This window comes from Channa argus, chromosome 12 (assembly GCF_033026475.1).
Source record: "Channa argus isolate prfri chromosome 12, Channa argus male v1.0, whole genome shotgun sequence".
Lineage (NCBI taxonomy): Eukaryota > Metazoa > Chordata > Actinopteri > Anabantiformes > Channidae > Channa > Channa argus.
In genome coordinates, this window is record NC_090208.1 from 20,109,331 (window position 1) to 20,232,965 (window position 123,635).

Consider the following 123,635-nt stretch of genomic DNA (forward strand, 5'->3'; position numbering starts at 1 on the left):
GTAAATGAGTTGATTTAGCCTAGAGCACCTGCATGTCAGAAAATAATAATACAAGAGCATCAACAATGAACAATGTCAATAAAGTTTTAAAAAACTAAGAAAAGGATGTTCTTAGATACGTTTGTAAAGCAGAGGGGAGCTCATTCAAACCTCATTACTAAAAATATTAACATATCTGCCACAAAGCGTATCCAATCAATTTTAAAATTGTCTACCTTAGTAGGGTGTAAGGATTTAACAGCAGCAGTTTATAAATAACACTTCAGGTAAAATATAACCTCCAGACCGAATAGATTATGACCACATAGTATTCAAAAAAATGTTTCATACTTTTAAATAAGAACTGACTTTCAATTTGTTTGGTATTTTTAGTCTAATTTACACCAACATCTATATAAGATTAGATTAGAATTATATAAGCCCCAAAGAATAAACTCTTTCTGCAAATAGAAATATGAATCAGTGATCATTAGGTTGAACTTAGGAGGAGCACAACCCCTAAAGTTGGCAATTTTTGCTTGTTGCTAAGCATGGTGGTGGAGTAATCTGTGATGATTCCAGTTGATCACGCTGTAAAACTCTTCCACATTCTTTAACACACAGCCATATGCATCCTACACTCCCAGCCTTAGAGTTTCAAGTCCTTAATAATTAACAGCTATGGACTTTAAAGACTGTTGAATCAACAGTTGATCAAAAAGTGATGATGAATATTCTCATTAAAGGATTGTTCTCTGTTGGGCATTGCAGCTAATTATTAATATATCCACTTTATCCCCTCCCCCAGACCACAGGACTTAACACCTCACCATGACACAACAGCTGACTGGCAGTGCTCTGGCAGTGTGTGCGTTCTTGTCTATGTGTGTGTACGACTGTGTCTGTGTATGTCTGGAAGCAAAAGAAGTTCAGTTTTATTTTTGGGTGTCATCGCTATCCTGACAGAGGCTTGGTGTCATCGTTGTGACCTCACCCCAGAGCTCACACACAGGCATGTGTGGAGACTTGGGGGCAGAAATGGGCATAAAATAGACAATTGTATTATGTGTTTTGACATGATTTATTTCAACACAGACACATTTATTTTTTTAACATTTGACTGTGTGATGCCTATGAGGGTCTTAAAATCCATATTACTATTTTAACTGTAGCTAGAATAACTATGTCTGTTTGGAAAAGGATCACTTAACATGAGGAATCTGATAGAGAATGATGGTCTTGATGTTGCAATTTCTCCGATCTATAGACGCTTTGGGGTCTTGCAGCTCATTGTTTTGGTTTTACTGCCTGTAGTTTTACAGTTTTGAATTAGTCTCATTGGGTGAACCAATTTCTAGAGAAACCAACAATATACTACTAGACATGACAGAGTTTGTTAAAAAAAACAAGTTTTAGGGCAATCATTAAAAGACAACCCTGTCTCCTAAAAAATTATGTTCTTATAGAACTGAACTGTAAATGTGATTCCGTTTTTGTAGGGAACGTCATTATTATTACGACAATGCACAGGACTGTCAAGCCAACGACCCAGGTTCGCTTCCCATGTCCAGCCCCAAACTTCTTTTTCTGGTTCGGCGTAGGCAAGAAAACGCTGACTTTGGGGTTGGAGCAAGATCGTGTGTGTGTAAAAGCAATAAAACAAATGTAAGATATTCTTCTGTTACACCAGCCTTCGATCATCCTCAGACCCTAACCAGCTCCTGTGTCCAGCTCCCTTGAGCAAGGGTGAATAAGAAGCAGTGTAAAGCGCTTTGAGTGCCAATAGTAGAAAAGCGCTATATAAGTACAGACCATTTAATAACAGCCATAAAAAGCTTTTACAACACTCTACCTAAATCATGCATCTGTGTCCCCTCGTGAATCTGCAGCATCTAACTCCTCTGCCCAAAACAACAAGGTCAGAAATATCCCCAATAATCTCAACAATTCCTGCTGGAGGTAATCTGATCCCAGATCAGGGACAACACATAGCCAAGTGCCAATGATGTAGAGGAATGTGAAATCTCAACTTGTAGTATCTGTCTTTCACCCTGCGAAGAAAAAGGCAAAACTGCAAATACATTTATAATATGATTTTTAATTTACATAAAACTTAGCTGTCAAAAGGTTCTCACATTGTAACTCTCATATTATTTTTAACTGAAGTAATGTAATCATAACCTCTGAAAAACAGACATAAAATGTAACAAAACAGAAGCTACAACCCTGCTACAAAAATCTACATTTCATTGCACTATTATGAAAAGTGAGGCATTTAAAAACTATGAAGTTATTTCACTTTTCCTTTCATCCCATTGAGCTCTGAATTAATTAACTGAAAAGGCAAATAATGAAAATGTATGAATCACTGGTGCTAAAATCAGTGTGGTTAAAGATGATTAAAAAACATTTTTGGTATATTTTTTTTTAAGATTTGTTCATTTATGAGTAGGGTGTAATATTTGTAATATGCGATAATGTATAGTATTGTTCCATCCAGCCACCCCAGGCTGGAGCCTATCCCAGCTCCAAATTGGTGAGAGGCGCGGCATAGTCTGGACATTCACACCTAAGGGCAATTTAGAGTCACCAATTAACCTAACATGAATGTCTTTGGAAAGTGGGAGGAAACCATTAGTACCAGGAGAAAACCCACACAAGCATGAGAAGAACTTGAAAACTCCACACAGAAAGGCCACAGCCAGCTGGTGCATTTCAACAAGAGACCTTATAGCTGTAAGGTAGCAGCAGCACTTGGCCACAGTATTGTTGACATGTTCTAATGTAAGTGCCTGTGTTGGTTTCACATGGATGGTCTAATCAGCCTAACTGCAAACTGAGACGCCAACGAGTCTCCATTTTTTTTAGGTGCAGAATTGTCCAGTGTGAACATAATTCCAGGTAAATACTCTACTCTCAGTCTTGCTATTTGGTGTAAATAGAAGAGTGGATCAAGTTGAAGGTGGGCTGCTGGTTTTAGGGGGGTTTTAACTATGGCATAAATTTGTTGCAGAAGCACAAATCAAGTTTGGCTGCAACAATACACATGATGGTTGAGTGGGAAAATGATTCAACAACTGTCAAGGTGTTATTCAAGGGCCCTAAAACAGGAAGCTAATTGTAGAACATTGGCCTGCATTGGGTCATTGGGGAGCATCTGTCAGCCTAGTCTTTGTGGTGTGTCCCCCACTGTCTATGCTGGTTGGACCCCTTTTGACAGCTGTTTGGCATGTTAAATCTGTGTCGGTCTATTTGCGAGAGAAACCAATCACACTGATTGTTTAGCTTAGTGTATCAGTGACCTAACTGAGGCACATGATCAGAGTAGATGAGTGACAGTTGTCGTGGTCGGCAGAACCTATGTGAGGTCTTTAGTGTAAATTCACTGCGTGAGTAGAAATCGAGCTTAACGCCGGAACCTCTGCAGAACCCTATGCCAAAGCCTGATGTGTACCTCCCCAAAAATAACTCATCATGGTGATGCAGACCACAAAAACTGTGATTGGTTCACTCCATGAAGGAGCCTTTTGGCTGAGAGCTAAAATGTCATGAACCCAAGCAAGTCCAGTTGCCTCTAAGTACAAGAGCACTTTGGGACAACCATGAATGAGAATCATCAAAGACATGTTTGTGGGAGACTGGGCTGGCTTATTTCATTGATGCCGCTTCTGATGGGCATTTAATGGGTAGATTCATTTCTACTTATTTTGTTTTTGTAGCTTAACTTGTTGGCGAGATATGATTCTGAGAAAAACTAATCTTCAGAAATTTATTATGATATATCTTTAATATGTAGATCAGTTTGTCTCACTTGCTTTCACTCTTCAGTCACTAAATTTGTTTCCTGTCATGGGATTTATAAATTTATACATCTGTCAGCTGCTGGTTTAATTATGGTAATTTTGTGCTGTGAGACCGTGAAAACCCTTATCATCACACCTACTAGCTGCCCACCCTCATTCAACAAACCCTTCCTGCCTCTCTGATGGATATCTCCCAGGTCATTTGACGTGGGTGTGTGGTTACCTCAGCAGTGCCTTGTATCATCGGCAACACGCCCAACGACAGACAGATGGTTTAAATCCACACGTACAGGGGAAACATGAGTGCACATGGTAACCCAAACCAGGCAAACTTTGCTGCTGCATGTCACGCTTATAAATCTATCTGCAGTGTCTGTGGTTTGATGCCCTTTAATATTTTTTGATGGATGATTTGAAGGAAGAGACAAGGGAAGGGTAGAGGGCATACTATACGCATAATTCAACTTTGTTTATATTTGTAAAGTTGAAATTATAAAGGCTTGAAATTCTTCTGTGTCTGCATGGGCTGTGTTTGTGTGTTTCTGATTGTGGGTGCATAGGTAATGTGAGAGCTGCTCTCTGAGGAGCAGTTAGCAGAGCGTCTAATGAGCGCTGATGAAAATAAATAAACACAGGCTCACAGAGAGAGCTGCGATTACTTACCACCACAATGTCTGGACACGCCTGTGTGTGAGTGTGTAAATATTACACACATGCAAGTCATGACAGTGGGAAATAGTTTATTTGTCCTTGAACTGTATGTCTAGAGATGTAATAAAGTATTTATAGTTGTGCCATCAGCATATAATAAATGTATATATGTTTCAGTCCAGTATGTGCACATGGTGTGTTAGTGAGAAATACTGAACATACATTTGTTTATATAGAACTGTTTTAGGTGTCGGGGGCACATTGTGTTCATGGGTTTTAAAAAGGCCAAAGCTTTTAATGTTGAATGTTGTTTTTTCATGTCTCAAAAGGTCTGATGGCAGTCCAGACTGACTGAATATTGAAGTCTTAATTTAAGAATCAGGTGTGAGACGTCCTCATCTCAAGGTGGGAGAAAACCCTGAAAGCAAAGTCAGACCTACAAATTATATTTGCAATTAGACTACTGTCAAAAATAGTTACAAAATGTCCATCCTGATTGCAGGAACGATGGCACAACATCAACGGCAGTCAAGGCATAAATGAGATCAAACTCAACAGCAACACATAGAGAATATAGAACACCTTTGTTATTAGATGAATGTGATTCTGTTTGTGACCTCATTCAGGGTCTGTTTGATAGCAATCTGTTACTTGCAAAGGTTTGATTGGTTGGTGGTGTCTGCTGTTTCCCACCTTTTCCAGACATCTAGGGCTCCACCCCCTAAATTCTCTTCCCTGGTGACCAAATGTGTTTTTTCTTTATTTACATCTCCATTTTACTTAAATGCTCTTAGCTATATACTTTTAACTGAACCAAATGAAGGCCACAAACTAAAAATTTCAATGAAATGATCTAAGGGCACTTTGTATAACAAGGTCAAGACTATACAGATTTATAGAGAAAGCCCAACAAATCCCATTTAAACTTATTTAATTTAACATGTTATACTACAATGGAGTTGTTAGATAATCTGTTGCTGGAAGTTTGGTCTTCTTTGTTGCTAAAACAGGAAATGAACAGCAGTCTCCCATTCTGTTGACATTTTTACAACATTATGATCAACTAGAAGGGTTCATTACTATATGTAAAAATGTCACTTTGGAGCAGGATACTTGAGGAAATTGTGCCTTCTCTAGGAGGCCTCCGATCTTTTCAGAAGAAAGCAACATTCAGCAATTTTCTAGCAAAATGACCAATTTTCTGTGGTAATTTTGGCTGTGAATGCATGAAGTACTTTGTCCTCACAAGAAAGTAGGTTATGACCGGATATTTTAAAGACTGATTTTAAAGAAGTGACTGTAAACGCCACAGTCAAGTGTGAAAAGTGAGACAGATCATCGGTTTAAGTTTTCTCATGTAAAATAAAAAAATATGCTCTCTCTGACCTCACAGAGGGGCTTGACTGAATATGAACAGCAGAATATGATAGTGTTAATGCATCTTGTAGCACAGCATGAACATGTGTGTGTGTCAAGTTCAGGTTATGTCACACCTTGGGTTCATTTACAGCTGAGGAGAGTTTCATCAACATCAAGGTATGTGTCATTCTGTCTCAGGCACCATATCACTTGCAAACTGACGAGTTAGCGTCAAGACCTCAGCACTTTTAGGTGACAAAAAAATATATATACAAACCAAATGAAAGAAAGCAATAGAGAGATGAAAGGGGGACACTGGAAGATGCATTATAAATTTTAAATGTGACTAGATGAAAATGCAGTTTACTACCTGTGTCATAGTTGTGAGAATGATAAAAAAATAAACAAAAGGGTAAACTAAAAAAGACCAGACAAGACATGAAACCACCAGGAGAATCAAAATGATTACATAAGATACAGGAAACAAGCAGAGAGACGCGTGACAACCACAGAGATTTGCACGATGACCATACAGGGACCCAAAATGACCAAAAAAAAGACCCAAAGCTGCCGCAGAAAATTATAAACAGCCAGAAAGGAGACAACCACAAAGTGACTCAAAATGACCACCATGAGATGCATAAGACTATAGGGGGGTGCAAAACAAACACAAAGACAACTTAAACAACCACAGAAGGACAGAAAACAACCACAAAGAGATTGTAAATGACCAAGTCATTGCAAAGTGACCATTCGAAGACAAAAAACAACCCTAGACAAAAGGGAAACTGAATTGACATTAGATCAGTGACTCTCAGTCATTACTATTTTCTTTGCTATTCTGACTTTTCAATTATTCAAACTTGATGTGATTCTGCACAATATCAAAAATGCATTTTGACTCTTCCACAGCCTTTATACCCTCTCCTTTTTTTCTCACATACACAATTTAAAAGTCATGTCACTGTTTTGGGGCTAAGCACTATGACATGCTGTCTACACCTATTACAGTTAATAACCTGAGTCTGTGGCTGGACTGAGTGGTTGACCCAGAAACTCCTTTCACAAATGGATAGGCTAATGGAGTCGTTGCTCAACTTAAATATCAAGGCTAACACTCTGTACTGCTAACAAAACTGTACTGAGGAGGCTTTATTTCCCAAACATCACACACGTGTCCTGATGCTGTTGATCCACTTGACGTTTTCTTTTCTGCTGGAGCTGCTGGACGTTTCTTCATGCATTTCTCATTTGCTTGAAAAATTAGCAACACTCACTTTTTAATCCTATTCAGCTGTGGGTCCTGCCCACCAAATCAGACCTGCCCTATTCACAACTTTGGATACAGAAGAGAGAAAGTGGGCTGCAAAGTGCTGGGTTAATCGATCCTACTTGGAGAGTTAGAAGTCACAAGAACAAGGAAATGACACTTGACTTGGCTGAGACTTCAAAAACAGTTTTACCTCACTTTACTTTTTACTCTGCTTATGAGAAATTTTGACTTGATTTAGACCTAATCATTAGACCATTTTTACAAACCTGCCCTAAACTCACTTCAGCTTAAGGCACTTTAATTGTTGTGTGCTTCATATCCATCCACCAATCATTTTTTGTAACTTTTCAAATCATGCTGTGATTGCTGTGCACAGAGGAGAAACTTTTCTCTCTCTCGCTCTCTCTTTCTCTCTCTCTCTGTCACATATGGTTTGTATAGTATATGGTATTGGTTACGCAATTATTTCTGATACTTTTACGTAAAGTAGAATGCAACAGCATGAATATCTTCCTGGAAAGACAGTAAATATGCACCATTACCAGCAATAGCATGTCTTAATGGTCTGATTATAAAGCCATTTTTGCATGCTTTTGATAATAAACCAAAGTAAAAGACAATGGTTAATTTATACAATTATACTATATTTATAGTCAAGGTATCAATAAAGCTAATTTTGGATAGAGGGGATGGCAGTGGATCATTAGGTAGAGTGGCAACTTTTGACTGCAGGATTGACAGCTGGAGACCCTGTGACACAAGACCTCACTTAAAAAAAAACAAAGCTGTTGAAGATGAGTGCTGGTGTCAAACTAAGCAACGTGGGAGGTTGTGCCAGGAAAGGGCATTGAAAAGAAAACTAACTTTATAAATTCTGCATATTTATAGCAAATTGAGCACAGATTTACAAATGGCAATTTTACATTATACAGTACTAAAGGAAAAGTCAAGAGATCACTAAGGTCATTAGGATTCATCCCCTGGAGATAAATTACAATGGCACCAAAGTTCTTGGCAAATGTTTGTTACTATAAAAAACTATATATGTAAAATAAAAAAAAATAATAGAAGTGATGGACAGCTCAAATGACTTTGCCATACCTGGAGCCACGCTGCAAATTGTTACTTCACCGCATCGTGACTGTCCCACATCATAACAGAGTTTTGTTTTTGACATTTCCAATGTCCCTCATTTGTCACCTTAATTCAAATATTATATTGTTAGTGGTGCTCCTTCCCTGCCTCATGTTTTCGAGAAAAATAATGAAATCCATTAACTGACCTCAAATAATATGAGAACATTTTCTAGTGCTTACGTGTGATGCCAAACTTGAAGCAGTAAAACCAGTAAAAGCGGTGAGACTGGAGAAAGACTTTGCAGAACATCATGTTACAGTGTTAACGGTCAACAAGTGGGGAAAAGCACAACAGGACACTGAAAAACAAGGGTGTGAACTCAAGGAGAAGTGTGACTGAATGAAAAAGCAATTTGCACACTGAGCAATAATGAAATGAGAAACTGAATAAGAAGAAGCAGCAGCTGCACTTTTTAATCCACCTGTTCTCTCTTTCACATGTATGTCAGCGACGTTAACTTTCCAAAACCCTCCCATAAAATCATGAGGTCTTTGGTCAAATGCTGAGCATGTGGGCCAAATGTGTGTGTAACTGAGACTACGTCGTAAAGTGGCCTCAGCACAAGGTCAGGTGTTCCTTCATTGGGTTTGTTTTTTATTTATTTGGTTTAAGTTTAGGTCACAGCTGAGCTAAACTTGACCTGGGGACCATAAGACCATTTGTGCAATAAAAAACTTTATTAATAGTAACATCGACTACAGTAAAAAAAAGTATCTTTAATAACGTAATACTTTTATAATAACAATGGACCAAGACAGTGTTTATTTTAAAAGGGTAATGGAATTTGACAGAGTTTATGTTAGCAGCTTTCAGCTCATACTTTTGATTTTAAAGCATATTCACCAAGTGTCCACTGTCTCCTCAGCACCAAACAGCAAACAGACAAAGTTAGCTACTACAAAGCACTGGCTGTCTTAAGAGATGAATGATATGACTTTAATAAGTTAAAACTTGCCCCGCGGAAAGGCTTGCAGGCTAAGTAGAAACTGTCAGTCCAAGAAAAACAATAACACAGATTGTCCGAGCTAATTCTCTAAGAGAACATACACCATTCGCCCACAACATTAATACCACCTTGTGGTTCTAAGATTGTGGTAGACGGGAGTAGTCAGTGGCTAAGCAGTTTCATATGCAATAAACTTTGATGCATTGTTTCCACACCTGTTGATCGTAGCCGGCAATTCTCACACTGAACCCTTTCCACTAAAACATTAAATCCATCAGGTAATATTAATGTTGTGGCCAGGGGCGGATCTGGAGAAGTTTAATTGGGGCGGTCAGAGCGGGGCAAACACTCAGAATAGGGTGAAATTTGTTTAAAAGGTTCTAAAGGCAAATTTAAGAACTCATATAATAAAATGCATATTAATAATAGAGTGTTTTGTTTTTGTGGACTCTAAGACAATATGCAAACAAATTTTAAATAGTTAAAAAGAGGTAAAGAGGTAAAAATGCATCACTTGCAGAGATAATCTGCATTGATCCAGCTGCAACATTTATTTATAATGATTACAGTTCTCCTCTTGCAGGTAACTGCAAGTATCTACAACTACCCCTTGTCACTCTGGCAGGGACGGGACTTGGGGTGGCCAGTAACCCCCGCCCCTTGACAAACTTTGAACATTAGCCAGGTTTTCAAAAGAAAATGCAAAACAACTTTGATGGAAAGGTGACAGAGCTGTGATAAAACATAAAAGCCCATTAAAGTAAATCCAATCTAGTTTTGGCACACAAACAGTACTAAATCTAGCCATCTAAATCCACAGCAACAGGGATCTCAGAGCAAAGCCTTGCTTCAGACCAAAGCTATTTCACACCTTACATAAAATAACACCTCTCATTCTCTCTGTAGCTCTTTTCTTCTCTCAACCTTTAGCTTTTACTGCAGTTTATGATCTAAATGTTGTGTCCAACCCTCTCACTTGCTTTTTCCCCTGCTGCTTTTACTGCTTTAGCTCACATAACACTTATTTTTACTTCCCTTCATAGTCTTCATCTTTTAAGAGTCCCACCAAGGCCTGTTACAGCCTTAAGGCATGGGATGGCCAACAAACAAACACACCCACAGCAATAAACACATCCTGAATGGGCTGTCAACTGAGCTTCTGTTTCCTCGTTCAAGTCTGTACTACCAAGGAAATATTTAATCTTTTAAAAGTGACATCTTCATCAAAATTATACTGTATTTTGAAATGAAAACCTACAAATTAATGCCAGTGTCAAAGCCTTTCAAGAGGGCTTAGACAACTTAAGAGTCTAACGTTCACCTCAGTTTGCAAACAAATTATGAATTCTGCACTTCAGCCACACCATATCTTGACCTAATCCATCTTTACTCTAAGGCTCATAATTGCTAATGGTTGTTGAGTTCACAGCCTGTGCCTGTGAGGCTGACTTCAGGGCAAAACAGCTCTCACTACCTTATTTTTAATCAAACAGACAATTTTCTGTCTCCATTCACAGCACCCATTTATAAAATCTAGTTTTTGTATTTGAAGCCAAACATGACTCAGCTGTCAATGGCCTCTATTTCTACTTCCAACCCACAATGAGCACTCTTTAATACATTGTTTTACAAGGTTCGCTGCATTTGTACGTATAGTTTTGCATATCAATTCACAGCACATAAAACCAGTGGAAGCCAGGTGGATTTTCATAATGGGTAGCATGCATTAATGAAAGTCTTTTACACATAGAAAAAAAAACATATTTTTGTGCTCACCGTTGTGCGGGCTCGATGGTGTTGCTGCTTTTTGAGATGTGGCTGGGGGTTTTATCCAGAATCAAGTTGCTGCAGTTGTTGGTCTTTGATGTTTTTGGTTGACCGGTGTCTGCTGAGTTCTCTTGCTGAGAACCCTGAGCCTTCTTTTCTTCCAGCATGGCCAAAAACAAAAATATATGTGCCCAAACACACGCCGACACATACATACAACATACACTTTCTTTCTGTTTCTAATAACACATAGGAAGACATACACAAGTTATGCAGATGTTTTGGTTGAGAAGCATATACATTTCCAAAAAGAAATCCCCAAACTGAGGAATCAATAAATCTCTTGCTCTGTTCTTCGAATTATTTTCACGCTGACCAAAAAAAGTGAATCAATTTTCTTTTATCCAAAAGTTATTTCAGAGGAAAAACAAATGCTCTGTTTTCCCAGGGTGCTTGCAATAAATCATTTCCAAACTATTGTAATACTGAGGAAAAAGCTAAAGCAAATAAATAAACGCAAAACTAACTCAGCTAATCCTCCAAGCTCTTTAAAACACAAAGTCCTCCGATATTCTGAAATGTCTGGCATCCCAAAACCCAAGTGTTCCAGAAGTCGAGCAATTCAGATTTCTGGGGGCTTAAGAGTTTAGTGGCTCATGGGAGACTGAAAGATAAATCAGGAGGAACACTGCACTACACTGCAGCCTTCCCATCTGAGCCAGCAGCTGGGGAGGGAGAGACAGACAGAGAGAGGGAGAACCAAGTGGGAGAGTCTTGAGGGCAAGACAGAGAGGGGAAATAAGAAAGACGTGTCTGAAAACTGTACTCACAAAGGGTCAAGAAATATAATAAATTATAAAATATGATTGTAGTAATATTATTTTGTTTTTCCAAATATTCTACTAAATACAGTGGATTTATTTTAGCGATGCCTGTTCTGTGACTATCTGATAAACTCCTGTGTTTCATTTTTAGAAAATTAGCTGTGTCCAGGTTTTAAAGGACCTAAACCGCAGGCTCCTTGGACTAGACAGAGAGGCTTCTAGTGGAAGTTGAGGGTGAACTTAGGCTTTAAGAAACTGTAAGAGTTATATCTTTCTTGTTTTTCATTCTGCATAGAAATTCTTGCCGCACATTTGTACACTTTTGCTGCTGCTGTAACATGGACATTTCCCCACTGTGGGACGAACAAACGTTTATCTTATCTTATCATTAAGGTTAAGGTTAATCCTGAATCAAGGAAAATTGCTGCACATAAAATCCTCACATCAACATAAATAAAATTAAAGATTCGTTTTAATAAATATTGTATCAACTCATTAATTATTTAGTAAATAATTCAAAAGAACAACGAAACATGTATAGACCCTTGCTGCAGTTAGTCACACACCACTCAGAGGAGCTGCTCATTAGGGCTTTCACTTGTGTGTAAAAGGTGCCATTAAGTATAAAATATAAATATACTGGTCATTAAATAGATGTTTAAATACAGTTGTCAATGGACCGCAGGGTAAGTGATTCGATCCCTGGTCCCGGCTATATGTCAAAGTGTCTCTGGGCAAGACACTGACCCCACCGCACCCCAGCGGTGCAGTGCCAGTTTAAGTGCGGTAGAAATTGGGGAGGGTTGTGTCAGGAACAGCATCCGGCGTAGAAACTGTGCCAAATCAACACGCGGACAATGATCCACTGTGGCGACCCTGAACTAGGGGATAAGCCGAAATTTTTAAAAAATGATGTAGGGTGTTAAGGTAGAGGAGTGATTAGTGTTGTTGCCTCACACCTAGAAGGTCCTTGGTTTGAATCCCTGGCCAGCTGCAACCTTTCTGTGTGGAATTTGCATGTTCTCCTGCTCGGGTGCGTTTATCCAGGTACCAGAGGTTGTTTGGGGATGTACCCGACCATATACCCAGCTGAAGCCCCTCCCATGGACCTCAACAGGATAAGCCATTACAAACAATGGATGGATATAAATATTTATAATATTATGAATTTGTTATTAATCAGTAAGGGAACAAATAATGCAAACAACAATGAAATGATGCAATTGAACAGTTAATCTCAAAGTACAAACTGACTGGAGTTTTTAAATAAAGGATTAAAAGATAACCAAAGTACAAAATGCAACTGTTATCACTGTATTTAACTTTATTTCACAGAAGCAAGTTATGTCAAACACATGTTATGATCACTTAAGCAATATCATTATAGCCGCCCTGCTAATTTGGCAAATGTTAACATAAAGGAAAAACAGAAAGGTGGGTATAAAGTATTCCTAGTACTGACCCACTGCTGACCTCTTGTGGGCTTTAGTGGAAAGCACATACAGTAAAATTAGAGAAAAAAAAAAACATAAAAAATGTATAAATGTAGATAAATCTTACAGATGTGCTAGTGCTACAATTTAATAAGTGTTTAAATTAAAGTTGTAAATCATTATCTAATACAGTAATCAATCAATGATCAATTCCCTATTTATTACTTCACTGAATCTGTCTCGATATATAGCACACTCACACAAACAAATAATAATTTCTTTACGGATAGTATTATCTATAATTATTACAGCTTCATATCAAATGTTGAATCTAAGATATATATAGATATCTATATATCTATATCTATCTATATATATATATATAGATATAGATATATCTATATCTATATATATATAAACTGCTCACTTTCAATTTGATGCCAGAAATCATTCCCAGAAAAGTGGGGAAAGGGGCAAAAGAATGCAAAAGTTAAAACTAGTCCAACATCTTTCCAACATTCTTTTCAGAAATCTTGGATGCCATGTCTATCATGCTAAAAGAGGCACCATCATTCTTGTTGTCAGGGTGCAGTTCAATAGCCACCGTTGTGTGTTTGCACAACTGTGAAGGCTGAGGGTGAATGATATGTACAGGTTTTAGAGTAACATCTGCTGCCATCCAGACAATTGTTTTTTAAAGGGAAGGACTTGTCAACCACTTATTACAACAGCATTACTCTGTAATTAAGAGTCTGGTTGCTAAACTTACCCGCCTGCAGTCCAGACTTGTAACATTTGGAACATTATGAAATGAAAATACGACAAAGGAGACCTCAAACAGTTGAACAGTTGAAACCTTAGTTTGAGCAAAGATGGGTAAAGAATAAATCACTTTTAAACTAAAGCAATAATTCCCTTTAGTTCCAAAATGCACAGAGAGGCGATGCAGCAAAGTAGTAAGCATGCACCTGTGCCCACTTATTTGAGACATGTTGTGACTGGCATTAAATTCAATATGAGCAAATATTTTTCAAACAACACTAACAATCTGTTTTAACATTTGATATGTTGTCTTTTCACTAAATTACCATGAAAAATAGGTTTTAAAAGATTTGCAAATCATTGCATTCTTTTTATTTACATTTTACACAGCGTCCCAACCTTTCTGGAAATAGGGATTGTCCTAAATGTTCAGTGAATTTTCAGTACATTTTGTTTTTGCAAAAAATCAACTAATAATTAAAAAAAAAAAAGACATGTGAGTTAGAGAACCTTGTTAAATGTATTACTTTGTTCCACAATATACAAAAAAACCCCAAAACAATTTGAAACAACATTGACAGAAACATTAAGTAGTAGTACATCAGTACAGTGTAGTGCACCAGGTTTCACAGTTAGCGGGTATTTCCATTAATCAGCCACAAGGGAAAAGCTCTGATTATTCTGTACAGTCCAAAATAATTATCATCCACTGAATATATTTACACTTTACCAGAGTAAGAGACTTTCACTAGTGTGTCAGCTAAATGTAGCTGGATTCAAACAAGATCAATTTCAATAAAAATACAAAAGATCACTAAATAAATCCTTTTTATGTGTGCTTCAAGTGATTTACAGTGCCAAGAAAAAGTAACAGCACTGTCAAAATGTCCTATTTTTCTGCTTAAATTCGAAATGAAATGTGATCTGAACTTTGCCAAGTCACAAACAACAACACCATATTTGTAAGCCGGCAAAACACAGAGTCATGATCTTCCATGACTTTATTGAACAAACCCACTACACATACAAAGTGATGGTGGAAAAAGTAATGGCAACAGCTTTTTCATAAGTGGTTGAACCACTATTGGCAGCAATAACTTCAAGCAAGCGCTTCCTGTAGCTGTGGATTAGATTTTTATAACTTCAGGAGGAATTCCGAACCATTAGTCTTTATAAAACTGCTTCAAATCAGCCACACTATAAGGACATCTGCTCATCATTTTCCTCTACACAATGGGAAGTGGTCAAGGTCGAAGGTGACAAAGCAGCACCAACTCTCAATAGTCCTTCCATCAACCTTCACTGTTGGGATGATGGCACAACGTTGTCTTTTTTGCACTAGACATAGTGGAGTGTGCTCATCACAGTTACCCTGGGTTAATCTGTTACACAAGAAATTTTCACCCCCATTCTTGTTTCACTGATTGGACTCCAGGTTTGCTAACACCTGACTTCAGTTGACTTTTAGTGACATCAAAGGCGTAATGTTACCATTACTTTTTCAACCATCCCTTTGTCTAATTCGAGGGGATTTAATAAAGACTCGAAAGATCAGTACTGTTTGTGTTTTATCAGCTTAAAAATACTGTGTTTGTTGATAACTGGGACTCTAGTGAAGATCCAATCACATTTTATGACCACTCTATGCAGAAATCCAGGAAATTGCATCTCAATTGAAAACTGTGCCATTAACCAGAAAACCTGCATGGTTTTAGTAAACAAAAAACTAAACAAAACAAAAATTATTGAGTAGAACAGGAGAACTTCGTCATCGAAACAAAATTACTCCAGTTGCTAAAACAAAACCAATGTGAGATACGGTCAGTTAATGCTTATTAAGTATTTTTTGTTTCCTTGTGTACTCTGAAATTTCCCTCAGCAATTTTTATTATTATTATTATTTATACTTTTTACATGCACTCACAGCTAAATTACTTTAAACCTAAAATTGGAATGTCAATAAACAGTGACCAAGGTTTTTTTTGTTTAATTTGTATATTAAACATGTGCACTTTGACTTTAGGTGCTAGTTATTGGGTAATAATGTTTAATCCACTTATTCACCTGCTCATTAATGCTTGTATTAAACACAAGTGCCATTGATTTCTAACACTGCTTTAAAAATAACCCAGACAACCTGTAATTTATTAACAATTACAACCAAGCTCAAATTATAGTTTTAATTTATTCATTATCTGATAACAGTTTAGTTAGACAATTTGGGAAATAACACAATTTCACATTCTTGTCAAAGTTAGATAATAAGATTTGAAACAAAAATGTCAGTCACTGTGTTGAATATAAGGTTACAAGGCGGCTTATTTTAGCATAATTATAGGAAATAGTGACTAAGTTCAAACCTGTAGACAGAATCAATCCTATACATAAGTTCTACTAAAGGCCTTTTTTATTTACACTAATGAGATATCATGCAAAAAACTGAGCTATTGTTAGTTTTGTTTCGGGACCAAACTGGTGACTTCATCATATGTATCAAGCAAGAGCATATAAACATTAGTGTCTAACTCCTAACAAGGACGTGAGCTTGACAAAGATTTGCTTTGTTTCCAAGCTGCAATATTACTTTAAAAGGGGGAACTTTCTTTATTTTGTGCTTTTGATCAAAGCCGCAGCATTGTGTGTTACTGTGACAATGAGATTATTTATAATTACGAAAAACATTTACAGAATGGAGAGTAAAGCTATGTTTTCTCCTATCCAACCTGCTCAGTTTGATTATGATTTGATGACATTTCCGCACCTTTGATATGATTGAATAACTTCAACCCTAAAGGCAACTGCTTCGCCGGGTCAGTTTGACACTAAAACACAATGCAAAGGGGAGAGCCACTGTGCACGTAGTGCTGCACCTTCTGTGCTTGTGTGAGAGGAAGAGGAAGAGAAAGAGGAAGACATGGGAACATGGAGATACAAATATAAAAAACCCCATTAGCTTACCACTTTCACACCACTTTAGCAGACCATAAATAGTTTTTTAACTATTTCTAAACTAGGACTTGTCTGATAAGAAAATTACAATGGTACAAATTGTACTGGCATTGTTAGTAGCTTTGTCTCTTTTCGTGCACTGATTCGCTAATCTGTACAGCCAATTCGAGTGGTCTCACAATGAGCAGACACGGACTGATGGCAAATCAATCTGTTTAAAAGCTGTCGAACAAGAGCCAACAATGCATAACGCACCGGAATGACGAGGCCAACGGAGGCTCAACAACACTGGGTGATGGATAACACACAGCTTGCTTTATCCCAGCACTAACAAACATCTCGGCTTGCATTTATTCTAAATCTAGTAAATCTTAACTGATAAACATAATCAGAAAATTATTACTTTATTATTATTGCACTCTGTCTGGAGAAAACATTGACTCCTTATAATGTGGGGCACGAAAATGACTTTTAAATTGCATTTATGGCAAAATAGGAGTTACTGGCAGCTTCAACTAAAATAACAGCAGCATCAGACTTTTAAACAACACATTTGTCCAATATTAAAGAAAAATAATGGATCAGAAACATATTAAATTCATCTTCTCTGCTCCCTTCTGTCCAGCCTATGTTTTCCTTTTAACATCCCTCTCTTTTCTCCAACTCAGGCTTCTGTTTCTCACCATAACCTACAAATTAACTTCCACTAGCCTGCTCACGTAGCTTCCTTCTTTCTTTCCAGCTCTTTCTTTGCTTCCTCTGTATCTCTACGTGATGTTGGATATGGGGTCGCTGATTTTCAGACACCTCCAGTAGATGGTTCGAGCCAAGGTGAACAAAGCAAGTAGGATCAGTAGCACCCACGACACATAGATTCCTTTAGACTCCTGGGCGGCATTCCACGTACCAAACTTAACAGAGACAAGCACAGAAAACTTTAAGTGGTTGAATCTGAACCTGAATCTGATCATATGGCCTCCTAAAACTTCTAACAATTACACAATGTTTGGCATTTGTGTTTTCATCACTTAATGTTATTAAATCTTATGTCAGAGTATAGCACACAGCATATTAAGAGAAAAGCTCTAGACACAAGAGTACAGTTTGTTGTCACGAACAACTATACTTAAATTTGATTGCAACACGCACCAAAAGTCCTGCAGTGGAGGCAGCTAGGACTACAAACAGTAGGAAACACAACAGGCTCCTCCTCTTGGGGTACCGCCGACCAATAGAAGAGCTGAAAATCAACAGAAGAAAATGCATTAAAAGTCAAAACTATTTTGTCAAAGACAAAAGTGGAGGATGCTTTTCTCCTTTGCCCTTTTATGTACAAATACACTTACACTTTTCTGCAGTGTGGACATCGGGCCAGAGTCCGGTCCGAAAATTCTGTCCACTAAGAGAGAAGGGAAATAAGAGGTCCCACTTAGTTTGTCTTTATATGTTTATATGCACCAGTTCTGAATCTACTGAACCAGACAAATATATGTTGTCAATTTATCCTGACACACAACATATGACTAAAATAAACAAAGAAGTGAAATTTGCACCGTAAGTTTATAAAATACACATTTGTATAGACATGCATTTGTTACCAGGAATGTATTGGAGCAGTGTCCACAGATGACTCTGATACCGACGGGCTGCTGGCTTGGTTCAGGACTTCCTCTGCCAATGTGAACTGGTCCCAGGTTGATGATGCGTTTACTGGCAACACAATCATAGAAAATGTGAGGACCAAGTCTGAGATAATTGTGGCATTTGTGCAACCAGATACTTAATTTACATTCCCTTTTCGGATGCAGCTCAAAAAGATACAAAATTACAGTTGGGTGAAAAACTTTGCATCCCCTTATTATGAAAGAGTAATAAAGTAAAACAAAGAATTTTTTCATCAATATAATATTTAATGCACATTTACCTAGTATAAATGTTAAGATCTGAAACTAAAATGGATTTTCAATCAATTTATCAAGGCGGATGCAAACTGATGGATTAGTGGTGCATTTTTATGTTTGTTTAGGGGGACGTTTGCATCCTTCAATATTGACAAGGCATTTAGCTGAATGCTGACTTAAGCTAACATAATAACAATGCGCCATCAGGTAGTACACAGTGTCGTTCACCCTCAGAAGTAAGAAAGTAATCAAGGTTCTATTTTTCAAAAATTTATAGTGAAACAATGAAAACTATAAATGTGGAAAAGTTTATATTCTCCTTTATAAATTAATAAAAAATTTTATTAAGTAAATGTGCCTTTATTTTGTATTATTTAATTAAATTAATATTATGTTGTCTAACAAAATCTTTGTTTTACTCATTGTTAAATTTAAAAAAGGGATACAAGGTGCTCCCTTCAACAATCTCATCCACAACTGAATTTTGATAAATGGCTAATAGGTTTCTTCTTCAGAGATGGTGTGATTATAAGCCAAAGCTCAGAGGCATGCAAAAATGACCAAGTTGTTTCTTTGTCTCACCAGTATGGTCTCGGACAGGCGATTCTCTGTGATGTGACTTTGCAGATGAGCAGGCAGTTACATGGGCAGCGAACATACTTCTTTCCAATAGGAGCATTCTTTATCGGCTACAGACAAATGAGACATGAGACACAAAGGAGAGATGGAGGTGAGAAAACAAATCCATAAGTTTCAGCAATCAGACCCTGCCAATGTCTAATAGGTGAAATGGGACACTTGTTACAGCAGCCTGGCTGACAGTGCTGCACAAGCATTAAAAAGTTGAAACAGTCAGAATAAATATTAGCTAAACTCCCAGTTCTGTTGTTCACCTTATGCCGTTGAAACTAAGTTAATAACTATTACATATTATACATATGTAAAATATCCGGTTTAATTTGCTATCTTACATAACTTAATGTTTGTGCAGCAGTTCATTAACTACTCTGAAGAGGTCTCATCTATTGCATGTCTGAATCTGTTGACTCACTGTAGCCTCGTTGCAGATGCTGCACTTCACCACATGCTGGTGCATCTTTCCCTCCACAGATATGGTGCTCTGACAAACCCGGCAGGTGATGATTGGAGCACTGCTGCTGTCAGGGCTGCCCTGTGGGGAGTATGGAGGAGGAGGCTCGCCTGGGGCCACTGAGCTGGGGAACGGTGCTAAACCTGGAAAAACGATACAAGATTACTAAAAAGAAAAATCAAAATCAAACTGAAATTTTATTTTTATGTCTTTTGGTACAACTGCCCACTGGGCAGCATGAGGGTGAAGTGGTTAGCACCTCACAATTACAACATTTAACTTATTGATTACTTGACAAATTATTATTGCTAATACAAACTGTAATGCATAAAATACATTTAGCAACGTACCAATGTACACTTGAGTGCAAACCTTTGTATACCTTTACTGTGGAATGGCATAAATTCAATCCATTGTTTCCTTCCACCATTTGTGCAAGGGAAATGAAGAAATCTTCATTTAAACAAACTGCTCAAAAACACTACTTGGATCTGAGACATGTACCAGCTGACTGATGGCAAAAGTGTGTAAGAGCATCACTTCAAACCAAGTTGGAAAATAACATTTATTGTAGTTTAATGTCACATTTTCTGGTCTATGTTCTGGTGAAGATTACTGTGGTGTAAGAGACGGGCTGGACTACTCAGCTTGAACCTTGATGACATGTTTGTATGTTGTTGTTGGTGTTATTTCAATATTTCCACAAACCAACTAATGTGTGCATGAAAGAGGACAGGGTGGAGAGTTGAGAGAAAGAAAGGAAAAGATAAAAATAGAAAGTTGGTAAGAAAATATTGTAAAAAGAGATTGAATTAAGAGCAGAATGGTTGAATGAATAGATTTGTATAGGCGATGTTTTCAACCGCCTCTGTTCGTGCATTAAGGAGTAGTAATAGAAATTTAAAAAAGAAACATTTCACGTTGAATCACAATAGTATAAGATTCTCCTATGTTGTTCAGCCGCACACTTGAACTCTTTTAAAGTCATCCTTTCATTATATGATCTTTGAATGCGCACAAATTCCATCATACAAATTTATGAAACAACTTTCTTTTACAATAACCTTTCGGAAAAAAAGTGTAAACGCCTAAATCATACTTATTGGGACAACAATATAACTTTTATGCTTTGCATATTCATTTTATTGATAATGTTAGCTTATAAAGATAGTGTGTACACAGTCAAACTTTACCAAGTGTAATGCAGGTAGGGAATTGTGAAAAATGATTTCAAGTTACAATAGAGAGTCAAAAGAAAGGCAGACAAAATAAGAAATGACTCCTGAGTCCTTATATAGTTATTTGGCAAAACTGCATACAATTAATCAATAACTTGAAACTGAACGAAGGGCTTAAATTAGAGCGGATAATGGAATTTCTGAATCTACTCCAACAACAAAAAAAAAATTCACATTTGAGAGGGCTACTGAGTTTTGAACGTTGGTCGTTTACCTGAAACTACCTTTGATAGCTAGATAATAACGTTTTATTAGACCAAAGTGACAAAATAAGGACGCACCCATAACACATTTCAGATCAAGTAACGGTATTTAAGTATCTACCCATTCAGAGCGCCGATATGAGCCACTTAAACGAGTACTTAACAATCATAAGGCTTTTCATTCTATAAAAAAAATACAGCAACCATAAAAGTGCAAAGACTTTGGACTTAGTAGACAGAAGCAGGAGGATGTTACCGAATCAACGTTAATTCCCTACGTCACTGCTAAACCAGACCATAAAGCTTATCTACCTCACATTAGATCACCTTTGGTGAATAAACATAAAATGAGTGTATTGTTTGTGGGTTAAATCTCTTTTAGGTGTCTGTTCACTCTTTTCTGTACAGCCAACGTTAGCCAAAGTGCGAACTAGGTAGCTAGTATGCAAACAGAAACTAACGTTTGTTTACAATACGACATATGCAAACCTGAACGTAACACTTAAATACTGCTTCAGAAAAAAACACCAGCATGTCTGTATCACTCCAGCCAGGATTGCGAACCAAACAGCGAACATACTTTGTGGTTTAGACGCATATCCATGGGAGCCAAAACCGGGAGAGAAGCCGTTACTCCCGTCGTGCTGCTCAGAGAGTAGCGGTGACCGTTCCCCGTCCGCCATCACGACCACAGGACCCTGGCTTTTCGAAACACCTTCAGTGTTTCTAGCGATGGGTAATCCTCTGTCCACCGAGAAAGCTGTCAAACAGTCTCTGTGAAGACTAAAGGCTTAAACTGACATCCACATGACGAGGCGAGAAATCCTGAATGCGGAAGCGATACAACAAAAACATCTCTCACATGACCGTAGCCCGAGTCACGCCTGTGACGACATGGCGCTCGTCCAATGGATGAGCTCGGTGCAGTGGAACTCGTTCAAAGATGCTTTTGATTGGTGGAACTGGTTCTCAATCAGTTCCGCGTTCAAGTGTTTTTTTTAATATGTAGTGTTTTTGGTGAAGATTTCCGATCACAGAGTGCTATAGAAACTGACATGATTTGCTGGAACCATGTGGAAATTAACATATGTAACCAATTAATTACTTTATCTGATAATGGTGTAAAGAAACTAATGATGTTTTGTGTGTATTTTTTAGATTTAAGTATTTGGTGTAGCCAATTTAAAACAAAATTTAAAACAACAGGAAAGATTTGTGTAACATAATGAAACTGCAGCAGTCAGTATGAAACCAGTCAACAAGCACTGAGTTTGCAATCTGACTCACGTACATGAATGAATCTTGTGATCTGCTCAGCTCCTAACTGGTTTGTTCAGCATCTCTCAGACTACAAGCTGCATTTCAGCATGTATGTTAAGGCAGCAAGATTGTGGCAGAGCAGCTGAATTTAGATAATTCAGGTTTGTAGTTGGAGTCTTGAGCTGTTTTTAAAAAAAATGTTCAATTTTACTTTATTATACATACTCTTGTGTCATCCTGGCTAATGTGAACATTTGGGTATTTCCTGGAGACATGACAGTGTACAGTAAATACGCCTTTAGCTTATTCACATCTTCTTTTGCTCTAACTATAAAAGGTCAGACCTGGGACTGAGTCCAGACCCAAAGGGAAACATTTTGGGAAACAAGGGGACATTAAATGACAGGACAACGAAGAACAGTAGATTAGAGTGGTAAGCATAATGGATACGGCCAAAATCAGGTTCCATGTAATCAGGCTGCCTGACTTTAGACTGTTATCGGGTTAACATTGAAAATGTTTTTGATAAATGACATTGTGGCATCACAGCTGTTATGCCCATGGAAATTAGAGTTCAATATATCTTTCTGCATTTTATAATGATACACATAATAATTAGATTTCAACTTATTTCTGAGGATTTTTCTAACAAAATCTTTCGACTAATTTGCTTATGCCCACACATGTGATAGGAGATATTATAGTCGGGTATCGGTATATCAAATGCCCGGATTTGCTGCCTCGCCACATCCTTGAAGTTACATTACAGGGAAACGTATCTGTTCATCATCCTAGTTTTTTTTTGGATTTACATACCCAATGACATGACACAGTTTGGGGCTACACCTACAGTATATATCTCTATTATTGTATAAACTGTCCTGGCATGGATCAAATTATAGCCTAATTTTTGCATTGGAAGAAATAACCTAGATAATCATCATGTGAGTTTTCACAGATTTACATAAATGTATGTATTCTGTATGACAGCATTCCCCCTGTCAAGCAAGGAATCAAGGTTTGTGCTTATCTTGTTTTACTCTAACCTAGTACACACACACACACACACACACACTTTCATGTTAACTTGTTTACTTTTTGAACTGATATAATTTATATTTATGGTAACTTTTAAATTGTGAAGCACTTTGGTACAGCCTCTTGCAGTTTTAAATTTGCTATGTAAATGTTATTATTATTATTATTATTATTATTATTAGCAGTATTAGTAGTAGTAATAGTATATAGATGTAATATAGAGATGTACAGTATACATATCATGCATGTCTTCACACCCTTTGCTTTAATAGTCCAAATAGTCACACCCTTAAGTCTGTGCAATTTTCTCACACCCTGAGTCTTGCTTCTTAAAGCTCTCCCAAAGCAATCACAATCCTTGTGTGAAAGTAATTCATCTGTTTCTGACTCAGTAAATAATTGTGCGAAAAAATTCAGGAACTCTGGGAAAACCTCAGGAGTAAATAGCAAGTGTGGAAAGCACTGTTGAATGTTCACTGGTCTCATGTGAAAAACTGCCATGTCACTGTGATGAATGTAGTGTAGAAATGGTTTAGCAGTACTTTGGAAAACTTTTGTCAATTAACAAGGGTACCGCTGCATCCAGAAGTTAAACCTAAAATGCTATTATGCATGGAAGAAGCCAATTATTAATCTTGCATCCACAAACTGTTGAGCAGGTGAAGTCTTTTATCCAACAAGAATGGTCAAATACTCCACTTGCAAAAGTTGGACAGCAAAGGCACAGGATTTTTTATTTACTTTTTGCTTTGAGTGTCTAAAAATAAGAATAACAGAGTTCACTAAAGCATCACAAAAACAAATTAATGAAAAATGCACTTCAAAATCGGATATTTGGAGAAAATATTTAACACGTCAACATCACTGAGAGGACTGCAAATATCAGTTACAGTCTAATTAGTTCAAATAAAATGACATTTACTGGACAGGTTTTTATATCTTTTTCTCTCTCATGGCTCCTTCACACTGTCATAGAAATTTTAGCCTTTTGTCATTTGACCCTGATGGAGACAATGATAAATGCAGACATGGAGATGCAGAGCTACTAAGTGTAACATCACTCTGACCACTGAATAACCATTTTTGTTGTCAGGTCAGACCTACAGTGCCCTTCAGGGCATAGAAACTGATGCTTGAGAATGACACCAACATACCAAATATAATCCAGTGAGACTCAAAGTGCATTTTATTTTGTTTTTTTTAATTTATGAGAAAATAATGAATGACAAGCATTCTTGTGTGAAAACCACATGGTTCCTGATTTCTAGAGAGAATGTGTATTAATCTTGGTTTTACTTAAAAACCTTGGACCCGTTGAGAAAATGCCAACCTTGGAAAATGGTTAAAGAAATAAACACTCAATCATAGTGCTGACTGATCACGATGCTGATTTAGAATTTAAAGGAAAACATACAAGAAAACAGATTTTTTTCACCTAAAACAGTTTCATGAACTAAATTATATTCCAAATGTCCAATGTTTATTTTATTTAATTTAAAACCAAATATCTATAAAAAAGAGACAGTCCCACCAATCTTAGCTATAGTCTTAAGGGGCCAGTAATAGAAATGCACGTCAGAATATTGAAACCACCCTCCAAAACAAGCTTCAGATCTCAAATTTGGAGTGGGGGGAAGTGTGTCCAACTCTCTGCAGAGCAGAGCATCTTTCTCAAGCACTAGCTTTTTATTCTTTCATACCAAGAAAGACTATTGAGAAATATCATGGGAACATCAGGGTTGTGAGAATTCAATTCGTAGGCAGATATATTATTCTGCAACAATGTAAAATTACTTCTTTGGTTCCAGTGGATTCTGTGGTGCCTTTCTGCACAGGTGGGCACTATACTGTTCCTGTCCCTAAATGCAACACCTCTATCAACCAGTCCCTGGAAATCAGCATCAAAACAAAGTCAAATATTTCAGAGGAAGGAAAAACACATTTAGGTAATCAAATGATATGATGGCCTGCATAACTGATTGTTTTGGGAAAGAAGTAATTAACCACGTTAAGGCATTAGTCACATACAGAAATGTTTTTTTACATGCACAAGGAATTCGTGTTCTGCAACGCCAACACTAGCACCAGACAGATTTCACAAGTGTAGGGGAAGTGTAACAGAAAAGCTTGCATTTTACTGGTTTTACAGAAAGGTTAAATTTAAAACCTGTGTCCAGTAAGTCATACAACAGAAGATGAGGATGGAATAAAGAACTACAACTTAGAAAGATGCAAAATGAGCATGAAAAAGTGTTTCCATCTACAGTAAAATTGGCTGTTGCAGTATTTCAGGGGCCATACAACAAAAACCCCACTACATCAAAAGAGTATCAAGAGAGTCTATCCTGAAATAGACAGTATCTCAAAACTAGGATGAAGAAAGTAATTCTATCCGCTTTGTTGTCCAGGAAATTTTGAATTCAGTCTCTTGTCCCATCAATATTTTTGTAGATTTTTTTTTTAAACCCTCGTGTTTGACATTTATAGTCTCCATATAAATGTAATAGATGGTATGAGCAGGTCTCTTCTCTGAACTTTCTATGACACTGTGGTGGCCTCTGCGATTTTCTACGTCATTGTGTGCCAGGCAGGTGAGACAGGAAGAGATCCAATAAGCTGGTTAAGAGAGCCGGCTCGTTCCTGGCCTGCCAACTCGATTCCATTGAGGTAGTGGAAGACAGAAGGATGTTGGCCAAACTGACATCGATCATGGATACCACCTCCCACCCCCTGCACCACACTACGGAGGCTCTGAGCAGGTACTTCAGCACAAGACTGCTACACCCAGAGTGTATGAAGGAGCGCTATCGCAGGTCTTTCCTCCCAACAGCTATCAGACTGTACAACACATCAATACTGTGAGACCCAAAGGGAAGTGACCTTTTTTTGTCTGTTATGTAACTTTTCTGTGCGCTTGTGCAATATTCCTTTAGGTTAAGGGTGGGAGGTAATAATTTTGTGATAATTTGTGGTATAATATCTGGCGTTTGATTTTTGCTGCTGGAACCCTGGAATTTCCCCATGATGGAATCAATAACGGTCTTATCTCTTTGAACAATGAGTAATTCTGTGTTATAGCTGGAGACAGTCATTTAACATTCCATGTATTTCATGCAGTTAAAGAATATTTAGTTAAATTTGCCAATTTTGGCAGTTTTTCATCAAGCCGTCCATCCCTGTAAAAGTTGGTGAATGTGGGCCGCAAAAATGTGCCACACACAAACTGCTCAGTGTATAACATGTGTAATGAGAGAAATTGACAAGCAGGTAAATATGTGGTGTGAAAACTGGCAGGACTTCTTCTGGCTGACTAGATGGTGCTGTTGCTCGAATCTACGGAAACCAAATGTAAGTAACCGGTGAAGTCAGGAATACTAGTAGTAAGATCAGGATGGCAATCAAGCTACTTAGAACTACACAGATCTGAGGACAAGGAGACAGATGTTCCAGTCAGGGTCAAAAGCAGAGCTCAGAGTCCTGGGTTTCCAACATGGTCAAGTTTCTAGAGAATAGGATGATCAGGCAATAACTCATGGTACCAGAGCTGATGAAGTATCGTGGCAGAAATGATTATGGAACAGGAAGTGGGACTGAGGGCCTACAAAATAAAAGCCAGGGACCACTATTGACCATGACAAACCGTCTATCCAATCATCCTTCCACCCAGGCTGTGGGTGTGGACAGTTTGCACAAGTTGAAAGAGTTAAACTTTCTGTAAAACATACCTTTTAAACATTACAATATTCCAGAATTAACACATGTTTAAAGTCAGTACTAGGTATACAAAAGATTAAACCAAAAGATATTCTGTTCCTGTTCATAAAACAACGTGCTGTGAAGAAGTTTAAATAGGCCACGTTCCTCTACAGATTTTTGTTCATTCAGACAGTTTTTAATTGTTTATTAGCTAATGTCTCTTCCCTCTGTTTCCCTGCACTCACACAAACACACACCAAAAAACCCCAGAAAAAACAAAAAACAAAAATCTAACTGTACGATTCAAATCTGTGAGCCACACTTGTAAAATAAATCAATGGGAGATTATTACATTATTACTCATTTGCATTAAATGATAACAAAGCAAAACCATTTGAGGGAATAAAAATAAAAACTTGTTTCCCCCCCAAATAGCTTTATAGCCTACAGTCTTGTAGACTTTCTATGAAGTGATGTTTTTGAACTCTAGATCAGGGGTCACCAACCTTTTTGAAACTGAGAGCTACTTCTTGGGTACCGATTAATGCGAAAGGCTACCAGTTTGATATCCACTTTTAAAATAACAAATTTGCTCAATTTACCTTTAATTATATGTTATTATTAATAATCAATTAAATTAATGATATTCATCTATGTGAAGACATGGATCATGTTTATGATTTCTCACAATAACTATCAAATGTGATTTAAAAAACAATAGCAAAAAAAAATTAGATGCAGCTCATTGGTAAGTGGCGCTACGGTGAGCTATTTTTAGAACAGGCCCGCGGGCTACTCATGTGGACCTTGGGGGCGACATGGGCCCACGGGCACCATGTTGGTGACCCCTGCTCTAGACAGTATGTTGTGATTTTGATTTATTCTGATCAGCAATTACTGTAATCTTTCTATCACTGCAGTTAATAAATATATGTTAATAAATATATGTCTGCATTAAAAATCATGTTCCCATCATCATTAATTTTAGGATTTTTTAACAACAATTGAAATCCCCACTTTGAACCTCAGCTGCACACCCTTGTCAATTCATGCGTAGCAGCATTAAAGCAGAGGCAAATAACAGCCCAAAAGTCGTTAGAAAAACATTTTAAGATTTAGGAATTTAGGAATTAGAGACTTTAATCCTCTTAAATCCTTTCAAATCCTAATTTTAAGAAGATTTAGATACTGATATAGCACAGGTTAATGATGGCCTGCAGAATGTTTGTTTTGAAAGACACATACTTTGCCAGACTCACACGCTAACCACAGTTTTAAATGGTTTTAAATTTCCCAGTTTGTTATGTGCGCAAGGAATCTGGTCTGTTGTGTTGTGCAGCTCCAGTACACAAGACAGCAGACAGGTTTGACAAGCATGCAGCAGCTTATACTGTAGGTGTGGAAAGGTTGTACAGGAATGGTAAATGTGAAGAATGTTATGCTTTCAACATAGAAACATCGTAGTACATCGTATGCAGTCCACCTGACTCAACAATATTTAGCCACTTGTTGAACAACTGTCATGAATAAATTAAAATGTAAAAGATTTGTCCAATTTTAGAGTGTTTTTAAATTATTCTGTCAACTGCTGTCTAAGTTGTTTGGAATTTAAGTTTACCTTTAAATAACAGGCCAATGAAGAACAATCCATCCATTATCTAAACCACCAGGGGGCGTGTATCGACAATGTATTGACTGACATTGACATTCCACTCAGAGTAAGGCCTAATAACATGGTGATCCCTCAACGTCAATGATATATATCAATGCTTTTTATTTTGCTTTTATTGTTTTATTTTTTTTATTTTTCTTCTTATCCTGTTAGTACAGCGGATCATTGTCCGCATGTTGATTTGGCACAGTTTTATGCCGGACGCCCTTCCTGACGCAACCCTCCCCAATTTCTACAGGGCTTGGACCGGCACAGCACAGCTGGGGAGGGGAATGGGCTGTTTGGGGTTCAGTGTCTTGCCCAGAGACACTTTGACATATAGATCGGGATCGGGGATCGCAAACCTAACTCTAAACCTTGTAAAATAACAACATACATTCAGCTGGTACAAATGTTCTTTCAAGTTATGTGCATACTCACTTGCACGTGACTGGACACATAACAATACACTTAACAGTGAATCTAAAAATATGTTGAAGTCTACAGAATGTGTTCGGATTTGGAAGTCATCCCAGAAGCAGCAGTGTATGCTGATTATTATTATCTCAAATTTACAAGACAGGTTGGCAAACTTTTTCATACCACAACACCTACTGATTCATTGTTTGCCACAGAGTAGAATACAAGGGGAGGGATTAAGATGTGTTAGTGTTCATTTGGGCTGCTGCAAGTGCAGAGACTACAACACTTCATCATGGTGCTCTCGTTGCTGCTGTTGCTGCTGCTGGTCTGCAGTACCCGGGCTAATCAGTTCCTGGGGACAGTGATGACCTACTACCCAGGAAACACCAATGCAGATGGATCTGTCACGGTATGTAATGCTTGTTTTTATTAAAACGTAAAATTAAATTTTACGTTTTAATACAAACCCTTATATCAAAAAGGCAGCAAAAACATTTATTTATTTCATTATGTTCTATTATATAATAATAGATTCAAGGTGAGTCACAAAATATTATATCTTTCTATGAAGTCCTACTTTTTTTATTAACCAGTGCAAAATTATGTGTTTTTTAAATTAATGATTAATTAAAAGGTGCCTATACTATTTTAAAGGCTTTTACAGAAGGAAAATAATTCTATTATCTGGATATTAATATTAACTCAATGTCATCACCCTAGGTCCAACTTCTCTATAAACTAAACTTCGAGAACTGTACAATGTTAACTTGGGAGTGTCTGAGTGGAAACTGTGGTACTGAAAGTGTAGTGATGAGAAAAGGTTACGAGAGTAACGGTGAGTGGTGTCAGATGGAGGGAATCTCGACTCGAAATGTTCCCAGCAATGCCCCATTCCAACTGTGGTGAGTGCACCATTTATGTTGGGTTTTTCAAAAAAGACATTTATAGATCAGCACCTTGTTGATGTTTGACTGTATCAAACTACATCGTTTTTATAGAAAATGTTACTCCCTATTACATTGCTTTTACTTAAATATTACACCTGTATTACTTTTTTAGGTCTGAAATAATACTCTGCCTATACCCTACTAGAGCTGTGAAGTGTTACCTAGTGTTATGTACTTATGTAATTACAATTTACAATAGCGGCCAGCTATTATTGTGCTATTCAGTAATCTGTTATCACTTAATATCATGCACATAGTTATGGTCCAGTGGGCATCGTTTTACCTACCAGTAGCCCATATATTAACATCAATGAATGTTTTCATTTGGGAACATCTAGTAGCTGTTGTTAATATGAAAGCATTAAAAGTGAAAGGTGATAAAAGAATTTAAAGAATAAAAAAGTTCACGCTGATAGGTGGTCGGGATGGATAAAATGCAGGATGAGATTTCTTTCCTATTTCAACCCAACAGTCAATGTTGTAATTTAATATTAATCCAAACAACAATCTTTTCCCTAATCCAAAACTTTTACTTTTTGTGCTCAGAGAGAGGGTGGAGTTCAAGTTCTATAATTGTACCATCAAGCTGCAAACAATTGCATGAGGAATACGCTGACTCACAGCCAGCAAATGCAAGCATGTAAAACAATAAAGAACCTGGGGGAAGAATTATTCAACAGAATGCAGATGTGTGATCGTGACAGTTCAAAGATAAATGTTATGCAAGCTGTCAGCACACACTAGAGATGTCCGAACAGAACATGGATGTCCCTCACATTCTGAGCAGAACAGTAAAAATTGACTTTCCCTTGACCTTACACCACAGGTTGAATGGTGGTGACTGGATAGACAATATCACCAATGGCATCGTAAATTGGAGAGCAGTGACTCTGGTGGAATTAAGGAACCGGTCAGACATAGGCAAAGCCAACACATCCCCCCAGACCACCATTCTACCAGATGTGAGGTAAGTCCAACCTCTAACCAACCAAATATTTAACCAATGTCCCTATTGTAGAAACATCTGGCCAAAGCAAAAAAAGAAATTAAAGAACCACAGCTGTGCAAATGGTATGAATGCTATGGTGTGATATTCATTCATGGCACAGCTTGTCCAAGACTATAGTTGAAACAGTAGGGACCTGACAATAGATTTAACCCCACACTGAGGCTGGATGATAGCAAGATTTTTATTTTCCCTCTGTCTTTTAGAGTTCCTTCAAACTGTCAGAGAAATTTCAACCTCTTGGCGTTCGACCCAGATGGAGACACCGTCAGATGCAGATATGGAAATACATCTCTGTCAGAGTGTAATCCCTGCACACCCCCTTCTGTTCTCAGCATTTCACCAGTGAGTAACAAAAGCACACAGTCTCAGTGAGTTATTCTCATGTTTGTACAGTCCTGCATTTCATTACTTGAGAAAAAAACGTTCTTTTTTTTGTCATTTGCAGTCTTGTTCTTTGTCATTCAGCCCCACCAGTGATGAAGGTCCATATGCAGTACAGGTGGTGATGGAGGACTTTCCCAACCAAAATATAAGTCTGACTCAAACCAACGGGACAAAGACATTTCTGACTCCCAATGATGCTATCAGCAAAATACCTGTGCAGTTTGTTTTATGGGGTAAGACTTCCTGAGTTCAAAATCTCCCATTATTCCAACTTGGGAGTGTTCACATATTATTTAACACCAGTTAACTGTGTAGCTCTACCAGATAAACAGACTAAATTTGATACTTTTTCCGTCCTAATTTTATTGAAATTGTAATGCAACAGGGAGTTTTTGTGGTTTGTCAATAAATAAATAATAAACAAAAATGTGGGGTTTTTATTGTGCATATTAACAAAAATTTATTTTTGTTTTATTATTATTTATTTTCAATCTCTTACAATCTGTTTTTCATATAAGATCATGCAGAAAATTTAAATATGCATATAATTTTTTTTTCTAATGTTCCAGTGGATCCTCCAGTGCCATCCTGCACAGAGGGACTCTATCTCCCAAATTTTCTACCTCCGACCCCAAACAACAGAGCCCAGTTTTTCACTATTGTCAATAGGGCCATCGTAATAAATATCAAAGCAGAGGCGATCATCTCGACGTAAGTCAAAAAGCAAACAAATAAAAAAAGATTTATCTGGTGGAACAGGAACAGGAACATCTTCTGCTCCTTACAGAATTTCGGAGCTTCTTTACAGTGGGCCATCTACTTTAATCCAGAACTCAACAGGAGCAGGACAGTTCAGCCTGACATGGACACCATCTCAGGCTGAAGAAGGAGGAAGCTTCCCTATCTGCTTTGTCGTCAAAGCAAATTACAAGTCAGTATCTTCACTATCATCTCACAGTAGACACAACTTTTTGGAAACTTAACAGATGTAGCTGTTTAAACTTGTGCTGCTGCGTTGGGTAAATGTATTTGTTATATCTTGTGATAAATTTATATTTCCACAGTCTGAACATATATAACTCAGACCTACGATGCGTCATTGTGACTGTTGGAAACAGTGAGTACAGTATAGTTTAGTCATGTTTGTTACTTTTAAATCAATTCACTCCTATTCTAAATTATTGAAGCTGACGTGTAATGTAGCTTTTCTTTTGACTTTGATTACAGACCCAACAACAACCACAACTTTACCAACTACAGGAAGTTCTGGAATGTGTATGTACAAGTTGAGGCTTTATGCTTAAATCGCACTGCAGACACTTTGCCCCAAATTGATGTAACACAACATAGTTGGGTAGTCGAGGATGCAACTTATAATTGTTCAAATGGACAATCAATTTACTTGAAAATTTACTTTCTGTGGTGAAGTAAATCCTTTCAAAGGTCTGCAATTTTGAAGGCCCATAAATTCATGGTATTGCCCAGAAGCAGGCTGTTTTGACAGTGCTGACCTTTCAGATGGGTTTAGAGAAATCGTAACAACTTTGCATGAATTAAAGGTCATAAATATGTTTAAAATAAATTTAGTATAAACAGAAATGAGTCAAAATGAGCCATAATACCAGCTCATTAAAGGTGTCAAGCATAAGCTTAATAAGCATGGGGAAACAGCAACTAAATACACGAGAAGTGGAAAAGCAAACTAGCACTCATCACCTTTATGCTACTGAATGTTAATAAATGAAACAATTTCCATTCTACAACATAGGTTATGTGTATTTTAGTTCATTTGATTGACTTATAGCAGTAACAAAACTCAAGCATGTATTTTTCTAACCTTCTTTTTACTTTCACTGTAATGTCTCTAGATGTTGTAGGGCTGAGTGTGAAGGTTTCTTCTTCGTCTCAGCAGTCTAAGGATGAGATCCTGTACTACCTACAACAGGTTAGTGTCTTCTTATCTCCACCACAGAACCAGATGACTGTGCTTTACCAATACTTATGCACCTAAAAAGATACATTTAATAATAAATAGTAAATAAAGATAAATTAATTACTGAAACTAATCAAAAGATGAATTAGGCCTATGGTGCCCAAATGACTGCAAAGGCTGTAGATGTGTGACTAATAATTCTGCCTATGCAGACATTTGGTGTCATCATTTCTTTCTTAAAACAAGCTCTGCAGCTTTACACAGAAACAACATAACTGAGAATGCAGAGATCCTATCTCAGCACTGACTGTTCCTTTCTCCTCCCCAGGCTAGGTATTACCTGTCATATTATGGCCTGCCAAACGTCACTATAAACATTGTGAGCTATGTGCAGCACTAACCACGACGACCCCTGTTGTTTTAACATGATCATTTATTGACCATCCAATGATAATATACAATTGTCTGTTGCAAGTTCATTTACTTTATTTTGACTGCTCTTTACTAATAATTTATTTAATCATTTAAAAAGTTCTTCGCTTCAATTTCTTGTTAAAAAAATAATTATGTTTATCTATATTTATTCTAAATGAAAGTTGTGAAATGCTGATCAAATTTTCAATTATGGTAAATGTTTTGTCCTTTACATTTATTTACTGATATTTTTTTAACATATTAGTCCAATATGATCTGGGAAAATGTTAGATAAATTGTTACTCAAAAATGACAGAGTCACCGGAATCTCGTTAAAAGGTTTTTACTTGCAGCAAGGAGTCAATACATGCACAGCGAAAGTACAGGGTTGACTGCTGAAACTGTTACAAACACTTATATTCTCAACAGGGAGGACCTCCACACAGTTTGTTTTATTGTTGGTATTGTCATGTAACACACATTTGTTCGCTCAATACAGTATATATACAAACCGTGAAATAAATCCTAACTTGCTTAATGTTATAATATTCAGTTTCTAATTCTACTATACAGTCACTTTGAGGCTATATTTTTTCGAGTTGTTATACTCTGAGGTGTTTCTAAATAATGTGTACAATCATTAAATAAACAAGTTGGACATGGCATTACATCCATCTGAACTAGGGCAACATTAAATATCAAATAAAATTGAATTCAGACCAGAAGCTATTGCTTCTGTTAATTATAATTCTAAAGGTGAAGTAACACTTGTTGTGCTTGTTAGTTTGATGTGGTTGTAAGGTGCTACCTGACAGCTGGATACCCCTAAATCTTACACACTGGATCTTTAAACACAGCTTGAATGCTTTTGTTTGTTCAAAAGCAAATACCTTGGGAAACAAAAGTGTCACTAGTTTTATTCAACAATGTCAATCCAGTTTTTGTTTCAGTCTCTGTCTGTCTGCTCAAAATTATGTACATATGCAACTAAACTGCAAAGACAATGATTATTTTACAGAGACCGCAACCATATTAGGACTTTCATCTGATTTAACCTGTTTTCTGAATGAAGCAGCTACAGAAAGCACATGACTGACCCATCAGGCCCATGTGCTGTTAAGTTTAGTCAGGAAAAAAACTTTAAGTTAAGGTTAGAGAAACTGTGTGGTTTATTTTAGTGCTATTTGTGCCTCCACAAAACCATAATGTTTAAGAGCATTGTAGTTACAAGACTGAGTGTTAAACTACAAGTTTAGATATATTGCTTCTGTTAAATTTCTGTGAATAATAATATAATTCTAAAGGTGAAGCATTACTGACAGTAATACTTACAGTAGAGCCTGCTACTGTGAAGTCTGTAGCATGTGACTGTTTTCAATCCTTGTACAAATCTTTGGTCTAGGCTGGAAAATAAATGTATGGCAAAAAAAAAAAAAAAAAAATGTTTCCTCTGTTTTTCCTTACATTTAATAAACGGTGTGTACAGAAAGAACTCTAATATTTATAACTTGAACTCTGAATAGAAGTTACAGTACACTGCTCCCTCTTAACATGCCAGTAGCTACGGGGCCTTCCTGATATTAGGACAAAGTCTAGGAACCAGGATCAGTTAAAAAGATATTTTAAAAAAATTAACCTAATGTAACCTAATTAAAAATTAAAATGTAAGTAATGTATTTTTAAAGTCACTTATTTCTAATCGTGCATTAATGAACAATATATTGTTCACAAATTAAACTTAAGTGAGGTCCTTCGACAGCAACACCACCATTTTTTTGGGGGGGGTACATTAACACATGGTTCTATATATAATGACCCTTATAATGACCCTTGCTTCGCTGCTACAGAGTTCAACAGTGACACTGAGGAGGTCTGTCAACTATTCCTCAGCATTTTATTTACACTTGAAGAGTGCTCTGAATCAGATTATAAGATGTTGTTATAGTTGAAGTTATAGTTGTGGTCTTTATGATGCAGTTGCTCTGCTGTCTAAGGACGGGGCAGCTCCTACACACACACACAAACATAACACACAGCAACATTGGGGACACAGCTCCCAGCTGAGGTGAGACATTCAGATGAAAAAGCCTTTTACTGCATTGATTTGTGCAAAAACAATCAGAGAGTAGAAAGGCAGTAAAGGTCTTTAATTATAAAACACATCAAACAAGCATAAACATGAAATGTGAAGTCAGCACTGCTTGTGGTCATCGCATGTATGTGTTAACTATCGTTATGAATACAATAAGAGTTTTCTTTATGCTGTGGAATTCAGTTGGAGTCCATAGCAGCTATTTCACATTTACATAGGAGCAGGTGAACTTTCTTTTCTAAGGTGAACCATCTTGAAATCATTTATAATATACCAGTAAATGCAGGTCAGGTAAGGACAGTATGTACAGCAGCTTCATCAGATGCCTGCTATGAAACAAACAAAAAAGACCTTCAACCTTCATGTCCAACAATCCTGCAGTTCTTGGTTCGAACCCCGGCTCACATGTTAAAGTGTTCTTGAGCAAGACACTGAACCCCAACGTAGTTGCTCCTGCTGACTGTTGGCCAGCTGCATAGCAGCTCCCCCATAGGTGTGTGTGAGTGCAAATGGGTGAATAAGAAGCAGAGTAAAGTGCTTTGAGTGCCAGTAGGTAGAAAAGTGCTATACAGGTGCAAGACCATTTAGTCCAGCTCCTACAGCAAAAAAAATACATAAACATCCATCAAAGTGAATCAGTGATTATCTGATGTATTATGGCCTGTCAGACGTCACTATAAACATTGTGAGCTATGTGAAGCAGTAACCACGACGACCCCTGTTGTTTTAACATGATCATTTATTGACCATCCAATGATAATATACAATTGTCTGTTGCAAGTTTATTTACTTTACTTTGACATTCTAAATGGCAATGCCGCTTAGAATGTATATTTCCAGGCTGCTTCAGATCTTATTTGAGTCAATGTGAGTTGTTCTAATTTTTTCTTTTTTTGCTCGAAATTATGTCATGAATAAATAGTGATAAGTGCCGACTCAAGTGATCGAAAGAAAACACAAAATTATATTTATTAACACTTTCAAACCTTATTTGCAATTAAAGAGTGCAAACAAACAAACGTACACGCACACTCATAGTGCACAGCACCAGTGTGGGAAGACAGATCTCAGCTGAGGTGAAACAATGTCATCTTTGCTAAACTGATCACATGTTTGCAATGTGAGTGAGATCAGGTGGAGTTTGCAGCAGCGATCTCACATGTTCAAGGCAGCAAGTGAACTTTCGTTTCTAAGGTGAATCAACTTATTATTTACAGTATCATAGCAAATGTTTGTGTAGTTGCAGGACAGGTAGTGCAGGTTTGTACAGGAGGTTCATCAGATGCCTGCTATGGCTGATTAAAGCTGTGAAACTAAAACAAAACAAAAGCTTTGCAGTACAGAAATTACAATTCATCATCACTTTTATCTACAGTCCATCCACCTAAAGCTGGATGTTATTAAAAGCTAGATGTGCTACACTTAATGCAGTAACTGTTCAACCAAATGTGCCACAGGTTTCGGTGGACACTGAAACAGTCAGAGTCCCAAACCAGGCAGGACTCAGAGATAGGACGACTGGGCTAACAGTTAAGGGCTACAACTATTACACCTTTATAGTGTAAGACAATACTGAATTAAAATAGTGTCCATTCTCAGGGGCATCTCACAAACAACCCAGCAGTGAGAAACAGACTGTCAAAAAAAGTTAAAACTACCCCTACCTTGAACAGATACAACAAAAACAGTGATGTGCGCATTTACATTGACTAAAATGGGATATTCTTTGAATAAAACTCTTGCAAGTCTCTAATTTTTCCTTCTACTTTTCTCTATGTAAAACATAAAAGTACATTCCCGCTGCCATTTAAAATAAACATATGTAAGGTAGATTATGGCCTAATGTTTCTTAACAAAATCTGATTCAAATCGCTCATTAAATTTAAATAAAATTATTACTAATCCTGAATTAATGGATTATTTCAACCATAAGATAAAGCTGTAAACATGCTAAACCTGACTGAGTACTGTGATGACGCATGACCTGGGGGTGAAACCTTGCACAGCATCTGTCAGAATCTGTAAACACAAAGATGTCATTGCTTTATAAATCAGCTCCTGAACTTAGTACAGCAACAGAAGTAAATTCCATTTGGAATGTCCAGTATTTATCTTCAGGTCATTTCAGAACCTACGTGAGTAAATGTGAGCTGTTCTGACTGGAGGTTTTTGAGATTAAATCATGAGTTTTGAGAGAGAACTCAGCTGAGTAAAAGAACACATTAACATCATCATATATTGTTCAGGAATTAAACTTTACCATGGTACATTAACACTTCCAAGCACTATAAATAGTGTACATTCCTTCCTTATTTTATTTGCACTCAAAGAGATTATCAGATAAAGTTATAGTTTGGTGTTTGTGATGCACTTTCTCTCCTGTCTGCATCTGTCAGTTCTCCCACGGTGATCACATGTCTGAGTTAATCATAGTGAGATTGTCTAATCTCTAACTCCTATAAAAACAATAAAATACAAAGAGTTGTCTGTGTGCTGTGCTAACCGTTTAGCAGGATTTGTCATATAAGCTAATGAGTGAGCAAATTCAGCAAGGCAGCAGGTGAACTGTTGTTTTTAAGGTGAATCAACTTGAAATCATTTACAGTATAGTAGCAAATGCTTGTGTAGTTGCAGGACGGGTAAAGCAGGTCTGTTCAGGAGGTTCATCAGATGCCTGCTATGGCTAATTTAAGCTGTGAAACTAAAACAAAACCAAAGCTTTGTGGAATAGAAATTACAATCCATTATTAAGTAAACACTTAATACGATTTACGAACTTGGACTTCTCAATCAAATCAGCCATTACCACAATTGACCAGAAAAGATGCCAAACATGCTAAAACACTGTAGAAACTGCAATGTTGGTGGAGCCTTCTATTGAATAATAATCTGCTATTTAATTTATTTCAACATAAAATATCGATCAGTTTAAGCAGTTTTAAGCAAAATGCACTAGCGGACTGTTTTGGATGCCATTAATGTCTTAGCTATAAAATTTAAAAAAGAGACATTTCCTCGTAGAAGGTAATGTATTGCTGTATAGAGAGTGATTAGGGCATCATGGTGGTGGAATGGTTATAGTTTTTACCTCACGGCTAGAAGGTTACTGGTTCAGTATCCCTAGCCGGCTGCAGCCTTTCTGTGTGGAGTTTCTTCCCATACTTCAAAAGTGTACATGTTAAAATATTTGGTGAGTCTAAATTTTACTCTAAGTGTGAATGTGAGTGTGAATGTATGTCTTTCTGTGTTGGCCCTGAGATAAACTGGCGACCTGACAAGAGTGTAGGGAATCTCTCCCCCAATGATAGCTGGAATAAACTCCAGCCCCTCGCCACCCTGAACAGGTTGAGTAGTTACAACTAATGTTGAGAGTTTACTCAACTTATTAAAAGAATACATACAATTACCATGCTTCCTACCATGTATTGTGCAAGAATTAAACTTAAGCAAGGTACTTTGGCACTTTTAAATCTAATAGGTAGTGCAAATTCTTTTATTTTATTGATGCATTATCTTAAGTTGTGTTATATAACAGGACCTTTATGCAATGACTCATTGGCTCACAGGTTCAAGACTTGAAAGTCTCTGTTGTCTGAGTCTTTGTCTAACAGCGGGTGGGGCAGCTCTTACACATAAACACACTCACACAAATACATACACACACACTCTTATAACCGCAGTAGGTGAACTTTCATTTTTAAGGTGAATCAACCTAAAATAATAATAGTAATAGTAATAGTAATAATAATAATAATAATAATAATATTATTATTATTATTATTATTATTATTATTATTATTATTATTATTATTATTATTATTATTATTATTATTATTATTATTATTATTTTAGCTGCAGGACAGGTAAGGCAGATATGTACAGGAGGTTCATCAGATACCTGCTCTGGCCGATTAAAAAGGTTTGTGAAACCAAAATAACAAAAGATTATCAAGCAAACACTTTTATTTAAAGCAACTTACTAGTGAGGAATACACACCAGTGCCCAAAGACACTTCCATATACAGCCAAGAGGAACTGAGAGTCAACCCACAGAACCTGTGGTTCATGGACAACTTCTCTACCAACTGAGCCACAACTACAAGTGACCAGAAAACCAATAATATGAAAGTTGCAAAAACACTCTGTAGAGCTGAGGGAAACTGCAGTGTAAGTGACAGTGTTGGTTAATTCTCTGTGGGCTCAATATGATTTACTTTAATCCAATATAAAATATTGATCAGTTTAAGCCGAGGCAACAAATGCACTGTGTGCACAGATTATTTTTTCTGAGATGTATTTATTTCTGTTTTTTAGCATTTTTATTTTTAATTTTCTAGCTATAAAATTGTAAAAGAAACATTTCGTTATACCAGGTCATTTCTGACATTGAGTAAAGACAGTGGGTAAAAGCATGTGTGTGTTTACATGAATTTACTGTTTGTGTTGTCTATGTCAGTGTTGCTGCAGCAGGTTTGCAGTTCTCAACCTTCATGTTCAACCTGTCTTTGCATCCAGCAAATCCAGCAATATTATCATTCCCTCGATAACCAGTACAGCAACAACCAGCACTACAACTATTGCACCTTCATAGTGTGAGAGACTAATAAACTCAAATAATGTACCAACAGTGTTGCTTGAGTAATATTGGTGCTTCCAGTTTGTGGTATTTACTTTTACAATTCAGGTACACAAACATTACATTGTACTGATTTTTTAAATCTTCATACTTTCGGATTTATACTAACCAGCATAGAAATTACAGTATTAGTTTAGATTAGATGAGATTCAAACTTATTGTCATTACACATGTACAAGTACAAGGCAATGAAATGCAGTTTAGTATCTCAACCACAAGTACAATAAGCAGTGCAACATATACAATGTACAGTATTCCAAAGATAGCACTATTATGAACATAACATAAATGTAGAAGTACTGTGGAGAAATATTATACAGACAGGAATACTGTGGACATGATGTACAGATGAATGTGTGTTATTAGACAAATTCTCAACACTTATTTACGAGTCAGTATGTGCAAATTTTGCCATTAGTGCCATGGACATTAAGTATAATGTGTAACAGCATAAACAACAGTTGACAGTGCAGTGTATAAGCTAATGCTTTATATTCAGTACATGAATGAGGACTTGGACCAGTGTGTGAGATGGATACAATTCAATGTTATATAATAGAGAATATATTGTAGGTTAAGACTCATTCAGTTCACAAGCTATCCAGCAGTACAAAAGTTAGAAATACCCCCACCTTGATCAGATGTAACAAAAACAGTGATTTGCAGCTCTACTTTATCTAAAATGGGACATCTACTTAATGAGTACTTACTTACATTTGGTAAGTATATTTTGCTTCGTATGCCTTTCTAGGTAGAAGCAGAATATGAGACTTGCAAGACAGCATTCTTACCCACTACTTTTACCAGTGTAGAACATGTAAAACATCAATGTGCTTCCTGTAAAGCTGTCATTGAAATAAAGAAAACATGCTGAGGTTGGATTAAGGCCTAATTTTGCAGAGAAAAGAGGTGATTAAAAGTCTGTCATTAGATTTGAATTAATTTTTTACTAATCCTGCATTAATTAATTATTTTAACTATAAGATAAAGTTATAAGATGGAAAACATGCTAAAACTGACTAAGTACTCTGACCAGTACTTTTTCCTACACTGTATATTCCTACTGTCATTTAAAGCCACAGAAACATAAGTAGGTGGATTATGGCCAAACATTCGTATCAAAAGAGCTGGTGTCTCTAGAGTTTCTGGCATATACATGCATTTTTCAAACATAAGTCATCAACACCATCATATCTCAGATGACGGTGATCGTATCTAAGCTGGGTTTTTCCATCACAGGTGTCAAACAGGTGAGACAGCAACTGTCTTCACACAGCAGTCTGAGCTTTGTAAGGAGAGTATATCTGCAAGGTACAACCACAGCAACCCCTACTGGTTCAACAAGGTAAGTTTTGTTATCAGGCAGCTGCCAGAGTTCAAACAAAAAGGACAATATTTCTGTTCACTTATTTTGTGATCCTTTATTTCATTTATCCATTTAAAACAAATTAAAGTTTGCGAAATTTGCAAACCTACGAGACTTCAGAATCTGGCTCCTACTAGAAGCCTAGTAAACAGTCCTCGTAAACAGTTTGTCAGCCTCATGGGGACGAAGTAGAAGAAGTAGAAAAAATTATAAAGAGATAGAAAATAAAGAGTAAATTCTAACTTGTTATTTATTTTCAATCCTGCTGTGTTATCTTGGGGCAGCATGGTGGTGGAGTGGTTAAAAGGTTCCTGGTTCAAACCTACCTGCCGTCTGTGGCTTTTCTGTGTGGAGTTTACATGTCTTGGAGCCACAGTCTTAAGACATGTATGTTAGGTCAGTTGGTGAATCTAAATTGAATATGAGTGTAAATGGTTGTCTGTCTGTGTATGTCTGTGTTGGCTCTGGTGACCTGTACAGGGTGTAACCCTCCTGTCGCCCAATGAGTTTGGGATAGACTCCAGCCTCCTACATTTCCCAGAAGGATAAGTGTGTACAGATAAAGGAAGGATGGATTATCATGTTCCTAGAAGCACAGGCCGAGGTGGAGGAGTTGCAGCAATCTTCCATTGTAGCTTATCAATAAACCCTAGACCTAAACATAGTTATAACTCATTTGAAAGCCTTACTCTTAGCCTTTCACACCCAAACTGGAAAACTCAAAAACCACTATTATTTGTTATCGTGTACCGTCCTCCAGTCCCTTATTCAGAGTTTTTGATTGAATTTTCTGATTTTCTATCTGATTTAGTGCTTAGTACAGATAAAGTCATTATAGTGGGTGACTTTAACATTCATGTAGATGCTGACAGTAACTGCCTGAGCACTGCGTTTAATTCATTATTAGATTCAATTGGTTTTTCCCAAAATGTAAATAAACCCACTCACTGTTTTAGTCACACGTTAGACCTTGTCCTTACGTATGGAATTGAAGCGGATAATTTAACCATATTTCCTCACAACTCTCTTCTGTCTGACCATTTTTTAATAACATTTGAATTTCCAATAACACACTATATAGCAGTTAGGGAAAAATTCCACTATAGCAGATGCTTAAGTGAAAAAGCTGTCAACAAATTTAAAGAAATTATTTCTTCATCATTTGCTTTACCATATGTTAATACAATGGAAAGTAGTCTCCTTAATGTTACTCCTGCACAAGTAGATTATCTTGTTGACAATTCTGCAGCCTCACTACGTACAATACTCGATAGTGTTGCCCCTCTAAAAAAGAAGGCAGTAAACCAGCAGAGGCGATCTCCATGTTATAGTTCACAAACACGCAACTTAAAACAGGAAACACGAAAGTTAGAAAGGAAGTGGCGTTCCAGAAAGTTAGAAGAATCTCATTTAGCCTGGAAAAATAGTTTAAAAATGTACAAAAAGCTCTCAGTGATGCCAGAACAGCATATTATTCATCATTAATAGAAGAAAACAAGAACAACCCCCGGTTTCTGTTCAGCACTGTAGCCAGGCTGACTAAGAGCCATAGTTCTGTTGAGCCTACTATTCCCTTTACTTTGAGCAGCAATGACTTCATGACCTTCTTTATGTATAAAATTGTAGCTATTAGAGAACGAATTCACCAGATCCTCCCCCCAAAAATTACAGATAGATCTTCATGTACAGCAGTGCTAGAGTCATCGATAAGGCCCCACTCCCTGTTAGACTGCTTTTTACCCATAGATCTCTCTGAGCTAACTTCAATTATTACCTCATCTAAACCAACAACCTGTCTGCTAGACCCTATTCCAACTAAGCTGCTCAAGGAAGCTTTACCCTTAATAGATACATTCATATTAGATATCATAAATCTATCTTTAGAAACAGGCTATGTACCACAGGCCTATAAGGTAGCTGTAATTAAACCATTACTTAAAAAACCCTGTCTTGATCCAGGTGTTTTAGCCAATTACAGACCAATATCTAATCTCCCCTTTATTTCTAAAATAATTGAAAAAGTAGTCGCAAAACAATTATGTGATCACCTTCATAGGAATAATTTGTATGAAGACTTTCAGTCAGGATTTAGAGTTCATCATAGTACAGAAACAGCACTGGTAAAAGTCACCAACGATCTTCTCATGGCCTCAGATACTGGACTCATCTCTATACTTGTTCTGTTAGATCTTAGTGCTGCATTTGATACCATTGATCATAACATTTTATTACAGAGACTGGAACATGAAATTGGAATTACAGGAACTGCATTAGGTTGGTTTAAATCTTGTCTATCTGATAGATTTCAATTTGTTCATGTTAATGATGAATCCTCCATGCACACAAAGGTTAGCTATGGAGTTCCACAAGGCTCTGTGTTAGGACTTTTTACTTTATATATGTCTCCTTTAGGCAACATTATTAGAAAACACTCCATAAATTTCCAATACCCAGCTATATTTATCTATGGAACCAGATGAAAATAATCAGTTAATAAAGCTTCAAGCATGCCTACAAGACATAAAGGCCTGGATGTCCCACAATTTTTTACTTTTAAACTCAGACAAAACTGAAGTCATAGTATTTGGGCCCAAAAATCTCAGAGATATGATGTCCAACCATATTGTTACACTAGATGGCATAAGCCTGGCCTCCAGTACTACTGCAAGGAACCTTGGAGTTATGTTTGATCAGGATCTGTCCTTTAACTCACATATAAAACAAATCTCTAGAACAGCCTTCTTCCACCTACGGAACATTGCCAAAATTAGGAGCATCCTGTCTCAAAGTGATGCCGAAAAACTGGTCCATGCATTTGTTACCTTTAGGTTGGACTACTGTAATTCCCTACTTTCAGGATGCCCCAGTAACTCCCTAAAGAGCCTGCAATTAATCCAAAATGCTGCAGCAAGAGTGCTGACTGGAACTAGCAAGAGAGATCATATTTCACCTTCACTACCTTCTCTCCATTGGCTTCCAATTAAAAGTAGAATAGAATTTAAAACCCTGCTTCTTACATATAAAGCTCTGAATGGTCAGGCTCCATCATATTTAGAAGACCTCATAGCACCATATAATCCCAGTAGACCACTTCGCTCTCAGAATGCAGGCCTACTTGTGGTTCCCAGAATTTCCAAAAGTAGAATGGGAGGTAGAGCCTTTAGCTATCAAGCTCCTCTCTTGTGGAACCAGCTCCCAGTTCAGATTCGGGAAGCAGACACCCTCTCTACTTTTAAGTCTAGGCTTAAAACCTTCCTTTTTAATAAAGCATATAGTTAGTTATAGTTATGCTGCCATAGGCTTAGACTGCTGGGGGACCCACCCCCCAATGCACTGAGCTCCTTTCCTCCTCTTGACCATCTCTCCTCTCCTCTCATCCCGCAATTGTCACCAATGTATGTCATTAACTCTGTGTGTTCTCTCCCGTAGTTGTCTTTGTCCTCCTCTGTCCCCTTCTCTCTGTCCCTTTCGGCAGGAGTCCCCCGGCTTTGAAGCTGTGTGTCTTCCAGCGTGAAGCTACTGGTCCTACCAATCTGCCCGATGTTTTGTTGTTGCTTTTTGTTGCTCTGTTCTTTTCTCTCTCCCCTTTCCACTCACCCCAACCGGTCGAGGCAGATGGCCGTGCACCCTGAGCCTGGTTCTGCTGGAGGTTTCTTCCGTTAAAGGGAGTTTTTCCTCTCCACTGTTGCCTATGGCTTGCTCCAGGGGGAATTGTTCTCTTTATATATCTTTATAATCTTGACTTTATTCTGTAAAGTGCCCTGAGATGACTTTGTTGTGAATTGGCGCTATATAAATAAAGTTGAATTGAATTGAATTGAATTGAATTGAATTGGATGTTTTATCTTGGTATTTTAAAGGATTTGGTCATTTATTACTATTAAACACCTAGTTCAGTTGGCAAGGCAGTCATTCACAGACGTCAGGGTCAGTGGTTCTGATCCTCGGTCCCGGCAGTATGTCGAAGTGTTTATGGGCGAGACACTCAACCCCCAACAGCCCATTTATATCCCCAGCTGTGCAGTGCTGCTCCAAGCCTGGTAGAAATTGGGGAGGGTTGCGTCAGGAAGGGCATCCAGCGTAAAACTGCCCAAATCAACTAACTGACAATGATCTGCTGTGGCGACCCTGAACTCACAGGATAAGCCGAAAGGACAAAAAAACAAAACAAACAAAAAAACACCTAGATAAAAGTGTTTCTGAAATTTACTTTTTAAATCTGGCTGTCCCTGAGTCACACTGTGGGAGACATCAGCCTTCAGCTTGAATGTTTTACTTGGTTTCTTGTTGAGTAGATATATTAAAATCGCACTTCATTATTTCAATTTTGTTTTTTGGGGAGATCATCTGACTTAAACACACAGTCGCCTAAGAAAGCACTCACACTGCTTTCCGTATTAATTTAATTTAAAAAACATTAGCTATATAGAAGCTATAGTCTGTTTGGAGTTTGCAAAAACGATTGAAACCCAACAAAACATCTAATGAAAACATTTACCATCTAATATATTGGCACCTGAGATGCCAGCTGTGACAAACTTGAAGCTGTAATTTCTAGCAAAGTGCTAACACCAGGTATTTAACCCTTAATAGATCTTATGGACATTTTGTGTCGTTCAGTTTTTGATTTTCAATTTTAAAAGGTTGACTAGTTTAAAGTGAAAGAAAATATTAATAGGACATTTGAAGGTGACATTTTCCGTCATTAGGATAAAATGTGTTAGGATTTTTAAAGGAGGGTTCATAAAAGGGTTTGAATTACTTTTGTCAAGGTCAGTCCTATGGACACATCTCTGTCCTTGCATTGGACAGTTTCCATGTGTAACAAAACAAAGGTTGTTGCAATCACATGAATAAAATAAAAATACAATTTTAATCTTGCTGTCTTCTCTATTTTTGTTGTTACGTCCTTTACATTTCAGACACAGTTGACATATGTTATGCATTTTATTTAACCCGTGGAAAAAATTAATCCAGAACAATTAGGTGAAACACATCTAAAATGATCATAAAACGAATGACTGTAAAAGAAATAAATAAGCCAAAGTACTTTAAAAGACATCCGTTTTATTTCCAGTTGAACAAGCCAGAACAGCATGTCAATAGGAATAATACACAGGTTACGGTTTCAACATAGGATCAATAAATAAAACATTAGTTGTAAACATTTTCATCATGAAGCCATGATATAATAATTATATTAAACTCTTTGTTGGTTTTGTTTGCAGGTTGTGAAACTAACTTGTTGAGCCAGCCAGACAACAAACCTGATGTTAAACCAGCTCACAAAGTCTCTCAGGAGCCAAAGTGCACTGCAGTGCACAGTATGAAGATTATGCTCATTTAGTCTTTATTGAGCTCAGTGGATAATATAACTACATCCCCTCTTTGAAAAATTTAAAACATATTGATGCACTTCAGCTTTTCTGAAAAAATTTCTACTATGGATTACTGATTTTGAATTTAAAGAGTATGCTAAATACAGTTGTTCTACTTCTTTGGTTGATTGTATAGGATCAGCTCTGCTCTGATTGGCTACAAAGTTTTCTAAAACACCAATAAATTAATTTGTGACAATTAAATGCCACTGTAGCTAGAGGCGACCTGGCTGCAGACAAATATGCCAGATTAGTGGATTATCTCATCAGAAGTAGTCAGCATTAGCAAGAAGGTGTTAATCTTGGCAGACAATGAACCTTGAGAGAAAGCTGGTTAGTCTGAGGGTAAAAAACAACTCATGCCCTCTTTTTTTGGTTGACACATTCATTCTCATTGTCAAGAAAAACAGCGAATGGCGTCAGGTTTGTTGAATTTTAGGTAAAACAACCAGTGGTAAAGAGGCAAGTTCACAATGTGGATGATAATAAAAAGTAAAAGCAATGCACCCCATTAATCAACATTGGTAGAAAAGAACAACAACAATAATACAGGCTAACTGCATTTTCCGACAGAGTCAAACAAGTGAGCCAGTACCCTGATAGTTAACACATTCCTAGACAAAAATCCTTTAGAGTCTGAAATGTTTTTAGATGTTGACATTTGAAGTGCACTTGGTTTAATTTATGAATCAGAATCATGTAGAATGACCACTAAAAAGGCAAGACAAGTTCATATCCCCACCACAAATCTTCACTTTTAAAAAATCTCAGATTTAATATCAGATGACACTGTTTCTTTACCTCATGTTTTTTGCAGATATTCACAAAAACAAAAACATTTCAAACCTTTTTGTTTTAGCCAGGCTGCAGTAGAAAACAACAATAATTGTACTAAGTCACTTTCCCTTCATGTGAATTGCACATCATTAGTATAAAATATGAACCTTCCTATTTCCAGCTAAAAAAACAAACCTGCATAAGAATCTTTAGTGTAACTGCCTGTAAAAAAAGTGTTTGGAGAGCTGTCACCAGTGCTTACGAGAAACATCGAGAATAAAGATTTGCTCGGTCTGCTTATAAAGCACTTTTATCCTTTTATTCACCTCTCAATCTAAATTTGATTAATTCAATCAAGGGATATTAGGTAAATTTGGAAGGGAGTACAATTATTTTCTTACCATTAATGAATGCTGGGAGGTGAGATGGGCAACTGAACATCTAAAGGTTGGGTAAGCACCATTCGCAATATCCCCAAAATAGCACCAATCTATACATATCTTAATTTTGTTCATTCCAAAAAGTTAAAACCAAGCAACATAATACACATTTTATGTAATTACAGAACAAAAAGCTGTAAAACACAGCACCAGCAGAGCCTGCTCTACGAAACACAATTTTTGAAAATGTAAAATTAGCCAAGTTGTTTAGAAAGTGCATGCAGTATTACAAACATTTGACAAGGCCACATGTCTCTCATAACCAGTGTGAACATCTCTCCAAGGTGTCACCTAGATTAGTGAACAACTGGATGATTTACTTTATGTTATGCTGCTAAAAATATTTAAGTTAATTAGCATTATAGAATTTTTAGTATATGAAAAAAAGGCAGATCATCTAATGTGATTAAAGTCACCTGAACAAAAAAAACAACAACAGCTTTTTAAAAGGATCCCACGTTCTTGTTTTGACTAACATCTTAATAACACAGTTAATACGTGGTTAAACTGGTAATGCACATAATCCACTGAAGCATGTCATAATTTTTCTTTGTGTATCTGAAACTCATGTTCAGCCCATTTCCAGCACAGAATTCAGAATACACATACATTAAAACACACTGGGATGAAGCTCCTTTTAAATGTAATTTATGTTGATAAATTATAGATTATACATTGACCTTTAGGTGTTTTAGGTGTTTCTATCAAAATGCTGAACCTTAACCCAACTAGCAGTAACAGAGACACGTTAGAAGCACTAATACATTAGGTGTCCAAAAGAATGTAGAGTTTTGAGTTGGGGCTGTTTTTTTTTTGCCTTTGGCATAATAATGTCCATGTGTATAAAAGCCAGCTCCAAAAACAAATGGTTTTCCCTATTTTGTTGTGAAAATATGTGAAAGTACTTGACTAGTCCGCAAAGAGCCCTGACATGGACCGTGAGCCAGATTTCATCTCCTAGCATCAGTGCTGGGCTTCACAATGCTGTTGCCCCTTGCAGCCAGTTTTAGAGATCTGGCAGAAAGACACCCACAAGAGTGTTGACAGTTTTAGCAGCGGATTAATGGTTATAAGATGAGATGTTCAACTATCATCAACTATCACAAGTGGGTGTTCAGGTGTCCACATAATTTGGGCCATTTAATAAATATTAGTACACATTAAAAAATATTAGGAATCATCAAATATCCCTCAAAAGCTTGACCTATTTTGATTTCCTACTAAGCTCCATTAATACAGAAAATGAAATAAAATATCAGCCTTAAACCTTTGTATGAGTGCATCCCAAGTAATCATCTAAAGCTTCACTTGGAGAAAACAGTTTAACTGAATTGCATTGTTAAAAAAATCTAAACATAATTCAGTAACAAACTCATTTTAGAGCAAAGGTAGCCTTCACAATTCCATAACCACAAGACCAGTTTTGATCAGTTTTCTCTAAGGAAGATGACCTACTGGCCCTGACCTTGACCAATAAGTCAAGTCCCCAAAAATCTCTAAAGTAAAGACTGTGCTGGAGTTTGATATGTGGGTCAGTGTTGCTCAGCTTAAACACAGTCCTTTGAATAACAACTCATTTTGTGTTACCACTACAAATGCCCTGGAGTGGCACTAAATGGTTTTAGCTAAGATTTTTCTTTTCACAAAGCTGTGAAAAACAAGGAACAATTTGTTGGTGATCTGACTGGATCCTTATTATTTCCACTATATTTCTACAAAATGCTGACCTGGCTGTATGGACTAAGAGTCATCAATGCTGCCCCTACCTCCTCTCAGACTTACAATGGCAAATAAACACTGTGAATTCCCTGCTGTTTTGCAAGTTTCTCCCACCTTCATTAGTCTTTAGGGAATTTTGTGCACATAGTCCCTGATTCTCACATGTACAGAGAAATATTATACATATTGGGTATTCTCCATTATTAGCATCTCTGGCTTCCCATGATTTTAATGCCTCACAGGCATCTAAATGTTACTGCAAAGGGAAGAAATGAGAATATGTAGTGAGTTTTAAGCCTTAATATAGAGCCGTCAAATCCCGGGGTCCACACAGGGTTAAAACCTCCACATGTGAAAACAATCAAAGAACATTAAACCACAGATTTGAACAAACTGAGGAAACAGGGATGTCAGTCCTCTTCCCTCATGATAGGCAAGATTGGAGACAAATTTTTATGAGGCTGGGGTCTGAAGCCGAGCTTCTGAGGTCTTGGGGGATAAAGTAACACACACTCAATACATGAGTTATTCATTCATTCATTCATTCATCTTATTCACACAGACACACTCATCAGTCATCTCATTCTAGTCTCAGCCTTCCTCTTCCTTCCTCTTCATGTCTCAAGTCCAAAGATTAGACATTGTAGTTAGGCAGAAAATTCACTGTCACATACAAACACATGCATACAACCTTCCTCGCCATCCTTTCCTCATCACCTCTTGCTCGACAAAAGGTCAGACGTCGTAGTCAGGCAAAGCGGAGTATGTGATGCCACCGACAGATGGAGGGCTGGAGTGGAGAGGAAGAAGCCAGCAAAAGACTGAACCTAGAGAAAATAAAATAGATAATACAACTGATAACTTTAATCTGTATATATAAGCAAAATCTTTATAGAAACACATTAGTCTAACATTTACAGTTGTAGTTACGGAGTGAAAGGTACAGATGACAAACGCAAACCCACCTCTTCCAAAGACCTCCCGCAAAAGAGCAAGCTTTGGCTTGCGGGTGTGTGAGGGCTGGTGAGGCTGCCGTGAGAAGGAGGAAGATGAGGATGATGAAGATGCAGAGCCTCTGTCCTTGATCATCAGCCTGTTCCTCATCTGCTCTATGGGAGTCTCATCTGTGATTATGGAGACCAACTGAAACAGACAGAGTTTTGTAACTTTTTTTCCTTGGCCTTTTACTTCTGACGTTGTCGGAGTTTCGAGATCTGTCAGAAGACCTTTCATTAGCAAAGCAAAGTCACTTTATTTAACAGTCTTGAGCAGCTTCATGCTTTCATAAATCCGGAGTCTTGTGGAATAAAGGTACAAAATCCATGTATTTATATCAAAGGGCAGAAAGTTAAAAACTATATATGTATACCTGATCATAGAAGATGACCATGACAAACACGCCAAATAACACCGACTCCACCAGGAGGATAATGTAGTGAGCACTGAAGGAAGAGAGGAGATAAAAAAAAAAAAGTAGAAATAACACAAATGATTTATATAGCTAACTTACTGAATGAGAAATTAAGAAAGAGCAACACAAAAATCTACCTGAATGTTTGTACAATATTACCACTTCATTGTAAATTTTAATGGTGGTATGATGCATATAAGCAAACATATGATTTACATTCAGAGATGTTGACACTAGATGTTTTGGTTATACTTTTATGACACTAGTGCCATTGTTGCATTTAGTAAACAAAAATGTACTGTAGAGTTTACTGAAGTCAACATTTTGTTATGGGTTTGTTGTTTTTGTACTGGCCAGTATAACAGCTTCAGGCTATACAATATAAAATATGTTAACAGTCTGCCCCAACAGAAATACTTTATTAAGACTGAAAAGAAATGTTGGACGCAACATTTGATGTTGTTTTATTAAAACAAGGTCAGTGCCCAGGTATTCCTGACCACACATCGAAGCGTCCCTGGGCAAGAATGAACTCCAAATCACCAATCTCCAGCCATTCAGTGCCGGTCCCAAGCTGGGTAAAATTGCCTACGACTACGTCGGGAGGGCATCCCGTTAAATTGTGCCAAATTAACATGTGGACCAATGATCCACTGTGATGACCCTGAACTTATGGCCCGAAGACAAAAATAAATAAATAAATAAAATACAGATGTCACTTAATAAAAAAACTAGAATAATAAATAAAATGTTGACCTCATGGTGGGTCTAGTGCAAAATGTTGGAGACTAAAGCAAATGTACCCAACTCCAGAGGAATGATGCATCCATTTGTGAGGTGGATGAAGCATCACATTTTTGCCAGAGTAATTGCATGTGAGTAAGCAAATGAAACCCCACTTTCCACATTGTGTCAGCACTCATAATCTCTTTCTCCACCTTTGTGCGGTACTGCATCACTCACACTATCAGGTGTTTGCTGGGCACCTCCTCTCCTTCTTTCTCTGCATCACCTTCTCTCTCACTCCTTATCCTCCACACCCAGGCCGACACCACCAACACCATGGAGTAAAGGCTGGCCATGCCTGTACACACACACACATTCAAAAATAACAATATCCACATCCCTCATCAACATCAACAGTATTAGCTCTAGTTCTACTTGTGGTAACAAAACTCACTTCTAAAGTAGCTTGTAAAGGGAGGACTGCAATACAATTCAAGATTGGATTCTGGTGTTTGCTCTTTCCAGCACTAAGAAAAGATAAGATCAAACTTTATTGATCTCTCAACGGGAAAATTCACTTGTTAAGCATCTCACAGGGATAGTGTAGGGTTCAAAAGGCATTTTATAAAAGTGGAATATACAGTGTATATCCATATCCATTTATAACCGAAACAAACAACCACACAGCCAAGAGAATTTACAGTGATCGAGAATGACCAGAGATATTCAGCTGAACTGTTGAATTGTACGGTCTCAGCGGTGGGAATGAAAGATCTGCAGTAACGCCCCTTCCTACACTGAGGGTGTATTAGTGTATTAAATATGATGTTTTCTGCATGTATTCACCTGTGTAGAAGAGAAACTGGATGAAATACTTCTGGTTCAGCTCCCCAACACAGTTGTTGATCCTGTAACACATATAAGAAAATCTAAAATAGGAAGTTGACTAACAGAATAAAGGGGAAGAGGCAAGTCTGAGAAATGATGACACAGGGGAAAAACAACACAAAAGCTGCCTGGCTTTTTCCTCACCAGGGACAGTGATGGTCCATGCGGCGTATACACCTCTGACATACGCGGCAATGATGTGCTCTGGGAGGTCTATAGGTTTCACAGCGACTGCACACCGTCCAACCTTCACAGCCCTGAAAACAGCAGGCCAACAGGTAAAAATTGAATACAACCTGATGACTATTCAATTGCAAATAAATAAACAAACATCTGATTGTTTGAATGTCACAGAGACTGAGTGGAACATCGTACTGTAAAGAAAAATAAACCTGCTCTTTTACTTTGTAACATTTCTGTCTGGCTTTTAATTTTGAAGCAGCATACCGTGACAACTAAAACTAAAAAGGGGAGAAATCGCAAATATACCTAATCAATCATGGCTTGTTTGGATTTCGGATGTTGTAAATGATTAAATTGTGATTATAGAGAACAAATTTAAGCTGTTGGGATGAGTCTCTGGCTCAGGAGGTAAAGCATTCATCCACGAATCCCAGGGTTGTTGTTTTGATTTCCGGCTTGTGTTGTTTGGATTTTCACATTTAACTATGTATGTATGTATGTATGTATGTATGTATATAAATAACTAACTAACTAACTAACTAACTAAATAAATATAAACTTTGCCCCATTTTAAAATATCTGTCAAATATAAGTGCGTGTCGTCATTGAGACAACACTTTCCAAGCACCTGTCATTAAGCTAATGGGTGCACATTAAGGAGCTCTAAAGCAGATATAAGTACAGTTGTTAAGAAGTAAATACAGAGAAACCCTGTGATAAATACATAGTTGTTAATAATATAGTTATAATCAGAGAGTTGCCACAATCTCCCTGACAATCCCTCTGTTATTATCATCATTTAGCTCTTTTTTTTAACCTCCCAGCATGGTTGATTTCATGACAGCAAAATAGAAGCTTGTGTTCTCCCAATGTAGAAAAATCAGACTGAACAATGGGCAATTAACAAGAAAAAGGTTTTAGACTGAGCAACAGAAAACGATCTGACTCACCCGCTCACTCATACGAGACGACTGTGATCGAAGGTCTGAGAAGTCTATGGCTGTTTCGGGAAGAGGCACCATGCCTGGGCAAGAACACATACAAACACATTAAATATAATAGTTAAACTAAATCCAATCAAAATTTTAGTTTTTTCGTCATTAAACCCTTTGCCGACTCCATGACCTATTAGGCTAAATAGTAAAAACAAACTAGTTTACTGACCAGGATCTGAGAAGACAGCTTTAGCATGGCAGGCCAGCAGCAGAAGCAGAATCAGGTTAAAAACTGATCCATGGAGAGTACACCATATACTGTGAGAGAGTTAGAAAAAGAGACTTAAGACACACAAAAAAAACCGAGCATGTTTATTACACATTCTACCGTATGTACTCTATGGCCTAAACAATGCTTTCTTCATTAGTGATTTCTTGATTCATCATTTTTCATGCCAATTTTTTTTTTAATGGCAATCTAATTTTTAAGATTCCATGGTGACATCTTATATATCTTGTATTTTCCAACGGCCCAATATATATGAACATTTTAAATTATTAGGTCCAGAGGTGGTAGGGTACAAAAACAAATATTTGCAGTACAGTTTAAAATCATTACTTAAGGTGAATTACAAAAGTGCATGCCATAAAATTTAGTAAAAGTACTCAAACAATGTATTTTAAATAGTTCCGAATCAATGTTCAAGTCTAGTCCAGATTCATATGGTATGGAACAATAAATTACAAGAAATCTGAACGCGATCTTTGCCTTTGGGGAAGTACTAAGAACGCTATCTATCACAGAGCTGACTGGCCGCTGAGCCGCACTGTTTTGGATACGATACGACCGTCACGGCTGGTAAACAAAAACAAAAAGCCGCGTGCTACTTTCTGTCAATGATTACAAACACATACACAATTTATAGTTACATTTACGTCAGGCTTAGACAAACAAGACTGGTTGTCTTCAGACCTGTGTGTTGTCAAATGAATGGAGACAGGGCAGGAAAGCAGGCGCCATTTCGTTTGTTTAGCCGTTTAAATGACATAGAAACGCATAGTACTGACCTGCCAGCGTAGGCTGGGATGAGAACATACTGTATAACCACGTAGTCCGCGTAAAACACGCTGAAATAAGTTAAAATCAGACAGATTACGCCGCAGGGGTCTCGCCTACAGCGTAGAAACGCCATCTTCTGCTGGGCTCCGCCCCCTGACCGGCTTCCGTAATATGTCATGTCGAAACCCGATGCTACTTTCCGGGACCGTTGGAAATAAATGAACCAATTATAAAGGGCGAGTCCACACTAAAACTTACATATTTGGTTGTAGGGTTTTAGGACATTGAAAATGCATTTTTATAGCACAATTATTTGAACATGAATGTATCAATTGGGTTAGATTTTTTACAAATTAAAGAGGCCGTATCTTTCTTTGTGTTTACCTGTCAATGTGCAGGATAAATAGACAGAGACGCTGATACTATACAAACACTGGGTGGCAGTAGACAGCGCCATGTATCGAAATGACGCTTCGCTCCTCCCTTGAAGTAGGCAGTAACCTGCTCGTCATCCTCCGCGTTTGCTCAACACTTTTTTTTTTGTTGTTGCTGGTGACTCTCAGGACGTGTCTCTCTGTCTGTAGTTAGCACATATCTTTTCTACTGTTAGTCCTTTCTACGAACAAGCCAGCCTCTCTGTCGGATATACTATACTTCGAATTAGAACTTGTTTTTTTTTTTTTTTTGGAACACATTGTGGGTAAAAGTCGAAGTGGGAAAGCGAGACCCAAAGAAGAAGAAGCACATTAAACTGGAGGAGGAAAAGGGCGTTCATAGTGCGAAGTAACCATGGAGGTTCCTGGTATGCAGGTAAGTGGAAAGGTGGAGGCAGTGCGAGATTTGCAGGCTTTTGCGAGTCAAACTACAGGAGTTTATCAGCAACAAACGGGGTATTGTGCAACTACAAGTCGTTACCTTCACGTTTTAAAGTTATTACCTGACGTGTATGTGAAAATAGAGCCTCTCCATACATTTTGTAAGTCACTGTGTTATAAAGAGATTTTTAAGGGTTGAGTTTATGGTGAACTTTTGAATCATAACTGTGGGTCCGACTACTTGCAGTGTAGTTTTTGTGACTTTTTGTTGATACTCTGGCTCTTCAAACTGTGTTTATATTTACCTTATGGTGTTCATTTTATAGGATCCAAATAATTGGAATTTACTGACATAAAATGTGACGTTTCTACTCCACATTGACTTCATAGCGAGCGTATGGTGTTTCCTAGCATAGCTGTATGCCAGGGTATGAGAGACAGAGAGAGAGAGAGAGAGAGAGGTTGTAGTCCTATTGTATTTTATCTATAATATTTGGGCAGCGAATCAAGTACGTCAAATGTAGTGGATAGTGAGCTAAAGGTGTTTATATCTCCTAACATGACTTAGAATAGCTCTTTCATACTCCAATATGAGTATTGATATTACAATGTGCATGCCACATAATGCATAAGATGTCCAAAAAATATTATTACAGTGGTTTTTATTGGTGTTGATTATACTTCTTAAAGTATTTGTATATTTCCTGATTGATTTCTAAAGTTGTTGCTTACAATTTAGTTTACAGTAACTTTATGTTTGGTATATCTCTTAAGATGTCCCCATAATGTCCACAAAATGACTTGCAAGATGATGGTGATACTCTATACTGAGTTAGTAGTGACATTTTGGCCTTTCAGCCAGTAAAGCTGAGTACACCCCTGTGCAAATCACAAAATTTCATATAAATGTTTGATCATTCAAAATTGTATCATCTTACAATAGCTATTTTCAGACAAATGAAGAGGCCATGACAAACTCAAAACCAGAAAGCCTTTAGGTGCTCCTGAAGATAAAGTCGGTTGACAATTAAGACAAGAAAACATTTTTCAGGCACTCATGGGGCAACTAGGTGTAAAAATATATTGAAAGTCTTTTTTTAGTTTGGCACACTAATTGATAAAATAGTCATTTTGATTGTACCAGATCTTGAATGTAAAAATTATAGCAAGTGATTTTTCATGACGCGCATGCTCTGTGTACTTAAAATAGGTTTTACAATTTACACCATAATCTATGAACACTACAGATTTTATTTTATTTTTTTTACCTTTTGATGTGTAGTGCAACAAGGTATCATATGGTAAGGATGCATCATGCAGGTTTGTAAACCCAGATACTGGATGAAAACTAAAGCCCCTTTCAGACATGAACTGGAATTCAGACATTTTCCAGACTTTTTCTGGGGTGTATCTATGTGTGAATGCAAAAACCCAAGTCTGTTGTCCCTGACATTACCCAGACTTTACCCAGCCAGCTCTCTTGTGCAAAGTTCGGATTACCTCCGGCAGAGCTCATTTTTAAATAGAGGAGCTAATACTCCAGAGGATTCACCATGAGTGAGTGGGCGTGTTGATCATGTCCATTTCATGTGAGTGCTGCAAAATCAGGCAAATACAAACAACCGAAGGTGAAGAACTCCTTAATTCATACGAACACAACAACAATGTCGCAATGGAAGGACAACGAAATTTGTGAACGTTTGTCGGTAAGGGGAGACATGGAAATAATAAAAAAAAAAACAAGGAAGAGCATGATATTCTGTGGTATACGACCAGATTGCAAGGCAAATCACTGTCACTTCCAGATCTTTGTTTTTACAAAGATGTTCTGCCACCTGCTCGAAGCGCCCATAAACCACCCCTTTCCCAGTTACCCGGAGTATTTCTTCACAAGTGAAAACACATCTTGCATGGACTATCTCTCAATGTTGGTTACATGTCTGAAAGGGACTTAGAACCCCCTTTGTCAAGAAGCTTGGCATTAGATGATTTAATTGACATTACTCTACTAGGCTACTCATGCCTCTGCTGTAACAGCATCATCTCTCAGTGTAGTATATAGAGGTTTGTGATAAATATAACACATAATACATGGATGGCTGCCTAAAACATAAATCCACATAGACCTGAGTGTCAGTCAGAACAACATTAGACACAATCAAGATTAATGAACTTATTCAAATACATAACGCTGAACACTTGGAGCCATTATGAGTTCAGATGTTATACATCATCTTAAAATTTAAGGCCTCTCATAATAAAATTAAGCTTGTTAAAGTTGTTTACATTTTTAAAGCAACTCAGGGCTGCATCTTTAATTTAATAAAGGTTGAAAATGTAAAAATTGTTTATAAGCCTTTCTTAATTTTTTTTTAAATCACAGACTCTGTCAGCCATCATCGATCCATCTATCATCTTAACTAATTATCTTGTTCAGGGTCGTGGGGGTTGCTGGAGGCTGTCCATGCTGTCACTGGGTGAGGCAGGCTACAGAAGCTAAACAAGTTCTAATTAATGGAAAAAAATTAGTTGTAGAACATGAGTCAGACAGCGTGTCTTTGTAGTTTAAGAAGTGTTGGGGGCAGTCTCCAATTCGGACATTGTTTTATTTAGTACTAGGTAACTCCACAGACAAGCAACTGGAAGGGAATTGTTCTATATGTAAGTTACATAGGTAACAACAAGAAAGAAGAATAAGACACAAAAAATTAAGTTGTAGGAGAGCAAAGAATTGGAAAAGGGGAGAAAAAAATAAAAATAAAAATTAAATCAATTATTGAATTATTATAAATTATTATATTAAATAAAACAATTATTCCTCTTATGGTTTTATTCGAGGAAAGTCTGGAGACAGACTGACTCTTAACAAGGTGTGTTAGGTGACCTATAAGCCAGTTGTTGTTTGGCCAGCTCTCAGGTGTGTCTACCTGTGGGACTAGCTACCTGGCTGTCAGCTCAGTTGCTCTGTGTGCTTTGTTTACCCCAAGTAGGCGGGGTGGAAGTAGTGTCAGAGGCAACACACACCTAACATACAGCAGGCTCTGTGACATCATACAGGCTTACAGAAATTTCCTTTGTACCTGCCAAGAAGACTGATGATACATAATGTGATGTGTTTTAGTAATGGGGAAACATTCGTGATATTGACACATATATATTTTCCTGGACTCCACTACTGATGATTTTATTACCGATTAGTGTGATTAATTGCAACACAGTGGTAGAGATTTTAGTGCTGCTGCCTCACAGCTAGATGGTCCCAGGTTTGAAACCACCTTCAGCCTTTCCATATAGAGTTTGCATGTTCTCCTGCTTGTGTGGGTTTCCTTCATGTACTCTGGTTTCCTCCCACAGTCCAAAGACATGCATGTTAGGTTATTTGGTTAATAGGTTAATTTTGTGGCATTAAGCCAAACGCATTTGGCTTTTGTATGGTGGCCTTGAAATGTTTGCCTGTTTCCGGAAAGGTTGTTCCTTGAAATGTAGTGTTGTCTGAATTGTTGTTTAGCACCTCAGGGCCACCAGATATTTGTATTGTTGTTCCAGAAAATTGGGCTATTTTTCGGTACCATTTTCGGCTCTGCAAAGTTTTGATTGTCTTTTCTTATTATTTTCACCCAAAAATGAAGTATAGGCTACTTGTGCTGTTACAATGCAGTCTTTGCCTTGAAGAAATTTGACCAAACTTAATAGTTCCATAAAAGAGCAACAGAAAAGTTCAGAGAGGAATATAAAAGCCTCTGTAGTGACATCTTGGACATCATAGTTACACATGTACTTTGGCCCTCTTACTTGGCACCATGCTGTTGTGAAATCCCAACACTTCCCTCCTAATTTTGTAGACCGTTGGTTCCTCACTGAGGCTGTTTACAGGTTTCCACATCCTTTTAGGAAGAAAAATTACCTAATGCAGAAAAAAGAGCCAAATGTTTTTTTTTTTTTTTTTTTAAACTATGCCATCATTACACAGTGTTCCTTTTAAGGTGTTCCACTGGCTCATTTATTTCTAATGCGTATACAGTCGGTTACGAACAAAACCTTTATTGTCAAACTGTAAAATTTACTACCTCTTGACATGTTTTTTTTTAATATCAACTCTGTAGAGAGGGTACCTACCCCCTTCACTAGTGATAAGATAAATTAAAGGTTGAAAATGTAAAAATCAGTTAGTATGCTCAATAACATTTAATAAAGCTAAACCTTAAGTTTATTAAAATTTTACTGAATGATTAAACTATCCATATTTTTTTCTCTATAAATTATTCTCATTCAAGAAGCTGGAACAAGTAAACGGTAGTACAAGTAGTTGATTATCTAAAATGTTCTCAGTTAAGATTCTGCCAAACAGGTAACTGACTAGAAACAATGTTCTTCATTATACAGTGAAGTAAGGGTGGGGCGTCACGTCAACGTTATTGATTACCTAAATACGTCGACTAAGGTAAAGTGTTTCCACGTTGCCTAAATAGGAAGAAAGATGGCTGTATCTGGAATCTGGAATGTTGTGCAGTGTGCACGGTGAGTGTGCTTCCCCGTATACGCGTTGCATTATCACAGGGAATCCACACCATTATTGGCTATAACAGCCGCAAAGTGTTTAACCACCAAGTTAAGTTGTGTGTTACCGACAGGGGCATTGATTGGTTTACAGGCTGAAGGACGAATCCTTGTTGTATATGCTTAGATGTGGGCTTGTTTTCATCCAGAATGCTGGCCGGTTTTAAAATGGGGGTCCTAGTAGAGTTTACTTTTCATATGCAGCCAAAATAAATGGGGAAACAAAGAAAGGTAAGCATTTTTAGTGATGAATGACTGTTTTAAGGCTTTTTCCCTTTGATAACATGGTTTTTAGACTAAAAGCCTGCTATCATTTTATTCTTTGGATTTGTTTGGAGATTGGTGTAAAGTACTTGATCATTCAATAACATTTACCGTCTTGCTAAGTATGAACTCTCATTATATTTTGAGAAACTGTTGTTGCTGTGGTCCTTCAATCTTAAATTGGTTTATATAATTGGAATTTCTAACAAGGTATAGTTTGTCGGGTTTTCTTTGGGATAGACTGGTGCAATTGTAAAATACTTCAGGTGATTAGGTCTTTGTCCGGCATGGGACCCAGTGAATAATAAAGGGCAGGAAAATAAACCATAGATTAATCTAATAAAAAATAATAATTGTTAAGTGCAGCCATACAGTGAAGTCCAATACAGTAAAATAATGGTAAATTCTCTAGTAATTAAATTGATTTTGACTAGAAGATGTTCATCGGGTTCCGTCTAATTAAAAGAGCAGTGTGATTGTGATAATCCAACCGTAGTGTATCACATTGGTGGAGTGTCAAGAAAAACCTGGGAACTATGCTGGTCTTGATAACAGAAATTGATACTTCTATTGAATGATTTTCCATCTGTCTTGTTTGACATTTTTGAGTTGCTTTGCAACTTTGTTCATCATAAATACAAATTTATTTCTTACATTTCAGCACCACACAAGGAAAAAAGCTGTTCTTTCATAGTCACTGTGGTTTCTTAGGTGAGAGAAGCAGAAACCATAATACTTTATCTTTACAAATGATGAGTGCTAATTGATGATATTAGGCGTTGTCCTTTGATAAAGGCTGATGTGAGTTAGCTGATATGATGCAGTTTTATTAGAGTTTTATTGTTTTAACTGATCAAAAATGGGCTGGTCATTTATTGTAAACCCATAGAATTATTCTGAATGATCAGGTATATAAAAAAAACATTTTTATTGACAGTTGGCAAATCATTGTTAGTTCTAACTGGAGAACAAATATAATTTTGTTGAAGTTGTTGGAACTAAATATCAAACAAATCATTTCTTATGGTCACAAACGGTTTTTGCACTGGTATAAGAATCAATGTGCAGAGATAATGCATTTTTGCATTATTAATAAATCTTAAGCAGCACAATGGTGGAGTAGTTTAATGTTGCTGCCACCATCTTCTGAACCACCCAATACCTTACATTACATTATGTTAGAAACACTCATTGTCAATAATAGAGAACTGCAACATTAACTTTTATCCTTTTTAGTTTTTAGGCTTCGATATCTCTTTGGTTGCATCAGTGTTAAGGGATATTGGATATTAACTAAGCTAAATAAAAGAAAAGATTCATATAAGTGTTGGCATAAAAAATGACATCTTCAATACATTTTACATAGATTTTATTTTTATTTATTTTAAGCAAGATGCTGAATCCCTACACACTTTAGGGTTTTTGGATAAGCTCTAACTCCTCTCTATGAAGTTAAACAGAAAAGACAGGACTTCCTGTCTTCTTGGCAAACGTTAACTCTTACAAGGGATCAATTCTTTAGACTCATCATAACTTTCCCACACTTTGTGTTGAACCTTGGCGCAAGATATCACCCTGAGTACAGTACAAGCATACAGTAGGATGCCTCGAACGTGGCAGACACTGTGGGGAAGCCATCTGAAGGCGTGTCCACAGAGATGGGCAACAACAGGGATCAAACAACAGGGAGTGTCTTCCTCTTTTGCACTCTTTAATTTTTATTACAGTCTCCAATTCTCACAGCCAGGCATGCTATTATGACATAATCAGTCTCTGTCAGACCAAAACTAAAAAGACACACCACACTTGTATGTGTATTTCTAGCTAAGAAACTATGAGCAACCACCATCCAACTGTTTGGAAGGTTAGATTAGGGTGGACAAGTCTTTTTTTGGTTTGTTTTTTTCCTGTGGTGTGAATTCAGCGGAATATTTTTACTCTTCTCTGTTGCTTTATTTGGATGCTTTACATTCCAATTTACCTAGACCAGAACTTGTACAGAGGTAACAAGTAGTTTTGAACATAGTTTTAGTGATGTGTCACACTGGGCTATCATGCCAGACCGATGAACAATGTTTAAAATCAGGCAGAGCTGCAAGTCAGTGCAGTCCAGGGTTTCACTCGTGAATCAAATAAAGATACTGACAAAGTAAAAAGTTGGGTTTTGATTAAAGTTAGGGCAAGCTGAATAAGAAAACATTTTGGTACAAAGGGTTAGTTTGCAGTATTTAAGATAAAGAATATGAGAACCTAATGAGAGAAAACAGATATTTGCCTCATGCTTTTGTAGAAAAATAAAATAAAGTTTGGCTGTGGTGGCCTCAATGCATAGCTGCTAAGTATTGGTTATGTAAAAATTTGCTTTTTGTTAAAAATAAGTTGCATGCCAATTGAAACATTACATTAAAGTATCAGAAATTGCAGAATTTTCAAGTTATAAAGCAACTTATTGAGGTTTAGAGAGGCTACTCATATCACAACAACCCATAAAATCTCATGATGCTTATGACATGTAGGATGATTCAGTAGACATGTTTTTGACTTAATAGGAAACAGGAAATGTTACAGAGTGATTTTCACATGATGCTCTTAAAAAGGGCATTTTTTTTAAGATTCTGTTTGTACTTCCTCCTCCAGCAGCTCTCACCTTTGACCTCTAAAACAGAAGTTTTTTTCTTTTTTTCTTTTCCAATTCATTCCTCTCCTAAAACTTAAGAAAATCTCTGAACCCCTGCTGTAATTTGCTTTTTTATGAATGTTTGGATGCCACCCATTAGTGAAAAGATGGACCCCCAAATCCCTCCCCCCACACACACACTAAATCACACATAGTTTCCATAGGCTTGTCCAAGTTTTCCTGGACAGCTAAATGTTTGCATGTTCGACCGACCAGGCTAGAGCTCAGTGATCCTAAAAAACCCCTGCGCAGCCTCTCACTGCTCTTTCCTTAAATGAGGCTCGGACCTGAACCTGCCTCTTATCACTCTGGTTTCTGTTATCACCACCTAAGTTGCACTGTCACTTATGTTTCTTTTTACTGTTAATCCACAATCATCTCTTTCCATTTAAATGGAATGTGAGCTAATTTGAGGGACAATATGTGAAATATTGGTCTATAAGAAATATTAGCACACAGCTTTGGGTTTTAGTTGCCAGAATGCAGCAAAGCGCAGATGTGGTTAGATCAGTCATACAAGTTCCTCTTTTTAATGTTTTTTATTTTTATTTTCTGAGGTCATATTTAAGATGCGTTCCAGCCTTGTCTCACATGTTGTTTGTTGTCCAAGATTCTACAGCTCATAAGTCATTATGTCAAACAAAAAATATATTAAAAATGTGTTTGCTTTTTTGTTTACATTTAGATAATTCGGCTGCCAAGCTACAGAAGTATCTGCTATATTGACTACAGCGGCATACATTTAGGATAACAGAAAATTATTTCAAGCTGTCTGATATATCCTGCCTCTCAGTACTCAGAACAATGTTGTATATTAGGTTTTGTGTGTGTGTGTGTGTGTGTGTGTGTGTGTGTGTTTGTACCTTCATTTCATCTTGTTTAGTTTTATGGTGAGATCTCCTCTTTTTTGCAGGAATGCCTTGATCACATTCACACAGTTTAACACATTCATACCTGGAAACTGCCCACACACACATCAGCATAAGTTTAATTTTAAAGCAAGTAATCCTTTTTAATTGGAACCTGTGCAATAACTAGTTTATAAATATAAAACACAACAGAACAGAAATGTGGATAACATATAAATAACATAAAACATCCTTTATCATAAGACTTTATTAATTAGTCTTCCTGTTACAGCAAAAATCATTTTGGATTGTTCAGAAAGGATAGTAAACAATTATTTAGTGAAGAAAATATTCACCACATTTCAGCACAAACAGAGCATGGTTGCTTTGTTTTGCTGACAGAAAGGATTTTACTCTTTTTGTCCACAGTTTCTGGTTTTAGCTAGTGGTCCTGTTGGCTGTTTTTTTGTTTTGTTTGTTTGTTTGTTTGTTTTTTCAACAAGCTTCTCTTTCTCCTTGTAGTCTCATCTATAGGTATTTATTAATTTTGTACTTCCTGGAAAAGTAACATTAAGCTTTAAGATTATCTGTAAGTAGGATTTATCAGCAAGAGCAGCATAATCTTAACACTCTTTTGACATTGTGTCTTTGGTTAAACATTAACATTAAACACCTCTTTAATTCAGGAAGGAAGGTGTGTTTACATTTATGTAATTCTCCTTGAACGCCTGTAACTGATTAGTTAAAATTAAAATTCCTAGACTGTAGGTCTGACAGTCAGTTATTTAAGAATATTTAACCTGATGTGAAACATTGACTGTATAACATGGTATTTTTAGACCTTTTTGCATTCCTTATTCTTTCTTATCAGACGTGATTGTAACATAACAGCCCAAATGGTAAGTAATGATTGAGCCAGCTTTGAATGTTTAACTTTCTTTTGATTTTTAGCTGTTGTTCTTTATCCAAGCTGCGACAAAAAGGTCAAAGTGTAGCTTTTCAGGTTTACACTCACTGACCACAACATTGTGTAAACCTGTACAATCAAATGCAAACCGATACAGCAGCTCTGTCTTGAATTCTACTTTAACAAGGTTCAATGTTATAGCTTTTCACAGGCTATTATAGCCACCCTCATTCACTTTAACTTGGGTGGCCAAAACTTTAGAACCACCTCTTAATATAATGCACTCCAGTGCGACTCCACCCCCAACTATGACCTCAGTAATAAACACATAGTAAAATTATCACCTTTTTTTGGCAGTTTCAACTTTAAACTAAGAAACTATAACTGTAGGATTCTGAAAATTAAGCTTGAGGCTCACATTTCACTCTTTCCACATCCAAAAATCCACAGGACCACTCTGTAAAATTTTAAATCTTTACTTAGACACATGGGAAATTTGTTCATAAATCATCAAGATCCAGCATCCTCAACAGAACATCAATCGAATCAAACAGAGACATAACATAAGAGGGGGAAAAAAGAGAGAGAGAGGTCAAAAAACACTGTGACTCCACTGTCCTCTAATCTAAAAGATTGTTTCCGTGACCTGTCACCTGACTTCCCCTCCCTCTAGTACTTATTTAGTACAAAATAATATCTTCCTTTTTATAAAGCAATTTGAAATCATTCAAACACATTTCACATCCGGAAAATCAAACAGTGAACTTACTGAATATTGTAAATATTTCCTCCACTTATTTTGAGACTGGGAATTATGTAAATTACAGTTTTACCTATGAACTTAAATTGCTCTGATCAACCAAACATAAACTGCATTTAGGCTCCTACAATAACATTGATTGTATTATATTGTGCAGGTGTACCTAATGAAGGGGCAACTGATTGTATATAATCATTCTTGTAAGTGGAGACTGTGATGTCATTTTAGTGTTTCTACTGTAAACTCAGAACTTAAACATGTTTTAGTCAGTGAAGGATTTGTAATCTTTTATACAGGAAAAGTAGATTTGTGATTTTTCTAAGACTAATATATGATCTGCAAAAATATTGCAGTAAAAATTAAAAATTGGAAATGATGTACTCTGACTCAGTTTATGAAAATTCAGTTACTTGAAATATTTTCCAGTATCACATAAGTATGAATTCACAGGATTTGTCAGAGAAGCAATGGTATATAAATTAACCTATGTTGTGAAAACATCCGCAATGTAGATATTTTTCACTCTGCCTGGCAAACATATCATAATAATAATTTCAGGGCAAACAACCATAGTGTGCATACAACAGAACATAGGACAAGTGCATCTAGAGGCTGGGAATCAGGACGCATGTCTTGGACTCATGTCAACTCAACTTGCATTTTAACATCAGTGAGTTGTGACTTCACTTCGACTTTAGCCCTTTGAATTGAGATGACTTGCTCTGCTTCCTCTGTCCAAACATTAGCATTTATGATATAAAAATATGCACAGTGCACAGTCTAAATGTAATGCCACAGCAACAAGATAGTGGTGCCACAGTTAACATGGTTAATAAGTGTTTTTTTTTTTTTTTTTTAAACACCATTAAAAATCCAAGCACTCGACAACATCAAAAGGATGATAAATATAATACCAGTAAACTGCCTAGTAAATTAAAGCATAATCAAACTTTGTCTGGATGTGAAAAGAACTGATGATAAAAACAGAAGCTCTCAAGAGTCAACTCCATGAAAACAAAAATGTTTGACCTAAACTATACTTTCCCTGAACACAATGTCCTGGAGCCACTAACAAGTCCTAGTCACACTCTGTGGCGTTATTTTCTTAAATGTTCAGATCTTCCTTCAAATGCAAAGTATAGGCTACTTATGACAATACCATAAGAAATACTTGATTTCCAGGATATTTATGGCCATCATGGAGGCAATGGTTGCGACAGACCAAGCCAACCATCGCCGGCACCCAGTGTCACGCTGTGGGGAAGTGCCCATTAGTCTCATTGTACTGTGTGTGTCCTGCACTGGTGTCGCTAGTCAGACTCTCATTAGCGGCTTTTCAGTCGAATTGAAATGCTTATATAGAATTGGTTGGCATCTACCCACTGGCGAGTAAGATAGATATTGTTGGCTGTTCAGCTTCGTAAATCAGTAAATGGGGGCTTGACTTGGTCTTGCCCGGCCTTGGTCTTTGTATTGTCTTGGTCTTTTTCCACATTTTGTTATGCTACAGCCTTATTTCAAAATTGATCAACTTCATAATTTTCATCTAAGTTCTACCAACAATACCCTGTAACGACAACGTTGACCTTTGCTCAAACCAAAAGATAAGCAGTCAGGCAAAAGGAATGTCAAAACCCCAAATTGGTGACATTTGTGTGACTGGTATGTGATGGATGCTAATCACTGCATCTGTCAAAATTTGCAGGTACTTTGCAGGACACTAACCTAACATACTGAAATGTTCCTAGGCTGCAGGAAATACTTTAGTCACTGCTGCTTACAGTGTGGTGGTACCACCATTACTAAAGTGCTGTTAACCAATAATTTCCTGTTCGTGCTCTTTCACATTAAACCATTCAATTTTCATTAACACCAAGTTCTAGTATTTTAAAGCAGCGATGGGAAGTCGACTCTTGTCACTGAGACAACATATAGCAGCTGAGTGACACCATAGGTCTCTTGTATGAATGGTTCAGTAACATTGGCAGAGATTTGTATAATCTGTAAGCAAGTAACTGGAAACAAAACCTTATTTTAGTGCTGATAATCAAAACATTTTATCCATTTGAACTTAAAAAAAGTAGGCTGAGAGAAAAGTGTCTCTCACCTTCTGGGAAAAGCCCTGAGGTGGTTATCAAATGATTACATCATAAGTGATATCTAAACAGAGTGCACATCTGCACTTCATTTCCTAATTGGCTTGAGGTGAATCATGAAGCAGGTTCAATTCACTTCAACTTTACTTATATCGCAAAAGTCATCTCAAGGCACTTTACAGAATACAGTCAAGACTATAAAGATGTATAGAGAGAACCCAACAATTCCCCCTTGAGTGGAGTGGAAGAAAAACTTCCTTTAACGGAAGAAACCTCCAGCAGAACCAGGCTCAGGGTGGGTGGCCATCTGCCTTGACTAGTTTGGGTTAGTGGAAAGTGAAGAGAGAGAAAAGAAAGAGCAACAACAAAACATTGGGCAGGTTGGTGGGACCAGTAGCTGCACACTGGAAAACACAACTTCAAGGCCGGGGACACCTGTAGAAAGGGACAGAGAGAGGGAGACAGAGAAAGACAAAGACAACTACGGGAGAAAACACACAGAGTTAATGTCTTACAGTGGTGACAATTGTGGGGTGAGAGGAGAGGAGGAAAGGAGCTCAGTGCATCGGGGGCTGGGGCTCCAGCAGTCTAAGCCTATAGCAGCATGATAATAACTATACGTTTTATCAAAGAGGAAGGTTTTAAGCCTAGACTTAAAAGTAGAGAGGTTGTCTGCTTTCCGAATCTGAACTGGGAGCTGGTTCCACAGGAGAGGAGCTTAATTGCTAATGGCTCTGCCTCCTATTCTACCTTGGGAAAAGTCTGGGAACCACAAGTAGGCCTGCATTCTGAGATCGAAGTGTTCTACTGGGATGATATGAAGTATGAGATCTTCTATATATGATGGAGCCTGAACATTCAGAGCTTTATATGTAAGAAGCAGGGTTTTAAATTCTATCCTAGATTTTATGGGAAGCCAATGGAGAGAAGCTAGTGAAGGTGAAATGTGATCTCTCATGCTAGTTCCAGTCAGCACTCTAGCTGCAGCATTTTGGATTAATTGCAGGCTCTTAAGGGAGTTACAGGGGCATCCTGAAAGTAGGGAATTACGGTAGTCCAACTTAGAAGTAACATATGCATGGACCAGTTGTTCGGCATCACTTTGAGAAAGGATGCTCCTAATTTTGGCAATGTTCCGTAGGTGGAAGAAGGCTGTTCTAGAGATTTGTTTTAAATATCTCCAATAACTCCAAGATTCCTTGCAGTATTACTGGAGGCCAGACTTATGCCATCTAGAGTAACAATATGGTTGGACAGCATATTTCTGAGATTGTTGGGCCCAAATACTATGACTTTGGTTTGTCTGAGTTTAGAAGTAAATTGTGGGAAATACAGGTCTTTATGTTTTGATTTACCTGATTTGTTTTCATCTGGTTCCATAGATAGATATAGCAGTGTATCACCAGCATAGCAATGGAAATTTATGGAGTGCTTTCTAATAATGTTGCCTAAAGGAGACATATATAAAGTAAAAGTATTGGTCCTAACACAGAGACCTGTGGAACTCAATAGCTAACCTTTGTGTGCATAGAGGATTCATCATTAACATAAACAAATTGAAATCTATTAGACAGATAAGATTTAAACCAACCTAGTGCAGTTCCTTTAATCCCAATTTCATGTTCCAGTCTCTGTGATAAAATGTTGTAATCAATGGCATCAAATGCAGCACTAAGATCTAACTGAACAAGTATAAAGATGAGCCCATGATCTAATGCCAAGAGAAGATCATTGGTGACTTTTACCAGTGCTGTTTCTGTACTATGATGAACTTTAAATCCTGATTGAAAGTCTTCATACAAATTATTCCTGTACAGGTGGTCACATAATTGTTTTGCAACTACTTTTCGAGAATTTTAGAAACTAAGGAGAGATTGGATACTGGTCTGTAATTGGCTAAAACACCTGGGACAAGACAGGGATTTTTAAGTAGTGATTTGATTACAGCTACCTTATAGGCCTGTGGTACATAGCCTGTTTCTAAAGATAGATTGATAATATCTAATACGAACGTATGTACTAAGGGTAAAGCTTCCTTGAGCTGTCTAGATGGAATAGGGTCTAGCAGACAGGTTGGCTTGTATCACAATGGAATTTATACTTTTGCAATGTATCATGAAAATGATTTCACATAAAATCATTCTGCAGCTTTTTTGTTATTAAAAACAGTCTTGAAAAGAGAGTGAAAGAGTATTATGACATAAAATGTTGAGGTTGTAGGTTATGAAATGCACTTTATGCACTTTATCAATTATAATGCTGCCAGAACTACAAAATATAAATTTTAGTAAGGTATACATTGAGGTCACTTTAAATTAAATTCACACTTTTTGCCCTAGAAACAATCTGTTGAGCCATTTGATGCACTGAAGCAAATCATGTTCATGTTGCTCTTTCTGTGTGGTAAAGCTGCCCTGACACTGTTTCTTCGCAGCTGTCTATGAAACTTAAAATGCACATTAAGCACATTTTATATATTTTAAGAGACATAGATTTTCGTGGGTTATATTTTATGGCTGCTTTAATATATTGTTTGACCAGAATTGTAAAGGCCAGGCAAGCTTTTGTTAGGAACTAGGTTACACAGTGATCCCTGTGTCATTGTCCTGAGTTATTTTGTAATATATCTCTTTATTTTCGTTTGTATGCACAGTCTCTTCTCTTGTAGTAATCTGTTTTCTCTTCATCTTTCTGTTCCAAGCATAAAGTATCATTGGACAGTAACCACTGTATTTTGCCGACAGGGTGTGGCTATGTGCATGTGTGTTGTGACTGTTCCTTTTTTTAGTTCAGAGAGGAAATTCAACCAACATCACAGGAATTTCATACACTTCTTTGGGTGTGTTTATTACATTTTCTTTGAAACAAATCTAAGGAGTGAAAGAACAACTCCTGAGCATGTTTCTTTTTCTTTAAACCCCCAAAACAAGTGCTTATTGTGCCAAAGTTGAAACACTAAAATGTTCATAATTGATACTGACAGCAAAGCTGCTTTACTGCACTTATTCACCCTGAGTTGGCTTTGTTATACTGTAAGCAACAACAGAGCTCTGTCGATTAGTCGATAAATTTATTAATAATAATAATAATAATAATAACACAAATATCGATCATTTAGCTGATCAAATGTCAGGACTTCATACTTTATGTTGTCATACATAAGAGTTAACAGATTATTTGTAAGTTTTGGACTGGTAAAAATGTCAACTTGTACAATGGGAAGTTACGAAATTTTATAGACAAATGGGATGTATTGACAAAATATTGAGATCAATCAACAATGGAAATAATCCATTGTTGCAGATCCACATTGATATTTATATAATTGGTTAGTCAACCTTTTCAGCTAAAACTAGCAACATGCAATATTGCAAGTTGTGCAAACCCACTGCATTCTCACCTAACTGTTGCTGTATGATGTTTTTATGATGTTTACACACAGTCATCCAGTTGCTGTTATCTGGAAGTTGAGTAATGACAACTGGACTTCTTTCTTTTCAGGAGATAGAAAGAAGTTCTACCTCTTGTAACGCTGAGCTTCTGCTGCTTTTCTCTTCTACAGCAGCCTTCCTGTGTGCTGCTGTAGGCTGGTCAACAGTGCAAACTGTATAAACCCACTGATTCCTGCGGCTAGTAAGCATACTAGTACATATCTGCACAAGAGCCCATGCATGGGTCGCTCCATGTAACATATTGGAGCCGTAAGTATCTAACTGCGAAGCACCTGCCTGAATGTGATGATATAGGATCACCTGGATAATGGAGTGAAGCATTGCTCTGTTGGTTTAATGGAGCAACATATAGACACAGCCTCGCTATCTTTTCAAATTTCAAAATGATACAAATTGTTGAATATTTCTCAAGGGTAATCATCTTTGGCTAAGTGTAAGTAGCTACAACGTCTGAGAAAGAAGAAGTTGTATATTTGCATATCTTTTATTAAAAATGTACAGCGTTGGAATAACTGCTAACAATTTAATTTGGACTTAAATAATTCTTAAAACAGGATTTAACCATTAACATATAGCACAGTCTTAGGAAGAATGAGTAACGTGATCATAATGGCATCTTTCTTTCATCTCTTTTGTCCATAATAATGTACCTTAAGTCCAGGACTAACTCCTTGTTATGAACTTTGTTGTTGATAGTTTTGGTAACTCCTTGTTTAGTATCACAGTCCTGTCTTTTTTTTCTTGCACCATCATTATAGCACAGCACAAACAAAAAATGTTTTGTTTAAACCCCAGTAGTCACTTTTGAGACGTCAAAGTAATAGTTGTGTTGTGTGATGTTCATTTAAAAGCACAAGAGGAAAAATGTACACTTATGTAGCCTTCACATTGATATTTATTCCTGTAAAATGTCTGCCTTTTTGGGTTTTTACAACCTCAGTGGTTACAGTGTTCAGTTTAGGAAATGACTTTAAAGTCAGTGGGAAGTGTCGGAGATAAGTATGGTGTGTGTGTGTGTGTGTGTGGTTAGGCAGCTGTGTATGTATTCAGTTCCTGTTATCTTTAACTGTCATGCTTGTTTCCTTCTGAGTTTTATGGCTTGCGCTTCTGTGTGTCTGTGGTGACAACATTGCCGTCATATTGCAAAGCCTTGTGTGTACTGAAGATTCACTGGGAATATGTAATGTTTGCGGAGGTAATTTATACAATACTTTTAGTTTCTTAGTTTACTCAATTCTTTCATTAGTTTTAGTTTTTTTTTTTCACTAAATACCTATGGGAACAAAGGGGAGCACATGCATTATAAAGCTTTAGTCTAATAATTGCATTGCATACATTTAGCACTTACTAAAGTGAGGTTATATTTTATTACTATATAATTCCGTTCATAATGTATATAAAAATTACATAGTATCATAAATAAAAATTAAATAGAATTTGGTTACCACTGTCATTAATTCCAGCTAAAGCGATATTTAAGTAGCTTTACTCATAGGATAATATGCCATTATCTATACATGTATACTCTTATTCTTTGAATAAAATACAGTGGCTATATGAATAAATATATGGTTTAATTGGAGATATCTGAATCACTCAAATGTACACGTAATTGACTTTATGTCGTAGTTGGTGCTGCCACCTCACAACTAGAATGTCCCAGGTTCAATTCCCCAGCCAGCTTTGGCCTTTCTGTTTGGCGTTTGTATGTTTTCCCCGTGCTTGCGTTGCTTTCCTCCGGGTACTCCGGTTTCCTTCCACAGTCCAAAGACCTGCAGGTTATTTGCCGACTCTAATTTGCCTATAGGCGTGAATGTGAATGTGTCTGTGTATGTCTCTCTGTGTTGGCCTTTTAGATAGACTGGTGACCTGTCCAGGGTGTACCTTGACCCTCAGCCAATGGCAGCTGGGATAGGCTCTAACACCCCTGCAACCCTGAACAGAAGAAGAAGTTACAGATAATGGATGGATAGATAAAAACTACCATTAAAACATTTTGTTTTTCTTGTCTCCTCTCCTCAGAGTACTCAGATAGATCCAGAGGAGTTGTTCACCAAATTGGATCGAATTGGAAAGGGATCTTTTGGAGAGGTATGTTTTGTGTGTGTGTGTGTGTGTGTGTGTGTGTGTTCATGCTTTCCGTTTTTTTTTTTTCCATTTGTTAAAATGTCTCACAGACAATCTTTGTCTCACTCTGCCCAGACACAGGCTACAGGAAGTAAGTTACTCACAGGTGTAGTGTTTAACAGCTGAAAAAACATGCTGTCAGAGATCCTTGGTATTTCAAACAGTAATCGCAGCATCAGTACTGGGTAAAAACGAGAAGCATGTTGGAACACTGCCATTTGCTAATGATAGTCAGAGTTTAGTGAATCATTGTCTGAACTTGGATTTACACTCTATTTTGTACAAAAAACTTTCCATAGTCACACACTAATTTCTTCTCATATGCAGTAGAATGCTGCACTGTAGAGCTGAGGTGAAAGAGAGCAGCAGCGGCATGAAACTAGATTGAGAAAAAGTATCAGATTGGTGCCGATGTCAAGTATCCAGATCAGACTGGGAAACCTCTATTAATAATCTATTCTCTTTGTATTCTTTTCACCATCCAACTTAATTTCATTATGTATTACTCCTCCTCTTGCAGGTGTTTAAAGGTATCGATAATCGTACTCAGAGTGTTGTTGCCATAAAAACCATTGATCTCGAAGAGGCTGAGGATGAGATCGAGGATATCCAGCAGGAGATCACGGTTCTCAGTCAATGTGACAGCCCCTACATTACCAAGTACTACGGTTCCTACCTGAAGGTACGACAGACTCTCAGTTTTTTTTTATTCTGTTGAGTTGATCTTTGTCGAAAACCTGTAGTCTTTCAAAGGAGCCATTGATGTTTATAACAGTTGTGTACCAAAACAACCATTAGGTGTTTACGGAAATGGACAAAAAAATACAGAATTTGTCCTTTATTTGACTTGCATTTCTTGTAGATTTTGAAAATGAAATGTGTTTTAGGGCAGCAAACTATGGATCATCATGGAGTATCTCGGTGGGGGTTCCGCACTTGACTTGGTAAGTGTTAAATTCCAACAGTTATAGTTTTTTTTATTATTATTTTTGTATTTAGTAACGTAACCTTAATAAATGTACTGAGGAAAAAATTAGGTGCCAAAACAAAATTTAAAAAAACTAACTTTCTATAAATCAAATGGCTGTTTATAGTGTTACCTCTTAAAAAGGACCTGATGTATTCCTGATGTGAATCTTTGGATAGACACCACCTCTATTTGTAGTAAAAAACTTTGAATTTTATCCAAATTTTAGGTCTATTTGTTTTTAGAAAAGGTGTGTGTATATATAAAATATACAGCAGTACTTTAGTACTTCTGATCCTGTGGTGTTCCGGCCAAAGTTTCTCTGTTCAATCTTGTCTTGAATGTGACTAAACAGGGTGTGTTTGCATTGTTTGTGTTCCTACATAGAGCCTTCACCATATCAGTGAGTGTTTAATGTGTGTGTGTGTGTGTGTTAACACAGCTGCGGGCAGGTCCCTTTGATGAGTCTCAGATTGCCACTATGCTAAAGGAGATCCTGAAGGGGCTGGACTACCTGCACTCTGAGAAGAAAATCCACAGAGACATTAAAGGTATGAATGGGTCTCAACAACAGTTCTGCCTGCCTGTCTGTCTGTCATGCTATGACATTGTGTCGATCTGTAGATCAGCTAATTCATTGGGGATTCAACAAACCTTAAGCAAAGGCTGGGAGATCTGGGTTTCTTCTCCCTAAAATGAGTCCAGCCTCTAGAAAACTGTAGACCCTTCACTTCCTACAACTGACTATGAAATCACAATGTTCTCTTATTTTCTAACCCTGTCTTTCTGTCAGAACTGTGTAGTATCTGTGTGAAGATACCTAAGCCATTCTGCTTTTAGTCATAGTAGCTATATTCAACTTGACTTTCCCTACACTGCAATGAAGGAGGTAACCCTAACCCTACATTTAGGGTTGTATAATTTCTGACTTTACTTCCCCTGAGTTTCTGTAGTAGTAGTGTCAAAATAGACACTGGTATACCACATTTCTGAAACACAAAAAAAAAACAAGAATGAATAGACTGAGAGCAAGATGACAGCTCATCTGTATATCCAGATACAGTGTTTGCTGGATGTGTATCTGTACCTCCTCCTGTGGTTATACATGTATGCAAAATACTGTTAAATCTATTTTAATATACTCTTTGATATCAAAGGATTATGTTCTTCCTTATTGTACAGCTTATAACATTATACAGTAATATTAAAGGGCGTATTTACCAATTTTCACCTTGCTTTGTAAGGCTCTAGCTCAGGGAACACATGCATATCAGCCATATGCATATGTTGTTCTTAAACATCCCTCTGCCTTCCTTATATTAAAATGTATGTCTGCTTCTGTGATGTTATTTGGTCATTTGAAATATTTTGGTGCAGGAAAGACAGATGGTTAATAGCATCTATTTATATGTACTCATTCAGTAGAACCTTAGGAAGCAAGTGTAAAATTAGCGGTCACTGTTTACACACTAGTTACTTGACTAGTAATACACAGGTGTATTATTTAGCTTCTATTTTAGTTTAATTATCTTTATAGTTAGGGAATTTGAAATTAAACACTGCAGATTTGAGCAAAGTAAAGACGCTGAGCTTTAATTCATGAAGTTAGACAAAAGTGTAGAACTAATTATTCAGGAATTACAGCCATTTTCATACTAACAGCCCCATTTTTGGTGGCTCCTAACTAATTGAACAAATGGCTGACAAGCAGTTGTATGGCCAGGTGTAGGCTGTTCCCTCCTTACTCCATGACTAGTCAAGCAGATAAAAGGCCTGGAGGTGGTTCTGAGTTCTACATTTGCATTTGGTAGCTGTTCACTGCAACCCTGAACATGAGGTCCATAGAAGTGTCTATGCAAATGAAGGGGTGAAAAACCCACCAGAGAGAGAGCAAAAGTGTTGGCCGTGGCCAATACAACAGCTTGAAACATTCTTACAATGAAGGAATTAGGTGGGAGCTCAACAACAACAAAATGGCTCAGAAGACCACGCAAGACAACTAAAGTGGATGACCACAGAATTCTGTCCTTGGTGAAGAGGAATCCTCTCACAACATGAAGCCAGGTCAAGAAATATCTTGAGGAGGTAGAAGTGTCCAGCGTCAAAGTCGACCATCAAAGTCGAATTTATTAAATAAGATACCTAGGATTCACAAGGTGCAAAACATCTTGTAACAAAATTAGGAAAAGTATGGAGAAGAAAAGCAACATCTCATGACCAGAAGCATCACCAGATCATCTGTCAAACATGGAGGCAGTCTTACGGCATGAGCTTTTTTTGTTTGTTTGTTTTTGCATTCAAATCCCCATTGTTCAACCAGGAAGTACATGCGACAACAAAAAGTTCAATCAAAGTCAGTCTTAATAATTATTATAATTACATCAGAATCCGTATTAATACTGACAATTTTCTTTAGCTGCCAACGTCCTGCTGTCAGAGCATGGTCAAGTGAAGCTGGCAGATTTCGGGGTGGCCGGTCAGCTGACAGACACGCAGATCAAAAGGGAAACCTTCGTGGGAACGCCATTCTGGATGGCCCCAGAGGTCATCCAGCAGTCGGCCTACGATTCCAAGGTCAGACATTTTTAATAGAAGATAACTGTTCTTAGGATACTGAAGCTATCATGATCTTGTTACCTGTTTAAGTGTATTGTTTAATTTGTGTGCCTGATGTTATATTATATTTATGCTGCCATTCTGACTAGATCCCTGTTAAGCCATTGAGGCAAATTTGTGATCCAGAAACTATGAAACAATACTTTACTGATAGGATATTGTCCTGTTTGTGTGCTGCTCTCTTTTTGCACCATATGTGGTGCTGTGTGTTCTTCCCAAACAGTTCTACCTTTGTTTCATCTCTTCACAAGACATGTTCCTCGTAGTGCTGTGGAGTGTCAAGGTGGTCTTTGGCAAATTTCAAGCATGCTGCCATGTTGTTTTTGGAGAGCAACAGTTTCTTCCGTGGTTTCCTGCTGTGGGTACCTTGCATGTTCAGTGTTTTGCTTATGGCTGACTCACGAAGAGAGATGTTAACCAGCTCTAATAATAACCGTGGTCACAGTACCAAATCATCTTTATAGACAATATGTCTAACTGTGGACTGATGAATAACCAAAGACTTTGATAATACTTTGTAACCCTTTCCAACGACATGCAAATCTACAAGTCTTTATTGTAGGTTGTCTGAGCTTTGTTTTGCAAGACATGGCTCATGTCAGCTGATGCTGCTTGTGTACGCTGACACTGAGTATTTTTATATGTCAAGCTAGTTCTAAACCACATCTCCATTCCCATTTCATTAGCTGGATTCCAGGTTTGCTACCACCTGATTCCATTTGACGTTAAGTGAAATCAGAGTTTCTGGTGATGCTGTTACTTTTTATGTTTACTGGGTTCAACAAAAAGATGAAAGATCATGCTGTGTTTAATCAGTTTAGAGTGGTTTGTTGATATTCTTGACTCTGAAGATCAAATCACACTTACGCAGAAATTTTGTAAACTGCCATTTCTTTTTCTTGCAACTGTGTGCTCAGCTAGTTTTTGTTGCCCCTGTCCTTGATGTATTAATCGAGTAATGTTTTTAGCTCTTTTGGTCATAGCTGCTTTATTTAGCAGTGTTTGTACACTTCCTTGCATTTGTATATGGACAGCGAGGCGAAAAAAATACACTTGTAAATATAATGTTATTCAGTAAAAAGCAAGTTTACCTATAGTAAAATTTATTTTTACAGGACTATTGTCTTAAATTGCATTAGATTGTTGTACCTAATAAAATGACCAGTTAGTGTACGTTCACTATTTGAGCAGTTAAATATTTGCATAACTGATTTAACAGTTCTCTCAAACCCACTCCTACACAAAAAGAATACATACCCTTTTTTTCTATCGTTATGACATAGATGATATTTTTAGTCCTGTTTGTCAAAGTCTGTGCACTGTTTTTGCGTATTCCCATAGCAACTTTAGCCACATGGTTTTGTTGTTTCTTGCTCTGGGGTCATTTGTAAAGTTCTCATGAAATTAATTGCCTCTGATTGAAACACTCCTTCTATTGTAATGTATGGATACAGAAATAATTATTTTCTTACATCAACCCTGACTATCCTCATAATGACAGGAGTGTCCACTTATTTTTATTTTACAGGGGATTCCCTCATCTTTGTCAGTATCTCCAAACAAAAATACCCATTTGCCACAACAAATGACTTGATTTTAAAATGCACATAAGTCAAACAGCTCAATAGATGTAGCTGCAGCTGCTACCATCAAACACAAACACAAGCAGAAATAAAATGCTGGGTTGAGTAGTTGGACGTGATAGCTAATACCTAAGTAAACAAATGACTTAATGAAATTATACAATAAGTTGACGTCTGCTGGGCTGCCTGATGTCTTTGTGTCAGTACATGTCTGACAAAGATGTGAGTGGTTAAATGTGTTTTGGGTGTGTATATATTGTCTCTTGATGTAGTTGGATTCATGTCACAGTGTCTGTGTGTGCACATCAGATTTGTGTGTATTTTTCAAGGGATGTCTGTGTGTATATAACCATATCGACTAAGGCGTTTTGGGGCAAGAAAAGGAGTTAAGGTGCTGTGCAACGGCGTGTCAGCACGTCTGCTACATGCTGCCATATGGTTGGTGTGCAACAGTAATGGAGCTGGTGATGTTAACAGTCAAACAGTGACAGAGTATTCCGTTGTAATGTGACCGTGAACAGCTCTGCTGCATGTTGTATGACCTGTGTGTGTGTGTGTGTGTGGGAGTGTGTGGGAGTGTGAAAGAGAGATCATGTTGTCTCCTTACCTGGGACACATGGTGACTGGAGCAAGTTGAGAAGACATGACATTCAAACTGTGTGCATTTGTGTGGGACATATGGTTAGTGGGTGTGACCACCATCAGGCTAACAATAAGTCAGCCTCACGACTAAGATCTAAACCACCTGACTGTATACAGTAAATAACACAAAGGTGTGTAAACTCTATTCCTACTACTTAGTGAAACAGGCAAACAAGCTTTGCAACAAAGTTGAGAGAAAACCTATGAAAAACCTCAAACCTAGCGTATAGTGTATTCATAAAAACATTGTTTAGAGTCATTTATCAAGTAAACAAGCGTTTGTATTTTGACGTGAGAGTCTCCCAGAACCCATAGATATTGAGACATATTTTAGTTAATTTTAGTTTACACAGTTTTAAGTTAAAATGCTGTGTCAGAAACCTGTATGTTTTGTCAAGTCAGGATCAAGTTCAGTTTAAAAGTACACAAAGTCAGTACAATGACTCTCTGGGCTGTCATGAGACAGACCTTTACCATTTCATCACAACATAACTACCACAACATATATCCTCCGTTTCGGATTTTTAGTACAATTCACTTGACTAAATTGCACAATGTACAGTGTATTAATAGCATTATTATTGTTTTATTTAATTTTTTGCTTTATTGATATCTTGTTACTTTGTACTAATACAGTATATAAACAACTACTGCAACACAAACTTTAAGTATTTATGTTGGATAGTTTCACTTTGAAGAAACCACAGTCTTCGGTAGGTTATAGAGTCTAGTTTATTTGTTAATTTTTTTATTAACTAGCTTTAATCATTTTGGATTCACTGCATTTACCTGCTAGGATAAATTGCATATATAAAATAAAATGTCTATATCCCTGTCATGATGGTGGGATTGGATTGGACTTCACAGAAATTGTAAAAACATTTCATGGGACAGCCTACAAAACAGGAAACATGAATTCTATCAGGAATTAATCACTATTAACTCCTCCTTTACATGATCATGTACACCCTCAACATTTGCTATATCATATTCAATCTTAAAAAAAAGAGTATGGCTATTAAATTTGAATACCAAATGATCATGTCCAATCTTGTCACATTTTTATTTTTTATCCAGGCTGACATTTGGTCGTTGGGCATCACCGCCATTGAGCTTGCCAAGGGTGAGCCTCCAAACTCCGACATGCATCCGATGCGAGTGCTGTTCCACATCCCTAAATCTCCTCCTCCTACACTGTCTGGAGATTTCTCCAAGAGCTTCAAAGAGTTCACTGAGGCCTGCCTCAACAAGGACCCTACCTTTGTAAGACACATACACAAAATCAGCCATACCACTAAAACACAGCACATAACTAGTGTCACATCTATGGGTCACATAGGACAGTTTGTGCTCAAACTTTAAAACAAATTCTGATTGCAGGTCTTTTATTCATTGATTTACATTGTATTATTTTCATTTTGTATGTTCTGGACACTTTTTCTATCACTGGTTGTGTTCTTGTACTTGGGGCTCTTTTTTTAAAGGGTTTTCCAGGGTTAAGTACATCTTAAAAAAAAAAAAACAACCTTCTAAAATCTTCCAAAATCTTAGTAGAATTGAAAACATTTACAAATATATAGATTTTATATATATTAATGGATTTTATACACTCTTTGTGTTTTGGTGTGATTCATTTTAATCCAGCTTTTCTTTAGTGTGTAATTGTGGTTGCATCTTGCTGCCCCCTGGTGGATTAAATTGTAATTGTTGAGAACCTCCCTTTCTTCCTTTTCTGAGGTTTTCTCTCACTTGTTTTCTTCATGCAGCGCCCCACAGCGAAGGAGCTCCTCAAACACAAGTTCATTGTCAAACACTGTAAGAAGACGTCTTACCTTAGTGAGTTGATTGACAGGTACCGGAGGTGGAAGGACGAGGGACACAGTGACAGCAGCTCTGATGATTCTGACAGGTAATTTGATTGTAAATTATATAGTTATCTATATTATTAGAGTTGAACAATAGCAGATATGAAAGGTCTCAGGCGTTCTTGTAGTCAGTATGCTGATATTAAACCTGAGACTTTAAGTGTTCCTGCTTTTGAGCTTTAAGCAGGCATCAGGAACAGACTGTGGTATTGCTGATTTTCAGTTTAAACAAGAACAAACACACTAGAAGATCAGATGTCACATTTTTATGACTCAACATTGCTATATAGGCATTTCCAAAGAGCTCACTGTGTGTGTGTGTGTGTGTGTGTGTGTGTGTGTGTATGAAGTGAGTCCAGTAACAAGGAGAACAGTGAGTCTCCTGAGTGGACCTTCACCACAGTCCGTAAGAAGAAGAAAGAGGACAGGAAGGTTCTCAATGGAACGGTCAGTACCAAGTTTGCTTAAAGTAATAATATCAGTGCATGACATGCATGTAGTGGACTGAAAGAGGAAAAAATACTCACTGTTGTCAATATGTGGAAGTTGCAGTTTTTGAGTTATTTGCGTGTTAGGGAAAAGATCATAAACCATTTTTTCCATTTTGTAGTCTGAAGTAAAAGTACTGTAGCATTTGGATATTTTACTTACATTTCACACAATAATGTAAATTTGGCATGAAGTTCAGGGATGTAATTGGTTTGTGCTCGTCAGCTGTATACATCTATCTGCACTCATCTGAAAACTGTTTTTCTCTCTTTTCTCCTCATCTTCCACAACCTAATGTGTAACAGGCTCAGGATCAGCTGAGTAAATCTGCCAGTCTGAACACAGTCATCTCACCTGTCTTTATTGAGGTTAGTTTACACACATATAACAAGCCATAATAAAGTAAAGTATTTAATTAAATGAAATAATAACAGCTAATGAGTGTGCGGTATTAAAATAATTTGGTTTAAAGTCTGCTGTCTTTTACAGTAAAGTAAGTCCATATAAATATAAAATGTTTTATAATATAGAGCAAAACAAAATTATTTTATAAATTATACAGAAAACAGAACAGGTATTGCACAAACTATTTTAGCGTAGCTTTTTTTGTAAAGGACTAGGTCAACACATTTCACCTGTTCCTGAATCACAGGAAGTCGCAGTGAGTATATGGTTAGAAGGTTATGTTATGGTTGGAAGAAATATCTTCTTAGCATCTTATTATGTGCCTCATAATAATATCTCAATTGCTCAGTCTGTACCAAAAAATCTGTTTACCAGCATTTGTTTATGAGAATTATATGAAATGTAATAAATTAATGAGTGAGGTTGTGAGTGCTGGTATTGGGTTTGTTCTTCCAGTGAGCCTAGTTGTTTACTCCTGTTTGCAGTCTGAGCGAACTAGAAGCTGTAGCTTCGTATTTACTGCACAGTTATAAGCATGTAACAATCTTTTTGACTAGAAAACAAATAAGTATATAACTTCAATAGTCAGTTTTTCCAATAAAATCGAGAAACAGGGTTTTAAACATTTCAATTTCTAAAATATTGAGGTAAAGAGTCTTAAGAAAACACTAGCTCTCAATAAACCTGTTTTTTTTTTTTTTAAAGTTTAATTTTATTGTTATTTAATCTACCTACACAAGTAAATGCTAAGTGCCATTTTCCATCTTTCCCTACAACACCAAGATTATAATACTGGGGGGTAGTGACCCTAAAAAAAATTGAGCTAAGAAATACTTAAACATGGTGATAAAATCAATTAATGTGTACTGTTGTTAAAACAGTACTGAGAACAGTACCTTGGTGTCCTGAAACAAACTCTGATGTTTATCAGAAACCTTTTTAATGTCTCCTCCTGTAGTTAAAGGAGCAGCACAAGGAGCACTCTGAGCAAAGACTGGCCATCGAGGAGCTGGAGCGCAACATTCGATTGGCTGAAGACGTTTGTCCAGGTATCACGGACAGGATGGTCATGCATATAATTGCCAGGTACCAGAAGTACGTTCACCATTTTCCAAAATGGTCTTTTTTTCCCCCCCTATTTTCTTTCATCTTTCCTCTCACTTTTTTCTTTTTTGCCAAGTTATTACAGTTCATGACCCTCTTAACTTTTATAGAAGGTGCCTATAAAAGGCACCTAGAAATATAAAAATATTCATATTACGTTGTGTCCCTGTAAAAAATGTTTTTTTTAAAACACAATTTTTTTTAGTATATAATGTTCTTATATAAGTACTTAATTTTCATTGTGTGCACTATTAACAAAGAAAGCCGTGGAAAAGGTCAGCTTATTGCAACATAGGATAATTTAAAGTCAGTTTATTACAATAGAAAAGCAGGAAATGTTGTAATTATCCACATTTAGGAAGCTACATAGTTTCCTTCATATTTGGTTGGTAAATGACCTAATAAAACTATCAGCTGATCCATTAGTTCTGCAATACTAGCTGGTTTCCAGGTGTGGGAAGATAATGAAACGTTGTGACAGTAAGATGCCAACACAAAGCCTGCGGCTCTTTAGGAGGTTAATCCAGCCAAGCACTTAGTGTTGATATAGACAAATCCTCTGTGTCTCTTTGACATGATTTGTTTACCAAATATCCTGCCTCTTCCTGATTTTCTCTTGCTGTCTCTCAGGTTCACAACCAAATGAAGGACAAATCCCAACAACGGACATGTGAAATGAAGAGAGACTGTGTCTCCATATGGTGACGCTGCTGGATGATTGAAAACAGAGGAGATTTGCTGTGCAACTTCTCCTCACTGTACACACACCTCACTCACACACACACACACACACACACACACACACACACACACACACACACACACACACACACACACACACACACACACACACTACTAATGTAAAATATACATTATATGTTATATATTTTTCACTGCTGCTGGTTAAAGACCTTTTTTCTTCCCAATCTGTATTTGTAAGATGGCAACATATTGGAATCAACTTGTCCAAGTGTTAGAAAGTAGAGTTGCAGTTGGTTTTCATTTCTCCTTTTTAGGGCCATGAACTCGATCTCTTTCATTTTTTTTGTAGCCAAACTAAAGCAGACCATTTCATCAAACTTAAGCATGGAAATACGTTATGTTTTCTAATCTTTCTAAACTTCCCTCAAGAACCATCATGTGCCTTAATTCTTCATGAAATTAGTAATTTTTCTAAACGAAGACAGATGTGCTTTTGTCAAACTGCACACTGAAAAAACAAAAAACAAAGCAGATTCTTGTCCAACAGCAGCGATATGGTTTGTGTCATGACTTGCCTTTACTTTGTAGATGTATATGATTGTTCAGTAGCACTTGAGACAGATTATATGCCAATATTACCTTTTTCTTTTGTTGTCTTCAGTAATGCTTTTCAACTACTGTTCCCTGATCTCATTTGAGAAATATATCCATCAACGTGTTTCAGAGTTATATTTTGTCATTTTTAGCTCCAAATGAGCATTGTTTCAGTACAGCACATCAGCAGAACAATGTAATTGTGTCAATATCAGTCATCTAATGACATGGTAAAAATGGAGAACCCGTGACATTTTCACAAGTAAAGTTTTGTTTGTTTCATTGCTTTCTGGAATGTTCAGCTGTCAACATGTGTCAAAATGTTGATGTGTCAGGTTTTTGAAATCTAACATTGGAGCATAGGTTAGCATAGATTCTTGAGCATGAAGGGAGCAGTAATAATAAAGGTATTGCTGATAGTTTGTACCAAAGACACTATAACATAACTTTGTATATTTTGTCTTTTTATATCATAAGGGATACGATAATGCTTGTTAAGGGGGGGGAATGAAAGATGTAAGATTTTGCAGATATGTACTTTTTTTTGTAGCGGGACTTAAGAGTTTTATGAATAAATATTTAAGTTTGATTGAGAAACTTTGTTTCGCCGATTTCGTTCCTCATCATTTTTCTGACTAGCAAGATGATAAGGTATGACCTTTATTATTTGAACCTCGAAATCTTGTTACTTTTATCACAGCCTAAAGTGCCTAACTACACAGATCTTGATTGCTTGAGTGAAATAAGCTTTGTGTAAGCTCATTCAATAATATGAAAAAATTATACTGGATACATTTAATATGGTAATTTTGATGCATTGTCAATCGTCTTTTTTATACATTCTTGTGTAATCTTTTATTCACAAATTGTTGTACAGGCAAAGTCTTGCAGTTAACGTTTTTCTACAGAGTTCACAAGAACCAGCCATTCACAATATTAAAATACTTTACCCAATTAGATAAACTGGAAACATATTAAGAGTTTTCAAATCTTACAAATGGATCACACTGACAAAACATTAAAAATAAATTAAATTATGTTACTTAGTGTCGCATATTGGCCAAACTGTGCTTATTATTTAAGATAATGAATGATTTATTATAAATACAATTGTATTTTAATAACTTTGGCTGTTGTTTTTTTTTTTTTAATGATCACTCATGGAAGTAATTGCTGGTATCGCAGAATGTAGAAACATACATAAAAATACTTAAAACAAGAAATTGATAATCACACACATCAACCATTTATCCAGGTTGATGTCGAGGTACTAACCTATTCTCAGCCAACCATAATGTTGCACGTGATCCCTCATTTCATAAGAAAACTGCAGATGTGCACCGCTACATGTAGTATGGTTCACATCAAAGTTGAAACAGAAATTGATCTGAAAACTGACAATTTTACCATTTGTCTTAATTTTCAACTTTGACTAACCAGGAATTTGACCACCTTTCTTTCACAACATTGCCATGTTCTGAGATCTCCGATATTACATTTTGGTGATTTATAAGTGGTAAACCCAATAGCAAAAGCAAAGAATAGGTTTAACCTGACTTTGATAGTTTATGTTGCCTAAAGTTTCTGGTGAATTTGCTTCATACAGTAGGTGACTTTTCCTTAGATTTCACTCAGTGAAGCAATTGAACCTTAAATAAAAACTTTGTCCCTGAGGCTACATGGAGATTAAATCTGTTCCCTACCAACACACTGCTTTAAATTATGCTGCAATGCTTTGAGTATCAATAAAAATTGTATTTCTTTGTAGTGTAGCAACAGCAACCCGTATAACTACAACTGACGCATGTACAGATTGTTTTTTTTTTCTATTGATGGTCAACAAGAAAATCTACATTGATATTATTCACTGGTTTTAATACTCCAGTTTTTCAGGTTTTACTCATAACATGTCTGTTAAACAGAAGTAGGTCTTAGTTTCAAGCTGAATATTTGCTAAAACAATGCAAAAACAATACATTTCATTTACCAGTGAAACTCGAAAACAACACACTTCTCACACAGTACAATCAATACCATCACATTTACCAAAATTTCCTGTCCTACAGTACGTGGTCTATGGGTTGTTTTTAGCCCCCTTGTGATCATGTAATAAACTGTTTTCACTTGTAAAATGTGTCAATCTACAGTGTAACCTCAGTAACCTTTGCATGATCTTTCATCTTGTCTCCTGTTTTTTCTGTCTCTTCTTTGTCTTTCAACTCGAGGTTTGCTTTCTCCTTTGCTTCTCTATCCTCTTCCTCTTCCTCCTCTTCTTCTTCCTCTTCATCTAGTTGGAGGCTCCCAGAGGAAAATCTCATCCTGGCAAGTCCTGTGGACCGCACCACCCTTCCAAGTTGAGGTGGTTGGCAGTAATATGGGTAGAAAACCTCTGGGTCTGAGTCACTGTAGGTTCCAGTGGTGCCCCCTATCATGCATAGCGAAGTGGGGCGTTCAGGAAGAGGGGAGGAGTTTAGTGGAAGGTAGGTGGGTCTAGAAGGGCGTGTCAGGTGGGGGTAGTAACCAAGAGGCCGAAACTCAGAAGCTGGGTTAAAGGTGGGGTTTGAATTCCTTGAGAGGTGGAACTTGACATCTGGTTGGCTTGCTACACGCCGAGGGAGCCCTGGGAGGAAGTTGGAGTCATCACTGTAATGCCCTGCCTCTGTCTGTCCAACATTTAAGAACCTAGCTCCGTTTCTTCCTTGCTGGTAAACCCTGCCGAGTCCCAGCCCTCCTGATCCAGTGGGCCGGAGGTTTCTCCTGATTGGCGAATGAGATGGCGAATCGTGGCTTAGGGGGTGGAAGAATGTCCGCGATACACCATCCATTGTCACATATTCACGCCTTCTGGACTGCGGGAAACGCTCTAGTGAGGAAACTGCAACGTAATCCGTCAAGTAGGGGTGTCGGTTAAGCGGCGAAGAACCAGTTAATGGGAATGTTGGAAGGATAGGGTGATACTGGTAGGCAGGACTGTTTGGGTATAGAAGAACCAACTGCTGTGCAGCATCTGGGTGTGGCTGAGGATTGGGTCGACGTCGTGACCGGTTGCCATAAACACCAGCTAGTCTTTGGGCTTGTCGCTGCACACCGATGCGTCCACTCCCAATGTCCTCTATCACAGATGTTGAAGCTGACCTTGTCTTTGGCGAGGGTGTTGATTGGTGGAGAGATGGGGAGTGGGTTGTGGTTTGAGCAAGAGGGTGGTACCTCCTGGTGACCTCAACAGCTGACTGGCTTCGTTTACCTCCTCCTTCCTCAATTTCAATTTCGTCTAATCCTGGATGATGTGGGTTCAACTCATCCTCACTGTGGACCGCCAAGGCACGACCCGACCGAGGGAACGCGTTAGAATGCTCGTACAGCTGCGAAGATAAGAGACAAGTTAGACATATCTTTTTTTCTTGTTAGGTCAGCTTTATATTCAATTTACTAAACATAAGAGCAAGAAAAGCTGCGAATACGCAAGAAGCACCATCACTTTTTTGACATTTTTCCTTTTAAAATCACTTAAAGAAATAATAAAATATCAAAATTGCAGATTAATTCTTAGTTGGGTGACAAATCAATATCTCAAGTAATTGATATTGCACTTTACTATGATATGCACATAAATGGGTTTGGAATCTTTGAATGACTTTGAATTTCTATTACTTGTTTGGAGACGTCCGTGAGGAGGTCAGGAGAAGATCTGCACTGTCTGGGATCAAAGTCTGACTGACAGTAAGTCCTGGAAAACAGAAAAGAACATATGATATACATCATGCAGACAAATAGTTTGTTCTGTTAAGACACCTACAGACTTTGATTTCAGCAGTCTGTTGAAAGCCACAACGACATGGACGTGTGTAAAACATCTACTTTAATGGATTTAGAGTGTACAATGATGCCATTTACTGAATCATAGGCTACTTTGCAAGTCAGTAACTACCACAGGTGTGTCGTTCATGTGCTCCACTAGTATTAAATAATGAAGCTGATAATCGAGTCCCTGCAGTAGTGGTGTTTCTGTGTATGGAAACACATTTCAAGGAGGAAGAAAAAGCTTGAGGTAAGCAAAACTGGCATTCCAGATTAGACTGTTTTCCCTAGACACAACTGGGCCAACTTTTCCTCCTCCTCGGGTTAATACCCAGTAAGTAGTTTTTGTTTCATCTCCATCTGATCTGATATTTGCATCATTTCATGCTGCAATTCTGTTGTATCCTAATGTTAGTAGATTTTGGTTGTTGCATCAGTGAAAGTCGTCCGCTGTAGTGCAAATTTCTGTTTGGTCGTAAGACCAACGCAGCGGCTGTCTTGAATCACTGTGAAATTTAGGTCCAAAGTTTTAGAGTCATTACCAAAGATATCACCACATTTAATGATTTCACATCTGGTACTGCCCTAAATTGGTTATCAGAGATCTCTTGTATCTTGTACAATAAGTGTCGAATGATTCAACTATACAGTAAATTCAATCAAAATAACACTTTGATGGTTCTCGAAGAACAAGTGCATTTACTGGTATTATTGTCTTCCTCCTGGTGTAAATTGAAGCGTCAGTATCAATGAATTCTTTGACCCAGAGATCTGAGATGACTGGCATGTAAAACTTTTACTCACCTCTCAAAGCGTGAAGGCTTCTTTTCCACTGAACCCATACACTCCAGCAGCTGTTTCTGTGTCCGTCCACTGCCACACAAAACAAAACAATGGGGTTTTTTCGCAGAGAATATTTTGACACACTCATAACTACAGTATTTAGTCAACTAGAGCATTGCAGATATAAACTTTAAGTGTGTTGTGTATGGGTTACCTGTATCTAAAGCTCGAGCCCTTACAGGACAGCAGTGTTTTCTCTATAACCTTTGGTTCCTCAGCCAGTCTGAAGAAGGCATGGTACTCTACACACATCTTCCAGAACGACTTACACACGTCGCGGCTGGCCATGGAGAACTCCAGTGTGTCCTTACACAATGGCTGCATGGATCAGACGGCACTTAGATTAAAATAAATGTATGCAAACATGAAAAGATGATGCTGTCCAGTCACTGGCAAACACTGCCTTGTCAGGTCCTCACCCCAACTTTGTCATGTAGCTTGATGAGGAAATTTTTGCGTTTGAAGCTCAGTTTGCGGATTTTTGCCCAGCTGAATGTGTTGATTTTGGTATTTCCCTGGAAAACGCAGAAGAAATAAAGAAACTGACTGACTATGTCATACATGTCCATAGATGAGTGTGCTGGAGACCATTAGTGACCAACCTGAAAGACTAGCACTCCAGAGTGTGTGACAGCCAGGTTTATTCTCATTCCCTCTCCATCATGGGCTGGGTGAGGCCTGATTCCGTACATGTCCAACTTCCTCGCCACCTCTAGCAGGTGGATGTCAGAGTCTGCTGGAGACACACCTCTGCAGACACAGTGTAATGTATGAGAGGCTGTACGGAATAAACACGTACCTAATATCATAGACCTAATATGGATCTGAAAATACTTCAGCGCTGCTCTGATTGAAGAAAAAAACGGTTTGAATGGAGACAAAGAACCTTTTCTGTTAACAGTTAAGTACTCAAATGCTGAACTTGAGTAAAAATTAAGGTACTTAGCCTCAGTATTTTTATTAATTTCATTAATTAAGAAATTATTATGGATTAACCACGTCAGAACATAAATGTATCTACTGTATGATACAGTCTGAAGCATGTATTTCTGGGGCTCAAAGTCTTGCAGTCAATGAAGTGTATTCAGAGCATTTTTTCTGTCTCTGTGTACTCTGTGTACCTGTGCTTTTTGTGGAACTTGATGATCTTGTGGTCTATATATTCCTGGTTTGGTACGTACTGCTTCATCTCTAAATGCTGACAGTCCAGCTCGTCGTCATAGTCCCCTAGCTCTGCTGTAACACACACAAACACACACAAACCAACATGGTACTTTCACTTGAATACAGTGACATACCAGCAAAGTCACCAGTGTTACCAGAGTTAATTTGCTGTGTGATTTACCATTTGAGGATACTATAAGCATTACATCAGGGAATTGTTATCGTCTTTAAAAGACATGTTCAACAGTTTGTCATTATAATGCGAAACCTTTCATTTTTACATCAAACTTTTCACACTATAAGTAGATATTTGAGACATATCAAATATTTCTCTGATGTGGGAGAAATCATTTTATCAATTTTTATAGAAACTTCTCATTACGACAACACATTACTTTACTATAAGCATAGACATTGCAACCTAAAGATATATATTGGGTGATATGTAAAGAAGTATTATCGATGTACATATAGTAAGAGCGTCTTTTCTAAATGAGAAGATGTTCATTTTTATTAGATTCAATATCTTTAGCTTGTATAAGCCTATTAATCAATATTGTGATGTTTTGTAGATTGTCTGTATAAAGTCTACTGTTCAGTAAAAATAGACTTTCCTCCTTATTCACATAAAGGTTAACATTATTTTCACATACTATAGGTTGTATTTTGATTCATAAAGGATACGTGTTTTGATAATGTGACAAGTGATATGTGAAGAAAAACAATAAATTGGAAAAAAATTTAAACAATCAGTATCATGGCTGCCACTGAACATTCACAGTTTTACACAAACAAACTAGACATTTTGAAGGTGTCCTGTCTTGCATGCTTATGCTTACACTGCAATATATGGGAGACCAGCAGGGCGGCGCTGTTGTCATTACAGGTCAGACTGCCATTAGACAAGTCCTGCTTAATCTGTAAGGCAAAATGATACCTACACACACACACACACACACACAATGGCTTATTTTTCATACTAAATAAAATAATATGTTATAAGGCAAAAAACAGTGATGCCATCCATCATTTGTGAAGTTTTGTAATTCAGTTTCAAAAAATATTAAACTATGTCAGAATATGATCCACAAACATTGTAAGTTGGATATCAAAATAGATTATAAGGCCCTGTAGACACACTATGTACTATATGTACTGTTAAAGAAATACATAAACACACACATACAGGGTAACACTGTTACCTGGTGAGGCCTCTCTTAAGTTGGCCTGGGTCTGGTGGGAAGAATTTGACTAAAAACCTGAAGAACAGGTCATTGGTGTCTGACAGAGAGGATTGTAAATGTTTAGAGAGAGGAGGAGACAGACAGGAAATGAAAACCATTAACTAGAAGTGAGTTTAGTTTTTATATGACTATATGATATAAATTATCCAAACACCTTCACATAATACGTTTCAAAAGACTGGGAATGTTGATGACTGCAGGGCTGGTTCAGGCAAATTAAGTAAGAAGTTTACATTCGAGGAACATGCATGACAAGTTTTATTAAAAGGAAAAAATACTCTGTTTAACTATTACTTACACCACCCAAATTCAAAAAAAGTTATGACAATGTGTAAAATGTAAATAAAAACAGAATGCATTAATACCCAATTAATCTTATATTTTATACATCAATAGAACATAAACAACATAAATCGGACTTGAGCATCTCTGGATCAGCTTTAGCCTGGCTTTGGTCTTACCTATAGGGACAAACCTTCAAGGTATTCTGGCAGGGGCATGTTTCTCACTCTCATAGCGGCACACCTCTCTACCACCTCTCTACCAGTGTGCTGCAGGGTTCAGTTCTTGGTCCTCTTCTGTTTTCTGTCTATACTACATCCCTGGGTTCTATGTCCCCGACATCTCTACTTAAATGAGTAAGAGACATCTTCAGCTCAACCTCTCCAAGACCGAAGTCCTTGTCTTCCCAGCCAGACCTTTGACACAACATCTGCATCTACATTGGCTCTACAGTGATTGTCCCCACTACGTTGCCCAGAAATCTGTGGCTCATCATCGACGAATCGATATAATATAATAATAATTATAATAATTAATAATTATAATAATTAATATGTAATAATTATTATAATAATCCCTCCCGTCCACTGCAGTCTGCCACTGAACGACATCTAGTGGTCAGAGCACCATACAGAAGACACCAAGCAAAACTCTTCAGCCCAATGATCCCACGATGATGGAAAGAACTACCAAACTCTGTACGCTCAGCAAACTCATTCTCAATATTAAAAAAACTGCTGATAACAGAACTCTTCCACACCTTCTTATGCATTCAGCTGGGCGTTCATTTAAATCTATTAATACAATTTAAAAATAAATAAAATAAAAAATCCTCCTTTCTGGTCTTTCTTGCACTTGCATCTCATGAAATGTAAACACTTTTCTGAGAGGCAGAGAATATCGAATGTAAAGATGGGCAGAGGTTCATCAATCTGTGACAAACTGCGTCTAAAAATTTTGGAACAATTTCACAAAAAATGTTCCTTAACATAAAATTGTAAATACTATGAAGTTGCCAACATCTACAATATATAATATCATCAAAAAATTCAGAATATCAGGAGGAATCTCTGTGTTTAAGAGACAAGGGCAAACGTCTGGAATGCACGTGATCTAATTAAAACCATTAAAAATTGCATTAAAAACAGGCATGATTTTCTACTTGACATTACTGCATGGGCTCAGGAACACTTCCAGAAGTCACTGTCTGAAAAACGTTTGCTGTGCGATACACAGTTAAAGTTATATCATGCAAAGAAGAAGCCATATGTGAACACAATCCAGAAACGCTGCCGTGTTCTCTGGGCCAAAGCTAATTTAAGATGAGACAAAATTGAAAACAGTTCTGTGGTCAGATTTTAAATTCTTTTTGAAAACCATGGACAATATTTCCTTTGGACTAAAGAGGAGAGGTATTATCCAGCTTCATATCAGCAGACAGTTCAAAAGCCTGCATCTCTGATGGTATGGGGCAGGTTACACATCTGGAAAGACACCATCAATGCTGAAAAGTACATAGAGGTTTTACAGCAACATATACTCCAATCCAGACAATATTTTTCAGGGAAGGCCTTGCATATCTCAGCAAGACAATGTTAAACCACATACTGCATCCATCTCAACAGGATGGCTTCACAGGAAGCCCAGGTGCTTAACTGGCCTATCTGCAGTCCAGACCTTTCAACAATAGAAAAAATTTGACGCATAATGAAAAGAAATCCTGCAACAAAGGCTCAGGGGCTGTTGAGCAGCTAAAATCCTGCATCGGACAAGAATGGAACAATGTACCTCTCCTAGACTCCATTAGCTGGTATCATCACTTACCAGATGTTTACAGACAGTTGTTAAAAGAAGAGGTGATGCTACACAATTGTAAACATCAACCTGTTTCAACATTTTTGAGACGTGTTGCTGCCATCAAATTCAAAATGAGCTAATATTTTCCATGAAATGGTAAAATATCTCAGTTTCAACATTTGATGTTGTTTATGTTCTATTGTGAATAAAATATGGGTTGATGAGATTTGCAAATCATTCCATTTTGTTTTTATTTATGTTTTACACATGTCCCAACTTTTTATGAATTGGATTTGTACTTAGAAATTGTAACTGTTAAAACTATTTCTCAACTGTGTAGCAGAAAGCATTACGATAAAGTTAGGATAACTAGGTTACCTCTTGCTGAAAAAATGTCTAAAATGTCAGGCAAGTTATGGAGTCATAACAGTCTATTTTCTGTGAAATCTATTTATGGACCATGATAATTCTCCACAAACGTAAGTCAGACCGAATGTGCAAATACGGAAATTGTCTTGCGTTCAGATTAGAGAGTTAAGAATCCAAAAAGAAAAACTACAAATTTTGATTTGCCTCATCCTTTCTTTAGCCTCCTCACAGTTTGAAAACCTCTGATTAAGACTGACATCTGAATCATATGACTTCACACCACATTTTAGAATTGCTGATTTACACACATTATGTGACTCACATTTGATCTGTTTGGCCAGTGGCTTTAACAACTCCAACCATACCTGCAACAGAAACATGTTACATGAACAAGAAAAAAATCTGTGTTTGAAAAAAGTATCTATACTTTTTTATTTGTTTGTTTTTGTGTTACATACATAGCTGCCACTGTGATGTCTAAATTCCAGTCCAAAGTACTCTTTCTCCAGCAGTTTCAGATGACCACACACTTTGTTGAAGAAATCACCACCTAAAACCTTTTGCTGAAAGAAAGAAATAGTTGATGCAGGGATGGAAAAGTAAGAGGGATAATGGGATTTGTTAATTCAAACTCCTAAAACTTGAGGTCAGAAATACTCAGGGGGCCCCAGATTAGCTGGTATCGCTAATTTAAATTTTTTTCTAGAAATGTTCAGTGTCTTGCCCAGAGACACTTCGACATATAGCCAGGACCGGGTCCGTGGAATACTGCCTTACCAACTGAGCTACAGCCAGATATACAGTATATCCTAAGGTATATGCAAAAGCAAAAACAGTTTCAAATAATTGCAAATAAAACTGTTGCTCCACCAGGCTGTCCTCCATTAAAATATGAGTCTATATGTTATTTGTCCCAGCAGGTTATTACAACCAAAACCAGTCAAGCCTAGTGTAAAACAATGTGTATTTTAACCATGACCAATATGACAATGTGAACCCTGTGTGTATTACTGTAACCATGATGACGATAGTCCTGTAGAATTAAGGGCTTTCTTATGTGAAAGTCAAACCACAAACCACAAACCACTTTTTATTCACTTATTACTTACGATCTACTGTTTGTGTGTGTCACCTAACTTAAATCATGATTTCCCCAAATTTCTGCCAAGTTTTTAAAGATTGTTTGCCCTTTGACTAAATGTACAAACTAAATCCATGTATTATTGTTATCCATGTATTTTTAATACATCGTACCTATAACCGATTATACCAAAACAAAAAATTGACAAGGTTATAAATATGTATTTGACAGAAACAGTAAAGGTGAAACGTCATTAAATAGGGACAGTGAGACATTAACTGTGAAGCTCAGAAGCAGTGTATTAGAGCAGTTCAAACAGGAATTTATGTCCCTGACTCATCTTGTAATTATGGTCTTTAGTGAAAACACACAGTGATTCTTCCCCTTAGATGACCTGCCGTATTCTATTTATTCTAGCATCTCATGTCTGTTCTATTCTTGCTCTTTATCTCCTCCTCCTCTCTTTTCTGTCTTTCTTATTTTTCCTCTTTATCTCCTACACGATGTACTTTATTGCGATTTCTTCTTCGTTTTATTTCGTCCCCTGGCCTTTGTATCTATCGACAATGTGATAGATTGGGCACAGACATAGTGGCTGTTTTGTCCCTATGTTTGGTCATTTTCTGGGTCTTTGCAGCTGCTGTCATTGTGTTGTGGTTTAGATGGTTTGCAGTAATAATACCAGTTGCTTCAAACTGAGGTACTTTCTTAAGAGCCCCATTACCCCGAGGTTTTGCGGGCTTCTGCACATGATGTGTCACGTTAAGCATTTGCTGTGAAGACAAAGTATGGTCTGATTCAGTACCATAAAATCCAATGGGAATCTGACCCAAACACATAAGGGATTTTCTTCCCCTATTTAATGTTTCCTCCTCAAACTCCTTATCTCCTTTCCTTCTTTCCTTTGCCCTTTCATTCTCATCTCTTTAGTTAACAGTTGCTCCCTTAGTGTCTGCAGCCACACAAAGTTTTACATGTGTCTGGTGTTTAGCACCCTGGCGGGGGTCATTGGACGTCCCTCATTAACTTGTCATGTGGGAGGGAGAAGGAAAAGAGAGAGAGAGAGGAAGAGGAGGAACAGAGCAGTCAGATGTAACCGATTATAAGGAGAACATGGGCCAAACCTGTGATTAGTGGAAACAAACAGTCGCCCCTCAGAACAACAGAGCAGTTAGAGAGTAAAACTGAGCAGAATACAACTTTACTGCTCACTCTGCTGACAACTGTCACTTAATGATGGGCAAATAAAATTTTAAAAGTCAGAATTATATGTACAACTTACATCTGTGCAGCCTGCGTAGACAGCTGAACTAATTTAAAAAGGCTGTAAAGCATATTCCTATTAAACTATCCATTCCTCTATATAATCTTCATCCATTCATTCATCTTTTTCTTTTACCCCACATCTCATCTGATGATCAGTTGGGGTTGGAGATCAGTTTTGCCCTCAAAGTCTGAAGATCAGGGTCAGAAGACGCGCACACACACACACGCACACACACACACACACACACATAGAAGCAGTGTGGAATTTTCTAACTCACATTTATTATGTCTCCTATTTACCAGGCCAACTTTATCATTATGTTTATTTTTGTCCTAATCCATCTATTTATTTATTCTTATTCTTAATTGAATTTATTGTTTTTTTTCCTTTCTTGTTTCATCTCAACCTCTCCTCTTCTTTACAAGATGCTACTAATGCCCCTGAGGCTTCAGGAAAACTGACTGAGAAAGCATGGACAAGGAAAATGGAACTACTTTGCTAACACAATACTGCAAGACAGAAACCCCACACACACATATTGAGAGTCTCTTTTTAGATTGCATTACTGCCTTGCAGGCAACGTCACCATGTTGAAAAAAACAGCCTGTCACTCTACTTTTCCTGACCTGGATAGTAGCGCACATGGCAGTTCATAGACAGCAGAGTGTTTATGTTTCACTTTCAGCTGTTTCCACATCACACAGCTGTTTGACAGCTGGAAAATATCTGCAAATGTTTCGATGTTAGGAACTCATCTGTTCAATTCAATCTATATTAAGATATTCTCATGTTTATTCAAGTTTATTATACATCCACCTCTTGTGATTTTTTTCCCTTTCTCTTGCCTTATTTTGGAAAGATACAGTACAGAGGTGGACACAAAAACAGCACGTTTCCTGTACAATTTAAGGGAATTCTGTCCAAATATAACTATATGAACCTGTTGTGTTGGTTTACAAGATCCCCAAACATAGATTGATTAGAACTGATAGAAGTCTAAAAGCCTGAAGGTTTTTTGTTTTTGTGTTTTTCTGTAAAACAAAAATTAGGTTAATGAAAACAAAAGATTTTGAAACTTAACGGCCTAAAATTTAATATGTAGTGTAGAAACAAAGAAACAAAGAAAAAGCATGAACACTAGGGTAATTTAAACTTGAAAAACTGTTCAGACACTTGAAAAACCTTAAACCGATTAATAACTTAATAAAAGAGTAGCCAATTAATTTTCTGTGGCTTGAAAAACCGATTAAGCTAATATTAGCTCTTACACTATACAATTTTTATAATCAAGGCTGCAGGTTCCCCATCATGCGTAGGTTGAAAAGCACAGAGAAAATCCCTGGAAAATTATATTTATAGCTATGCTAACTATGCAGTTTTTGCATGTTACTCTAAATTGCCCATCTCTGAGCAGCCCTGTTTTTTGACTCACAGGATATCACAGGCCTGTTTTGAGCATTAAGCCATAAGTGGATGGATGAGTGGAGCAGCAGTCAAGAAGTATGAGACACGAGTATGTATGATGTTTATGAAGCAGACAAACACTCACAAATCCCCAAGCGAACAGAATCATGCTCAGTGCTCATGCTTTAAATGATGGAGAGCTTGTAAATGGTTTCACATTAATGGTCCTTATTTAAGACGTAAGTTACCAACTGTGGCTGGAGAAATGATGAATGAGTCGAAGTTGGGGTGGATCACCGCTGTACAAAACACTGTATTTAAATATCTTAACTTTTTAGAACGGATATGCTCAACCTCACTAAAAATGCCGTCTTGCATGAAGTTAAAAACACTAAAGACATCCAGTCTGAGCTGAACAAGACGATCATGAAGACAAATCAGTATAAACAAAGACGATGAAGCCATTGCTGCTTCAGAAACAGTGAATAGTTTGATCAATTACAGCCCTTTAAAACATAGCAGTACCTGAAACAACGTAAATATAAATGGAATTAAATGTATTTTTACCAACTATTATTTGATTTGTTGACCAACTTTACCTCCACCTCGAATGTGCGCTCGCTGTCGTCGAGGAAGATCACGCGCAGCCGGAGCTTCGTCTCCTTGGCGACCCGGGACTTGACCGTGAGACTCCCGCTCCGCCGCTTCCGGTCCCCCATCTCTGTGTGTCTCTCAGGTGGAACAACAGTAACCATCCATTACATCTATCACACTGAAGATAAATCCTCAAGCCGTAGCAGTAGGCTTAGAACGCTCGTTTACGCGCTTCTCCTCCTCCTCAGCGCCACCATCTTCATCCTCATCTCCTCCGCTCCACCGAGGATCCGTGGCTGGCGCCTGAGCGCGAGCTCTCCAAATGCGTAATGACAGACTGACGTTGTTTCCAGACACTGAAACGCAGCTGAACGCTGATACTGCTGCTAATAACTAAGTAGACCAGATTTACTCAAATTACTTTACTTAAATATAATGTTGAAGTACTTTATTATTTCCATTCTATCTGCTCTTTTAGTTAGAATATAATGTATATTTACACCGGTAGACAAACCCTGGAGCATTCCGCTCCCCAAATTGAATCAGTAATAGCTCCAGAACTGTAACAGGGTAACTCAAAATAAGTTACCACTGTACTGCACTGTGGCAGAATAAGCAGCTGAGGGCACACAGCTTTGTGTTCAGCCCCAAGTCACAAAGAAAAACTGGATAAATGAAAGTGAATCAACAAATAAATCAGTCCTACAGAGGTGCAAACACAATTGCATTGATCATTGATTGAAAGCAGTCGTTTTATATGTACCAAACATATTGTTGTGGAATAAGGGAAATATTTTACAGTTATGTTTCAAATGTGACTGTTCCTCACATTTCAAATGTTGCTATTTTGACCTTTCAAACATGGTGGAACATGCAATTTAAACTTCTCATAATGGCATCGTCCAGTTCTGTTTAAATTTCTAATGCTGGAGTGGACGGGGTTAAACAACCATGCAGTTAGCAATTATATCTGTACCAGCTACTAACTAGCTTCTGCTATTATTATTATTATTAAAAAATCCATAATATGTAAGTGTTAATAGAAATATTGTACAGGTTTTCATCAGGTTCAGTAATTTTTCTTCAAACTAACAGATATAGGTGTAAAGTCAAATGTGATTTGTAGTTTTTTAAAACTGACATATTACAAGGACAGAGGGTTGTGTACACTCAATGTGTGTGTGTGTCTGTGTGTGTGTGTGTGGTCCATGTGATCCATGTGAATAATATGAATTTCACAGTGGCTGGACACTTTTAGAGAACTGACCTGTCCTAAAGTAGGCTAGTAGTGCAATGCCTTGACTTGCCTCCAGCACGGACTGAGCACTAAGTGGATGTGTGTGTGTGTGTCTGTGTGTGTGTGTGTGTGCGTGTGTGTGGCACACATGTAAAATGTGGCCCTTAAAAAGAATTGGAGTCTATGTAACTAGAACTCTAAAAAACAGCTGCGCCTTGTGACTGAAAAACCTTTCGACATGTACTCAAGGTGCAGCTGTTTGAGAAGGATCATGACGCTTTTGAGGTTGGTTTAATGGCTGAAGACCTAGTGAAGGATCGTCTCTGCGAAAGGTCTGAGATCTCTTGGAGAACCTCGGTTTCCAGCCTTCCTGGAAGAAGGGAGAGACAAAGCCCATGCCTCCTTTCTTGGTCATGTGGACATGAAAAGTAAAATGGTTAAATCTATAAATAAGACACAGTTTCAGTTGATAACTAAAAAAAAAAAACCTGTGTTCCCTCAGCAGATCTGGAGAGGGAGGAAAAAGACAGATGCACATTGAGGCTGCTATGAAAACCATCAAGGAGCAGCTGGAGATACAGACAGTGTGAAATGGCAGCAAGAAAAATTGTCTATTGTGGATGAACTAAAGATACAAAAAGACACCAGTGCCACCCAGCTTGCCTTTGTGAGTGCACGTGAAGACACACTGATAAAGAACTGTCTCCAAATGCACCAGGAGAAAACATCTCTATTTGAGGAGACTAAAGAGTCTAGAGTGCTCTTTATGGCCAGACTGATGAGCAACAACATGCCAACTACCGACTTAAGGCTGCTCTGTGGAAAGCTGAGCAGCAGTTGGAGACGCACTGCTCTGACTAAATAGTGGACAGTAAATGAGTTTAGATGAGAATTGCTATGAAATCTTAGATTCATAACAAATTAACAGAATCTTTCTTTTGTTTGTAACTATAAATTACATTGACGATAGTAAGAAATTGTTTGTCACAGTACATTTGAAAGCCAAATTGTTTTTCCGACCAATATGAAGTCTAATAAAACAAATTATCAGAGCATTTAACAAATGCAAAAGCTAAAGGGACAATGGTAAAATACTAGTGAGAAGAGACCGTAGATCAGCATAGCAGATTGTTTTTTTACTACCATAATCAAACCACTAGATGGAGATAAAGACCTGAGGGTAACCAAATCCACCGAAAGAACAGGCTCAAGTAACACACAAACACACACACACAAACACACTCAAACACTTGTCCTGTAAACATGAGCAGTTGTTTCAGTAGTGTAATACGAACCTGCCTCTTTCAGTCTTCACTCACCATCTGCCACACAAAGACACACAAACACAGGCGTTTGTATGGCCATCAAGGTGAGGACATTCACTGTCATACTGCAGCCCCTAGCCTGACCCTAACCCTAAACCTAACCCTGACCCCGACAATCCCAACTTAATTCTGAACCCTAAAACCAAGTCTCAACCCTCAAACAGAAGAATGAGACCCTTATCAAAATATCCCCACATCAGTGGTAGAAAATCCAAACCAGTCCTCACTCTGCTGTTCACACCCCTCCAACACACACACACACACACACACACACACACACACACACACACACACACACACACACACACACACACACACACACACACACACACACACACACAATTTCATCTTTCCATCCCTTGTCTTCAGTTACCTCTCCTTCTGTCTCTCTTCATCTGTCTCACTTTCTCACTCACCTACTCTCTCTGTCTCTCTCTTTCTCTCTCTCTCTCTCACACACACACACACACACACACAACCTGCCTGACAGAGTAGCATCTGGCATCTTTATGTTGTTGTCTCCCTCCTGAGACACACTCAAACACACACTGACAGCTTTCTCACTCACATAATTTTTCCACCGCAGCAGCAGTGCATCGTCCTCTTAACTCTGCATGTTCACCGTGTTCACATTTTAACCAACTGGCAACTGATAAATCTGTATCACAGAGAACCAGCAGTTCGCTTTTTCAACAAATAGTTATTGTAAAATAAAATATAAAAGATTCAGGATTGTCAATTTAAAAAAAATGTATTTATGTAGCCTACCTATGTGCACTATGTTTGATTTGACTGTCTTCATAATAAATTTTTTATTTTGATTTAACAAATGTGAAGGGTAAAGGTGCAGTCAAACCAATTGATGGACACCATAAATGTGGGACAGTTCCAGAAAGAAACATACAGTGCATGTCCCAAACACTGATAGACATTGGAAATAGTTTCAAATGTTAGATGTGCTGAACGTTAACTTGTGACATACAGTGTGGATGAAGTGCAGATGGCGTTGGGAAGTCCAACACATGTGAGTCTGTAAATCCAACAGATACAAAAATTAAGATGAGATGCAGCATGAGGAAAGGAGGAGATAGGATGTGGAAAAAGAAAGGAATCTGCTCTCTCTTTTTCTCACACACGGTAGCTGGTAGTGATGAAAGATACACTGGAAAAAGCTAAAGAATTTTACACATGCAAACAATTAACCAAAGTATGGACAGTCAAGTAGCAGAATGTGTGTGAGTGTGTGTTTGAGGGAGAGACAATAAGAGGAACAATGACAGGAAACTACTTAAAGTGTTGGTTGTCTTTTTGTAGCAAAACACCTTGTTATTGTCCCAACTTGTGCACAGTGTTTTTGAATAAGAGTAAAATGACGTGGTGCTAAACATTAGATGCTCTGATTAATCAGAACCTTACTTGTGCAATACAGGTCACATTCTCCTCCTGCAGATCCCAGCCTGGGCGCATTCGTTGGAAGTTCATTGAAAGATCTTTTTTTCTAACTTGAAAAAATAATGACCCTCTTTCAAAATGTTTATAAAGAAGTTAATATTGTGATTTCATCTTTTTCCCTCACAGATGATGGATGACCTTAACCGTCTGAGTTGTTTCCTGTTGCTGTTGGGGACTGAACAGGACTGAGCGAACCCAAGTCATTAGGCCAAACTGATTTTTACACATATCTCTGATTGTGTCACACGCCTGTGGCAGCAGTCAGACTGAACATTTAAGGCATGGAAAAGGTAAAAAAGAAAATCTATATATACACATCAGGAGCAGCACAGTGTTTCCTGCCTGGTTAATGGGAGATAATGGAGGCCTGATTGTAATGTGCAGCAGCACAAAGCTGATGTGGGAAAACTGAGAAAGCTGATGACAAGAGATCCTATCTGCTGGGAAAGAACGGCCTAATGCGTTTTACTTTTTTTCTCCCTTTCTCTTTTAGTATCTTTATCTTTCTGTTGCTTTCATTCATTCTCAGGTTTCTCCTCATTCCCTCATCTGTGTTTCCCTTGTAGCTCCTTTCATTCCATCCTTCTCGTTATATGTGCTATTTCTTTTCTTTTTAAATGGATACCATTATTTTTGTTTACTCTGTCATCTAAATCCTTTCTTTTTCCTACTTTACCTGTTTCTTTCTTCATTATCCTCATCCATTACTTCTTCTCATCCACTCTTTTCCTCAATCCCCTTCTCTACGTCATCTCCTTTATCATGCCTGCCTCTTCCTTTTTTCTCACTTTGCAGCCTTCCTCCCTCTTATATCTCCTCTCCTCCTATACTTATCTTGGCTCCTTCTTTCTGCTATTCTTTCTCTCCCTCTCTTTTCTCTGCATCCCTCTGTCGCTGCAGTACTGAGGAATGCAGAGGAGCCTCGATGCTTAATTACCTGCTTCATCCTCTTACAGTGCGACTGTATCACATGCTGCCATCTACCTCAAGAGGCTTACGAACACACACAGAAACACACACACATACACACACACACACACACAAAACACGCAGATTCAGTTTTAATGTGACAAACTACGTAGCCTTGCTATCTCCTCATGTCCAGAAGCTTTGTCATGAACTGCATTTTTGTCTAAAGTCAGAACATGGTCAGATCTTTATCTAAGTTATAATAATGAACAAACAACAGAAGAACAAAAATCTATTTTAAGTAATGCGACATAAATCATGTATTGTTTCAACATCTGTCCAATATTCATAGGTTGGAAAAAGTATGAGAACCTTTAACTACATTTCTACTGTATATGACAAAATGCCTGATTGTGTTTTTAATGAGGAAACATTTTAATGAACTTAGCAGTATTTTGTTAAGGTTAGGGTAACAAAAATATTACTTTATTAATATTTATTCGTCTTTGTCGCATAAGCGTAACGGCACACAAACCCATACCACATGACCCAACCCTGATCTTTGGTGTCACAGCCTCAGACTCAGAGTAACATTTGGGCCTGAGAAAGCAGAAATGAACAAGGAAAAAAGGATAAAAGGAGGTGAAGAGGAAAATAAAAGGGAGGAAATGGAGAACTTAAATGAAGGCACTTGATCACACACACATACACAAAGTCCTCTTTTATCTTGTGCAACAGGCAGGGTTAGGAAATGAGACGAGTGCTTTTTGTATGAGAGGGCAGAGCAGAAAAAGGGATTTGTCTCCAAATGCAGCTGCAGCAACAGGCTCCCTGAATGTGTGTGTGAGTGTGTGTGTGTCTTACTAAATGAGATATTGAAACAGAGACATCCTTGCGTCTGTTCTTGACTGATGAGAGCTGAAAATAGGATTTGTCTTTGAAACAGAAGAGGACGACTGTAAGCCAGTTAAGACGACTGAAGAGCCCATTTCACACTGGGTAAATGGAAGTCAGTGAAAAGGGTTTGTTGAAGGGTTTTGCTTTGACAACAACAAAGATTAAAAGGTAGCGATTTTAACAATGCAGTTTTTCCAGCAGAGCTTGTATGATTGTTGAACACATTGACAGAAGAGGCCAACTGTCTGTCAGCTCTGACTCCCTCTCTGCTTGTCTCCATAGCTGTTAGAAGGCATCCTTACGGCCTCACTGTTGGCCATTACATTGATCACATTTATGACTTTCAATTAGTTCTGAGAACATTATCATAGTAAGATTTCTACTGCTTTCCACTGTTGTCAACAGTTGCGTTTGATCACTAACAATGACAACATTTGGAAAATCTGATTTGATAATATTTTTGTTTTAGTGGTTGATGACATGCAGTGAATTCCGCAAGTTCAATTCCATTGTTGTACTTTAAATTTCAGTACTTCATTTTGCAAAGCTTTGGGTATCATCCTAGCAGGGCGTATAAACCAAGTACACAGGTAGTGTAAGTGCAAGTAAAGGCTAAATATACTTACATGTTTTGTATACTTGTCAGTAATTTGCTTGTTTGTTTATCTCAGATAAGTACATGTACAAGTACATGAAGATTTACAGGTTTTTACGCTAGACACTCTTCCTGAGGCATATGGTCTCAAGTCCCCCCCAAAAATGGAGCATACTAATACTTTAGGCACTGGCCAATGTTCTTTTTGCTGTGCCCTTTCTGAGTGATGGTAAACCTGCAACAGATTTCAGTAATGTGCGGTGGACAGAAATCATTTAGAGCGAGCTGGAGAAAAGACAGAAAATGACATTAATTGAGGAGGTTCAACCTTTTTCATTCATTTTTTGGGCAGAAAACAGGATTTGCCTTTCACACAGCAGAGAGCAGCTATAAGCCAGTTAGGAGTTTAGAGCAGCCTATTTCACACCAAGAAAATAGAGCTGCATTCCTGAATGAATAGGAAGATAAAAAAAAAAACTAATTACAGCTGCATAACACTTGATTTAATTCACATATTGCTACCAAGATTATTCTTTTTCTGGTACATAAAAGACACTTTAGAAATAACACCAAAGACTAATCTGTGGACGAGTCATAAGCCAGTTAGAGGAATCAAACTGATAATTTCACACTAAGAATGAGACTTCTTTAAAACGTTCAGCTTTGACACGTGGAACAATGTCAGATTTCACAGAAAGTGATGTGAAGCTTATTGTTACTTGTTTGCATGTTACAGACTTTGAACGTTAAAATTTTCGGACACGTGTGCTGAGTATAACCCATGTACTGGCTTCTGACCAAAGAACTAGTGCCAATGATGACCAACTGCTGGGTCGGTCACATGTCCTCTGATCTGGTTTCCAAATAATTCAATTTTAGACTAATCTGTCCAAATAACATTATTCCAGAATTCCTAGTCTTTCTGGCAAACTTCCGTCTGGCCTTCATGCGTTTCTTAGAGAGCAACGTTTTCCTTCTTGCACACCTCCCATGAATGTTAAACTCTTGTAGCACTTTCACATCAACAGTAGCAAGAGCCTGCTGTAGTTCCCATGATGACATTTTAAGGTTTGTGGTGACTTCTTTGAGCATCTTGCGGTCTGCTTTCTGGGTCAACCTACTTCAAATGCCAGACCTGGGCCTGTTTTGAATGTCCTCCCTTGTAGACTCCATACAGTGGAATGGAGGATTTCAAATTCTTCTGAGATCTTTTTAAATCCTTTACCAGACTCATAAGCTGCAGCAGTAATTTTTTCTGAAGGCCTCAGACAGCTCTACCAATCTTACCATGATGTTCAGTCTCACTTCAACAGTCAGAAGAACACCAAACTAAACGTCTGTGCTTGTGTGTGATTTTAGCCATTTTAAGGGCTAATGTGTGGGGATGTCCTAATTTATTCCTCACAAGAAATTACATTTTTTTTAAAATTGCATTCTACAAAAAGTTTTAAAAGGTATTTTCTTCAGTTTTAATTGTTATGTTATATTACTTGAATTTCTCAACATTGTTAAAATTGATATTAGATATCCATATGTCCAATTATGTACAAAAAAAAACACAGGCTTTCATAGGGTGTCCTATTTTTTTCACATGACTGCACTAGCTACACTACAACCAAAGGAAGCAAGTTGAAAATAAGTGAAGGCCTCTTTAATGTATACAACAAGACTGAATAAAATAGCAGGTTATTGGTTGCGTCACCCCAATCACACTGTCACACCGCGACACGCTTTGTGTTTAGACTAGAGGTAGATACTCAAACTGAGAGGAGTTAGTACCCAAGGGTTTGGTCGGGTTTGGACAGACTAAATTAATCTATGTATCTATTTCTTCTTTTTTTTAATTTAAACTGCTGTTAAACATTAAAATAATGAGCCAATAGTGGCTGTGCTGACTGCTGAAGCCTCATAATAGGTTCAGAATAACTTTAGAAAAACATTTTTGCACAAACAAGGAACTGTGCAGTTTGTCCCCCATTAAACAGGGGGAACAATCACAGCAAAGAAGAGTAGTTCACGCTATTGTTTAGTTTAATTTTAGGAAGTTCTTATTTTTAAGTGAAGGTAGTAACAGGCTCCCTATACAGTGTGCTTCTTTATGTTGTGGGGATCTGGGAAAACAAACAAAGCTGTGATTTTATGGTTTGGTTACACCTGAAAGAAGTACTGCAAAATACATAAGAGTTTCTTCCGGAAATGCAGTTCTACAGGTTTGGTAACATTATGGATTGTGGCTGGAGTATGACCAAAGACCCACGCTGTCACATTTGTAGTTTCTTCCTGAAAGCCGTTTTTGTTTTCTATAAGCTTCCACAACTTCTGTAGTGGATTTGTTTGCTGCGGACACACATACAGTGCACAATATACTCAAATAATTGAGTCCATAAACTGATTAAAACAGTCACACTTAATTTGCAAGTCTTTAAAATGATTTGACTTGACCTCAAATTGATACGGTTAAAGAAAATCCAACATTCAAGCTTTATGTGTGTGTGTGTTAAGGATGGTGTTAAAAGGATTGGAGTAGATCTCATTATTACAGTGGAAGGGTTTAATCATAGTTTTCTAGATGGTGTTTTCCACTTGGTTAGCTCTCTGTCTCTCTCTCTCTCTCATCTTACAAATTAGATGTTAGCTAAAAGACTTGGCTGCCTCCTTTTTTCTCTGATGTGTTCATTCTCAGCTTTTCCACTAATGTTTTATTCCTCTTTCTTTTTCTTGTATAGTAAATCTGTGTTCATTTCACTTTTTAAATATTCTTTTCCTTCCTGTGTATGTTGGGATGCATCACATGAACCCTTAAATTACTGATAAGGGAAAAATTATATTACACTTAATTCATGTTTCACAGAGGATCCTGGACATTTTTGTGGAAAATATAAAGATGAGAAAAGCTCTGGGTTGATAGAAAATCTTAACAAAATTGTTTTCACTTACACCTAGACTTAAGCTAAGAGTTCTGAGCAAGGAGTGGATTAGAGAATACATTTTTACCTGGGTTTTGTCACATACAGAATGACCTACCTTTCAAGTTCAAAAGTTTTAACTGGAACACCACTGATGTCAGAATCCAGACTTGGATCTCACCAACCCCAACCTCAAAATCCAAGATTTGTTCTGTGCATTAACAGTGTGACAACTGTAGTAATATACATAATAATTCTGTCATTGTCCCATTAAAACAGTCACATCATACTTCTACCTGTGGACATGTTTCTGTGGCATTTGTAGTGAAGTGCATTGCTATATACACACTGAACTGGTATTGTTATTGTAATCTCATCAACTGGAATACAGTTAACTCGGGTGTGACGTACTTCCCAGGTCCGACTTCCAAACTTCTGAGGTTGATGAAACGCATTATGAACACTGTGAGGGGTTGGACAAATGACTGTGCCAAAGGTGGTAGTCAGCTGTTGGGTAGCCTACAGTAACCAGGACTGGAGCTGCACCACTTGGCAATGAAGCAAAAAGAGCACATGAGTGCAAAAATGCAAATGAAATTTGATACTGCACTGCAGTCTTGGTAATTACTGTACATTGAAGTTTTCAACAACATTGTCTATAATTTCATTTTTGGCAGAACACACATTCTTCAAAAAAACAGTAGTGCACTTTCTCCATGACACATGAAGGTCATAATTTTTATTTTTCATGGTATTCATCCATCCTTCCTCTCCTCTATTCACCTCTGTCCATCTTGCCCTGTCGCTCCTCTACACAGTAGCATGTGTGTGTCTGTGTATGTGTGTGTTCATGTGCGTGTGTCTGACAGAGAGAGAAAATCTGTTGGCTACTATATTAAATACAAATGTGTGTGTGTGTGTGTGTTCTTAAACTTGCTGCATAGTCAGGTACTATTTTAATTCCAGAGTGAGGACAATTTAACAGGTCATCACAACTGGTTTGGGTTAAAAGTTGGGTTGTTGTTTATGTGATAGTATTTGCTTCAGTAGGTGCAACCAGCAGGCATTTCAAGTGAAGGAATTCCCCTGATTTTTCCTTCCGATCGTCCATCTATCCATGTCTAATCATTCACACACACAAACACACACTTTCCAGGAATTTGATAGTTAGATTGGATGAGTGGAGGAAAAGCATGAGTGCAAGGAGGTGGAATATGTGAGTCGTGTTAACTGGCAGCTCTTTAGAGGAGAAACCTTTAACGGTCTGTTTTACATTCGTCATCGATTTCATCAAGCTTCATCCTTTAGCCTCTATAGTCAGCCTCACATTTATAACTGCTCTTTGTCACATGTTAATAAATCACCGACCAGTTTAGAAAGTGACATTAGGTCATTAATTTGTTCACAGCAAGACAAAACTGGTGGATCTTTCAAAGTATCGGACAATCTACTGCTCAGTTTCTCACATTGGAAATACTAAACATAGGTTTGTCCTTTTCAGTTTGTAAAGTTGGGAAATGATAAAACAGGTCATTCTAACACAGACATTCTGAGGTAAAAAGCAGGACATAATGTTTGCTGTTAGCGAACAGCTGAGTTTTTATACATTCAGCAGTTTTGATCAGGAGTTGGGTTAGTTTCTGCTTGATAAATGTAAGGCTGTGAAATTCACTATGAGCCAAAAGAGAACTCCAGATTTAAATGATAAATCTCTGTACGTTTGTCACTGCCAGCCGTTTACTGCAAACACTTTTGTCAGGTTTGGGCATGAGAACAATTTCATTTGCAGAAATAGTAGTTGATAGTGAGTGAATAATCAGGCTGTGACAGCTTTTTTTAGAGTAGATGTTTCATTACTTCTGTTTCAAGGATGCCTTCGCTGATATTTGACTTGCTTCCTTTGGTTCTTGTGTGAGTAGCACTTATAAACTAATTTCCTGTTGAGATCCCTCTGACTTCCCCACATTAAAATATCTTCTAGAGATGACATCACTTGGAGGAACCCTTTAGTTCAGGTTATGTTTTCTTGTTTGTGATCATGGTCATCATCTGAACTCCTAATGATGAAAAACTCCTCTGGGTGATGTCATGTGGAGGTGTTTTCAGCTAGAAGCAGTAAATTATTTTATTGTAGAGAAGTCAGAGGAAAGTTCAAAAGCATTCATGTACATTTTGAGACTAAAGCCATAGAGAGCAAGTTGAACATTGGAGAAGTTGGTCTTTTAGCTTTTGGATTTTTCAATATCAGTCTAGAAAACAAAGCATAATTACTATAATACAGTTTAAACAACAACAAAAAAACTTTAAGTGTTCACATTTTCTCATGAGCCTGTTTCACATGAACTCTGGACAATGTCAGGAGTAATCAGCCTCGGACATTGTCCGAAATTGCATTTCATACATGTATCACACAGCAGCAGATCGTATGAGTCAGAAACATCCCCATGCGAAAAACTATCACTTGACTGCCTCAACATTCGAGTGATAAACTTTGTCAATAGACCCATTTGCTCACTTTAAATCCTTCCGCCAATTCAGAATAAGGCAGTGTGCTGCATGCACAGTTTCACACACGTAATAAGGACTTCACACTAGAGGCCTCACAGGATAAAGTCCGGATAATGTCTGGAGGATCTCACTCATACAATTGCGTTCTCACTCACAAAGTCAGGAGAATATCAGGATTCCTGTGCCCATGTGAAAGAGGCTTTTAATCTTTATTTACTAACTCATAGATATGTTAATTACTCCAATGGGTACCATATCAAACAAGTAACATTAACTTACATAACATTACATTTTTGTTTTATATTTTCACGGTACTAACGTATATGAGAGGTGGATATACTGCACTATTATAATAAAATATATATAATAAACAGGGGGTTAATTCACTCAAACATAATCAAATACAAGTGTTTTCATAAAGCACATTTTGTTAGTTTTTTATAAAACCTAAGAAAAAGGTTATAGTAATTTGACCATCAACTGGTAAATCTCTGAAATTTGATTGAAGTCAACATCAAGAATACAATTTCAAGACAAACCTTTAGGTATTTAGCTTTATTCGGCATTGTCACTTTTAACTGTGTGTGATTATTAAAGATGCAAAGTTTGTGTGTTTGTGTGTGTGTCTGTGTGTGTGTCTTGCGTTTCACCAAGCATCTTAATGATGCTGCTGCTGATTCAGCAAAACATTTTACAGAGTGAAGAGGCTGAAAAATAGAGAGTCAGGGAGAGAGGGGGAGGATGTAGAGGGTAGAGGGTTTAGAAAGAAAAGATGGACTGCATATGAAAAATGAGACAAAGGATAAGAGACGAAAACAATGACGAAGATGATGCAAGAAAAATTACAGTGAAAAGAAAAATGTCATGAGAGATGGTGTGTTTTTGCGGCAAAGCAGTGCGCTGCTCACTTTTTGCCTTTTGCACGTCCTGTATGCATAGTTGCACACACTCCCGCTGTGTATGTATGTGCATCAGTGTTGGTGATACGTACATGCCTGTGTGTGTGTGTGTGTGTGTGTGTAAACAATAGAGTTGATTAGGCGTTGCGTGGCAGTGACAGCGCTGAGGGGAGATGATTAATGATTCTCTGTTTAATGTGATTAGTCCATTAATACCTCCTGTGATGGCTCAGACTGGCTAACACTTGGGAAAGGTCAGCACATGCACACACACATACACACATACATGCACACGCTATAATGCATCATTAAGGAGGTCAAAGAAAGGAGTGAAATTTTCTCTTTGAGAGTCAATAGTGTTTTCAGTTTAATGCGATTTCAGCTGTAGATTTAGTGACTACTTAAGCAACAACAAGGAGCTGAAGCCAGTGTGGAACTGTCTTGTGATGCAACACCACTCATGCCCACTTGAGATCTAATATACCAAAATTTTGTTCTCAATAAATCGTATCGTCTGTAAAACGTGACATCTTATTCCTATGTGCCATAGAGCTCCATCAAAAAACATACGGAACACATTCATCAATCACTGTTGCACTGGGAGACATGTTCCTGCATTGCCAAAACCTGACACACTATTTTGATTCCATCCCACATACTGACCTGCACCAGGGCATCAAATGTGTACTAATCTGCACCTGAAAATAATAATAAATGCAGTAAATACTGCTGTTTGCGTACAACTTGCTAAAAGTAAAAGTGCCCAGGTGGACATCGCAGACCCTTTAAGAATTTTGGGACCTGTTTTGTAAAGACTTATAGATTTTCAAATTGAAAGATATTTTGCAGTCTGCTCCAAATGACCAATGCCACTTGATTTTCTTAGTCTTTCTTACAATGTCAAACCTGCAGTGTTTGGTAAGCTACTTCAAGTATAGATTTGCAAGCTGGTAACAACTTCACACTGAAAGAACATTGAACTATTTACTATCATACTAAAAATAATACGAGCAGAAGTCATCTACTATTTATAGCAATGTGTAAGGAAATCAGAGCAGTCTGTCCACCAGTCACAACCGCTGCACACTTTAGTCAATGTTACTCCAGTTTTCTGTTTAAACAGGCTTACTCCCACACAGAACTTAATATTTGGACAGCAGCCATTTAGAGAAATGGACCATAAAACTTTTCACACTGCAAGACAGCCAAGCAAGATTTCTGGTGGCCAGAAACCCAAATGGTCGATCAGTCGGATCAGTCAGTTTTTCAGGTGGTAATCAGGAGGCTAACACTGCACGTCAGGCAGCAACACAGTACAAAGTAGGAATCTAAACATTAATATCTAGTCAAATATTTTTGACAGGTGAGCTGAAAATCCAGGTTACTACAAAAACTCCTGAGACCTAAACATGTCCTAAATAAAACAATTTCTGTAGTTTCAGTAGATGGAGATTAATATCTGAAGTCTGGAACAGGACCACACCTCATACACTCCCACTTCTGGCCTATTGCCTATAAACATGCTCCTGCTGTGATCGTCTGAGCGTACCCCACCAACCTGCTCCTGTTTGTTTGTTTCTCTCCATTCTATTGTCTCAACAGGGGCAAGGGGGTCTTCTGTGCATGAAGCAATCCCAGGGCCTGCCCAAAGAGTCCCCCAGGTCACAGTTGTGCTGGCCCATGGTTCCATTCTGCAGCCGTCACCCCTGTGGTTCCTCCCCCCAGTCTTTATCCCATTCGGTAATCCATCACAGTTCCTATTCAGCAGAGGCTACTAATTCATTTTATCCTCAGTAAACTCATCCTTCGTCTCAGATATGAGATTGTGGTTCTTGCACAGGAATTAACTAAAAAAGCAAGCTACCTCAAAAAGTGAATAGTACTATTGTTTTTGCAGGTATATGTAGTTCACCACTCCCCACCACTGGAAACATGGCCACATGGGTGTCACTGCAGTAATTACAGAGTTTGACAATTTCTTAAACAAAATTTTTTTGTGGCAAAAAGGGACGTCCTGCTTTTGGGACATGATTAAAAATAATTATGCTTGATGAGAGTTTTAGGTGGCCCTGGATCAAACATTGTGAGATACAATCTCTCATATATGTGAGTACAGTCAGTGTGGATTCATCATTTTGTCAAATATTTTTTATACGTGTTGATTCATGACCCCTTTGGAATGCTCAAAAGTCAATTTGTAGCTCATTAAACATGTGTGTCTCAGTATGTGGATTTTTTTCATCATTGTATACCATTGTTTTGTCCTGTGTCCAGTCTTCATGCTATGCTAAGCTAATAAGTTGATGTAGCTTTTTTAGTTTAGGGCATTTGTTGTTTGCTGGCTGCATGCTACGTTACCTCTCAGTCTTGACTGATGTGAACATTAAATTACTTGACTGTGTGTACAGGTTGGAAGACGAACTGCTCCTTTAACCTGCTTTTGTCTTTGTTCAGTTCAGATCAGTTGGTGCGTTTGGTCTGAGTTCACATTCTTCCATTAACGCCCAGGTAAAATTCCAGATTCAATCCCAACACGTAAGCCTCTGTGTGTGTGTGTGTGTGTGTGTGTGTGAGTGAGAATACCCCTTGAAAATCAAATGTTTCTTCTTCTTTCTGGCAGCTTTAAGGGGGAAACACTGGCCACTGTGCCAGTTTCTCTCTATGGAGATCAATCTGTTTACCACCAAAGACACACAGCCAGGATAATGGAGAGAGAAAATCACTAAAGGTTCAAACTGATTTTATTTGTCCATGTGTGTGTTAGACTGGTCAAAGTGATTATGTGTGTTTCTTTTTTGTTTTTTTTGTTTTTTTCTGTTTCTTGCAGATTTTTGTCTGTTAAATAAATCAATGGTGAAACTAATCAATAGTCAACAATGAATTGATCATATTTTCATGTTTTACTACAATCCTATTATGTGTGTGTGTGTGTGTGTGTGTGTGTAGATGGTGTGTGAGTGTTAATCTATCCACTATAGTTAATATGTTGTTCTCATACTCTATTGGCTACAGTCGACAGAAGATGATTGATCTTCTCATCATTTTTCCCTCCAACACTGTTCGTTGACTGTGTGTGTGTGTGTGTGTGTGTGTGTGTGTGAGAGAGAGAGAGAGAGAGAGAAAGAAAGAAAAAGTAAGAGATCTGCAAGTGTACATATCTTCGAGTCATGTTTTTTCTATGAAACCAAGTACACTGAGGGGTTTTTTTAGTCCCTTTTTGTGTGTTTTCTGTAAAAGTCAATGGAAGCATTATAAAATACACAAATCATCATTTGCACAACACTCTCACTCACCACAGACAGTTTGCAGCTACTTAATTTGCAGCTACAGTGCTTTGCAGAAGTATTCATACTCATTGAAATATTTCCACATTATGTCACATTACAACCACAAATGTAAATGTATTTTATTGGTATTTCATTTGATAGACCAACACAAAGTGGTACATAATTGTGAAGTGAAAGGAAAATGATTAATGTTTTTCAAAAATGTAAAGTGTAGTGTGCATTTGTATTCAACCCCCTTTACTCTGATACCACTAACTAAAATCCAGTGGAACCAACTGCCTTCAGAAGTCACCTAATTAGTAAATAGAGTCCATAAATACACCTGTTCTGTGAAGGACTCAGAGGTTAGTTAGAGAATATTAGTGAACACACAGCATTCATAGTCTAAGGAACACACCAGATAGGTCAGGGATAAAGTTGTGGCCAAAGCTTTGAACATCTCACAGAGCACTGTACAATCTATCATCAGAAAATGGAAAGAGTGTGGCACAACTGCAAACCTTCTCAAACATGGCCGTCCACTTAAACTGACAGGCTGGGCAAAGAGAGCACTAATTAAAGAAGCAGCCAACAGGCTCATGGTAACTCTGGAGGAGCTGCAGACATCCACAGCTCAGGTGGGAGAATCTGTCCACAGGACAACTATTAGTCATGCACTCCACTGATCTGGCCTTTATGCAAGAGTGGCAAGAAGAAAGCCATTGTTGAAAGAAAGCCATAAGTCCCCACAAGCCATGTGGAGGACACAGCAAACATGTGGAAGAAGGTGCAACCAGGTGAGAAGGTGAGACCAAATAGAAACCTAACACTGCACATCACCCTGAACACACCATCCCCACCGTGAAACATGGTGGTGGCAGCTTCATGTTGTTGGGATGCTTTTCTTCAGCAGGAACAGGGAAGCTGGTCAGAGTTGATGGGACGATGGCAAGCTTGCAGCTGTTACTGCAGCAAAAGGTGGTTCTACATAGTATTGATTTGGGGGCTCAATACAAATGCACGCCACACTTTTCAGATATTTAGTTGTAAAAAGTTTTGAAAACCATTTATCATTCTCTTTCACTTCACAATTATGTGCCACATTCTGTTGGTCTATCACATCAAATCCCAACAAAATACATTTACAGTTGTGATTGTAATGTGACAAAATGTGGAAAAATTTCAAGGGGTATAAATATTTTTTTAAACTGCATTTGAGAGTATGTCTGAAAAGACATTGCGAACACAGCTGTTGTCAACACCCTGATTTATTCTCGTAACAGTGATTTCCTATAGCTGCCATCAGGACCGCTAACGATATAACACGCTGAATCAGATGAAAAGCTACCCACCGAGGTCCAACTGGTGCCATTGGTTGGGGACAGACTGCAAAAAGTAGGGCAACCAATACCCGTCACCGGCCATAGAAAGAAAGTTGTCTACCTGTTGTGAGCACAGTGGATCTTGCTAGAGCTTGATAAAACCAATTAAACAAATGAGACAAACAACATGAACACTTGATTTGTTAATTCATTTACTAAGGAAAACGATCCAGTCGGTGAAGATTCTCAGTTATCCAGGTTTGGTTATCTGAAGATTGAATATTTTCTTTCTTCTTGGTTGGAAACATTTCGCTACTAATCCAAGTAGCCCTAGTTTTACACCTGGGCTGAATATGCTTGTTAGGTGGCCCGTTGGGGCTACTCTGGAGTTCTGGAGGTCTGGTAGGATAGCAAAAACATTTCCAACCACGAAGAAGAACAAAGTCCAGTTGAGATGATAGAATCTTTGGAAATCCAGAAATTAACCTATTTAAAATCATGTTGTTGTTTTTTTATTATAATTTGGCATTGTTCAGTTTGGTTTCTGGTAAACAGAGGAGTTTCCCATGGGGCTGTGCCAATTCCAGTGGTGCAACATGCTTTTTCTTTTATATTTTTGTTGTTGTCTTTTTAGAACAAACCTTTATCTACTACTACATCACACCTCTATTGCCACATCCTAAATTGTCTGACCTGCTGTAGTCATGCATATCTACAATGTCCTGGTTTGTAAAAATGAGTGGAAACACAAGAAAACTGTGGCGTTAAAGTCTCAAAACAGTATGTGAACATTTGGGTTATGTCCCAGGATATGGGTTGTTAGACTGTTCTGCTGCAAGAACCTATTACTCCACTATATGAACTGTGGTAGGATAGTGACAGTGTGGGCTCTATTAACCGTAAGCATCTATCTCCATTCCTCTTTTTCCATTTTCTTTTAGATGCTCTTGGCTTAATTAGGGCAAGTAAAAGTCAATTTAAACATCTTCTTAACAAAAGTGGGATGTTTTTTTCCTGTTACAGACATACTTCCTGATCCCAGCTGATAGGCCAAGCATATTTAAACCTTACACTCAACTGCTGCAGGTTTAACCTTCCAGCCAGCTTTTCTTTATTGAGTTTGCCTTCAGTGAGGCCTTGCAGGGTCTCAGGAAAGCCTTGGCAGCCTAACAGAGCCAACAACTCACTCCAGCAATTCAACAATGTTGTTAGGACTCCATCATTTTCCACCTTTGTTGCGTCCCAACCCCTTTTCTCAGAAACAACTGCACCTCAGAGTCATTGCCACATGAACATGTCCAAGTTTCTTGGCCATAAAGATGTCACTTATTCCTCACCTCTTTTAGATTTGATTGCTTAAAACCCCTTCAAAGCAGATCAATCACCAAAGCCTGACTGGGAAATTAAAGTGGAAACGCCTTGCGCAACTGCTTTCAAGTTGGCAACTGCCAAAGTTTTTCGGCTAACGAAGCTGTTATCTATATGAGAAAAGTTAAGCTATACGTTGAAATGCATATCTGAGGCGATCACAATTTCAAAGAGTCACTGGCGCTTATCCAATCACCCAGCAGTCAGTCTCTCTCCCTCCTGCTTCCTCCCTCTTGCTCTCTTTTTTTCATTTTATCTATACCTCTCACAAATTCCCTCGATCCCACTTCCCTGCTTTTCTTCGTCGTCTTCTCTGTTTCAGCTCCTTCTCTCTGAATTAGATCCATGTTTTGCTATCACTCCCCTTCAAATCTCTCCCTCTCTTTATCGCTGTTAAAAAGTGTTGATCCCTTTCTCGCTCTAGAAACCTTGGCATCAAGCTTGGCAACACACACACACATATACACACAGGCATTTTAATTAGTACATAGATTTAAATTGCGATGCCTGTGTGGTGAAGTGATATACACTCCCGCTAGTTAAAAGTCTTTTTTATTGCTTAATCAATGTTGAAATTAATATGATTTAACTCCCGACCCCTCGTTACACATATACATGTACACCCACCCCACACACACAAGCACACACACATACACATGTCTGCTGGGTTATTAATTATAACACTAATTAACCTACGACTAATGATTTGGCCTCTGAGTGTGCATGTGCATGTGTGTGCATATGTGTGTATGAGAGAGAAACAGAAATTATTTGAGGGCTTGCATTTAAATTTGTGGGGTGTGTGTGTGTGTGTGTGTGCTTCGTGTAAATATATGTTAATTTGATTCCCAGATATGATGGATTATAGGGGCTTACGATAACGACAGTGAAACTTCTCTTCAAAGCACTGGGTTTGTTTCCGTAATTCTGTTTGGCACCCGGATCAATAAAGTTTTCTGAGTCAAATTTAAAACTGAGCCCTCATCCAAATGCTTTCATTCGTCCTCTGCCATTTTACTGTCCCTGTTGATTTTCTTTTTTAACATTTATTTATGGTTAGAGGAAATGAAAACTGCAGCACCACCTGGGGACCCCCAAGCATAACCATTTTAAACGACAAGAAATTGTAGTTTTGATTTATGCGACTGAAGTTATTTTTCACTCTGATTTTTTTGTTTGATGTTCACTTCTTAACAGGTTCATGATTGAGTCTTTTACCAACTCCATTTTTCATTGCAATTAAAGGATCGAGCTGTGCTCTAGAGTATTTCAATAGCAGCATGAAATTATATATTAACCACATCGGCTTTTGACTTTTCAGAGGTGAAGCATTTTCCAGCTGAATTACAAACCGTCAACGCATCAAGAAATTTGTTAAATGTAGTTAGATTTTTACCTTTATCTCAGATACAGTTATAAGTTGTACAGTACAAAACAACACAAATATTTCAGTATACACTGAAATATATGTTACTAGTTGTTATAGAAAAAAATGTATACAGTAGGTTGAAAAATGAGCAAATTGTATAAACATTCAGCCATTTGTTCAGGGAACTCTGTGCAGACTCATTGTGCTCATAAATCACATATGGCCTTAAAAACTCAATGAAGTAGAAAATACATTGATGAACTTTATCTTGTGTTAGTTAGCAAGTCTTAAAACTCAAAGATCCATAACTGATCCTTAAACTCTAAAAGAAAACTAAAGAGGTTCCAGTGTTTTGAGCTGAATGCTAACAGCCTTCAAACATCCTGAGAGAACGTGAACGTGCTTACGTGCTTACGTAATGATCAGGTCTGACTGTAGGAATGCTAATTACCCCTAAAACCAAGGGCACACAGATGGTTTATGGTTGTTTACTAATCGAGGAATTATGCTTCAATGATTTGCTAATTTGAACAGCCAATCAGAGAGGTCGCCGTCACCCACCTCACAACGTACTGAATCAGCGCAAAAGTGGCTGACGAGGTCCCAACAAGTGCTAGTCGCTGGCACTCACAGCAATAACTACAATAACAAGAGCGACAGACGGACGGCCCAACATAGGCTGACAGTCAACAGTCAGTTTGGTGTGTCACGGCCCTTAGCTGGATTTCACCTCCTGTTTGTGTTTGTACCACAGAGAGTTGAAGCTAATTTAAATGACATTGATTTGTTCCTCTCTCATTGACTTGCATCAAGTCTTCTTTTTGTTCTTCCTTTTTGTTTAACTTTTTAATATTGGTTTTCTCCTCTTTTCATCCTTCCTGTCTTTCCTTCCCAACTTTCTCCCTTCCTTCCGATGCTACCTTGTTTCTATTCATCCTCCCTTTCCACACCTCCTCTGTCCTTTGCCTTAAGATGAGGACTATTGATTTTACACATCTTGTTGTAATTGTGTAAAATGCACACACTCACTCACCATCTCTCCTTCTCTGTTTCACACACACACACACACACACAGAGATGCAGTGAGACAGCCAGGCTGACAATAGGTGGCTGTCACAGTGATTGATGGCACTGATTATATGTTAATAATGAAATAAACATTAAAAAACACATTCAATAAAGCTTTTCATTAAACGACCACACTATCTATCTATCTATCTATCTATCTATCTATCTATCTATCTATCTATCTATCTATCTATCTATCTATCTATCTATCTATCTATCTATCTATCTATCTATCTATCTATCTATCTATCTATCTATCTATCTATCTATCTATCTATCTATCTATCTATCCAGGATGCAAGAAGGATGGAGAGGAATTGAGAAGAAAGAATGATGGTCAAGTAAGAAATATGTCTTTAAAAAATTTGAGGGATCTAGAAAGAAAGATGTTACATTATTGTTAAAAAACTTCACATTTGTAGATAATCAGATATAATAATAGTCAGACTTAATGTTGCTAGTTGATTTCCGTTAGAGTGAAGTGTTTATTTTGCCCCCAACAGATCTGAGGAGCGTGATCCATTCTTCCAATGTCATTTTAAAGCATGGAAGCTTCAGTAGTCTACGTCTGTCTGTCAGCTCCTTAAATAAAGTGAAGACAAAGTGTTTTAACCCAAACCATGAAACCAGCCAAGTGGATTATGTACAGAAAGGTGACCCGCCTTTATGTTTCTGTTACTATAATGAGTGTGATGCAAAGAGTCTAAATTATTGAATTGCTTTAAATGTACAAATTATAAGAGGTACACCAGGATTGAATAAGATGTTGTTTGTACATATCTACATTCTTACATAAAACTAAGATTGTGGCCCTGAGAAAGACAGGCGACCTTTCCAGAAAGTACCCAATGACAGCTGGAATTGGCTCCAGCCCCAGTGACCCTGAACACATGGAGTTAAATGGATGGATGGATTTCAAGTGAACAATTTCAATACTGTAAATCTCATAATGATGATGATCAATAAAATATGTAAGATTATGCTATTCGCTGTCAGTCAGTTTTTGATGGTAACTTGGTAAAGGAATAGTTTGTACATTACCTTGAATACGCACTAAACCAGCAGGGGGGTTGACTTTCACATCAGCAGTTTAAAAAAAGTTGAAAAAGTTTTAAGAGGAGAGAGAAAGAGAGTATTTGGGTAAAAACAGAAAGCAGGACACAACAGTAACCGACGGCAACCATCATCAATCAGAGTTTGAAGACATTGCTGCTGGCAAAGACGACAGGAACAGAGAGGGAGAGAGGGGGTAGCATCAGGATGAAGAGATGTAAATGCTAAAAGAGAACGAGTTAAATATAAAAGAAGAGGGAGTGAGAGATTGGTGATGTTTTTAGCCTTTTTTTAGTGAGGATGGCAGGAATAGAAAAGAGAGAGCGAGGAAAGAGAGATGACAAGAGAGTGACATAGGAAGAGAATAAGAGAAATGGGGAGAGAGAGTTGTTTTTGGCCTCTTTAGCTGTTTTAAAAGAAGAATTAGGACAAAGACTATTCACCTTGAGACCTGTTCTCTCTCTCTTAATCTCCTTTTGTCTGTTTCATTGTCTCTTGCTCTCCGCTTCCATCTTTCTCTTCACTCAGTACCCAGTCAGACCAGTTAGTGACTTTGTGAAATTAATTTGTAAATATTTATAAAAGGGTGCAGGAAGTTTGGTGAACATAGTGACTTGTTATGGGACTTGTGGGAGTTACAGATAGGATGCCTTCACTGATTTTGAACTTGCTTCTTCTGGTTCTAGTTTGGGTGGTACATGTACATAAATGACATTAAACTTCCCTTTGAATGTATAAATAAATATCTCTCTACATCTGGCTGAAAAATGCCTCCTTGAAACTCAACTTCAGTTCAGATTATGTTGTCTTGCTAATCACACTATGAAGTTTGTGATCATAGTCAACCTGCTTTTCCAGAATTCTCCAAGATGCCATCATCTGAACTCCTAATGATGAAAAACTCCTCTGTGTGATGTCATCTGGAGCAGTTTTTCACCTACAGTAGAAGCAGGGAAATACTTTAATATAGTGAATTCAAAGGGAGGTTTAAAAGCATTAATGTACATCATAAACATAAGCCATAGAAAAAAACAGAAAAATTGGTGAAGTTGCCCTTTAAGTTAAGAATTCAATGACATGCTAATACTTCCACAGTACGAGGTGTTTCTGTTAGTCAGTCTACCCTCATTGCCAGTGATGGCGATTGTAAACATGAGTTCAGATATAAATGTCTTATCAAAAAAGGACCAGTAAAAGTAGAAGTACTGATTCAATTTCTTTAATTAAGTAAAAGTAAAATAGTATAGGCTCTGAAATGGAACTAAAATATAAAAGTAAAAAGTACATTCTACGAGGTGTTTTTCTGTAGAGGTAACACATCACATTATCAATTTATTTATTTATATTTTGTCCTTTCGGCTTATCCCGTGAGTTCAGGGTCGCCACAACGGATCAATGTCCGCATGTTGATTTGCCCTTCCTGACGCAACCCTCCCCAATTTCTACCGGGCTTAGACCGGCACTGCACAGCTGGGGAGGGGAATGGGCTGTTAGGGGTTCAGTGTCTTGCCCAGGGACACATCACATAATCAATATTATTATCAATATTATCAACACATATTATTAAACTTCAAATAATAATTTTAAAAACCTAAATGCTAACCATAAAGCACATTAACTTTGCTCCAAAAAATAGATTTCCACATCATTACCCAAGCTGGAAAGGATCCTTTTTTGCCTTTTCACAATCACTTTCATTATCCATTTAAAATGTTTATTCTATTTTACATCTGTTTTATGGCAGTATATAGGCATGAATTATTTTAAAGAATTAATTTAAAAAAAATTTATTTGTACATGAAATGTCACAAGATGCTGAAGCAAAATGAGGAGGGCAGCTTTTAACAAGCCCCCCCTCGTCCACAACCTAGAGCTGCCCTTGGTTGTATGCATGCAGATACTCATACAGACCTGTTTGTAACCAGCTGCCTGTCACTGTCAATCACTGAGAACTGTGGAGAACAAAGTCTTCAAGTAAGTTGGAAGCAAACAAACTGGCCTTTAACCAGTAAAGATAGAAAAGCTACAATTAGCATCCTGACTAATGTTAACATTCTGATGGTCAGGGGATTCCCTCTGGACTGCAAAGGCTGCGGCTCAGTTCTTTTAATGATTTTTTTCATCTATACTACATCTCTGGCTTCTATCACCTACTCACAACAAGGCTTTTCCTATCACTGTTATGCTGATGACACACAACTCTTCATGTCCTTTCAACTGGATAATGTCACTGTCTCATTATTGTCTGATTCTCTAACATCTCTGCTTAAATAAGAGAGAGATATCTTAAATCAACCTCTCTAAGACATAAGATCTAGTCTTACCCTCCAGACCTTCAGATTGGTCAACTCAACAGCACCTGCCCAACTGAATTCTCTCATCCCACTTCACTCTACTAATGATCAGCATCTGGTGGTCCCTTCACCACACAGCAAAAGACCCCAAGCAAAACTCTTCAGCTCAGTGG

The 123,635-nt window shown here is 37.6% G+C and overlaps 5 protein-coding genes across 7 annotated transcripts; 2 read left to right on the forward strand and 3 right to left on the reverse strand.

Moving 5' to 3' along the window:
• Positions 1–13,040: 13,040 nt before the first annotated feature.
• Positions 13,041–22,177, reverse strand: LOC137137652 (type I phosphatidylinositol 4,5-bisphosphate 4-phosphatase-A-like). The gene is made up of 7 exons (XM_067524189.1): positions 21,896–22,177; positions 19,836–20,017; positions 19,367–19,473; positions 18,482–18,593; positions 18,230–18,282; positions 18,033–18,123; positions 13,041–17,794 (listed from the first exon to the last, which is right to left on the reverse strand). The coding sequence occupies exons 1-7, from the start codon at positions 21,996–21,998 to the stop codon at positions 17,651–17,653; spliced, it is 792 nt and encodes a 263-aa protein (XP_067380290.1). The 5' UTR covers positions 21,999–22,177; the 3' UTR covers positions 13,041–17,650.
• A 7,457-nt stretch (positions 22,178–29,634) lies between these two features.
• On the forward strand, positions 29,635–35,510 carry LOC137138262 (uncharacterized). Of its 2 annotated transcripts, XM_067525313.1 has the most exons (11): positions 29,635–29,792; positions 30,104–30,285; positions 31,157–31,297; positions 31,543–31,681; positions 31,785–31,956; positions 32,293–32,434; positions 32,511–32,654; positions 32,788–32,840; positions 32,951–32,998; positions 33,592–33,668; positions 33,985–35,510. In XM_067525313.1, the coding sequence occupies exons 1-11, from the start codon at positions 29,676–29,678 to the stop codon at positions 34,054–34,056; spliced, it is 1,287 nt and encodes a 428-aa protein (XP_067381414.1). In that variant the 5' UTR covers positions 29,635–29,675; the 3' UTR covers positions 34,057–35,510. The 2 variants fall into 2 exon arrangements, with proteins under 2 accessions (XP_067381414.1, XP_067381415.1); XM_067525314.1 differs by lacking the exon at positions 30,104–30,285 and having other exon boundaries at positions 29,656–29,792.
• A 13,978-nt stretch (positions 35,511–49,488) lies between these two features.
• zgc:77880 (zf-DHHC domain-containing protein) lies at positions 49,489–55,832 on the reverse strand. Its single transcript, XM_067524989.1, has 9 exons — positions 55,690–55,832; positions 54,851–54,939; positions 54,637–54,710; positions 53,648–53,760; positions 53,462–53,523; positions 52,853–52,973; positions 51,848–51,920; positions 51,444–51,621; positions 49,489–51,305 (listed from the first exon to the last, which is right to left on the reverse strand). The coding sequence occupies exons 1-9, from the start codon at positions 55,812–55,814 to the stop codon at positions 51,214–51,216; spliced, it is 927 nt and encodes a 308-aa protein (XP_067381090.1). The 5' UTR covers positions 55,815–55,832; the 3' UTR covers positions 49,489–51,213.
• A 380-nt stretch (positions 55,833–56,212) lies between these two features.
• On the forward strand, positions 56,213–84,705 carry stk26 (serine/threonine protein kinase 26). Of its 2 annotated transcripts, none has more exons than XM_067523687.1 (12): positions 56,213–56,491; positions 74,080–74,148; positions 74,705–74,866; positions 75,072–75,128; positions 75,594–75,702; positions 77,568–77,725; positions 81,070–81,255; positions 81,759–81,901; positions 82,208–82,304; positions 82,652–82,714; positions 83,710–83,846; positions 84,486–84,705. In XM_067523687.1, exons 1-12 carry the CDS (start codon positions 56,471–56,473, stop codon positions 84,499–84,501), a joined length of 1,218 nt encoding a protein of 405 aa, XP_067379788.1. In that variant the 5' UTR covers positions 56,213–56,470; the 3' UTR covers positions 84,502–84,705. The 2 variants fall into 2 exon arrangements, with proteins under 2 accessions (XP_067379788.1, XP_067379789.1); XM_067523688.1 differs by having other exon boundaries at positions 83,710–83,837.
• Positions 84,706–86,195: 1,490 nt separating this feature from the next.
• LOC137137435 (FERM domain-containing protein 7) lies at positions 86,196–99,398 on the reverse strand. The gene is made up of 12 exons (XM_067523685.1): positions 99,000–99,398; positions 95,107–95,211; positions 94,971–95,013; positions 92,159–92,237; positions 91,796–91,893; positions 90,914–91,028; positions 90,395–90,542; positions 90,212–90,307; positions 89,947–90,110; positions 89,754–89,822; positions 88,803–88,878; positions 86,196–88,513 (listed from the first exon to the last, which is right to left on the reverse strand). The coding sequence occupies exons 1-12, from the start codon at positions 99,153–99,155 to the stop codon at positions 87,293–87,295; spliced, it is 2,370 nt and encodes a 789-aa protein (XP_067379786.1). The 5' UTR covers positions 99,156–99,398; the 3' UTR covers positions 86,196–87,292.
• Positions 99,399–123,635: the final 24,237 nt, after the last annotated feature.

Bases quoted from the DNA above. Each gene is read 5' to 3' on its own strand.
- stk26 (XM_067523687.1), top strand. From the start codon at position 56,471: ATGGAGGTTCCTGGTATGCAG. The intron at 75,703-77,567 runs GTATGAATGGGT...AATTTTCTTTAG, and splicing joins AATCCACAGAGACATTAAAG to CTGCCAACGTCCTGCTGTCA. The intron at 81,902-82,207 runs GTAATTTGATTG...GTGTGTATGAAG, and splicing joins AGCTCTGATGATTCTGACAG to TGAGTCCAGTAACAAGGAGA.
- LOC137138262 (XM_067525313.1), top strand. From the start codon at position 29,676: ATGGTGCTCTCGTTGCTGCTGTTGCTGCTGCTGGTCTGCAGTACCCGG. The intron at 31,682-31,784 runs GTGAGTAACAAA...TGTCATTTGCAG, and splicing joins CTGTTCTCAGCATTTCACCA to TCTTGTTCTTTGTCATTCAG. The intron at 32,655-32,787 runs GTCAGTATCTTC...ATATTTCCACAG, and splicing joins GTCGTCAAAGCAAATTACAA to TCTGAACATATATAACTCAG.
- zgc:77880 (XM_067524989.1), bottom strand. From the start codon at position 55,814: ATGGCGTTTCTACGCTGTAGGCGAGACCCCTGCGGCGTAATCTGTCTG. The intron at 51,921-52,852 runs GTGAGTGATGCA...CTCTTCCTTCAG, and splicing joins CCCAGCAAACACCTGATAGT to TGCTCACTACATTATCCTCC. The intron at 51,306-51,443 runs GTGGGTTTGCGT...TATTTTCTCTAG, and splicing joins GCGGGAGGTCTTTGGAAGAG to GTTCAGTCTTTTGCTGGCTT.
- LOC137137652 (XM_067524189.1), bottom strand. From the start codon at position 21,998: ATGGCGGACGGGGAACGGTCACCGCTACTCTCTGAGCAGCACGACGGG. The intron at 18,594-19,366 runs GTGAGACAAAGA...TTGTGTTGCCAG, and splicing joins GCCTGTCCGAGACCATACTG to TAAACGCATCATCAACCTGG. The intron at 17,795-18,032 runs GTGCGTGTTGCA...GTCTCTGTTAAG, and splicing joins CCTCCACTGCAGGACTTTTG to TTTGGTACGTGGAATGCCGC.
- LOC137137435 (XM_067523685.1), bottom strand. From the start codon at position 99,155: ATGGTTACTGTTGTTCCACCTGAGAGACACACAGAGATGGGGGACCGG. The intron at 91,894-92,158 runs GTAACAGTGTTA...GTGTGTGTGTAG, and splicing joins CTTAAGAGAGGCCTCACCAG to GTATCATTTTGCCTTACAGA. The intron at 88,879-89,753 runs GTGAGTAAAAGT...TCTGTTTTCCAG, and splicing joins AAGCCTTCACGCTTTGAGAG to GACTTACTGTCAGTCAGACT.